This window comes from Adiantum capillus-veneris, chromosome 11 (assembly GCF_014529385.1).
Source record: "Adiantum capillus-veneris isolate H3 chromosome 11, ASM1452938v2, whole genome shotgun sequence".
Lineage (NCBI taxonomy): Eukaryota > Viridiplantae > Streptophyta > Polypodiopsida > Polypodiales > Pteridaceae > Adiantum > Adiantum capillus-veneris.
Genome location: NC_140941.1, coordinates 3,807,978 through 3,952,156, shown reverse-complemented (window position 1 = coordinate 3,952,156; position 144,179 = coordinate 3,807,978). Strand labels below are relative to the sequence as shown.

The window sequence follows — 144,179 nt, the reverse complement described above, 5'->3', positions numbered from 1 at the left end:
TGAGTTTGCTGTTTTGGCATATATAGACACAGCCAGACAAGTGGGGCCCACTATCACATGGCGTATGTAGATAATGATTTCTTCATTTCTAAATTCTAGAATTTCTCCCACCTCCTCCCCTATATAAAGAGGGGTCACCATTACACTAAAGACACACACAACATCACCAAAGAACACACTATGCACTATGTATGCCTAGTGCACACACACACACCCACACCATCACCATCACCGCCATCACCATGCTTGTCTTGAGCATGACCTCTACACCCTTGGCTATGGAAGATGAAGGGCAACTAAATGAAGGATGATGGCCATAATCCTCGTACGCGTCTTCGCCATCAACTCCCACCTATCCGCCATGTGCTCTACCACTCTCTCCCTTCTCATTCCCCTACCCTATGCGCCCCATTTCATCGCCTAATTCTCTAAATAAAGCTTGAGGTTTTGTGAGTATGTTTTCTTGCAATATTTTGTCCATGTGAGGTGCGCGGAATCGCCACCTAGTCTTGTGTTTTGGAGTGAGCTCGTGTAAATGTGAAGGGTGTGCGGATTCGCCATCCTTTTGTGATGCCTAAGTACTAAGCTGCTATACCCCCTCCCTCACTCTCTCTCTCTCACTTGATCTCATTCCCTTTCCTCTTCATCATTATTTCCAAGCATCCATCTCTCTTGGATGAAAACTTTGTTATGGTGGTGTGTTGTTTGCGTCCTAGCCGTTGAAGCTAGGTGGTGCCCCTTGTATTCTTTACCATGACAGGCTCGAGGCGCGCCATTCGGTCCCCGGTGTTTTAGAGGCCGTCGGGGTTCGGGGTTCGCTTTGCTCCCGTCATTTGGTGCCCTCAGTGAGGATCTTTTCATGAAACCCTTCAGTTTACAAGACTGAAACCCCTAAACTATTGTGAATGGATGAATGGCTAGCAGGATTTGCTAATTGGACGACAGAAGAAGAAGAGCTCCAAGCACAACTAGACGAACTCCGCATCTCCATCGAAGATCGAGTGCCAGGCGTAACGGTTATCGATTTGCAGTGGGCGAGTCAACCAACACGCCAAACCTAGTGGATATACATAGGCCAAGTGCCAAGAAGAAGAAGGAGAAGGTCGAAACCATGTCCGCAACCTACAACCAACCCACAACAACAAAATGGAAGGAGCTCTACACAATAGAGAATCAACATTATTCTACTTTGAGAATCGGGTAACTCAAGTCACCGAGGTAATTATCACAGTCAGTTTTCAAGTCGCACTTGATGCTGCAGCACAGATAACGGAATCATTGGCTCACACTCTCACTAGAGAAACTAGGGATCTACTGAGTTTGTTTCAGGAAAGAACACCACCCTCTCCCACAAGTTTGGACAGTGACTAAGCACCTCATCTCCATCGAAGCTCGAGTGCTAGGCGTAACGGAAATCGATTTGAAGTGAGAGAGTTAACCAACACGCCAAACCCAGTGGATATACATAGGCCAAGTGCCAAGAAGAAGAAGGAGAAGGTCGAAACCATGTCCGCAACCTACAACCAACCCACAACAACAAAATGGAAGGAGCTCTACACAATAGAGAATCAACACTATTCTACTTTGAGAATCGGGTAACTCAAGTCACCGAGGTAATTATCACAGTAAGTTTTCAAGTCGCACCTGATGCTGCAGCACAGATAACGGAATCATTGGCTCACACTCTCACTAGAGAAACTAGGGATCTACTGAGTTTGTTTCAGGAAAGAACACCTCCCCCTCCCACAAGCTTGGACAGTGACTAAGCACCTCTAAGCTTCACATGAATCAGTACAACCTACCTCAAGACAGATCACACATACCAACACGTGTACGCTCAATCAAGGTAATACATTTGAAGGCTCACTACCAGCACGTCATTGACACCATGCTGGGTGGGGAGCGATTTTTTGAGGTTCTGGCATCAGATCAACCATTTGTCTTACCTTTGGTACAAGGCAATGTACCGTTTGAAGTTTTAATCTATGTCCTAGTATAAGAGGGTATACACACCTGCTTGTAAAGAAGAAAAAAACTTTTGCAAGTTAAGAAGTGTGTCTTTCTAGCTCTCTCTCAGTAATCATGGCAAGTGTAGCATTTCCAACATTTAAAGGAAAGAAGGGGGAGGATTTGGTAACAGACTTCCTAGATGACTTTGAAGTAGCATGTGTAGTGAGCAACAAAGATACGAATGAATCCCGGGTTAGAATCTTTAAGCATCTCATGAAGCTAGAAGCTAGATCATGGTACAATGCACTTCCACAAGCAACCAAGGATGACTGGGAACCCTTAAAAACCGCTTTTAAGAGGCGCTTTGGGGGAGGTACCACTTCAGAAAAGTTGTGGGACAAGTTGAGTGAGTTGAAGCAGGAGGGTCTTTTAGAATATGCCACCTATGAGTCCAAATTTGTGGATTTGTGGAAACGGTGGGTTGAGTCACTGGCAAGGGGGAAAGCTGCACCCAATTTCCTAAAAAAAGATTGGTTCACGCATGGCTTATGGCCGCTTCTCAAGTAGAAGGTGAAAGGTAGATTCCCGGCTACGTACGAGTTAGCCGTTGATATTGCTCCCCTTAAGGACAAGAAGCTGCGAATGAAGGCTAAAGAAACCGAGTCAATAGAAGCAGGAACATCGCGTCGACCAGCAACTATGACAACCACCATTCCACCACCACCACCGGCTCTTGGGGTAAGAGATGACCAACAAGATATGTTGGCCCATATTACTGACCAACTGCAGAATTTGTCTGTCCACTTAATACAGCAAGGGAGGAGTCAAGAAAGAGATCAAGACCCTGGAAGAGCACGATGACAAAACAGGGAGTATCACTGCTACAACTACGGAGAAGATGGTCACGGTATGTACTACTGTCCCAAACCACAACAAAACTATAATAGAGAAGGTAGGAGGAACCAATTGTCACCCCCTAGAGAAAGAACACCCCCACCCAGAGCACCAGCCCCACCAACACAAATTCTACGTCCGCCACAATCACCACTTACAATCATCCTACACCCACCACCAATTGGTACCCGCACACCAAGTATCATTGGTCTTGCAGAAGAGGTCAAGATGAGTGCAACAGAAGAAGGATCAAGTAAGAAGTTTATTCAAAGAACTGAAGCAGTGGAACAAGAGGTTAAAGAATCAAAAGATGGTACCCAGGTGGGGGAGGTAAGTCAAGAAAATTGTGTTACAAATGTGAGTACATCTTTAACCTTGAATGAAATAGGCACCAAAGAGATCAATCAACAGCATTGGGCAGTAAGGGTAAGAAGGTGTAAAGTGTTGATTAGGCCTCGTCAGAGAAAGAGGAATGCAAAGTTCATGAAAGATACAAGAGAAGAGGAAAACCAGCCTGTTAGCAAGGCTTTGCAGAAGATGGACAACATATCAAGCAAAGGGGAGGGCTTTGAAAACGGAAGCCTGTGCACCAGCATGGACCCAGGAGACTGTAGCAAGCTAAAGGAATCTTGCATCAAGGCAATTTCACTTGAGGACCATAATGAAGAGGTAAGTATGACTGAAGGTTTGGAGTTGGATATTGCTCCAGATGCTTGGCAGCCGAGCAAGACTTTATTGTGTAGTGTTATAGACTTAGAGATGGGTAATGCCTCTAGTCTACTGAAGGGTGTTATAAACTTGGAGATGGGTAATGCCTCCAGTTTATGTGAGGATGTTCATAGTAAGTTTGATGATCAATATGTTGCCAACCTTTTAAGGATGTTCCAAACTCCTCCACAACACAACATTGTGTTTGCATGGGATGCATCAGACCTATGGCTATGGCTAGCCGCTATAACATATAGAGAGAAGATCATCATGGAGATAAGAGCAAAGGAGCCATGGATAGACAAAAGGCTGATAGAATGCAAGAATGAAGACCTCATTCCCAATTTGGTTCAATTTTTTACAAAGAGTGCATCCTCTCTTTGGAGAAAGGTAGGTGGTTTACCCTTGTATTTAAGCCGCAAGGTAGGTGGCTTGCTATTAGCATCAGTAAAGGAAGGTGACATGCTTAAGCACACCCAAAAGAAGCATGATATGCTTGCAGTTTTTTCTAGTCATGGCAGTAAGCAAGATTCTGAAGACAACTTTAGCTCACCACACCAACAAGGCGGCCATACATGGTGGATTCTTGGCACACTCTTTGGAATCTTAATTTTCAGTTCTGTCTTTGCCGGAGCCAAGATGCTCATTTCCCCTCTCGCTACTGATGGTTACAAATTTGGTCCAATTTGGCATGCAAATTTTATTGTCAGGACACTGCAGACAATGATCCTATTTTTCACTTGGGATCCAGGAGGACACTGGCACAAAGTTCTAGAAGCCATGGGTTTCCCATTTAATCAACCGACACTATTCCAAGGAACAGGCTATCACCCGGACCTGTTGCAATTTCATGAATATCCCAGAAATCTCACCAATGGCCAAATGGAATGGCTAGTTCAGAAGGCAACTCGATATCAGATCCTATAGCTAAGCGGAAGAAGAAACAGAGCTAGAGACATGAATGCCTCTAGCCAAAAGGGGAGGGCTAATGATGGGGGCTTTTCACAAGCCAAGCTCCCATACCCCTCTTCTCTCGTCCCCACCCCATGAAAACCCCCTCTTAGGGAGGGAGTGATAAAAGGCATTGGAAAAAGTAAGAAAAAAATAAAGTATGATTATGTAAATATATAAGAAAGGTAAAATAGGCCACCTCATGCCTGCGGGGCAGCCCATCCCCACCTTGCCTCCTTTTTCTTCATTGTTGCCCCGCCGTGTGTCCCTTTTCCTCTCCTCCACTCAAAAAGGTCAACCCCCTCTCTCTTCCCCTTGTCCTTTCTCCTTTCTCTCTCCCCTCAAGCTACCCCACCTCTCACCAATAATGCATTCTAACTCACCAATAATGCACCCTAACTCACATGCAACTGATCCTATCTTCCAAAATATTATACCCCACACCCCTTTCTCTCACCTATCATATCCCATGACCCAAATACCCCCCCCTCTCTATAAAGGGCACCATGTCTCTTGTCTTGTAGCTAAATAACCTCCCCCACACTCACACACACTCAGTTTCACTGAAAAAGGTGCCCACGGACCCATCCCCACCCGGTGGCTACCTGATTTTTCTTCTGTTCACACACATCTGCACACAGAACACACTCCCCTCTCTTCCCTCTTGTAATTACTTTATTCTCCATGTCACCTCTCACTTTTTTTTCATCAACCCATCTCTCTCTCTCTTAGTCTCTCTCTCATGAGACTACTGTTCTGGCATATATACACACAGCCAGACAGGTGGGGCCCACTGTCACATGGCCTATGTAGATAATGATTTCTTCATTTCTAAATTCTAGAATTTCTCCCACCTCCTCCCCTATATAAAGAGGGGTCACCATCACACTAAAGACACACACAACATCACCAAAGAACACACTATGCATTGTGTGTGCCTAGTGCACACACACACACCCACACCATCACCATCACCGCAATCACCATGTTTGTCTTGAGCATGACCTCTACACCCTTGGCTATGGAAGATGAAGGACAACTAAATGAAGGATGATGGCCATAACGCTCGTGCAAGTCTTTGCCATCAACTCCCACCTATCCGCCATGTGCTCTACCACTCTCTCGCTTCTCATTCCCCTACCCTATGCTCTCCATTTCATCGCCTAATTCTCTAAATAAAGCTTGAGGTTTTGTGAGTATGTTTTCTTGCAATGTTTTGCCCATGTGAGGTGCGCGGAATCGCCACCTAGTCTTGTGTTTTGGAGTGAGCTCGTGTATATGTGAAGGGTGTGCGGATTCGCCATCCTTTTGTGATGCCTAAGTACTAAGCCGCTATACCCCCTCCCTCACTCTCTCTCTCTCTCTCTCTCTCTCTCACTTGATCTCATTCCCTTTCCTCTTCATCATTATTTCCAAGCATCCATCTCTCTTGGATGAAAAATTTGTTATGGTGGTGTGTTGTTTGTGTCCTAGCCGCTGAAGCTAGGTGGTGCCCCCTGTTTGCTTTACCATGAGAGGCTCGAGGCGCGCCATTCGGTCCCCGGTGTTTTAGAGGCCGTCGGGGTTCGGGGTTGGCTTTGCTCCCGTGCTTTTCACAAGCCAAGCTCACATACCCCTCTTCTCTCGTCCCCACCCCATGAAAACCCCCTCTTATGGAGGGAGTGATAAAAGGCATTCGAAAAAAGTAAGAAAAAAATAAAGTATGATTATGTAAATATATAAGAAAAGTAAAATAGGCCACGTCATGCCTGCGGGGTAGCCCATCCCCACCTTGCCTCCTTTTTCTTCACTGTTGCCCCGCCGGGTGTCCCTTTTCCTCTCCTCCACTCAAAAGGTCAACCCCCTCTCTCTACCCCTTGTCCTTTCTCCTTTCTATCTCCCTTGAAGCTACCCCACCCCCTCTCCTTACCAATAATGCACCCTAACTCACATGCCACCTGTCCTATCTTCCAAAACAGTATACCCCACCCCCCCTTTTCTCTCTCCTACACTCTCCCATGAGCCAAATATCCCCCTCTCTCTCTAAAATTGGAAATCTCTCTTGTCTTGTAGCCAGATGGCTTCCCCCACACTCACACACACTTAGTTTCATTGAAAAAGGTGCCCACAGACCCATCCCCACCCAGTGGTTACCTGATTTTCTTGTGTTCACACAAATCTGCACACAGATTCACCTCTGAACACACTCCCCTCTCTCCCCTCTTGTAATTACTTTATTCTCCATGTCACCTCTCACTTTTTTTCATCAACCCATCTCTCTCTCTTAGTCTCTCTCTCATGAGACTGCTGTTCTTGCACATATACAAACAGCCAGACAAGTGGGGCCCACAGTCACATGGCCTATGTAGATAATGATTTCTTCATTTCTAAATTCTAGAATTCCTCCCCCCTCCTCCCCTCCTCAAGCATGAGAGAGAGAGAGAGAGAGAGAGAGAGAGAGAGAGAGAGAGTGAGGGAGGGGGTATAGGGGCTTAGTACTTAGGCACCACAAAAGGATGGCGAATCCGCACACCTTTCATACATACACAAGCTCACTCCGAACACAAGACTAGGTGGCGATTCCGCACACCTCACATGGGCAAAACATTGCAAGAAAACATACTCACAAAACCTCAAGCTTTATTTAGAGAATAAGGTGATGAAATGGGGAGCATCGGGTAGGGGAATGAGAAGGGAGAGCGTGGTAGAGCACATGGCAGATAGGTGGGAGTTGATGGCCAAGACTCGCACGAGGGTTACGGCCATCATCCTTCATTTAGTTTTCCTTCATCTTCAACAGCCCAAGGGTGTAGAGGTCATGCTCAAGACGAGCATGGTGATTGCGGTGATGGTGATGGTGTGGGTGTGTGTGTGTGCACTAGGCACACATAGTGCATAGTGTACTCTTTGGTGATGTTGTGTGTGTCTTTAGTGTGATGGTGCCCCCTGTTTGCTTTACCATGTGACTGTGGGCCCCACTTGTCTGGCTTGTGAAGAGGGGTATGGGAGCTTGGCTTGTGAAAAGCGAACCCCGAACCCCGACGGCCTCTAAAACACCGGGGACCGAATGGCGCGCCTCGAGCCTGTCATGGTAAAGCAAAGAGGGGCACCACCTAGCTTCAGCGGAAAGGACGCAAACAACACACCACCATAACAAAGTTTTCATCCAAGAGAGATGGATGCTTGGGAGTATAAATGAAGAGGAAAGGGAATGAGATCAAGTGAGATCAAGAGAGAGAGAGAGAGTGAGTGAGGGAGGGGGTATAGCGGCTTAGTACTTAGGCACCACAAAAGGATGGGGAATCCGCACACCCTTCACACATACACAAGCTCACTCCAAACGCAAGACTAGGTGGCGATTCCGCACACCTCACATGGGCAAAACATTGAAAGAAAACATACTCACAAAACCTCAAGCTTTATTTAGAGAATAAGGTGATGAAATGGGGAGCCTAGGGTAGGGGAATGAGAAGGGCGAGAGTGGTATAGCACATGGCGGATAGGTGGGAGTTGATGGCGATGACTCTCACGAGGGCTATAGCCATCATCCTTCATTTAGTTGCCCTTCATATTCCATAGCCAAGGGTGTAGAGGTCATGCTCAAGAAAAGCATGGTGATTGCGGTGATGGTGATGGTGTGGGTGTGTGTGTGTGCACTAGGCACACACAATGCATAGTGTGTTATTTGGTGATGTTGTGTGTGTCTTTAGTGTGATGGTGAGCCCTCTTTATATAGGGGAGGAGGTGGGAGAAATTCTAGAATTTAGAAATGAAGAAATCATTATCTACATAGGCCATGTGACAGTGGGCCCCACTTGTCTGGCTGTGTGTATATATGCCAGAGCAGCAGTCTCATGAGAGAGAGACTAAGAGAGAGAGAGAGATGGGTTGATGAAAAAAAAAGTGAGAGGTGACATGGAGAATAAAGTAATTACAAGAGGGGAGAGAGGGGAGTGTGTTCTGTGTGCAGATGTGTGTGAACACAAGAAAAATCAGGTAACCACCGGGTGGGGATGGGTCTCTGGGCACCTTTTTCAGTGAAACTGAGTGTGTGTGAGTGTGGGGGAGGCCATCTGGCTACAAGACAAGAGAGATTTCGAATTTTAGAGAGAGAGGGGGATATTTGGATCATGGGAGAGTGTAGGAGAGAGAAAAGGGGGGTGGGGTATACTGTTTTGGAAGATAGGATCAGTTGCATGTGAGTTAGGGTGCATTATTGGTGAGTTAGAATGCATTATTGGTGAGAGGTGGGGTAGCTTGAGGGGAGAGAGAAAGGAGAAATGACAAGGGGAAGAGAGAGGGGGTTGACCTTTTTGAGTGGAGGAGAGGAAAAGGGACACACGGCGGGGCAACAATGAAGAAAAAGGAGGCAAGGTGGGGATGGGTTGCCCCGCAGGCATGAGGTGGCCTATTTTACCTTTCTTATATATTTACATAATCATATTTTATTTTTTTCTTACTTTTTCCAATGCCTTTTGTCACTCCCTCCCTAAGAGGGGGTTTTCATGGGGTGGGGACGAGAGAAGAGGGGTATGGGAGCTTGGCTTGTGAAAAGCCCCCATCATTAGCCCTCCCCTTTTGGCTAGAGGCATTCATGTCTCTAGCTCTGTTTCTTCTTCCGCTTAGCTATAGGATCCGATATCGAGTTGCCTTCTGAACTAGCCATTCCATTTGGCCATTGGTGAGATTTCTGGGATATTCATGAAATTGCAACAGGTCCGGGTGATAGCCTGTTCCTTGGAATAGTGTCGGTTGATTAAATGGGAAGCCAAGAATCCACAATGTATGGACGCCTTGTTGGTGTGGTGAGCTCAAGTTGTCTTCAGAATCCTGCTTACTGCCATGACTAGAAAGTCTATAACACTACACAATAAAGTCTTGCTCGGCTGCCAAGCCTCTGAAGCAATATCCAACTCCAAACCTTCAGTCATACTTACCTCTTCGTTATGGTCCTCAAGTGAAAGTGCCTTGATGCAAGATTCCTTTAGCTTGCTACACTCTCCTGGGTCCATGCTGGTGCACAGGCTTCCGTTTTCAAAACCCTCCCCTTTGCTTGATATGTTGTCCATCTTCTGCAAAGCCTTGCTAACAGGCTGGTTTTCCTCTTCTCTTGTATCTTTCATGACCTTTGCATTCCTCTTACTCTGACGAGGCCTAATCAACACTTTACACCTTCTTACCATTACTGCCCAATGTTGTTGATTGATCTCTTTGGTGCCTATTTCATTCAAGGTTAAAGATGTACTCACATTTGTAACACAATTTTCTTGACTTACCTCCCCCACCTGGGTAGCATCTTTTGATTCTTTCACCTCTTGTTCCACTGCTTCAGTTATTTGAATAAACTTCTTACTTGATCCTTCTTCTGTTGCACTCATCTTGACCTCTTCTGCAAGACCAATGATACTTGGTGTGCGGGTACCAATTGGTGGTGGGCGTAGGATGATTGTAAGTGGTGATTGTGGCGGACGTAGAATTTGTGTTGGTGGGGCTGGTGCTCGGGGTGGGGGTGTTCTTTCTCTAGGGGGTGACAATTGGTTCCTCCTACCTTCTCTATTATAGTTTTGTTGTGGTTTGGGACAGTAGTACATACCGTGACCATCTTCTCCGTAGTTGTAGCAGTGATACTCCCTGTTTTGTCGTGGTGCTCTTCTAGGGTCTTGATCTCTTTCTTGACTCCTCCCTTGCTGTATTAAGTGGACAGACTAACTCTGCAGTTGGTCAGTAATATGGGCCAACATATCTTGTTGGTCACCTCTTACCCGAAGAGCCGGTGGTGGTGGTGGAATGGTAGTTGTCATAGTTATTGGTCGACGCGATGTTCCTGCTTCTATTGACTCGGTTTCTTTGGCTTTCATTCGCAGCTTCTAGTCCTTAAGGCGAGCAATATCAACGGCTAACCCGTACGTAGCCGGGAATCTACCTTTCATCTTCTCCTTGAGAAGCGGCCATAAGCCATGCGTGAACCGATCTTCTTTTAGGAAATCGAGGGCAGCTTCCCCCCTTGCCAGTGACTCAGCCCACCGTTCCCACAAACCTGGGATTCATTCGTATCTTTGTTTCTCACTACACATGCTACTTCAAAGTCATCTAGGAAGTCTGTTACCAAATCCTCCCCCTTCTTTCCTTTAAATGTTGGAAATGTTACACTTTCCATGATTACTGAGAGAGAGCTAGAAAGACACACTGCTTAACTTGCAAAAGTTTTTTTTTTCTTTACAAGGAGGCATGTATACCCTCTTATACTAGAACATAGATTAAAACTTCAAACGGTACATTGCCTTGTATCAAAGGTAAGACAAATGGTTGATCCGATGCCAGAACCTCAAAGAATCGCTCCCCACCCAGCATGGTGTCAATGACGTGCTGGTAGTGAGCCTTCAAATCCAGTATTACCTTGATTGAGCGTACACGTGGTTGTATGTGTGATCTGTCTTGAGGTAGGTTGTACTGATTCATGTGAAGCTTAAAGGTGCTTACTCACTGTCCAAGCTTGTGGGAGGGGGTGGTGTTCTTTCCTGAAACAAACTCAGTAGATCCCTAGTTTCTCTAGTGAGAGTGTGAGCCAATGATTCCGTTATCTGTGTTGCAGCATCAGGTGCGACTTGAAAACCTACTGTGATAATTACCTCGGTGACTTCAGTTACCCGATTCTCAAAGTAGAATAGTGTTGATTCTCTATTGTGTAGAGCTCCTTCCATTTTGTTGTTGTGGGTTGGTTGTAGGTTGCGGACATGGTTTTGACCTTCTCCTTCTTCTTCTTGGCACTTGGCCTATGTATATCCACTGTGTTTGGCGTGTTGGTTGACTCTCCCACTGCAAATCGATTACCGTTACGCCTGGCACTCGAGCTTCGATGGAGATGAGGAGTTCGTCTAGTTGTGCTTGGAGCTCTTCTTCTTCTGTCGTCCAATTAGCAAATCCTGCTAGCCATTCATCCATTCACAATAGTTTAGGGGTTTCAGTCTTGTAAACTGAAGGGTTTCATGAAAAGATCCTCAGTTGAGGCACCAAATGACGGGAGCAAAGCGAACCCCGAACCCCGAAGGCCTCTAAAACACCGGGGACCGAAGGGCGCAGCTGTCATGGTAAAGCAAACAGGGGCACCACCTAGCTACGTACGAGTTAGCCATTGATATTGCTCGCGTTAAGGACAAGAAGCTGGAAATGAAAGCCGAAGAAACTGAGTCAATAGAAGCAGGAACATTGCGTCGACCAACAACTATGACAACCACCATTCCACCACCACCACCGGCTCTTGGGGTAAGAGGTGACCAACAAGATATGTTGGCCCATATTACTCACCAACTGTAGAGTTTGTCTGTCCACTTAATACAGCAAGGGAGGAGTCAAGAAAGAGATCAAGACCCTAGAAGAGCACGACGACAAAACAGGGAGTATCACTGCTACAACTACGGAGAAGATGGTCACGGTATGTACTACTGTCCCAAACCACAACAAAACTATAATAGAGAAGGTAGAAGGAACCAATTGTCACCCCCTAGAGAAAGAACACCCCCACCCAGAGCACCAGCCCCACCAACACAAATTCTACGTCCGCCACAATCACCACTTACAATCATCCTACGCCCACCACCAATTGGTACCCGCACACCAAGTATCATTGGTCTTGCAGAAGAGGTCAAGATGAGTGCAACAGAAGAAGGATCAAGTAAGAAGTTTATTTAAACAACTGAAGCAGTGGAACAAGAGGTTAAAGAATCAAAAGATGCTACCCAGGTGGGGGAGGTAAGTCAAGAAAATTGTGTTACAAATGTGAGTACATCTTTAACCTTGAATGAAATAGGCACCAAAGAGATCAATCAACAGCATTGGGCAGTAAGGGTAAGAAGGTGTAAAGTGTTGATTAGGCCTCGTCAGAGAAAGAGGAATGCAAAGTTCATGAAAGATACAAGAGAAGAGGAAAACCAGCCTGTTAGCAAGGCTTTGCAGAAGATGGACAACATATCAAGCAAAGGGGAGGGCTTTGAAAATGGAAGCCTGTGCACCAGCATGGACCCAGGAGAGTGTAGCAAACTAAAGGAATCTTGCATCAAGGCAGTTTCACTTGAGGACCATAACGAAGAGGTAAGTATGACTGAAGGTTTGGAGTTGGATATTGCTCCAGAGGCTTCGCAGCCGAGCAAGACTTTATTGTGTAGTGTTATAGACTTAGAGATGGGTAATGCCTCTAGTCTACTGAAGGGTGTTATAAACTTGGAGATGGGTAATGCCTCCAGTTTATGTGAGGATGTTCATAGTAAGTTTGATGATCAATATGTTGCCAACCTTGTAAGGATGTTCCAAACTCCTCCACAACACAGCATTGTGCTTGCATGGGATGCATCAGACCTATGGCTATGGCTAGCCGCTATAACATATAGAGAGAAGATCAGCATGGAGAAAAGAGCAAAGGAGCCATGGATAGGCAAAAGGCTGATAGATTGCAAGAATGAAGACCTCATTCCTAATTTGGTACAATTTTTTACAAAGAGTGCATCCTCTCTTTGGAGAAAGGTAGGTGGTTTACCCTTGTATTTAAGCCGCAAGGTAGGTGGCTTGCTATTAGCATCAGTAAAGGAAGCTGACATGCTTAAGCACACCCAAAAGAAGCATGATATGCTTGCAGTTTTTTCTAGTCATGGCAGTAAGCAGGATTCTGAAGACAACTTGAGCTCACCACACCAACAAGGCGGCCATATATGGTGGATTCTTGGCACACTCTTTGGAATCTTAATTTTCAGTTCCGTCTTTGCCGGAGCCAAGATGCTCATTTCCCCTCTCGCTACTGATGGTTACAAATTTGGTGCAATTTGGCATGCAAATTTTATTGTCAGGACACTGCAGACAATGATCCTATTTTTCACTTGGGATCCAGGAGGACACTCGCACAAAGTTCTGGAAGCCATGGGCTTCCCATTTAATCAACCGACACTATTCCAAGGAACAGGCTAGTTTAGAAGGCAACTCGATATCGGATCCTATAGCTAAGCGGAAGAAGAAACAGAGCTAGAGACATGAATGCCTCTAGCCAAAACGGGAGGGCTAATGATGGGGGCTTTTCACAAGCCAAGCTCCCATACCCCTCTTCTCTCGTCCCCACCCCATGAAAACCCCCTCTCAGGGAGGGAGTGATAAAAGGCATTGGAAAAAGTAAGAAAAAAATAAAGTATGATTATGTAAATATATAAGAAAGGTAAAATAGGCCACCTCATGCCTGCGGGGCAGCACATCCCCATCTTGCCTCCTTTTTCTTCATTGTTGCCCCGCCGTGTGTCCCTTTTCCTCTCCTCCACTCAAAAAGGTCAACCCCCTCTCTCTTCCCCTTGTCCTTTCTCCTTTCTCTCTCCCCTCAAGCTACCCCACCTCTCACCAATAATGCATTCTAACACACCAATAATGCACCCTAACTCACATGCAACTTATCCTATCTTCCAAAATAGTATACCCCATACCCCTTTCTCTCTCCTATCATATCCCATGACCCAAATACCCCCCCTCTCTCTAAAGGGCACCATGTCTCTTGTCTTGTAGCTAAATAACCTCCCCCACACTCACACATACTCAGTTTCACTGAAAAAGGTGCCCACAGACCCATCCCCACCCGGTGGTTACCTGTTTTTTCTTGTGTTCAGACACATCTGCACACAGAACACACTCCCCTCTCTCCCCTCTTGTAATTACTTTATTCTCCATGTCACCTCTCACTTTTTTTTTCATCAACCCATCTTTCTCTCTCTCTCTCTTAGTCTCTCTCTCATGAGACTGCTGTTTTGGCATATATACACACAGCCAGACAAGTGGGGCCCACTGTCACATGGCCTATGTAGATAATGATTTCTTCATTTCTAAATTCTAGAAATTCTCCCACCTCCTCCCCTATATAAAGAGGGGTCACCATCACACTAAAGACACACACAACATCACCAAAGAACACACTATGCATTGTGTGTGCCTAGTGCACACACACATACCCACACCATCACCATCACGGCAATCACCATGCTTGTCTTGAGCATGACCTCTACACCCTTGGCTATGGAATATGAAGGGCAACTAAATGAAGGATGATGGCCATAACCCTTGTGCGAGTCTTCGCCATCAACTCCCACCTATCTGCCATGTGCTCTACCACTCTCTCCCTTCTTATTCCCCTACCCTATGCTCCCCATTTCATCGCCTAATCCTCTAAATAAAGCTTGAGGTTTTGTGAGTATGTTTTCTTGCAATGTTTTGCCCATGTGAGGTGTGCGGAATCGTCACCTAGTCTTGTGTTTTGGAGTGAGCTTGTGTATGTGTGAAGGGTGTGCGGATTCGCCATCCTTTTGTGGTGCCTAGGTCCTAAGCCGCTATACCCCCTCCCTCACTCTCTCTCTCTCTCTCTCTCTCTCTCTCTCTCACTTGATCTCATTCCCTTTCCTCTTCATCATTACTCCCAAGTATCCATCTCTCTTGGATGAAAACTTTGTTATGGTGGTGTGTTGTTTGTGTCCTAGCCGCTAAAGCTAGGTGGTGCCCCCTGTTTGCTTTACCATTACAGGCTCGAGGCGCGCCATTCGGTCCCTGGTGTTTTAGAGGCCGTCGGGGGTTCGGGGTTCGCTTTGCTCCCGTCACACCACCATAACAAAGTTTTTATCCACGAGAGATGGATGCTTGGGAGTAATCATGAAGAGGAAAGGGAATGAGATCAAGTGAGTGAGTGAGAGAGAGAGAGAGAGAGAGAGAGAGAGAGAGAGAGTGAGGGAGGGGGTATAGCGGCTTAGTACTTAGGCACCACAAAAGGATGGCGAATCCGCACACCCTTCACACATACACAAGCTCACTCCAAACACAAGATTAGGTGGCGATTCCGCACACCTCACATGGGAAAAACATTGCAAGAAAACATACTCACAAAACCTCAAGATTTATTTAGAGAATAAGGCGATGAAATGGGGAGCATAGGGTAGGGGAATGAGAAGGGAGAGAGTGGTAGAGCACATGGCGGATAGGTGGGAGTTGATGGCGAAGACTCGCATGAGGGTTATGGCCATCATCCTTCATTTAGTTGCCCTTCATCTTCCATAGCCAAGGGTGTAGAGGTCATGCTCAAGACAAGCATGGTGATTGCGGTGATGGTGATGGTGTGGGTGTGTGTGTGTGCACTAGGCACACACAGTGCATAGTGTGTTCTTTGGTGATGTTGTGTATGTCTTTAGTGTGATGGTGACCCCTCTTTATATAGGGGAAGAGGTGGGAGAAATTGTAGAATTTAGAAATAAAGAAATCATTATCTACATAGGCCATGTGACAGTGGGCCCCACTTGTATGGCTGTGTGTATATATGCCAGAACAGCAGTCTCATGAGAGAGAGACTAAGAGAGAGAGAGATGGGTTGATGAAAAAAAAGTGAGAGGTGACATGGAGAATAAAGTAATTACAAGAGGGGAGAGAGGGGAGTGTGTTCTGTGTGCAGATGTGTGTGAACACAAGGAAAATCAGGTAAACACTGGGTGGGGATGGGTCTGTGGGAACCTTTTTCAGTGAAAATGAGTGTGTGTGAGTGTGGGGGAGGCCATCTGGCTACAAGACAAGAGAGATTTCGAATTTTAAAGAGAGAGGGGGGTATTTGGATCATGGGAGAGTGTAGGAGAGAGAAAAAGGGGGGTGGGGTATACTGTTTTGGAAGATAGGAGAGGTGGCATGTGAGTTAGGGTGCATTATTGGTAAGGACAGGGGGTGGGGTAGCTTCAAGGGAGAGAGAAAGGAGAAAGGACAAGGGGAAGAGAGAGGGAGTTGACCTTTTGAGTGGAGGAGAGGAAAAGGGACACCCGGCGGGGCAACAGTGAAGAAATAGGAGGCAGGGTGGGGATGGGCTACCCCGCAGGAATGAGGTGGCCTATTTTACAGTTCTTATATATTTACATAATCATACTTTTTCTTTTTCTTACTTTTTCCAATGCCTTTTATCACTCCCTCCCTAAGAGGGGGTTTTCATGGGGTGGGGACGAGAGAAGAGGGGTATGGGAGCTTGGCTTGTGAAAAGCCTTCATCATTAGCCCTCCCCTTTTGGCTAGAGGCATTCATGCCTCTAGCTCAACTGTTTGATCTTCCGCTTAGCTGTAGGATCCGATATCGAGTTGCCTTCTGAACTAGCCATTCCATTTGGCCATTGGTGAGATTTTTGGGATATTTATGAATCTGTAACAGGTCCGGGTGATAGCTTGTTCCTTGGAATAGTTTCGGTTGATTAAAGGGGAAGCCCATGGCTTCCAGAACTTTGTGCCAGTGTCCTCCTGGATCCCAAGTGAAAAATAGGATCATTGTCTGTAGTGTCCGAACAATAAAATTTGGATGCTAAATTGGACCAAATTTGTAACCACCAGTAGCGAGAGGGGAAATGAGCATCTTGGCTCCTGCAAAGACAGAACTGAAAATTATGATTCCCAAGTGTGTACCAAGAATCCACCATATATGGCTGCCTTGTTGGTGTGGTGAGCTCAAGTTGTCTTCAGAATCGTGCTTACTGCCATGACTAGAAAAAACTGCAAGCATATCATGCTTCTTTTGGGTGTGCTTAAGCATGTCAGCTTCCTTTACTGATGCTAATAGCAAGCCATCTACCTTGCGGCTTAAATACAAGGGTAAACCACTTACCTTTCTCCACAGAGAGGATGCACTCTTTGTAAAAAATTGTACCAAATTGGGAATGAGTTCTTCATTCTTGCATTCTATCAGCCTTTTGTCTATCCATGGCTCCTTTGCTCTTATCTCCATGCTGATCTTCTCTCTATATGTTAGAGCAGCTAGCCATAGCCATAGTTCTGATGCATCCCATGCAAACACAATGCTGTGTTGTGGAGGAGTTTGGAACATCCTTAAAAGATTGGCAACATATTGATCATCAAACTTACTCTGAACACCCTCACATAAACTGGAGGCATTACCCATATCCAAGTTTATAACACCCTTTAGTAGACTAGAGGCATTACCCATCTCCAAGTCTATAACACTACACAATAAAGTCTTGCTCGGCTGCCAAACCTCTGGAGCAATATCCAACTCCAAACCTTCAGTGATACTTACCTCTTCGTTATGGTCCTCAAGTGAAACTGCCTTGATGCAAGATTCCTTTAGCTTGCTACACTGTCCCGGGTCCATGCTAGTGAACAGGCTTCCGTTTTCAAAGCCCTCCCCTTTGCTTGATATGTTGTCCATCTTCTGCAAAGCCTTGCTAACAGGCTGGTTTTCCTCTTCTCTTGTATCTTTCATGAACTTTGCATTCCTCTTACTCTGACGAGGCCTAATCAACACTTTACACCTTCTTACCCTTACTACGCAATGCTGTTGATTGATCTCTTTGGTGCCTAATTCATTCAAGGTTAAAGATGTACTCACATTTGTAACACAATTTTCTTGACTTACCTCCCCCACCTGGGTAGCATCTTTTGATTCTTTAACCTCTTGTTCCACTGCTTCAGTTATTTGAATAAACTTCTTACTTGATCCTTCTTCTGTTGCACTCATCTTGACCTCTTCTGCAAGACCAATGACACTTGGTGTGCGGGTACCAATTGGTGGTAGGCGTAGGATGATTGTAAGTGGTGATTGTGGCGGACGTAGAATTTGTGTTGGTGGGGCTGGTGCTCGGGGTGGGGGTGTTCTTTCTCTAGGGGGTGACAATTGGTTCCTCCTACCTTCTCTATTATAGTTTTGTTGTGGTTTGGGACAGTAGTACATACCGTGACCATCTTCTCCGTAGTTGTAGCAGTGATACTCCCTATTTTGTCATCGTGCTCTTCTAGGGTCTTGATCTCTTTCTTGGCTCCTCCCTTGCTGTATTAAGTGGACAGACAAACTCTGCAGTTGGTCAGTAATATGGGCCAACATATCTTGTTGGTCACCTCTTACCCCAAGAGCCGGTGGTGGTGGTGGTGGTGGAATGGTGGTTGTCGTAGTTAACGGTCGACACGATGTTCCTGCTTCTATTGACTCGGTTTCTTTGGCTTTCATTCGCAGCTTCTTGTCCTTAAGTCGAGCAATATCAACAGCTAACTCGTACGTAGCCGGGAATCTACCTTTCACCTTCTCCTTGAGAAGCGGCCATAAGCCATGCATGAACCAATCTTTTTTTAGGAAATCGGGTGCAGCTTCCCCCCTTGCCAGTGACTCAGCCCACCGTTCCCACAAATCCACAAATTTGGACTCATAGGTGGCATATTCTAAAAGACCCTCCTGCTTCAAGTCTCTCAACTTGCCCCACAACTTTTCTGAAGTGGTACCTCCCCCAAAGCGCCTCTTAAAAGAGGTTTTTAAGGGTTCCCATTCATCCTTGGTTGCTTGTGGAAGTGCATTGTACCATGATCTAGCTTCTAGCTTCATGAGATGCTTAAAGATTCTAACCCGGGATTCATCCGTATCTTTGTTGCTCACTACACATGCTACTTCAAAGTCATCTAGGAAGTCTGTTACCAAATCCTCCCCCTTCTTTCCTTTAAATGTTGGAAATGCTACACTTGCCATGATTACTGAGAGAGAGCTAGAAAGACACACTGCTTAACTTGCAAAAGTTTTTTTCTTCTCTACAAGGAGGCATGTATACCCTCTTATACTAGAACATAGATTAAAACTTCAAACGGTACATTGCCTTGTACCAAAGGTAAGACAAATGGTTGATCTGATGCCAGAACCTCAAAAAATTGCTCCCCACCCAGGATGGTGTCAATGACGTGCTGGTAGTGAGCCTTCAAATGCAGTATTACCTTGATTGAGCGTACACGTGTTGGTATGTGTGATCTGGCTTGAGGTAGGTTGTACTGATTCATGTGAAGCTTAGAGGTGCTTAGTCACTTTCCAAGCTTGTGGGAGGGGGTGGTGTTCTTTCCTGAAACAAACTCAGTAGATCCCTAGTTTCTCTAGTGAGAGTGTGAGCCATTGATTTCGTTATCTGTGCTGCAGCATCAGGTGCGACTTGAAAACTGACTGTGATAATTACCTCGGTGACTTGAGTTACCTGATTCTCAAAGTAGAATAGTGTTGATTCTCTATTGTGTAGAGCTCCTTCCATTTTGTTGTTGTGGGTTGGTTGTAGGTTGCGGACATGGTTTTGACCTTCTCCTTCTTCTTCTTGGCACTTGGCCTATGTATATCCACTGGGTTTGGCGTGTTGGTTGACTCTCCCACTGCAAATCGATTACCGTTACGGCTGGCACTCGAGCTTCGATGGAGATGCGGAGTTCGTCTAGTTGTGCTTGGAGCTCTTCTTCTTCGGTCGTCCAATTAGCAAATCCTGCTAGCCATTCATCCATTCACAATAGTTTAGGGGTTTCAGTCTTGTAAACTGAAGGGTTTCATGAAAAGATCCTCAGTGGGGGCACCAAATGACGGGAGCAAAGCGAACCCCGAACCCGGACGGCTTCTAAAACACCGGGGACCGAATGGCGCGCCTCGAGCTTGTCATGGTAAAGCAAACAGGGGCACCACCTAGCTTTAACGGCTAGGATGCAAACAACACACCACCATAACAAAGTTTTCATCCAAGAGAGATGGATGCTTGGGAGTAATGATGAAGAGGAAAGGGAATGAGATCAAGTGAGAGAGAGAGAGAGAGAGAGTGAGAGAGTGAGGGAGGGGGTATAGCGGCTTAGTACTTAGGCACCACAAAAGGATGGCGAATCCGCACACCCTTCACACATACACAAGCTCACTCCAAACACAAAACTAGGTGACGATTCCGCACACCTCACATGGGAAAAACATTGCAAGAAAACATACTCACAAAACCTCGAGCTTTATTTAGAGAATAAGGTGATGAAATGGGGAGCATAGGGTAGGGGAATGAGAAGGAAGAGAGTGGTAGAGCACATGGCGGATAGGTGGGAGTTGATGGCGAAGACTCGCATGAGGGTTATGGCCATCATCCTTCATTTAGTTGCCCTTCATCTTCCATAGCCAAGGGTGTAGAGGTCATGCTCAAGACAAGCATGGTGATTGCGGTGATGGTGATGGTGTGGGTGTGTGTGTGTGCACTAGGCACACACTTTGCATAGTGTGTTCTTTGGTGATGTTGTGTGTGTCTTTAGTGTGATGGTGACCCCTCTTTATATAGGGGAGGAGGTGGGAGAAATTCTAGAATTTAGAAATGAAGAAATCATTATCTACATAGGCCATGTGACAGTTGGCCCCACTTGTCTGGCTGTGTGTATATATGCCAGAACAGTAGTCTCATGAGAGAGAGACTAAGAGAGAGAGAGATGGGTTGATGAAAAAAAAGTGAGAGGTGACATGGAGAATAAATTAATTACAAGAGGGGAGAGAGGGGAGTGTGTTTTGTGTGCAGATGTGTGTGAACACAAGAAAAATCAGGTAAACACTGGGTGGGGATGGGTCTGTGGGCACCTTTTTCAGTGAAACTAAGTGTGTGTGAGTGTGGGGGAGGCCATCTGGCTACAAGACAAGAGATATTTCGAATTTTATAGAGAGAGGGGGATATTTGGATCATGGGAGAGTGTAGGAGAGAGAAAAGGGGGGTGGGGTATACTGTTTTGGAAGATAGGAGAGGTGGCATGTGAGTTAGGGTGCATTATTGGTAAGGACAGGGGGTGGGGTAGCTTCAAGGGAGAGAGAAAGGAGAAAGGACAAGGGGAAGAGAGAGGGGGTTGACCTTTTGAGTGGAGGAGAGGAAAAGGGACACCCGGCGGGGTAACAGTGAAGAAAAAGGAGGCAAGGTGGGGATGGGCTACCCCGCAGGCATGAGGTGGCCTATTTTACATTTCTTATATATTTACATAATCATACTTTTTTTTTTTTTCTTACTTTTTCCAATGCCTTTTATCACTCCCTCCCTAAGAGGGGGTTTTCATGGGGTGGGGATGAGAGAAGAGGGGTATGGGAGCTTGGCTTGTGAAAAGCCTCCATCAGTAGCACCACTTTCACAAGAGCCACCACCACCACTTGAATGACAAGATATGTGTCGGCTATAGGAGAAATGAGAAAACACAGTCTTCGGTATAGATCAACCAATTGGTGTAACGAGGACACTGGTCTGAGGTGTGATGCCACTAGGCGGTGTGATTTGAACACTTTTTGAGGGCTTGGAGCAGTTGTAGCTGGTTTAGAAGGACCTACTATTCAAAATTGATGTGCCTGCTCACACTGCTCTAGGAAAAACTGTGAGAAAGTTCTCATCTACTCCAATGACATGCTGGCTGGAGTAACTGGGAAACTAAAACTCATAGAGTATAGCTCCTCCTCATCTGCCATGGCTACAAAAACTAATTTAAAAACATATATACAATATGGTAGTTCACCTAGCCACAAATAAACCACAAATCACTAGGAATTAGCTGTTAGAAAGTAATTAAAATCCATTAATCAAAATCAGACATTGTAAGAGAGTTCTTAACAAAAATCATTAGTCAATCTCTCATCTTTTGTGAGAGCTGATGCACGAAATACATCTATCTCTATATGAACTTCCGCATCTTTGTCATCAAACTCCACGGCTCCATCCATCTCTGCATCTATTTCATTATCCGATCACTCATCTTTAGGTTCATGCATCGTCATACGAAGAGCATTGAATTCAAGCTCAAGCTCCTCATCCAGATCATCTGAAAAATCAGTGCATGGAGCTTAGGTGTCTCTTTGTTCTCAACATCCAATCCTTCGCACGCTTGCTTACTGTGTGGAGAAACTTGGACGACAAATAGCTAATGAAAATTACTCAAATCTTCTTTGTCTTTTTCCTTCCACAATGGAACTATAATAAACACAGTCACAAATGGCCAAACGCTACATTAATCCAATTTGGAACGGCCAAACCTAAGCCCCTTTACACGGCATACCCCAACGCTCCAAATATAGCCATCTATTATCAAGCAAACCAAAAACCGCTAACTGTAATCCGCCAACCCTTAGCAGCTAGCCCTAAGCTGATGTAAATGGCCAAACATTCCCCTAATATGATTTAGAGTGGTTTAACCTAAGCGGATTTACACAGCGTACCTTAATCAACCGGACACGTCGCCCCTCTAAACCAAAAACCGCTAACCCTAAGTGGCTAGCCCTAAGCCGATTGAAATGTCAAACACCATGCTGGCAATCCAATTCGAAGTGGCCAAATGTAAAAAGCTTTACACAACCTACCCTAACCCTCCAAATACGGCCATCTATTAGCGGCCAAACCAAAAGTCGCTAACCCTAAGCCCACTAACCCTAAGTGGCTATCCCTAAGTGCATTGAAATGGTTAAACACTGCCCTGATTCGATTCGGAACGGCCTAACCTTAGCGGCTTTATAAAGCCTACCTTAAGTGTCTAAATGTTACCATTAGCAGCCAAACACTACGCCGTAACCCTAAGTGGCTAGCCTAGCCCCAAGTAGACTGAAATGTCCAAACATTACCCCAACCCAAGTTGGAGCAGTCAAATCCACATGAATTTACACAGCCTATCCTATGTGTCCAAAGACGGCCATTCATTAGCAGCCAAAGAAGATGCTGCTAACCTCAAGACTCTAACACTAAGCCGCTAATGCTGAGAGAATTAAAATGGCCGAACACTATGCCAATCCGATTTAGAGTGGCCTAACCTAAGCTGATTTATGTAACCTACCCCAACCATCCAAACACGGCCATCTATTAGCAGTCAAACCCTAAGCCCCTAACCCTAAGTGGCTTTACACGAGCTACCCTAACTGTCCACACACGGCTATATAACCAAAAGTCGATAAACCTAAGCAGTTAGCTCTAAGCGGAGTGAAATGTCCCTAAACGGATTGAAACGGCCAAATGCTAAGTTTAAGCCAAGTGAAGCATGTAGGTAGCCAATCCTAAGTGGCAAGTTCTAAACTAATTAAGATGGCCAGATCCTAACACTTTAACCTAAGCATTTTAGTCTAAACGGATTAAAGTGGTCAAACGTATTGAACGAACTAAGTTCTAATTTAAACATGAACAAAGTAACAATTTTTTGTTTAAGTATAAATTGATTTAAACTAAATCGAGATAACTGATGAATGATTCTTTTTCAAACATATTCTTATTACAATATTTTACTACTATTTATTTTGAATGACAATATTTAATCAAAATTAAAAACGACAAATTTAATATAATGTTTTTAGCTTTTTAATTTTATTTAATATTTTTTTTTGCTTTGTGTATGTGCGCGCTCATGCGTAGTGTGTTAAATTATGTGGTAAAGTTTTTACGTGTTTATGTGCATGTGTGTGTGTGCAACAAAATAAAGGGATAGTGCACTCACAAACGGCCTAAATGAGCACAAAATGCTAGAGAGAATGCTGTATGCACCAAATTTGCAAAAAACACACACACACTATGTCTCTCACACACACACACACACACAAAAACCAAAAAACCTACCACGAATGTAATGGAGCATGGTAAGTCCCACAGTAGTAGAGAATTGAAGCAAGGGAGAAGAGGAGAGCAAGAGACTTTTAAAAAATGGGGTGAAACAAGAGAATAGAACCCACAATTCCGTTTTTGTAGGTGGCATCGATGTAGGTGTCGGTATGCCTGTCGGTGAGCTTTTCAATACAAGCGTTCAAAATTCAAAAAATAAATTAAAAAAGGATCTTCCTCGAGGTGAGAAATACATATACCCATGCCTACCAATGATGTCGATAATTTGGCATCAGTAATGAAACCATCTCTTGTAGTGATTTAATATTATCTATGCAACAACATCATACTTATAACTAAACATTAGGAGAAATATGGACCTTGCATGGGCCTTGTAAGGAATCCTAATTTTTAGGGATTAAAGCTAATGTTGTGTAAAGTTAAGGGGACAAGGGCATTCAAGAAGCTAGTTTTGAGTAGGCTTTTTTAGCCTTTTTCTTAGACACATGTAGGAAGTGGACCTAAGAGGTCACCTTCTCTCTCTAGCTTTTTGAAAGGGAAAGGAGTAAAGAGGTCTGGTCACATCAACAAAAACGTGGGTCACTAAGAGCCAAAATTTAACTTTTTTTCAAAAAAGTTCTTTTACTTCTTTTTGGCTTAAAACTCCCCCCCAACATATATACATATCAGAAAGTCATTTCTTGACCTTTTTTTAAACCTACAAGCACTAAAAGTCCAATTTTTCAAAAAAAATCTCCCTCCCTCCCCAAAAAAAAACCTTTGTTCTGTCTTCCTCCTCCCTCCTTTCTCCCTCTCCTTTCCCTCCCTGCCCCCTTCTCTCCTCCTCGTTCCCTCTCCCCCACTTCCCCCTTCTCTCTTCCCATGTTCCTCCCTCTCCATCCCTGCCCCCTTCTCTCCTCCTGCTCCCTCTCTCTCCCTCTCCCCCACTGCCCCCTTCTCTCCTCCCATGTTCCTCTCTCTCCCTCCCTGCTCTCTCTTTTCATCCTTTGCTTCCTCATGCAACAATTGTCATGGTGCTCACGGACATCACAAATTGTATGCATACATAGCTGCTTGTCCGCAGAGGTCATTTCAGGAACGTAGTACCATCATTGAGACGAATGTTGATGGTTCTTGAATATGTTGGAAAGGGAGAAATAGCCTTGTTACGCTATTGCAATTGGTTGTGTATGGGTGCATGTGCTTCTTTGCATTCATGGATGCACAAATGTCAAGCTCTTCAGCTCAAAATAGTGGCATTACAAGAAAGTATTGCCTCTTCGAAGAGGGAGGTTGAAACTCTCCAACAACAACTGCAAGAAAAGGATGTGTACGTTATGAACCTTGCCAATACCATCACATATTTGAATAAAACACCACTTTAACAATACCTCTTACTTTTGGTTGTGTTCTTCTTATCATAGACTTTGAAGTCTAAGGTGTTTCCTCTACTTGTTTTGTAGTGCTTGGCACAAAGCTTGCTTTTGTGCACAAATAGTGAAAGGTTGCAGGTTAGAGAGGCCAAGTGTCACCACTTTTCCTCTAAAATAGTCTTCTTTGTTACATCTTGCAGGTAGGTGCTTCAAATCCATGCTTATTAGAGGTGGGTAATCTCATCCTAATGTATATCTTAGAATAGTTGGATGGAAATACTTGCAAATTTGAACAACATATACTTAACAAGTGTCTTTATTATACAACTTGCAAATGTTGATTTCATACATGTTTTTGTTACAATGTGACCTCTTACTATGCTAGTTGAGTGGCATTGTTTGCAAGAATGGCTCAAGGAACTGGTACTAACATGAAGTTTTTACGGTGGCACAAAGCTCTCCTCAGCGGAAATGTGGCTCCCACGACACTAAAAATCATTATGCTAACATGGAGAGATCTCTAGTAGGACAATGCAACAACTTTTCATCAGCAACACACCCTTTCCTAACATGAGGGCACTCCTACCAAAGATATTTTTATGTGATAGGTCACCCCATGAGCATACTATGTCGTGGAATGGATGTAAGAACTATGACCGCGCTACTCCTTGGAAGTTGTTCACGAATGTATGTTTATCAAAGTTAATGAGAATAAATTTGGACTTTTTTGTTTGTTGATGTGTAAGAGCACTCTAGGTCTACCATATTTTAGATTGTTTGATAAGTTAAATAAGATTTGTAGTCATTTAAAGTATAAATTTGTTTTTGTTTGGTACGATTGTACTTTGAGAAGACATCATGAAGTACAAGAGATTGACGGAATAAACCTCGATTAGATTCCTACCATGCACTTGTGACAGCATACCTCTCCTTGGACCCTTTGATTTCTATCGTTGTGGGAAGTCCAAGGGTGGTCTATTTTCAAATTTTTAGCAATAACTTTTTTTCAGAGAAAATTTTGGTTATTTTAAAGTTTGTACATAGTGTAGGAGTTCATTCTAATTGTTTTCCTTCGGTTTCAATTTTTGACCGAGGGCACTCCTTGGAAGCCACTTTTGAAGGTGTTAGGGCGAGATTTTGAAAAAAATTTGTATGTAGGAGATACATTCCTCAACACAATAAAAAACATAGGTTCTTTGAGTATTTTTAGATTCCATGGTTTTAATGCTTGTTTGAGCACGTTGTCGTGTAGCTCTGCTGCCATAAAGAGAAAGTTATGGGCCATTAAAGATTCACCGTCTCATCCATGAGTAAACAGGTTTCTCTCTCGACGAGCATAAGTCAAGCGTAAGGAAGAAGGAGAGAGGGTAACCTCCCTCTACCATAATTGAGAATTACAAGGGAATCAAACAGGGAATTTCATCATATATGTACGTCTTGATCAGCTTCAAATGACTCTAATGGCAGGCATAAGCGAGAAATTTACAGTCATGATCTAATTTGAGAGCGTTAAACTCTCCTATCACCATCAGTGTTGTTAACGACAAACATTTGTAATTGAATTTCACTTCAGCTAATCATTAGCAGCTTGGAACATTCTGCTTGTGAATTTTTAAGCATTCAAGGTGTTTTCAGAGTCTTTTGCTTTGTGTCTTGAATCTAGTCTCTCATACCTCCCACAGCCAAAGGCCCGGCGCCTACCTGGCTCACATAGCGAACACATATCCCCCGACATCTTTGGTGAACCTGACGCGAAACGAGCCGGGGTGGAAGGTAAAGATGCAGATGCCAGAACAGTTAAAGCAGTTTATTGAAGATCTCAGTGCCAATGGATTTGATAAAAATCTAGCAGTGACGAGAGCAAAGCGAACCCAGAACCCCGACGGCCTCTAAAACACCGGGGACCGAATGGAGCGCCTCGAGCCTGTCATGGTAAAGCAAACAGGCGGCACTACCTAGCTTCAGCGGCTAGGACGAAAACAACACACCACCATAACAAAGTTTTCATCCAAGAGAGATGGATGCTTGGGAGTAATGATGAAGAGGAAAGGGAATGAGATCAAGTGAGAGAGAGAGAGAGAGAGAGAGAGAGAGAGAGAGAGAGTGAGGGAGGGGGTATAGCGGCTTAGTACTTAGGCACCACAAAAGGATGGCGAATTCACACACCCTTCACACATACACAAGCTCACTCCAAACACAAGACTAGGTGGCAATTCCGCACACCTCACATGGGAAAAACATTGCAAGAAAACATACTCACAAAACCTCAAGCTTTATTTAGAGAATAAAGCGATGAAATGGGGAGCATAGGGTAGGAAAATGAGAAGGGAGAGCGTGGTAGAGCACATGGCGGATAGGTGGGAGTTGATGGCAAAGACTCGCACGAGGGTTATGGCCATCATCCTTCATTTAGTTGCCCTTCATCTTCCATAGCCAAGGGTATAGAGGTCATGCTCAAGACAAGCATGGTGATTGTGGTGATGGTGATGGTGATGGTGTGTGTGTGTGCACTAGGCACACACAGTGCATAGTGTGTTCTTTGGTGATGTTGTGTGTCTTTAGTGTGATGGTGACCCCTCTTTATATAAGGGAGGAGGGGGGAGAAATTCTAGAATTTAGAAATGAAGAAATCATTATCTACATAGGCCATGTGACTGTGGGCCCCACTTGTCTGGCTGTGTGTATATGTGCCAAAACAGCAGTCTCATGAGAGAGAAACTAAGAGAGAGAGATGGGTTGATGAAAAAAAGTGAGAGGTGACATGGAGAATAAAGTAATTACAAGAGGGGAGAGAGGGGAGTGTGTTCAGAGGTGAATCTGTGTGCAGATGTGTGTGAACACAAGAAAAATCAGGTAACCACCGAGTGGGGATGGGTCTGTGGGCACCTTTTTCAGTGAAAGTGTGTGTGTGTGAGTGTGGGGGAGGTTATTTAGCTACAAGACAAGAGACATGACGCCCTTTAGAGAGAGAGGGGGGTATTTGGGTCATGGGATATGATAGGAGAGAGAAAGGGGGGGTGGGGTATACTATTTTGGAAGATAGTATAAGTTGCATGTGAGTTAGGGTGCATTATTGGTGAGTTATAATGCATTATTGGTGAGAGGTGGGGTAGCTTGAGGGGAGAGAGAAAGGAGAAAGGACAAGGGGAAGAGAGAGAGGGGTTGACCTTTTGAGTGGGGGAGAGGAAAAGGGACACCCGGCGGGGCAACAGTGAAGAAAAAGGATGCAAGGTGGGGATGGGCTACCCCGCAGGCATGAGGTGGCCTATTTTACCTTTCTTATATATTTACATAATCATACTTTATTTTTTTCTTACTTTTTCCAATGCCTTTTATCACTCCCTCCCTAAGAGGGGGTTTTCATGGAGTGGGGACGAGAGAAGAGGGGTATGGGAGCTTGGCTTGTGAAAAGCCCCCATCATTAGCTCTCCCCTTTTGGCTAGAGGCATTCATGTCTCTAGCTCATCTATTTGATCATTATCGTCGGAGGTGGAGGCTGATGATGTGTCCTCATCTGGAATGTCAATTGGTGGAGCCTGGTCAAATCGAAGAAAATAAGGTTTAAGTCGCCAACCATTTACCCTGGTTTTATGAAGTTTTCCATTAGCCTCCATAAGCTGGTAGCTTCCATTGGCATACTTTTTCCTGACGATGAAAGGACCTTCCCATCGGAGTAGGAGTTTCTTATCCTTGCGCGTGTCAAAGCGATTGTTGTAGCGGAGCACAAACATTCCTTTCTTCAATTCTTTTTTCCGGAGATGCTCGTTAAAGCTAAGTCGTCTATGCTCTGCTTGTGCTGCATAATAATTTATTGCTTCTTCTATGTCCAGCTGTAGTCTTTCCAAGTTGATGATGTGATCTCTCAAATGCATGTTGGGCTGTTGAAGCTGGCTTGCCATTACTCTGAGACTTTGTAGTTGCACTTCGATGGGCAAGATTGCTTCCTTACCAAATACTAGATGATACGGTGTGAATCCCAAGGATGTACGAAATGAAGTTCTGTAGGCCCATAAATCTGGTAGTAGATACTTATCCCAGTCTCCAGGATGATTGTTTACCTGCATGGTAATAATTTTAGAAACCATTCCATTTACCTTTTCAACTAGGCCATTACATTGAGGGTAATATGGTGAAGAGTGCCTCCTTGTAATGCCCAGTTTCTGCATTAATTCTCCTACCAAGTCTGCTCTGAAACCTGGCCATCTATCAGAGATGATCTCTAAAGGTGTGCCAAACCTATAGCATATGTGCTCGTAGATAAATTTAGCTACCTCTACCGCTGTGATTCTAGTGGTGGCTATAGCCTCTGCCCATCTAGTCATGTAGTCGACCCCCATGATAATGTAGAATTTTCCTGAGTTGGCCCTAGGTAATGGCCCAATGGCATCGATACCCCATTTTTCAAATGGGCCATATGAGAGAATAGGTGTCTGTGGTTCAGGCATAAGTGACCTAGTGCCGGCCTTTTGACACAACTTACACGTTTTGCACCAGTGGTGTACATCACGGTTGAGGCTAGGCCATATGAAGCCTGCCTGCAAGATTTTCCTACTTGTTATGTCTAGGGCAAAGTGACCACCACAAACCCCGTCGTGACAACTAGCAATTACTCCCATGATTTCCTGAGAGAGAGGGACCTTCCTGAGTATTTGGTCCTTACCCTTACAGTACAAACCGTCATTGATGAGTCGATACCTTATGGCCTTCCGCGTCAGCCATTGCTTCTATCTCTTTGTTAAATCTGATGGGCATTCCCGTGTTTCCAAAAAATACATGATGTCATGCAAGGCATCACTTCCTTGAAATAGAGGGAGCTTTAGTTTTATTGCTCCAACCACCACTTCCTGTAGTCTTTCACTTGCTAGGGCATCTGCTTCTTGGTTTTGAGCCCTTGGGATATGGTGTATTTGAACTTCTTCAAACTTACCCAACAAGGTTTTTACACCACTTAAGTGAGTCCTTAAACTAGGATTCTTGCATGTCCATGCTCCATTTACTTGCCTTACCAGAAGTAGAGCATCCCTAAATACATTAAGGTGTTGTACACCTTGTGAGACGCACCATTGTAGACCCTTGGTTAGTGCTGCATACTCAGCTTCATTATTAGAATGTGAATCTAACAATTGGCCCAACGAAAATACCTTTGTCCCTTTGTCATCAAAGACCACTATGCCTGCAGCTGCTTTGTCGGACGCTCGCTTGTAGGCTCCATCAAAGTAGAGAGAGTATGCTCCTTCTACCATCGGTGGTACTGGAGGTAATCGGACTTCTCCTTCCTTAGATTGATTCTCCTTCCCTTCAAGACTTGGTAGGTCATGAGTTCCCCCAAACTTGCCCTTGTCGTGCTTTCTACCTGTACCGTGTAGTCAAACTCTTGCAGACGAACTAGCCATTTAGTAATTCTAGCAGACACATCCATGTGTTGTACAACATAGGGAAATATTTCATCCGTGGTTAGAATCACAAATTGCTTAGGCAGAAAATATGACCTAAACTTTGTAGTTGCAAATCTAAGAGCTAGGACTAAGTGTTCCACATGGGTGAAACCTTTCTCTCCTGTTGTCATCATTCGACTAGAGAAGTAGATTGGCCTCATGAAAGATGTCGTCGTATCCTTTTGGAGTAGCACAGCCCCCAATGAGTCATCACCAACACTTGAGGTGACATAGAATTTTTCATCCCACTTAGGTGGTGAGATAGTTGGCAGAGTGACTAAGACCTCCTTTACCTTGTTGTAGTGATGTTCGCTTTCCTCGTCCCAAGTGAAAGTTGATCTTTGAGTGAGTTGTTGCAGTGGTAGAACAAGTTGTGATAGTAGATGTATGAATCTACTTAAGTACCTCACCTTCTGTAGAAAAGAGACCAGTTGACGTGCGGTCGTTGGTGAAGGTAGGGCTATGAGTGCGGACACCTTACTTGGGTCGGCGTTGATACCTCTTGCTGAAATTTCATGGCCTAGTAGAATGACTTTACTCTCCCCAATGTGACATTTATCCACATTTAATTGCCCACCTAGGCTCTGCAACCTGGCCAAACCTTTAGTTACCTTTTCTAAATGTGAAATACGGGAGCTATATATACAAAAATCATCAATGAACACTCTTATGGATGTTCCAAAGAACGGTTGAAAAAAATATGTGACATATCTTTGGAATGTGGCAGGTGCATTTGTGAGACCAAATGGCATAACCCTGCATGCAAAACAACCCCATGGAGTGATAAACGTGGTTTTTAGCTGATCTTCCAAGGCTATGCGTATTTGAAAGTATCCTGAATAACCATCACAGACGGTATAGCATTCAAAACCTGCTACTTCATTCAGAATTTCATCCAAGAAAGGGAGAGGAAAGTGGTCTCTCTTTGTAGCTGCATTTAGTGGTTTGTAGTCAACACAGACCCTCCACTTACCATTCTTTTTAGGCGTCACCGCTACGGGTGACACCCATTCTGAGTTTTCTATAGGATAGATGAATCCCGCCTCCAGCAGTTTCCTTACCTCGGCCAAGAGTGCCTTTTCTTGTATGACCCCCAGTCGTCGTAGCTTTTGCACAACTGGTTTTACCCCTTCCTTCAGCTTAATATGATGTTCCACCACTATAATGCCTGTGATTCTTTCATAGTTGTCAATGAACAGGTTAGGAAATCCCATCAACATTTGCAAAAAACTATCTTTCTCCTCAAGTGTTAATTCCGTAGACAACATACCCTTCAACCTACTTCCTCCTAGGCCAGGTGATTTTCTCTCCTCTTCATTGGGTTTCCCTTTTGGTGATGGATCACCAGTTTTGCTTACCCTTTGTGGATCCTTCATAATGATACCCATCACATCAATGGAATTGTCACTTTCGTCGGTGGATGTGGTCTTGTCCTCAGAACTGGAAGATTCGCTAGTGGTTTCATCTGCCGATGTTTCCAGATTCATTTGCTTCTGCTTGCCAATCCTCATGTCGTAGTAGATTGTCTGCCCTTTCTTATCGGCCATGCGTAGAAGGCCAGTACCCCAGTCCTGTTTTGCCTTCATGGCCATCAACCATGGCCTTCCCAAAATTAGTGGATAGCCCTCCCCCTTAGTAGGCATTACAAAAACATCCACCTCTACCTCAGTGTTGAAAGCTTTGATTTTCACGGCATTTACCACACCCACACACTTTACTTTTGCGTTGTTTGCCATCTTTGCCTTGCATGGAGAAGGCCTGTCAATCTCGAGCCCAAATCAAAGCATCATAGCTTCGCTCATTACACAGATTTGTGCACCTCCATCAATGTAGGTGTTTCCAACCCTCTTTCCTTATATGTTTACGTCGACAATTGGAAGGATGTCATCCATGTTGCATCCCGAAATTGCTCCGGCTACCTTTGTTTTGGAGCGTCTTGTACATACCATTTTAGACCATTGTCGCCTTACTCTAGGTACAAGATGTAGCAGCTGTGCCCATGTAATCTTCGGTCCTTGCTCTGCCACATCCAATGTTAGATCATAGGGCTTAGAACTTTCCCCTAGCTGGAAGTCGGTGATGCCCAATTTCCGTCGTGGCCTGGATGGCCTCTTGCTAGTTTCTCCTCTCATGCTTCTCTCATCATCTGATTGTGTAGCTTTCTCCCTCCTAGCTCTTTTCACAGTCATGGCTTCAAGTGGTTCTAAAAAGGTTACCTTCTCCTTACCCTTGTCCCTCTCCTTTGCCCTGGGTGGATCCACTACTACGCCTTTTCCTTTCTCTTCTAGCCTTATGATGTTTACAGGGCGATCAGGTGGTGGGGCTGGTGGAAGAGGTGGGATGGATGCTTGTAGTGGTGTCTGGGGTGGACGTAGAATTTTTGTTGGTGGGGGTGGTGCTCAGGGTGGGGGTGTTCTTTCTCTAGGGGGTGACAATTGGTTCCTCTTACCTCCTCTATTATAGTTTTGTCGTGGTTTGGGACAGTAGTACATACTGTGACCGTCTTCTCCACAGTTATAGCAATGATACTCCCTGTTTTGTCGTCGTGCTCTTCCAGGGTCTTGATCTCTTTCTTGACTCCTCCCTTGTTGTATTAAGTGGACAGACAAATTCTGCAGTTGGTCAGTAATATGGGCCAACATATCTTGTTGGTCATCTCTTACCCCAAGAGCCGGTGGTGGTGGTATGGTGGTTGTCGTAGTTGCTGGTCGACGCGATGTTCCTGCTTCTGTTGACTCGGTTTCTTTGGCTTTCATTCGCAGCTTCTTGTCCTTAAGGCGACCAATCTCAACGGCTAACTCGTACGTAGCCGGGAATCTACCTTTCACCTTCTCCTTGAGAAGCGGCCATAAGCCATGGGTGAACCGATCTTTTTTTAGAAAATCCGGTGCGGCTTCCCCCCTTGCGAGTGACTCAACCCACCGTTCCCACAAATCCACAAATTTGGACTCATAGGTGGCATATTCTAAAAGACCCTCCTAATTCAAGTCTCTCAACTTGTCCCACAACTTTTCTGAAGTGGTACCTCCCCCAAAGCGGTTTTTAAGGGTTCCCAGTCATCCTTGGTTGCTTGTGGAAGTGCATTGTACCATGATCTAGCTTCTAGCTTCATGAGATGCTTAAATATTCTAACCCGGGATTCATCCGTATCTTTGTTGCTCACTACACATGCTACTTCAAAGTCATCTAGGAAGTCTGTTACCAAATCCTCCCCCTTCTTTCCTTTAAATGTTGGAAATGCTACACTTGCCATGATTACTGAGAGAGAGCTAGAAAGACACACTGCTTAACTTGCAAAAGTTTTTTCTTCTTTACAAGGAGGCATGTATACCCTCTTATACTAGGACATAGATTAAAACTTCAAACGGTACATTGCCTTGTACCAAAGGTAGGACAAATGGTTGATCTGATGCCAGAACCTCAAAAAATCACTCCCCACCCAGCATGGTGTCAATGACGTGTTGGTAGTGAGCCTTCAAATCCAGTATTACCTTGATTGAGCGTACACGTGTTGGTATGTGTGATCTGTCTTGAGGTAGGTTGTACTGATTCATGTGAAGCTTAGAGGTGCTTAGTCACTGTCCAAGCTTGTGGGAGAGGGTGGTGTTCTTTCCTGAAACAAACTCAGTAGATCCCTAGTTTCTCTAGTGAGAGTGTGAGCCAATGATTCCGTTATCTGTGCTGCAGCATCAGGTGCGACTTGAAAACTGACTGTGATAATTACCTCGGTGACTTGAGTTACCCGATTCTCAAAGTAGAATAGTGTTGATTCTCTATTGTGTAGAGCTCCTTCCATTTTGTTGTTGTGGGTTCGTTGTAGGTTGCGGACATGGTTTCGACCTTCTCCTTCTTCTTCTTGGCACTTGGCCTATGTATATCCACTAGGTTTGGCGTGTTGGTTGACTCTCCCACTGCAAATCGATTACCGTTACGCCTGGCACTCGAGCTTCGATGGAGATGCGGAGTTCGTCTAGTTGTGCTTGGAGCTCTTCTTCTTTTGTCGTCCAATTAGCAAATCCTGCTAGCCATTCATCCATTCACAATAGTTTAGGGGTTTCAGTCTTGTAAACTGAAGGGTTTCATGAAAAGATCCTCAGTGGGGGCACCAAATGCCGAGAGCAAAGCGAACCCCGAACCCCGACGGCCTCTAAAACACCGGAGACCGAATGGAGCGCCTCGAGCCTGTCACGGTAAAGCAAACAGGGGGCACCACCTAGCTTCAGCGGCTAGGACGCAAACAACACACCACCATAACAAAGTTTTCATCCAAGAGAGATGGATGCTTGGGAGTAATGATGAAGAGGAAAGGGAATGAGATCAAGTGAGAGAGAGAGAGAGAGAGAGAGAGAGTGAGGGAGGGGGTATAGCGGCTTAGTACTTAGGCACCACAAAAGGATGGCGAATCCGCACACCCTTCACACATACACAAGCTCACTCCAAACACAAGACTAGGTGGCAATTCCGCACACCTCACATGGGCAAAACATTGCAAGAAAACATACTCACAAAATCTCAAGCCTTATTTAGAGAATAAGGCGATGAAATGGGGAGCATAGGGTAGGGGAATGAGAAGGGAGAGCGTGGTAGATCACATGGCGGATAGGTGGGAGTTGATGGCGAAGACTCGCACGAGGGTTATGGCCATCATCCTTCATTTAGTTGCCCTTCATCTTCCATAGCCAAGGGTGTAGAGGTCATGCTCTAGGTATTTTTAGATGGTGTGGGTGATGGTGATGGTGTGGGTGTGTGTGTGTGTGCACTAGGTACACACAGTGCAAAGTGTGTTCTTTGGTGATGTTGTGTGTGTCTTTAGTGTGATGGTGACCCCTCTTTATACAGGGGAGGAGGGGGGAGAAATTCTAGAATTTAGAAATGAAGAAATCATTATCTACATAGGCCATGTGACTATGGGCCCCACTTGTCTGGCTGTGTGTATATGTGCCAAAACAGCAGTCTCATGAGAGAGAAACTAAGAGAGAGAGATGGGTTGATGAAAAAAAGTGAGAGGTGACATGGAGAATAAAGTAATTACAAGAGGGGAGAGAGGGGAGTGTGTTCAAAGGTGAATCTGTGTGCAGATGTGTGTGAACACAAGAAAAATCAGGTAACCACCGGGTGGGGATGGGTCTGTGGGCACCTTTTTCAGTGAAAGTGAGTGTGTGTGAGTGTGGGGGAGGTTATTTAGCTACAAGAGAAGAGACATGGCACCCTTTAGAGAGAGAGGGGGGTATTTGGGTCATGGGATATGATAGGAGAGAGAAAGGGGGGGTGGGGTATACTATTTTGGAAGATAGCATAAGTTGCATGTGAGTAAAGGTGCATTATTGGTGAGTTATAATGCATTATTGGTGAGAGGTGGGGTAGCTTGAGGGGAGAGAGAAAGGAGAAAGGACAAGGGGAAGAGAGAGAGGGGTTGACCTTTTGAGTGGAGGAGAGGAAAAGGGACACCCGACGGGGCAATAGTGAAGAAAAAGGAGGCAAGGTGGGGATGGGCTACCCCGCAGGCATGAGGTGGCCTATTTTACCTTTCTTATATATTTACATAATCATTTTTTTTTTCTTACTTTTTTCCAATGCCTTTTATCACTCCCTCCCTAAGAGGGGGTTTTCATGGAGTGGGGACCAGAGAAGAGGGGTATGGGAGCTTGGCTTGTGAAAAGCCCCCATCAGCAGTTACAGATTTTCCAAAAATGATGGAATTAGTTCAGGGGTATCTATAGGAAGCAAATGCCATGTAGATAAAAAAGCAGATTGATGAAGTTGTAGAGGTAGCACTTGATGTTGTTCGAGAGCAGTATTATATTTTTCAGAGATATGATCCAAAAGGTTTTATTGCATGTTATGAAGCTTAGATGAAAAGCCGAAATGTTCCAAAAAATCGGATGATTGCAGCTTTTGAAGAGGCTGTAAACTCGGATTTTAAAAAGCAGGTTCAAGAACTGGCAGAAGCATATCCCACACGATGGGAGTATTTTGCAGAGGAATTCATTTACGAAAGCTCAAGGATTCTAGATCGGGAAATAAAGGAGATGACTGCATGAAACAAGGTTGTACGTCTTCAGTAAAGGTGAAGGGGATCAGATGCAGATCCTCAACTATGATGAATTCTGGGAGCATATTTCTGCAAGAAGTAAAGCCAAAGAAAATGTTGAGCTGGAAGTAGTAGATTCAGTTCTAGAGGAGCTTATTTTGAGCAACGAAGAAAAGGTAAACGATGAATTTGATGTTGGAACAGGCTTATATGATTTTTTTTCAAAGATTGCTCGCATGGACGCTACCTCTAATAATGGTTCCAATGAAGACATAGACTGTACAGTAAGTGGTTCAAAAGCTGTTGACCTTGACATGGGTTATTCTGAAGGATTTCATCAAGCAGATACACCTCTACAGGATATTTCTAAAACTATCAGCACTATAGGCGAGCACGACAACATGTTTACTGCAGATGAGTGCATAAATAAAGCTATTATATACACAGTAGCTGATGAGTGAATAAAATTGTGGACCGAGCATAGGGTAAGCCTGAGGATGTCAATGAACCTTTGATTGCTCCTAACAATATGCTTGCAGATGATGCTATCACAGAAGAGGATGCTATAATCAGTGAATTTTTGTCTAGATCTGAAGGAGATGTTTATGGAAGTATATAATAGGCTATGAATCTAGAGGGGGTGATGATGCTAAATCATCCTTGATAATGCCAAAAGGTGCACAGGGTTTTTCATTTGCTTGGACAATGTGCCAGATGTGGCTGGATTTGGATGCTATTCCTATTGATGCTTATGTCAGTGATGTCTTGGCTGCCAGTAAAAGGGAGTCAGATTTCTTTAACGCTTTCTGGTAACGAGCTTAAGTTGCCAATAGTTTACGGGATGTGGGTACTGCACTATGCTTCAGGTGAAGCTCTAGTATATTGCGGAGCCCATCAATGCTATGTGATCTTGATGGTGTTTGATCCAGGCGATTCTAAGGATGTTCGTAAGCAGATTCAATATGGATGGATACTGTTAAGTATGCATAGTAATTGTGTGCTATTTGAACCAAGGGTAGCATATTTGCACCAGAAATGCTTAATGTTGATTGGCAATGTATGCTCATGTGGATACTTTGATGCCCCAATGTGTGGGCAATTCCTTATTACTCCATTTGATCCTGGGGGTTACTAAAGTGAAAGTTGCAGATGTAGAGGATACCAGATGCCTGATGTAGCAGGCTCCATGATGCAAGGTTTTGTTTTCTAGATTATGCTAAGTCGAGCGAGTGTTTGGTTATGCATTCAATAAGATAACATGGCTAGCTTTCAGCTAACTTCTTTGGAAAATTAATGAAGTATCTTCACATCTTTTGAGTTGGTTCTGCTACCAGAACTTAAGGTAAAGGACTTCACGGCCATTCCGTGTGCAGACAGAGTAAAGCATACTTGAGCTTGACAGGGTTCCTTAAAGAGAGCTTAATGGTGAAGCCGTGTGCATCATTAACTGGGGCACTTGAGTCTGGAGGGGTTCACTAAGCAAGTTATCCATGATTGAATGCTTTGGAGATACGATAGATACGGTTCAAAGATTTTTGATGGACAACTACCTAATGATTAAGCTAGAACATTGATGATAGGGTATAAGCCTTATTTCATTTTTCATATGTTTAACAATTATGTGAGTTTGATGATGGCAAAGAGCTTAAGGTACCTATAGTAGATGCAGATTGAAGTGTTGTTGGCACAGACCGGAGGCTGTGCAGGTTCAGAGGGGGTGGATGTCATGCAGCTCCGCTTCCACAAAGAGAAAAAGAGCAGAGAAATGCAAGTTCAGCTTCTTTGAAGCCTACACATTTAGTAAGCAGTGATCAAGGCTTGTTAACAGGCCAAGTTTAATGACTAATGTATGCCAAATGCGGCTTAAAAGGGCCAACATATGCCTTAATGATGCCAACAAAAATGATTATTCTTGAATTGAGCATAGATGGGATTTTATGATCTAGAACTGTAGTGCTTGAAGTGCTCTACCAACCTGTCTTTACAGCTCGTCGATTGTCCCTGGATAGCCATGCATCAAAAGTATGCCTGTACTTGCCATTTTAAGGCCCCAGGGACCCTCAACAAGAGGGGCCACAAGGGTGCACAAAATGTCTATCCAAAAAAATTTGGATCGCCATTTTGTGCGCCCTTGTGGCCCCTCTTGTTGAGGGTCCCTCGGTCCTTAATATGGCAAATATAGGCCTTTTTTATGCATGTCCATGAGAAAGAACTGGCCAGTTTACTTTTTTCATAGAAAACTCCGCCCCCCCCCCCCCCCCCCCCCTCCCCAACGGCAAATACCTCAACCTTGTATCATGCTTATTACCCATTTTTTACTTCCTTGTGTCCATCCCCTGTTCTTGGAAATATCTTGGTCGCTATTTGTCCCTGGATGGCCATGCATCAAAAGTTTGCATGTACTTGCATTCTAAGGCCATAGATACCAAAAACAAATTAGACGCCCTTGTGGCCCCTCTTGTTGAGGGTCCCTAGGGCCTTAAAATGGAAAATATAGGCTTTTTTTATGCATGGCCATGAGATAGTGTTATAATAATCAATATCTAATTCTCCAAAATGATTTTCTCATGGTAAACTGATCATTTAATATAGGGAAGTGCCAGGGGAGAAAAAGATAGAATCTTGGTTAAGCTAGCAGAGCGGGCCACAGTAGGGATCCAAAGGGGGAGGCATTTGCAAAAGAGCAATGTGTAACAATGGGCTTAAAAGACCCTAAGGTTAATCCCATTAAGACTTCCAAAATGCTAAGGTTCCAAAATTCAAAGGTTGTGTCCAAAGGCCAAACGCTTGGTAAATTGGATGCTTAGTGTGTGTCACAAAAAGTCTTTGTCAATCCCTACATAGGAGGGGGTGAGCCCTACAAGTAGGAAATGAGAGAGAAACTCTCTCTCACACACACACAAGCTCCCTTTACAGAAAGGGACTGAGGGACACATGTCAGCTCCCTAGCCCAAATGCCCACAAGGTGTACCCAATTCCTATTGGATGGCCTTGGAGGTGGACCAATGAGAATTAGGCTAGAGTAAATCTAGTTTAATTAATTTCAAAACACTTAATTAATTAAGCTCTCTAGAAGACTATTGGACAGTCTCCCAAGGGGACCAATGAGCATTCAACAGCCCAATGGCTTGCCTGATTCCTATTGACCAAGAGGCAAAGGGGTCCAATGAGAGTTTAGTTGAATTAAATAAATACATAAAGCTCTCACAAAAGGGGAAAGGGGGACACATGTCAGAAGGCTATCATTTATACTGCTTAATTTCCATTGGCTAAAAGCCTGGGGAGGTCCAATAGGGCTGTAGCAAGAGCAAATAGCAAGGGGGGTGGACCAAGAGAGAGAGGAGGCTGATATTTGCAAGGCATTATCACACACACACTCACACAATCTCATGTGTGAAGTAAAGAAGACTCTCTCTCCTTCTCAAGCTTTAATGAAAAGCTTACCACCTACTCCGAGCTTGTGAGAAGGAATCCCTACACCAACAAATCTTGGCTTTGTGATGCAAATCCAACCAAGAGCCACGCTTCAATGAATGCTCATCTCCTCTACCATGCTAACTACTAAGCTAATCTATGCTAATATGAGTGATTATGTGAGGAGATTTACATATTTCTCGTAAGAATACTCCTTCCTCTCAATCTACTCTCATACCCCACTAGCTCTCACCATCTGCGAAGGTGTGTGAGGTCTTGGGTCTGAGATCGTGAGGGAATTGATGTTGTGTTTGATAAGTGTTTTGCGTAGTGCATGAAGTTTCCACCTTCATTGCACTATCTAGTATTGAAGGAACACAAGAAATTGTATTGTAAAATGTCTCTCTTTATGGGCACTACAAGAGGTTGTGTGCTCTTGTGACGCTGGTAGCGACGGAAATACATTGGGTTTTTATAACCCCCGGCGTCGCTAAAACCGTCGCTACGAGCGTCGCTACGAGAGCGTCGCTATATGCGTCGCTATCAGCATCGCTATATGCGTCGCTATCAGCGTCGCTATATAGCGACGCATATAGCGACGCCTATAGCGACGCATATAGCGACGCTCTCACAGAAGACTATAGCGACGCTCATAGCGACGCTAGAGAGCCATAAATAGCGACGCTTATAGCAACGCCCAAGAGAATATTTTTTTGGTTGAATGCCCTGCCACCCATCAACCATATTGTACTTGATTCACTTTTTAAAAAAAGTGCAAAGGTAGATAAGAGACCCAAAATAGTCACCCACAAGACGCATTGTTTGCAAAATTGACAATTGTACACATCATAGGCAAAATGAATTGATTGGCAAATGTAATAATGACAATTGTACAACATCATAGGCATAAAGAATTGATTGGCAAAAGGAACTGCGGTGACAAATGTAATAATATACATGGTTCAAAAAGACGTATAAAATCCGTCTCATGATACATAAGCTATGAGAAACCCTAAACTAATGCTATCTAGCTACGGCTAAGCTGACGTCGTCTAGTCAGACGTCTCATCGCGTCCAAGCGGCGTATCTGTCGGATTCTGCAAAAAAAGACAATAAGACAGTTTTCAGTAAATATAAACATATAACGACATTTATAAAACAATACAAAAAATAAAAAAGAGTAAACCCTAATACTAACCATGCCGCCGCGAGAACTGAGAATGTCCATCAGGGCGTTTAAGCCCTTCCTGCCTGCGTACTCGCGCTCGTACGGTGTGGGATCACGTCCTGTCATCGACCACTGTCAAAACATACAAAGATTTCATTATGTTAGAACTAAAAAACTCATAAACCCTAAACTATCGAACATGCATAAAGAGCAATGTGAAAAGACTTACAAAATCGGCCTCAAATGATGCCCATCCACCGCTCCCCAAGTGGTGCGAGCTCCCTGCCTCTACTCGCGCTTTGGCTGCATCCTTTTGTTGCTTCCACTTGTCGGGATTCTCGCGCGCTGCTTTCTTCGCATTCTTCCAATCTTCTTTGGCCAGCCAATCTGGCCTATTCCACCCATTCTTGATTGCTTTTTGCACTTCGGAACGCTTGTGTTTGCAGTATTCGCGCATTTGAATCTTCATCAGGTCTTCATTGAAGCGCTGATCCCGTGTTGGAACGGGAAACTCATCATGAAGTATGCTGATGACTCTGTTTTTTAAATCACTTGGTACTTCACTCCATTTGTTTAGTATATAGTGTCTAAACAGCTGAGAGCAAAGACCACGCATGCGCGAGATCACCTTCTTGCCGTCATCATCCATGATGATGCCGCCGCTGATGTCGACGGAGTAAGGCAAGCCCTCTGGCCAGTGACGCGTGAACCTGGGTGTCCCGGCAGGGGTCTCTAGGGGCGTGTCGATGGGGGTACGGACGTCATGTGTCTCCACCGGCGTCTGGGCCCCGAAGCGAGGAGTGTCGAGTGGGGTGGCTCCTGGCGGAGTAGGTAGAGGTGTGTAGCTTCTAGGAACAGTCAGCCGTGCAAAACCTGGCGTAGACGGCGATGCTGTGGCTGGTGTGGGGGCGGGCAAAGAAGGGGAGGGTAAAGAGCCTCGTCGAACACGAGGCGGTGTGGAGGCATCGGTGGCGGAATCCCCACAACAACCGCCACCGCCACCACTAGAGCGCCGGTGTCTAGACGAGTGTGACGCTCGTCTCGTCAACGCCGAAGCTTCGGAGCGCGCCGAATGCTCCGAAAGAGAGGGAGATGCGGATGGTGTAGGAACGCGCGATGATGCGCCAGAGCGATGACGCTCCACGTACCACTGTCTCTGCTGCGGTGACAAAGAAGAAAGAAACTCCTCATCATCCATACCTGCATTAAACACACGAATATTTAAACTTAATATTGAATGAATAGAGTAGACAATGACGCAAAGACCATTAAATACAACGACGTAATGACGCATATAAATACAATGACGCAATGAATCGAGTGATAGAAGGGGCAAGTCGAAAACTCAGAATTTTCAATCAAAAGATGTGAGCGCGAGTAGAAAAGAGCGTTATACACCATGGAAGGTACTTAGAGAGCCAGAGCTTTTACAACACGGAGCAAAATTGTTCAAATACAATATTTGTGGCTTTAAGAGATCTCTCTCTCATCCTCGCATAACTCAGCATAACTTCCTATATCTATATAGAGCTCTCCGTTTAAACACATATCCTCTGTTTCATTTTGCACTTCACTTCATCTTAACATCTTTTCACAGTAGATCTTTTCACTGTTCGTCTAACTCTAAACCCTAAACCGTAAGTAATTCTTGCGTGGACTCGATCTAACGTAAATAAGCGTAAATCTAAATAAACGTAAATCTAACTAAAAATAAAGCTAAATCTAATTTAACGTAAGTCTAATGACTAGAGGTTGTCTAGATGGGCATCGCAGTCTATGGAGACCTAAATCTAATCTAATATAACGTAAATCTAAATCTAGCTTAAATAAATGTAAATCTAGTTAAAAATAAACCTAAATCTAATTTAATGTAAGTCTACATATAACCTAATCTTTAACGTCTTTTAAGATAGTTTCCTACGACGTTATAACTCTCTTCTTCTTGTGTGTGTGCGCGTGTGTGGATGTGTGTGCCAATAAAAAGAGATAAATGGTATAACCTTTCTATCACCCATGCCAAGTATGATAGATTGATTATGCCATTTCCCTCTTGAATAATAGGTCTTCAGTTCAACTCCTCGTCGGCTAGATCTTTAGGTCTTTTAATTTTAATTAGTTTCCTACGACGTTAAATTAGTTTCTCTCTCTTTCTCTTTCAATGTGTGTGCGTTTTTTTGGATCGTATGCATGTTTTCTCTCTCTTTTCCTTTCTCAATGTGTGCGTTTTTTGTTTATGCATGTTCTCTCTCTTTTCCTCTCTCAATGCGTGCGTTTTTTGTTTATGCATGCTCTCTCTCTCTTTTTCTCTCTCAATGTGTGTGTGCATTCTTTGTTTATGTATGTGTGTGTGCGTTTTTGTTTTTGTTTGTACTCTCTCTCTCTCTCTCTCTCTCTCTCTTTCACAAAACACTGTGTGTGTGTGTATGTGTGTGTGTGAGAGAGAGAGAGAGGGAGAGAGAAAGAGGGGAAGGGAACATGAGAATGAGGAGAGCGAAAGAGCATACCTGGCTCTCCTTCCTCTCCTCGTGTGTGTGTGTGTGTGTGTGTGTGTGTGTGTGTGTGTGTGTGGAGAAGAAAAAGAGAGAGAGAGAGAGAGAGAGAGAGTGAGGGAGAGCATTACCTGTTCCTTGCTCGAGGGCGCCGAAAAACTCAGATCTGAGATCTGAGTTTTTGGGCGCGCTCGGTTATTTTTTTTACCCCAGCCGGCGTCGCTTTGAGCGTCGCTATGAGCGTCGCAAATTTATTTGTAAATTTGCGACGCTCATAGCGACGCTCATAGCGACGCCGGGAAAATTTTTTTTGAGCGTCGCTGTGTGAGCGTCGCTAATATGAAGAGCCTCTTGTAGTGGGGAGAAACCTTAATACAAAGCCTTTTGGAGGGGGGACCAGGTCCATGAAAATCCGGTACTCAACTATTGTCAATTTCTTATTTTCTTCAATGCATGTTTATCTCCTCTACATGCTAGTTACTAAGCTAAGCTATGCTAATATGACTGAATATGTGAGGAGATGTACATCTTTCTCGTAAGAATACTCCTTCTTCCTTTCAATCTACTCTCATGCCCCGCTAGATCTCACCATCTGCGAAGGTGTGTGAGGTCTTGGGTCTGAGACCGTGAGGGAATTGATGTTGTTTTTGATAAGTGTTTTGCGTAGTGCATGAAGTTTCCATCTTCATTGCACTATGTAGTATTGAAGGAACATAAGAAATTGTATTGTAAAATGTCTCTCTTGATGGGAGAAACCATAATACAAAGCCTTTTGGAGGGGGGACCGGCTCCATGCAAATCCGGTACTCAACTATTGTCAATTTCTTAATTTCTCTCTCTTTTGAAGTATTGTTCATGCTATCTAACTAGGTGTCATGCTATCTAACTAGGTGTTATGCTTTTTGTTGCTCTATCCACAAGCACTCTTGTTATGCTCATTAGGAAGCTATTCTAATAAAATGCTCACTATGTTCATGCTATGTTCCGCTACACACAAGTTACTAGACCATTAAATGTTACATTGGTATCAGAGCACAAGGTTTCTCTTTTCTTGCTCAATAAGTACTATTAATTGCATGTGAGTAAGTAGAATAGGGATTTTTCAACCTTGCAGTGCGTCTGCCTTTGTGCAGTTAACGGGGCATCACTGTCGAGAGCTATGGTCTTAATAGTGGAGTCCTACGGGGCTTGCCTGCGGCTTAACCACTATTGAGCTATTAGAAGCTTGACAGGAGTTGGTGATGTTTTGGTGTTGAAAAACCCTCTCTTCTATTCCTTACAATTAATGGTATTCGAGCCACGGGCACAGTAGCTTGAGTGCTTTTTCTAAAGGGGTAAAGAGGAGTAGCAACTAAGTCTTGAAGTGCCAAAGTACACCTAAAAGTTGTTAGAATGGCTGACAATAGTAAAGAGAGTGAAATTAATGTTGATAACTTTTATTTTGCTAAGGATCAAGATACTAATGATGCCCCGATGCTTGTTAACTATCTTTTTCTAGGCTTCAGCAAGCCATGGGCAATCCATCCCTCCAAAGTGAAGTGCAACGGCAGCTTCGTGCTCATGGGATTCTCCAAGCTCCCCACCATGAAAAGAGAACACTGAAGCGGTCCAGGGCGGGCAACAAGAGAGGCGACCTCTAAACACCCCTCAAGGCTCCCGTGCTGCTCAATTGGGGCCGGGGCAACCACAAGCACAACAAAACAACAAACCCACAGCCAAACCCAAACAAGATAGGGGCACCACCTAGTTATGGTATGCAAACTAGGACGCAAGAGAGATTTTGGTACAACCAAGAAGATGCACCACACAACACACACAAGAAACCTCACACCAAGACACACACAAAATGGACCAGAGAGAACTAGAGCAAAGGGAAGAGAGAGAGAAAAGGATCTTGCGTAATACCTTATTTGTGACTTGCAAATGGACATGGTTTGTTATGATGCTATCGTAGAGCTTGTACAAAAACTCACTCAATGCTTAGTGATTGCTAATCATTGCCAAAACACACACACACTGTCTTAGGGTGTGGGAGACCTCTCACCACAATACCCTCTTACAATGGACACAAAATTGGCAATGAAAAACACACTAAAACACTTTCTAAAATCAAGATCAACCGATAGAACCTCAAAATACACAAGTCACCTTGAATTCACCAAACCGTATTGCACAAATGGAAGGACGAAGATTTGAACGTCGAATCACGCCTTTGATGCACCAAACCTCAATCTATTGATGATGAAGGACCATATACAATAGTGGTTTTGAGATTTGAGGAACTCAAGATCTCTCACTTGCAATGTGTAGCTTGAAGGATTCTCTCACACCAAGAGTGAAGCTCACAAGTGGTTGCTACACCTAAGTCTCTCCTCACGCATAGAGAGTTGGGGTGTTATGTGAGATGTTGGAGGTTGTTTTACAAGAAGGAGAGGGGCCTATTTATAGGTTGGAGAACCCTCATTAAGATTATTATAAATCCTAATTTACAAGCTAACAAATCAGGAATATGATTTTTTTGAATATCAAAACATTGCTGGCCTTCTTTGTCTGCTTGAGTCATGGATGTGGGCTCAAAAGAGAGCATTATTGATGGTAGATAAGGTGAAAGTAAGTAAGGAAAGAGAGAGAGAGAGAGAGAGAGAGAGAGAGAGAGAGAGAGAGTTACTATACACATGTCTTGAGGTGAGGTGTCTTTTATGGTTAGGTCAATGGCTATTTTGTGTTAGTATGTTAGTGGTTAGTGTTAGTAATCACTAGAAAGTTAATGATATATTTACAATGGATAGAATGGGGTGGATGGTTGAGGTAAGATGGTTGAATGAAGTGAGAAAATCCTTGTGATGGTGAAGCTTGAAGAAGTTTTGGACTTACTTGTGTAGGTTCTCAAAATGACTATCGATCTTCTTCTTCGTCTTCCCTTCTTTACGCCACCGCGGCCAAGGTTGATTATAGTGATGAAAATGGTAATTCCGTTGATGAGATCTTTTGATTAGTAGAGGTTAAGCATGGTACACATGCTGAATTTATGTATATATATAAGGGGTAAGATGGAATTGTACTTTGGAGATAATAGAGAGAGGCATAGAGATGGTGTATGTACATGGAGAGCTTATATGAGAGCTATGGGAGTAAGAGGGGAGGTTAATGGTGAACAAGGTGAGGGAAACCATTGAAGGTGCAGGTTTGAGTGATGGATTGAGTGGAATGTGTGTGTGTGTGTGTGTGTGTGTGTGTGTGTGTGTGTAGAAGTGTGGAAAGAGGTGAGAGAAGACTATGGGCTACTTGTGAGAAAAGTGGGCAGAATGGGGTCCACTCAAAAAATCATCGCTCACCGGTGGTTACTCCAAAAATCATGAAAAGTTTTGAGGTGATTATTCAGAGCGTGGGATACATTTTCTCTTTTTACCACCGCTCCAAATTCGGAGTGGAGATGGGTGCCAAAAATCTGACCAAAAAGCCTGTTTTTATGCCTACAAAAGTCTTTTAGTGGCCCCCTCCTTTGTTGAATTTGTACAATGCATCCAAGAGTGAGCCCCTCCTTTGTCATATCATAATACAAAGCATCCAAGTTGCCCTTGAACCATGCATGCAGGAGGATTATTGGTGAATAAAGAAATATATACATGGTGACACTAGTGTATGGACTATTCATGGACTTTAGCTCAATGAGCACATGGTGTTAGAATAATGAGTAAAAATAATAATAAAAATATGGAGGAATTATGGATATGGAAAGATATTGGAATCATATGATATGGTCCCTCTTTGTATTATTTTGGGTGAAAGAGGAAAAGGTATGCAAGTAAATAATATAATAAACGTGACCAATGAGTAGAAATCAATTTTTTTGTTTTCACGAGGGTGAGGGTGAAAATGTGGGGGTGATTCGTATAAAAGAAAAATATGAGGTTAGAGTATGTACACGTTGGCAAAATATACTTATGGTGTAAGAGGATGAAGAAGGCATACACGGGTTTAATAAAACACACACCTAAGTATAAATATTTAAATAAAATACCAAAATAATTATAAAAATCCCTATATTTAGGCCATATATATAATGCAATATTTACACACAAATGGGCCATAATATATTTTATTTTATTTATTTTTTTGACTCAACTAGCCCAGTGACTAGCTAGCTGAGGATTTTAAGAAGATATGGGGAAAGCCCCCTAACTCACACACGCCTATTTACAGTGAAATGGTAGGGATAGCCATAGCGTTTGGGTGAATTTGGTAGGGTGGAGTAACTTACTATGGCAATTATGGAGAGCCGAAAAACGGCTATCATTAGCCCTCCCCCAGGATGATGGTATATTCATGTACCATCATAGAGCATCTTTTCCAAAGACAGTGCTTCAGAGTCCTTTATGAGATCTTCATTGTTTGGGCCCTCAAAATTTTGGCTGGAGTTACACTCATGCTTCATGTAACAATACTTACATGAGAGAGCGGCCTCTTGACAGATCTTTGGTAGATACTTTGGTAGAAGGCGACTCAAATAGGGCTTCAAGCGATACCCGTTTACCTTCCTGGAGTGCTCTTTACCATTCAAGTCCATAAGCTGATAGTAACTTGAATTGAAAGCCTTCTTGACTATGTATGGCCCTTGCCATCTAGTTTCAAACTTGGCATCAAAACGATTGTCAAGTCGATTGTCATACCTTAGCACAAGCTCTCCTTCCTTGATGCCTTTGTCCTTCAGTTTCTTGTCGAGCTTTTCTTTCGCTTGTGTGGCTTTCCTCTTGTAGCACTCATATGCTGCTTCTCTTTTCCACTCAAGCTCCACTAACATAAGAAGTCGATCCATCCATACCTCTTGATCATCTTGTGCTGATTTGCCATGAAGTCGCATTGTTGGAATGTTGAGCTCGATAGGCTGCAAAGCCTCTTGACCATAGACCAAGTGAAATGGTGTGAACTCCGTGGCTTCCCTATATGTGGTTCGATATGCCCACAAGGCACCATCCAAGAAGTCATCCCATAATTTTGTCTTGTTTTGCACCATCTTTCTAATGATTCCTGCAATGACACCATTAGACTGTGAGTAGTATGGTGTGCTATGACGATGTAGAATGTGAAGCTCTTCACAAACTTCTGTGAGCAAGCCCTTCCTAAACCCTGGACCATTATCAGAAACAATCTCCAAAGGTGTGCCAAATCTGCAACAAATGTGAGTGTACACAAACTTGCTAATTGTCCTCTCATTCACTCTTGCCACACTTTGAGGTTCCACCCACCTAGTCATATAGTCTACAACCACTAGAATGTAGAGTTTACCATTTTTTGTCCTAGGCAGAGGACCCATAGCATCAATGCCCCACTTTTCAAAGGGTCCATTTGCAAGCACTATTTGCCTCGGGCCATGCACCAACCTTCTATTTCCATTTATCTGACAATTGTGACAGCTTTCACACCAATGTTGAACATCCACATGCAAGCTTGGCCAAACATACCCCGCAAGCAAAATCTTCTTCACAGTTAATTCTTGGGCAAAATGACCACCACATGTTTCTTCATGCAAACCTTTTAGAATGGCTGGAATTTCCTCAATAGTTGGTACTCTTCTGCACACTTGATCCTTTCCTCTTTGGTAGAGGGATCCTTCTAGGAAGAGATACGCGTTTGCCTTCTTCATGAGTCTCCTCTTCTGAGCCTTCGTGAAGTCTTGTGGAAACTCACCCTCCAAAATGTAGCCAATAATGGGAGTCAATGACTCCAATCCCTGGTATCTCGGTTGCTTGACAGCTGCTACCACCATGATGAAGTGCACTTCTTTCTTGACACATGTAACTGCTTGTTGTGCAAGTAAATCGGCATCTTCATTTTGTTTCCTAGGAATATGATATAGTTGCACTTCTTCAAACTGATTAAACATCCTACGAATGGCATGAAATTTTGTCCTTAAGCTTTCATTCTTGCATGCCCAAATGCCTAAAATCTCCCTTTACCATGAGACATTGTATACCTTGACCAATGCACATCTTCAAACCATGAAGTAGTGTGTCGTATTCTGCTTCATTGTTGCTAGTTGAACCTGGTAGATTGACCTTCTCTTTCATGACCACCTCTCCACTTGGCTTGAGCAACACTAGCCCTCCCCCTGCTTTTCCTGTGACTCGTCGAAAAGCTCCATCAAAGAACAAGGTAAAAGAATTAGGAATAATTTTAGGTGGTGGCAATGGTAGGGTCTTTACTTCAAGCACCTTAATCTCCTTCTCATGTACCCTATAAGTAAGGATCCCTGCCAATTGTGCACGCACACTATCTTCTACTTTGAAAGAGTATTGAAACTCTCGCAACTCCATAATCCACTTTGAGATCCTAGTACTAAGATTCATTTGAGATGACACCCAATGGAACAAATTTTCTGTAGTGAGAATTACAAAAGGTTTTGGAAGTAGGTAGGATATAAACTTTCTCACCGCAAACATGAGAGAAAGCATCATGAGTTCTGCTTCTGTGTAGTCTCTCTCCAAAGCATTCATGACCCTACTAGCAAAGTAGATGGGTCGCATCCTTGTACTGTGGGGATCTTGTTGTAGCAACATAGCACCAATTGTTTCCCTTCCAACACTAGAGCTAACAAAGAATGTGTACTCCCAACAAGGAGGCATGAGTGTTGGTAGCTCTGACAAAATGACTTTAATGTTACAAAAATACTCTTCAAGCTCATCACACCATGCAAATTCTACTTGTTGTGTCAACTTTTGCAAAGGATGAAGCAACTCCGAGGCTAAGTGAATGAAGTGTGACATATACTTCACCTTTTGAATGAAAGAGATGACCTCCTTAAGACTCTTCGGTGATGGGAGCTCAATAAGAGCCTTTGCCTTTGAAGGATCCACCTAAATGCCTTTATAGGAAACCTTGTGACCGAGCAAGATCACTTCATCCTCACCTATGTGACACTTTTCGGGGTTGAGTTGACCTCCCATGTCGTAGAGCTTCTTTAAACCTTCTTCTACCCTTTGTAGATGCAATTATTTTGAGCTATAAATGCAGAAATCATCAATGAACACCCTAATTGAATTTCCAAAGAATGCTTGAAACACCATGTTCATGAAACGTTGGAATGTTGCAGGAGCATTTGTCAAACCAAAGGGCATGACTCTAAAAGCATAACAACCCCAAGGAGTGATAAAGGTTGTTTTCAATTGATCTTCCAATGCGATACCTATTTGAAAGTAACCTGAGTAGCCATCACACACAGTGTACTTCTCATGACCAGCTACCTCATTTAGTATCTCATCCTGAAATGGGAGGGGAAAGTGATCTCTTTTTGTTGCCTCATTGACAGGACGGTAATCCACACACGCCCTCCACTTGCCGTTTTGATTAGGAGTGACAACAACGGGAGAGACCCACTCTGAATTCTCCACTGGATAAATGAAACCTACTGCTAGAATCTTTCTTACCTCCTTGAGTAGAGCCTGCTCCTTGATGACTCCTAGTCTTCGTAGCTTTTGAGCCTTAGGTGTGGCCTCTGGCTTCAACTCAATCTTGTGCTGAACAACATCCACTCCACGCACATCGGTGTAGTCCTTAGCAAAAAGCCTAGGAAATTTCCTTAGCATACATTTGAACTCCTCTCTTTCATCCTTTGTAAGTGTTGTAGACAACATACCTTCTAACATTTCTTCATCTTGCACATTTTGATTCTCTTGAGTACCTACCTCTTCCAAACCTCGAGAAGAGGTCTCCTGGTTGTTTTCCTTAAACCTTACCCCCATGACTTTGATGGAAGACTCCTCTTCAGTAATGCTGCCGCTACTTTCTTCTTCTGAAGTGTTTTCAGTCCAATCTTCTCCCATATCACTTTGAGATGATTCTTCATGGACCTCCTCTTGGCGTTGCTCCTTCATGTCAAAGAAAACCTTCTTATGATTGTCATTCCTGCAAATTAGCTTTCCACTCTCCCAATCCTGCAAAGCTCGCATTTTCATTATCCATGGTCTCCCTAGGATAAATGGGTAACCATTTCCTTTGGTAGACATAACATAAAAATCCACCGCCTTCTTAATGCCAAAGGCCTCCACAAAGACATTTTTACAAATGCCTACGCACCTAGCTTTGTTATTGTTTGCCATCTTCACTTTGATTTCAGGTGTCTCATGGATGTGCATGCCTAGTCTTTGCATGAGTCCCTCTGTCATGATGCAAATTTGTGCACCCCCATCCACTAGGCCTTTCCTAACCAATCTTCCTTTGATGTAACAATCTAGCACAGGTGTAATATCCTCATTCATTTCAGCATGTGCAATTTTTACAACAGGAACACTCTCTTTTATCTTTCTCCTAGTGCTAACTGCCTTCGTTAAATCCCTCCTAACTTGTGGGCATAATGCAAGAAACTGAGGCCATGAGATATCAGGACCCTTACCTCTCATGTCTTCCAACAAGTTGTATGGAGCCATACCATGTCCAAGAGGAAAGTCTTGGAGGTTAATACGACGCCGCGTCCTCTTGGTTTCCTTGGTCTCCTTTGCCTTCTTTTCTCGTCCATGGTCACTTTGTGATGTAACCCCTTCTTTCTCCTTACCTTTCCCTCGGCCACGCTTAATGCCATTTGCTTCCATGTCAACCTCATTTGAGTTTGTCACCTCTACCACATGCACATTTGGATCTGGCAAAGGTGGAACTCCTTCTACTCCTTGTGGAGGTGGTCTTGCTCCATTTGGCCTTTGTAGAAGCCGTGGTTGCTAGCTAGTTCCTTCACCTGCATTCATCACTGGGTAATTCAAGTTAGGTCTCCCTGGCTCCCCACGGTGCCAAGGACAATTATACATCCCATGTCCAGACTCTCCGCAATTCCAACATTGTAAGACTCTCCTAGGTCGTGGATCTCGCTCTTCAAACTTCTTTGCTTGTCCCTTTGGACCTACAGCTTGTGCAAGGTGAATTGACAGTCTGCTTAAAGATTCATTTAACTTATCAATCACTTCCACCGTTACCTCAGGAAGCTCCCTAGATGTTGATGCTTGTGACTTACCTTTGGGTCTCAGACCTTCTATTGGAACCTCTCCCCTTAAGCACTTGAGTTTCCTATATTTCTCAGCAGCCCTAGTTTCAACTGCATCAAAGGTAGCAGGTGCACCGGCCTCAAATTTTACCTTAAGGTCAGGAAAGAGTCCGGCTATGAACCTCTCCTTCTTTAGGAACTCTGCACCATCACCAGGGTTAGCAACATTTCTCACCCATACAGTCCAAAGATGTAGAAACTCTTGCTTGTACAAGTAGTAGTCATCTAAGTCTTTTTGCTTATGAGAAACAATGTCTTGCCATAGCTTTTGAGTATTTTGGGGATCAAAGAAGTATTTCTTGAAACGATTCAACACTTCCGTGTAATTCCCCTTAACTTCCTCAGGCAAAGAGTCAAACCAAGTGCTAGCATCTTTCCTAAGGACTACCTCAAACATTTCTACACGTTCTTGATCAGTTACTATCCTCTTGATACGGCAAGACATTTTGAAATTTGATAAAAATAATTCTGCATCCTCCCCAGTTTCTCCAAAGAACAAGGGGTAACCACTCATTTGCCTAGTTGTATCCATGTTGCTGGTTTTACTCAAAAATTCTTTTTCTTTTTTTATTTTTTGTGTTGCAAAATCAAATTTCAAAGTAGAATGAAAATATAAACGTCAAAGCTTAGATCATAGCGAATCAATGGCAAAATGAACGGATTGACTGAGGCATTGATAGCCGCTACTTGCCTAAGTTCAAACATACGACGGAAAACACGTTGAAATTGTAACTTTGTGCCAACTATTACATGCACGTCTTGTCTAGCCAAAGGAATGAATGTACGATACAAGTCCTCTTGATTCATTACCCTAGCTAAAGCAAGATAAACACATGTACATCAAAAGAGACATTATAGTCTACAAGTGGGAGTATAAAAGGATTTGGAGATTGTAGAATATCTCTTAATGCTTCGGCACCAAAGAGGAATACAATACATTGTTGAAAAAAGATTTTTCTATCAATGCAAACATTTATCCTAATCCCTTGCACCCAATGAAACTGATGAAATTGAATTGCATGAGCAGGATTAGGAGGTGGTAGATTGTTCATGTAAACACAACTAGTTTTTGAAGACTTACCTTGTGAATGCTAACACAACCGCTAGTCCTCCGTGGGGGAACCAAAATTGAGGCGGTCCGGGGTGGGCAACAAGAGAGGCGACCTCTAAACACCCCTCAAGGCTCCCGTGCTGCTCAATTGGGGCCGGGGCAACCACAAGCACAACAAAACAACAAACCCACAGCCAAACCCAAACAAGATAGGGGCACCACCTAGTTATGGTATGCGAACTAGGACGCAAGAGAGATTTTGGTACAACCAAGAAGATGCACCACACAACACACATAAGCAACCTCACACCAAGACACACACAAAATGGACCAGAGAGAACTAGAGCAATGGGAAGAGAGAGAGAAAACGATCTTGCGTAATACCTTATTTGTGACTTGCAAATGGAGATGGTTTGTTATGATGCTATCATAGAGCTTGTACAAAAACTCACTCAATGCTTAGTGATTGCTAATCATTGCCAAAACACACACACACTGTCTTAGGGTGTGGGAGACCTCTCACCACAATACCCTCTTACAATGGACACAAAATTGGCAATGAAAAACACACTAAAACACTTTCTAAAATCAAGATCAACCGATAGAAACTCAAAATACACAAGTCACCTTGAATTCACCAGACCGTATTGCACAAATGGAAGGACGAAGATTTAAACGTCGAATCACGCCTTTGATGCACCAAACCTCAATCTATTGATGATGAAGAAGCATATACAATAGTGGTTTTGAGATTTGAGGAACTCAAGCTCTCTCACTTGCAATGTGTAGCTTGAAGGATTCTCTCACACCAAGAGTGAAGCTCACAAGTGGTTGATACACCTAAGTCTCTCCTCACGCATAGAGAGTTGGGGTGCTATGTGCGATGTTGGAGGTTGTTTTACAAGAAGGAGAGGGGCCTATTTATAGGTTGGAGACCCCTCATTAAGATTATTAGAAATCCTAATTTACAAGCTAAGAAATCAGGATTATGATTTTTTTGAATATCAAAACATTGCGGACCTTCTTTGTCTGCTTGAGTCATGGATGTGGGCTCAAAAGAGAGCATTATTGATGGTAGATAAGGTGAAAGTAAGTAAGGCATTATTTATGGTAGATAAGGTGAAAGTAAGTAAGGAAAGAGAGAGAGAGAGAGAGAGAGAGAGAGAGAGAGAGAGAGAGAGAGAGAGAGTTACTATACACATGTCTTAAGGCGGGGTGTCTTTTATGGTTAGGTCAATGGCTATTTTGTGTTAGTATGTTAGTGGTTAGTGTTAGTAATCACTAGAAAGTTAATGATATATTTACAATGGGTAGAATGGGGTGGATGGTTGAAGTAAGATGGTTGAATGAAGTGAGCAAATCCTTGTGATGGTGAAGCTTGAAGAAGTTTTGGACTTACTTGTGTAGGTTCTCAAAATGACTATCGATCTTCTTCTTCGTCTTCCCTTCTTTACGCCACCGCCGCCAAGGTTGATTATCGTGATGAAAATGGTAATTCCGTTGATGAGATCTCTTGATTACCAGAGGTTAAGCATGGTACACATGCTGAATTTATGTATATATATAAGGGGTAAGATGGAATTGTACTTTGGAGATAATAGAGAGAGGCATAGAGATGGTGTATGTACATGGAGAGCTTATATGAGAGCTATGGGAGTAAGAGGGGAGGTTAATGGTGAAAAAGGTGAGGGAAACCATTGAAGGTGCAGGTTTGAGTGATGGATTGAGTGGAATGTGTGTGTGTGTGTGTGTGTGTGTGTGTGTAGAAGTGTGGAAAGAGGTGAGAGAAGACTATGGGCTACTTGTGAGAAAAGTGGGCAGACTGGGGTCCACTCAAAAAATCATCGCTCACCGGTGGTTACTCCAAAAATCATGAAAAAGTTTGAGGTGATTATTCAGAGCGTGGGCTACATTTTCTCTTTTGACCACCGCTCCAAATTCGGAGTGGAGATGGGTGCCAAAAATCTCACCAAAAAACCTGTTTTTATGCCTGCAAAAGTCTTTTAGTGGCCCCCTCCTTTGTTGAATTTGTACAATGCATCCAAGAGTGAGCCCCTCCTTTGTCATATCATAATACAAAGCATGCAAGTTCTCTTTGACCCATTCATGGAGGATGATTATTTGTGAATAAAGAAATATATACATGGTGGGACTAGTGTATGGACTATTCATGGACTTTAGCTCAATGAGCACATGGTGTTAGAATAATAATAAAAATATGGAGGAATTATGGATATGGAAAGATATTGGAATCATATGATATGGTCCCTCTTTGTATTATTTTGGGTGAAAGAGGAAAAGGTATGCAAGTAAATAATATAATAAACGTGACCAATGAGTAGAAATCAATTTTTTTGTTTTCACGAGGGTGAGGGTGAAAATGTGGGGGTGATTCGTATAAAATAAAAATATGAGGTTAGAGTATGTACACATTGGAAAAATATACTTATGGTGTAAGAGGATGAAGAAGGCATACACAGGTTTAATAAAACACACACCTAAGTATAAATATTTAAATAAAATACCAAAATAATTATAAAAATCCCTATATTTAGGACATATATATAATGCAATATTTACACACAAATGGGCCATAATATATTTTATTTTATTTATTTTTTTGACTCAACTAGCCCAGTGACTAGCTAGTTGAGGATTTTCAGAAGATATGGGAAAAGCCCCCTAACTCACACACGCTTATTTACAGTGAAATGGTAGGGATAGCCATAGCGTTTGGGTGAATTTGGTAGTGTGGGGTAACTTACTATGGCAATTATGGAGAGCCAAAAAACGGCTATCAACACCTAGGAAGCCTTCTTGTTAGACTTCCAAAAGAGTTCCCTCTCCGATTCGGGAAGAAGAAGAGGATCCCTATGAAGGGCTCAAAAATTTTCTCCTTGATGATGCATTTCCTTCTCAAAGGGGAATTCAAGAGCCTCCACTAAAGGAACGAGAAAGAAGTGAGTCTCGCACCACCTCGGCGGAGATGGCTCCACGAAGACGGCGGGCTAAGCGCTCTTCATCACCTTCAAAACGGAGAAGACCATTGCATACTTCTCCACACCATACTTCAAAGAGAGATGACAAAAATCAAGAGAAGAAAAAGGCCAAAAAGTGGACACCCTCTTCTCCATCTTCTTCATCCTCTTCCTCTTATGAAAGTGATGGTGAAGACAAAGAAGATGAAGGAAAGAAAAAGGCAAGAAAGAGGTCACCCTCTTCTCCATCTTCTGAAGAAAGTGATGGTGCAACCTTTGAACCATCAAAAAGAAGAGGCCATAGGAATCCTATGCCGTATGGAAGAGGTCGCCCAAGATCAAGAAATTCAAAGAGGGAGGGAAGAGCATCTCTTTCCTTACCTATGATGGCACTTTTGGTGCTACGGACAAAGTTTTGGTCCTTATCCAACAATTTGATGCAGCGTTCGGAGATGAGGGATCCACGGAGTCCTCTAAGATACATCATGTAGCTATGCACTTTCAAAAGTCCGCCAGACAATAGTGGACTAGCCTACAGGCCAACGGTCAAGCTCCATGAACATGGAAAGCTTTTAGAGCTTCCATTATGAAGCAATTTTTGGCCACCGATGCCAAAGACAAAGTACTCAGTGAATGGAGAAGCTTGAAGCTCTCTCCCTATGAATCCATCCACAAATATGTAGACAAGTTTTGGGACCTACAACTCAAAGGCACTGTCTTCAAAAAGTTGGATTTTGGAGAGCAAAAGCAACAATTTTTTGTGGGCTTAACATAAGAAATTGCGGAGTATGTCAACCCCCAAAGGCCACGCACCATATCGGCAGTAATACATCACATTATGGTGGCCTCTCGAATCAATTTCCAGACAGGGTCTAAGAGGAATTCTAAGCCCCCTGAAAAAAAGGGTTCCAATGAGCCGAAGGGGAAGGACAATGTCCAAAAGTTTCATAAGGGCAATTCCAACAAAGCTAAGGAGAAGGGAGTACAAAGGCAAAAATAAACTCTCTCCTGAAGAGCTTAAGCATTATCGCAAGGATAACCGGTGTTTCAAGTGAGACGAACAAGGGCATGTGTACCGCGCTTGTCCCCAAAAAAACAACTGCCATGATCCTCCTAAGCTACCTTGGTCGAAATCCAAGAGGAGGAAACTCACCACAAACGATCTCCTCTATGCCATGCTTGGGGAAAGGTAAGAGAACATGATGCTTTTATTCTCTTTGACCCCGGCTCTACTCATAATTTTATATCTATAGAGTTAGCCACCAAGCTAGGCATACAAACCTACAAGATGGAAGATGTCCTACCCCGCAGACGGCGCCTTCAAGGGGCAATAAGCTTCAGTCACTCCCTTAATTGGGAAATTGAGGCTCCATGTCCAAAGCTATGCGGACAAAGAGGACTTGTTTATCTCTCCTCTCAAGCATGAGGATGTAATCCTAGGGGCACCATGGTTTGATCGCATGGCTGCCAATGTTAAATTCCCTGAAAGGAGAATCTCTTTTAAGTTCAAGGGAAAAGATATGTATATAGATGCTAAGGAAATGGGTAACACTATACCCATTGTACATACATAATCTTTCAACAAGTCAATAAAGAGCTCTATTTCCATGTACATGATTTTTGTTAAAGATTCTCAAAATGAACCTAATGTTTTAACAAAAGAAAATATACACAACCAAAAGGAATTAGAGTTATCCAATTTTCTCAAGCGGTTTCAAGATGTCTTTATCTACTCTAATTCATTAGACGAACACAAGCGACACCTAGCTCCAGGTAATATTTCAAGTTCTAAGAGAGAATAAACTTTATGTTAATCGAAATAAAAGTGAATTTTTCTTACAAGAGATTCAGTATTTAGGTCACATTATCTCTCAAAATGGCATCCAAATGGATCCATCAAAGTTAGAGGTAATAAAAGGATGGCCTAAATCAAGGAATCTTCATGAGTTAAGAAGCTTTATAGGTATGTGCGCATACTATAGATGCTTCATAAAAAAGTTCTCACTAATAGCAGGACCATTACATGAATTAACAAAGAAAACTGTTAGGTACACATGGTCTGCCAAGGAGAACAATGCTTTCAAAAAGCTTATCTCTCAACCTGTGCTTACACTATCGAATCTCTCAAAGCCATTTGAGGTCCAATGTGATTCTTGTGGTGATTGCCTTGGAGCTGTTTTGCTTCAAAAAGGGTATGCCATAGGCTATGAAAGTCGAAGGCTAGACCCTGTTGAGCAAGCTCTAGGCATATATGAAAAGGAACTCCTTGCAGTTCTACATGCCTTAGATTCATGGAAGCACTATTTATTGAGAACTCCTTTCATTCTGCAAACGGATCACCAAAGTCTTAAGTAATTCATGACGCAGACCAAGCTCTCCGAAAAACAACTGATGTGGGCAAACTTTCTTTCGCAATTTCATTTTCATATTGCTCACATTGCTGGCAAGCATAATCAAGTAGCCGATGCACTCTCATGATGGCTGAGAGTGAATGCGGTTTCCATAGCAACTCACAATGATCTATCTTCTGTGATAGATGACTATGCTATTGATCCCGATTTTATAGATGTGATTTCAGCCCTTGCACTAGGGAAGAAAGAGGAACCATTTACTTTACAAGATGGTTATCTTCTCTATGGAAATAGACTATGCGTTACTAGCTCACTACATGAGAAAGTAATGTATGAATCTCATGCTCCTCTTTATGCAGGGAATAGAGGGATTCAATCTACACTAAAGGGGATTGAAACATATTTCTATTGGCCTACCATGAAAGCAAACGTACAAGAGTATGTTTCTAAATGTGTGGTATGCCAAAAGACAAAGTTTGATAGAGGGAAGCAACTTGGATTGCTTCAACCTTTGCCGATCCCTAATTCACCATGGGAGAGCATATCCATGGATTTTATCTTTGGATTGCCTAAGTCTATCCATGGGAATATGGGAATATGGACGATAGTAGAGAGGTTTAGTAAACAAGCTCATTCTATACGTGTCAAAAAGACTATCATAGCCCATCAAATGGCAACCCTCTTCATTTCACAAATCTTCAAGTACCATGGCTTGCCAATGTCCATAGTGCCGGATAGAGATCCTAGAATGACCAGTAATTTTTGGAAGGGTCTCTTTGAGAATTTAGGAACAAGTCTAAACTTCTCTTTGTCCTATCACCCACAAACGGATGGCCAAAGTGAAATGGCTAACCTAACAATTCTCGATCTACTATGTAGCGGAAGTAGAGCAAAGATCCCAATGGGAGAAGTACTTACCCTTAGTGGAGTATGCCTACAATAACATTGTACATACTTCCACTGGAAAAGCACCTTTTGAGGTAATTGAGGGATGATAAAAAAGTCCCTTGCTACTTAAGGTACACGGGAAGATCTTCGATACAAATGCGTATAGCCGAGACCTACAAGAATCTTTGAAAAAGATTAAGGATGCAATCTCTATCTCACAGCAAAGGCAAAAGGCTGTTGCTGACAAGCATAGAAGATACCAAGTCTTTAAAGAAAATGATTGGGTCTTACTCAAATTTCCCAAGGCTTGATTAAGGCACACCACGGGCAAGAATCCTACGGGACACCAAAATTACTATGCTAAGTTAGCAAAAAGGTACTATGGTTCCTTCCAGATTCTTAGGCCAATCAATGAGATGGCCTATCAACTCAAGTTGCCCAACCATTGGCTCATACACAATGCTTTCCATGTGAGCCTACTAAAGCCTTACAAAGGAGAGCCACCTCAAGAACCAACTATTGAAGACCCACCGGAGATCGAGGACCAAGAAGAGGTGTTGCAGCCCGAGTCCATTCTCCGACATGAAGACAAGGTACTAAGAGGCAGTAAGACTATCCGACGATATCTTATTAAGTTTAAGAATTATCTTTTTGAAGATGCTAGATGGATGCAAGGCATACAATTGAAGGATAACCTAAACCTTGTCAATGCTTACAATGCTTCCCTCGAGTAAGAAAAGGCACAAATGTTAAAAATGAACAAAATTTTTGTCTTATAAGACTCTCTTTTTCTTTATTGTGCACAAAAATGAAGGAGTATGCATGCTTAGATCAAGTTTGCAAAGACGACGTCTCTCGAACACCAAGTAGAGCTTGTCACTCTAGTATGGAAAATGATAGGACTAATGTGCAGACATGCTTGCGGCAGCCTCAGGATCTCAAGCGCCAAATGGACTAGTCATCCATTGTGGAATGATGTCATAGGGTAACATAGGGATCCTCTACCCGTTAGGAAAAAGGACTAATAAATATGCTTTATCTTCTCTACCCTATAGTCGAGGATGACTATGATTTCAAGAGAGAGGTAATGTCATAATAATCAATATCTAATTCTCCTAAATAATTTTCTCATCTTAAACTGATCATTTAATATGGGGAAGTGCCAGGGGAGAAAAAGCTAGAATATTGGTTAAGCTAGCAAACCGGGCCACAGTAGGGATCCAAAGGAGAGAAAATAGGGATCCAAAGGGGGAGGCATCACCCTAAGGTTAATCCAATTAAGACTTCCAAAATGCTAAGGTTCCAAAATTCAAAGGTTGTGTCCAAAGGCCAAACGCTTGGTAAATTGGATGCTTAGTGTGTGTCACAAAAAGTCTTTGTCAATCCCTACATAGGAGGGGGTGAGCCCTGCAAGTAGGAAATGAGAGAGAAACTCTCTCTCACACACACACAAGCTCCCTTTACAGAAAGGGACTGAGGGACACATGTCAGCTCCCTAGCCCAGATGCCCACAAGGTGTACCCAATTCCTATTGGATGGCCTTGGAGGTGGACCAATGAGAATTAGGCTAGAGTAAATCTAGTTTAATTAATTTCAAAACACTTAATTAATTAAGCTCTCTAGAAGACTATTGGACAGTCTCCCAAGGGGACCAATGAGCATTCAGCAGCCCAATGGCTTGCCTGATTCCTATTGGCCAAGAGGCAAAGGGGTCCAATGAGAGTTTAGTTGAATTAAATAAATACATGAAGCTCTCACAAAAGGGAAAAGCGGGACACATGTCAGAAGGCTATCATTTATACTGCTTAATTTCCATTGGCTAAAAGCCTGGGGAGGTCCAATAGGACTGTAGCAAGAGCAAATAGCAAGGGGGGTCGACCAAGAGAGAGAGGAGGTTGATATTTGCAAGGCATTATCACACACACACACTCACACAATCTCATGTGTGAAGTAAAGAAGACTCTCTCTCCTTCTCAAGCTTTAATGAAAAGCTTACCACCTACTCCGAGCTTGTGAGAAGGAATCCCTACACCAACAACTCTTGGCTTTGTGATGCAAATCCAACCAAGAGCCAAGCTTCAATGAATGCTCATCTCCTCTATCATGCTAACTACTAAGCTAATATATGCTAATATGAGTGATTATGTGAGGAGATGTACATATTTCTCGTAAGAATACTCCTTCCTCTCAATCTACTCTCATACCCCACTAGCTCTCACCATCTGCGAAGGTGTATGAGGTCTTGGGTCTGAGATCGTGAGGGAATTGATGTTGTGTTTGATAAGTGTTTTGCGTAGTGCATGAAGTTTCCATCTTCATTGCACTATCTAGTATTGAAGGAACACAAGAAATTGTATTGTAAAATGTCTCTCTTTATAGGAGAAACCTTAATACAAAGCCTTTTGGAGGGGGGACCGGGTCCATGATAATCCGGTCCTCAGCTGTTGTCAATTGCTTAATTTCTCTCTCTTTTGAAGTATTGTTCATGCTATCTAACTAGGTGTTATGCTTTTTGTTTCTCTTTCTAGCCAAGCACTCTTGTTATTCTCATTAGGAAGCTATTCTAATAAAATGCTCACTATGTTCATGCTATGTTCCGCTACACACAAGTTACTAGACCATTAAATGTTATAGATAGAACTGGGCAGTTTAATGTGTTCCCCCCCCCCCCCCCCCCCCCCCCCCCCGCCTCCCCAATGGCAAATACGTAAACCTTGTATCATGCTTATTAACCATTTTTTACTTCTTTGTGTCAAAGGATTAGTGAACTCCCGAGGTCAAAGGCCTCACAAATTTTACTTCCTTTTTTACATATACTTTAGTGAACGCCCGAGGTTAAAGGCCTCACAAGGTCTGTGCACTAAACATTTAGCACTAGAAATCAACCAAACAAGGAGCCAATTTTTACTTCCTTGTGTTCACCTCGTGTTCTTGGGAATGTTTTGGTTAAGCCATTTCTTTGGTATTTGAAACTGCATGTGACCCCTACTGTTATAGTATCCAACGAAAGGTTTCTTGATCAGTAGTTTACATAGGTCGAGTGATATATATCTTCTATGTTAACAATGCATGTATCTATAATTTATGTTTACACTTTCTCTATCCAAATGAGCTACATAGTAAAAATCAAATCCGCAATTTAACAATTAAGTTCACAAGGTGATAGCTATTGGTATCATCTTTAGCAATACAAAAGTAATAGCTACCAATAGCGAATGAATAGGGATATTTAAGAAGATTTGGTACCAAAAACTTGTCAACACTACTCAAAAAGGCTTTACAATATATGTATGATGAAACACGAATCAATAATAAGTCACCCCTATACATCAACACCTCCATCTCAAGTTGTCATTTTTCTAAGCCAAGCTTGGCATAGGCATAGTATGGAAACAATAACATGGTGAAAGCAAGAATTTCGCTTTCTCAACTTGTGAAATGTTGCTAATGATATATATTCAACATCCCCAAATGAGGACATCTTGACAAAGGTTATGATCCACTTTACTAAGAATAACCATTAATCATTAAACTGAAATCAAAATATTGCATGAATTTCTTCATGGTCAAATGATTAAGACTTGAGACTTGATACATCTTACGGGAAAATTAAAATATCCATAAAGATCAACGATATTTCTCAATGCGACACCATTTAACAAAAAGACATATTTATATTGCATTTATAGAGGAATCCAGCCTCATAAAAATAGTAACAAATGGAGACAATGTTGTTGTTGTTAGGCTTCTCTTACAAGTATTTGTCTTCCTCATCTAGAGATTCACATACACTTGAGTATTTGTGTGTCTATGAAACTAGGGAAGTACTATATGGATGGCTTTTCTAAGAGCTCCTAGAGACCACCTATTGGTTCAAGATTCTACAAAAATCCTACTATTCTTATCAAAATCTTTTAGCATGGTAGTGAAAGGTTTCTCTCACGGAACAAAAATAGGGTGATTTCCATCTCTACACATGGTTGCTTGCTCATGTCCTCTCAAAACAAGTTGACTCTGTAAGTAAACAACAAATTATGTGAGCACAAAGTTATAAAGTACAAAATGATATCATTCTAATAATCTAATGACAGCTATACAAAGAATAAATTATAAGAAAAGTCTTTGATGACTCTCCATAGATAGCACAACTTCCTTGCATTGTGAGACTCAATCACATACTACACAACTATAGATGGCATACCAAAGCCATCAACAAAATAGCACCACCCAATGTTATGAGGTGTGAAGCCTAAACATTGAAAGCCATAAAGAGGCTAATTCTCTCCATCATGATAAACTTAAAGATGGAGATGATGTTAAGCTCTGAATGTAGGCTACAAGGGTAGTTTTCTTACCATTCTATCTTTATGTTGGAGATGGACCCTTGCAATGCCCACGCACTATTCACACCTCCTGTTGTTGTGGTATGCAAGTCATGTGAGAACATGTTTTTTCCACCTTCAAGAGTAGAGGTTTCCATGTAGTGCGAGTAAATGAAAGTAGAAGGAGTAGAATCTTGTTTCATGCTGTAATGGAGGTGAGAGAAGAGAGAGGAGCTAGCTTGGTGTGAAACGATGTGGTGGGCAAGGGGAAGAGATGGGGGAGAAGCTTGCTTGGTGCTACAACGGAGATGGATAAAGCTAGGAGAGAGATAATGCTGCACTATAGAGGGTGCATGTGGTTATTGCAGCCATGGAGAGCTTGGGAAAGGGTTTGTAGAGAGAGAAAATCACTTTTTAGCTATAGAATCAGTATGGAAAGACTTTGGAGGGTGGAAAATGATGTTTTGAATTTTTTTGGGAAGAAAATAATTTTTTGGAATTTTTAGTGCACGTTTTTTACTTTTGGAGGTCAAAACTACTTTTTTGACCATAAAATAGGTTAAGGGACCTTTTAAGAAGGGAAAACTTGAAATTTGATTTTTTTTTGAAAATTTGAAATTCTTAGTGTAGTTTTCAATCCGGGCCAAAAAGTGGGGAAAAAGGGGTCAAAGTGCTCCCTCCCCCCCCCCCCCCCCCCCCCCCCCCCCACCTCCCTTTCCCCTAGGCACCTCCCGTACCTTCTTACTAGGTAATAGGCCATTAAGAGGTGTAAAGCTATTTTGTCCCTCTACTTTTTGAGGGTATAGAGTGTGTCCACCAACCTCTTCCTATTGGTTGGCCTCTAATTAACCTTAATCCCAAAGGGTCCCTAGAGGGTTCATATTTTTTCTAATGATAGCTTCTAAAAAGATGTCATGATATGTTTACATTTTTGCTATTGTTGATAGTTTTCAAAGGGATTGGAAAGAACACATAATTGTGGAAGCGAGTTTTCTCGTGACTGTAAATTTTGTGTAACATTGTCTTTATCACTTTCTATGGTGATGCATGAGTGTGGAGGTTCATATGCTACAATATAATCTATTCTTAGTGGAAATTCTGAGTAGAGCTTTGAAAACATCCATATTATGTTATCAAAATGATGAGAAATTTTAAAATTTTTTCTTGATTTAATGTCTAAATTGAAAATCGTGGTGCTACAGCAACCATATATTCTAGTAAAAAACCCATTGGATTTTGTGGAAAAATAGGTTGATGTTTAGAAAACTTTCTAAAATCCTTAAAATAGACTTCATCTACACATATACTTTAGGTAAATTGTGAGGATTTTAGTATCTTGTTATATTTTCTCATGAAGAGCTATCTTTGAGTTTCAAGATCACGTCACGATTCTAAAAAATGACAACTTTCTTTTGAAACCCCAAAAAGCTCAATTTTGTGTCATGTTGCTTGGATGTGCCTTTAGTTATTTAAATTATGTTACATCTACTACAGCAACTATATATACAATGATCATGATAATATACCAAATGCAAAAAAGGTGCTATAACGCCCTCTCTCACCTTCAAATTCGACATCTCCTTGCACTCTTTCCTACACCCATGGTTCTCAAAGTGTGCAATGGAGGAGAAGTGACAATGGCATGTGTGTGTGTGTGAGAGAGAGAGAGAGAGAGAGAGAGAGAGAGAGAGAGATGATGAAATTCCTTATTTCTCTAATGATGGTGAATTATTAGCTGGTAATTCACGAATATGAGAGAAGAGTTCGGCCAACTTTTAATCCTCCCTATTTCGGGGAGAGGGGTGGCACTCTTTGAAAGACAATTGGATGATATTTTCCTCTCTTTCTCAGTATTTCTTCTATTCCATTGTTCTAAAGTGAGATTCTAGGAGGGTTACCATTGACACAATGAAAAATTCTTCGACTAACCCGTGTAATAACTCCAAGGAAAAAGAGATGTGAAGAAGTCAAGGGAAGGGAGGAGGATGGTATCTATTGGAAGGGCTAATACAATAAAATTCCTCTTAGGTCTCTTGAAAAAAAGAAGGTATTGGCATTTTTTTAAAAAAATGTTGCCATGGTAAAACATGTCTTAGAGGAGAAGGGAGAAACGGCTCTTATTCATCTCTTTATGTCTTTTTTTAATTCATTAAAACTCTCTCTATTTAAAGGCCTTGTGGGACTTTCATTACAATTTTATTTTTTTACATGTGTGCCTGCATACATTCAGTCCCGAGTGCCCGAGACGTGTAGAGGACCTATATTCACTACTTAAATGAATGTCAATAGAAGGGTTTTGAGAGTGACTAACAAGAAGTTTTGTGAGATACCATAAGTGCATGGGAATATATTATGAGAGCAAAAAGACTATCATAAGTGCATGGGAATATATTATCTACCATAAGTGCATGGGAATATATTATGAGAGAAAAAAGTTTACAAAATGTTGCCCAATGGGGTGGGTCCACTTAGGAGAGTTCAATGAGCTATGGCTTCATATACCTGATTGTATACGGAGCCCTTTTATGTACCAGTTTTGTATGTGGAGATGCTATTTCTGTTTTCAAGCTATTCATCTCAGAAAATTTAAATCCTTCCAAAACATCTTGAGTGCAAAAGTGAAGGGTGAGTTTAGGAAATGAAAAGACCATGGAGGTGAAAAGTCAAAAGACTTTTTGTGTCCATATAAATATAAATAGAGATGGTCAAATGCATCTTATACATTTGTGTCTTTCTTTTTTTACCAAATAAGCGATTTGAATTTATAAGAGAGAGGCAAAATTACATATGATCACCCATGGACGGGGTAAAGAGTTAGATACATAAAGGGAGAGGCCTGTAGGCCTAGCAAATTTTACTGTATCTTTACAAAAAGGGACTCCCATAATCCCTGGGATACATAACGGCTATCTTGAAGGTTAGCACTTGTCTTCAAAGACAATCAATTTCCTCTTGAAGCCTGTTGGCAAATTTCAGGGCCTCTTCATATTTACTAGCCAACTCTAGCGCTTCATCCTTCATCTCCTGCACCCAATTGTATATCACATCCAGAGAGCCATTGTTATCCAGCAAACCATACAGGTCTTTATCCCTTCTTGCATAATGCTCAAGAGAGTCTTTAAGGATTGAGACTCTATGCATGTAGATCCTCATTTGTTTGAGCTTGAGGTTGGCATCCTGCACAGAGCATCCAACAAATAATGTTTTCAAACTAGGAGCTTGAAAGTTAGGAACAAAAAAGAAAGAATTTTTTAGCTTCCAAATAATCCACAAAATTTCTACGCTAAATCTATTCCAAAAGTCTGAGAGAAGGCCAGGTGAGTCCCCTAAGAGCAGCTGCTTCCACCCTACTTGGTGGTCTAGGATGATGACTACTAAGGGGGAGAGGATGGGTATGTTGGTCTGGAAGTTGAGGAATATGTGGGGGATGTCCTCTACTTCTCACCTGCACCTGATGCATCTACCATCACTCTGGTTGGCTTTTCTATTTATGACCCCTGTCCAAAGAGGTTTATGAAGGATGAGCCACAGTAGAACAGACTACTTGGGCTGAACACTTCTGTTCCAGATAGATTGGAACTTGAAGTTACACTACTTCCTGTCAAGCTCCACATTCCATCTTTTGTTAAGGGTAACATGTCGGGGAGGGACCTGCTCAGCTGTGAAGTCACGGAGGTTCTGAAGAGCTATCCCCCATTCCATCGTATGCATTTGGCAGATGGAGTGACATCGGCTTCAAATATCCATTGATATCCTTGTGGGAACTGTTATATCCTAGATTCCAGTAATCGAACCTCCCAAGGTTGAAGGTGGCTTGTCATGATAATCTGCTCTGAGGTGAGCTAGGAGCTATTGGTTTTTCTCCAAAAGTCCTCCCAAACTTTGAATCCTTTGTGATGGATTCTCTTGGCTGTTCTGGCATGTTGCTTAGTGATTTGGGGAATCGAGTCCCTGGACCACCAGATGGATTTTTCTCTTCTGATTCCTTGGTCTTGTATGTGTTCATGACTAAACCCCAGCATGGGCCTCCCTCTCTTCCAAGCTTGCCATACTGATTTGAGAAGGGTAGATCCTATGGGGGTTATCTCTTGAGTTCCAAAGAATACTGTGATCCAGGGGAGATAGTTCCAACGTCTATGCCCTTTGATATGAAAGCTCGCCAGGTATCTGAACAGAAGGCATGTCCATTCAGCTTCTGGCTATTCTAGAGCTCTGATGACATTCTTGATGGCTAGTTTGTCAGCCCAAGCACTGACATTTCTAACTCCAAGGACTCCCAAGTTCTTTGGCAAAATACACATGTCCCATTTGACTTTTGCAGCCCCCATTTGAAAGGGGTCCCCTACCCACAAAAAGTTTCTGTATATTTTGATGATTTCCTTTAGGTGGGAATCTGGGGGCATCCAACAGTTGAGGAAGTATAGGAGGTAGTCAGGCATATAGTTGTTGATTACCATAAGTCTTCCAGCAATGTTTCTTTGAAACCCTAGCCATCTATTCAGTTTCCCTCTGAATTTTTCAAGCACCCAATCCCATCTTTGTTTCATTGTGATCCCAAACCCAAATGGATGCCTAGTAGCCTAAACACTTGCCCCTCTGGAATGACTTTACATCCCTGTTCAGCCATCCAATTAGGGATGGGAGAGATGAAGGCCCTAACTCCTGTTTTGCAGTGGTTCAACTTGGAGCCAGATGTGGAGCAAAAGATAGTGATTGCTCTCCAAAAATTTTGGAGTGACATGTTTTCATTTTTAACCAACCCATTAGTTTCATCTCCGAATTGTGACAGGCATTGTTGTTTTTCAGAGTTCGGGAGAGTGATCCCCGCTATCAGCTTGTCATTCATTCAGCCTTTGACTAGGTAGTTAAGACCATCTCCTACAAACTGCAAAGAGTAGGGGCACCCTTGTGTAATAGATCTGTTGAGAGTAAATGCTTCAGATAGTATTCCATTGATGGCCACCTTGGTGCGAGCATTTCCAAATAGAGTCTTGACAAAACTCACAAGGTTGAATCCAAACCCCACGTGGCTCAAGCTGTCAAGGATGAATGACCACTCTAGCCTATCATAGGCCTTATCATAATACACTTTGACAAATACAAAGTCTTGGTTGGTTTCTTTAGCATGCTCTATTCCTTCCCACAGGGAGATGACTACCTCCAAAATTCTCCTTCCTTTTATAAACCCTTTTTGCTCTTCACTAATCCACTTGGACAGGTGAGTGGTTAACCCGTTAGCAATGGCTTTGGCAAAGATTTTATACCCTATTGTAAGCACGGTCAAAGGTCTCCAGTTGCTCAGCTCCTCCTTTGGTCCTCTTTTATGGAGGAGCTTGATCACTCCAATATTGATAAGGTTAGGCAGGGCTTTGTATCGCATTGATTCCTCCCACACTCTAAGCAAGAATGGGGTGAGCAATTCTTTGAGGCACTAAAAGAAGTCTCCAAGGAGACCATCTAGCCCAGGGGTTTTTGGGTTTTAACCCTTCAATGGCCTTATTGAGATCAATTATGCTCAATGGGGAGTCAATTAGAGCAAGATGTTCCTGTGGGATCACCTTTCTTCTAAATTTCCAGATGGTCTCTCCGCTCTTAATTATCTTTGCTGTCAGTATTTAGTTCGGGTTGAAAAGTTTTTTGAAGTGTTGTTTGACCAGCTCAACATTATGGGAGTCATTTGTGGCCTTCCCCTGGTCAGAATTGAGAAGACGGATAGCGTCTCTGGAGTTCTTCATCCTCAGACTTCTGAACATCTCTTTGGAGGGTCTGTGAGCCTTCCCTGCCCACCATTCCTTGAAGAACAGTTTGGTATGCTGAATCGCCCTGTCCTCCTCTGCTCTTATTTGGCTTCTGAGGGTAGAGATTTGACTCTGAATGTGCACATTTAGGGGTTGGGAGCTCTCTAGTTGCCCCAGTTCTTCATACATTTTTCTTTCTTTTTCTTCCTAGCTTGGGTGACTTCTTTTCTGGTGGTAATTAGGAACTGCTAGGAGTCCTTAACTGCCTTGCTCCAGCTCTTGGCTGGGGTGGAATTACTTAAGAATGCTCTGGACCAGATTTTTGATGTCCTTGCCTGGACATTAGGGAGAGTGAAGAGATGAGGATCGGTGTGAAACCAGCTATTCTTGATTTTAAATGCTTTGTCATCACAAGTGACCAACAGGGGGTAGTGATTTGACGCGCAGGAGGTGTATTTGGGTTTTTCCTTGAACCTGTTAAAGAGGTTGGCTTACTGCTAGAGTGAAGTAGCATCTGTCCAACCTAGCTTTTCTTGCACGAATTCCCTTGCTGTAGTTCTGCCAGGTGAAGCATCCCTCTGTTCCTGCATCCCAGAGCTCGTGCTTGCCTTTGCATGCTTCCCATTTGTCTTTCTCTTTGCCTTGGAGAGTCTGCCCCCTTCTGAGAAACCTATCCTCCAACATCTCTACCATGTTAAAGTCCTCAAGTAGGATAATTGGTCCTTGAATGCTAGAGATTTCCTCCCATATGTGGGCCCTGTTAGAGGCAGTCCCTCCAGCATAAATAGATATTTTTTCACAATTGAAAGTGGGGGGAGGGAAATTGAACACTAGAATTGATGACTTCTGTGGGAGGAGACACCATCTGCTATCTGCTTCTTGATTCCTATGGATGTACCCCCAGTCCCTCTTGAGTGAGAAGAGGTGAACCATCTCCACTCGGGGTGGACTTCCTTCAATCTTCTGAGGAGATCTTCTCCTTCAACTTTGATCTCTTGCAGTGCACAGATATCTATAGCTTGATCCTTGAGCCAGTTGTTGATCTTTTTTTGTTTTGGTGGGGTTAGTGATCCCCTTTATGTTCCAAGAGGCAATTTTCATCTATTGGTTTTTTTTTCCCCTTTACTCAGTAGGACCCTGGTGGGAGTCCTGTCGACTGCTTCATGAGCTCGTTTTTTTGCCTTCTGGATTTCCATTGGCACTGGGGGGATGTTGGCATTTTCCTCTTGCAAGGGTTCTTGTGATGCCTGGTTGAGGTCAAGAACTTTATTCTTGACTTCAATTTGCATATGGCATTCTTCCTCTCTTGTAGCCTCTAGAGTGGCTCCTATGTCCTCAGTCTCGGCTGCTAACACGGATAAGGGGACATCATATTCTATCCAATCTGAGATTTCAGCCAGTAGAGAAAATTTGTTCTCATTCCTCTGCTTGGGTCTATTGGTTTCTCTTCTAGTGTCTCTCCCATTCTTGTGGGAGGGGGCAGTGGTGGGTGCTGGGGAATCTTCTACTTTCTGATTGGGATTTCTTGGGGGTTCCTCATTGTTCGAGGAGGGAGGAGGGTTACTGGGGATTGTAGGTGGGGGAACTTTAGAAGGGCAATTTCTTACAAAGTGGCTGGCTCCCCTGCAATTGAAGTAGGCATTCGGCAAGTATTTGTAGACTACAAGCTGTTCCATGCAATCACCCTCGTTAGTGGCTATAACCACTGAATCCGGAAGCGGCTTTGAGAGGTCTATCTCTATGAGCATCTGAGGGTGCCATGAGGGGTTGAAGTCCCTCTGGGATTTTCCTCCTAACACTTTTCCTAAGTGCCCTCCTATCTGCCTGAGATGGTGGTGGAAATGAAATAGGAGGTTGGGTAGTTCCACCCAAACCGGGTAGTTCTCCAAGGCCGATTTGTCACGGTTGAAGTTTCAAGACCATGTGAAAAGGCACAGTGGTGACGCTCTGAGAACCCACTGTCCAGAGCTTAGGATCTTGAAAGCCATTTCTGGTGTTTTGAACATGAAAAGATAGTGGTTCTTGGGCAAGGCTTGGATGCTCTCTACCTCGCACCCTCTGTTGCCCCTGTGATTCCTGACCCAAGCCCTCAACACTTCAACTGGTGGACACGGGCCCACCACTAGGCCTCTGAGTGCCCTGTCCTCAAGATCCTTTTCTATTTTCCTAACTTGGGAGGCAGGTAGAATGACCAACCGCATACCTCGAGGATTAACTCTCATGTTGACAGCATCCACTCCCGGGCTGTGTCGATGGAGAACACTTTGGGGTACCATCGGGGGAGGACGAAGGGTCCTCATGAGGAGGGCCTGGATGCGGACTTGCTGGCATTGCGGGAGGGTCCCTTGAAAGGCATCTCCGCTTTTCCATGCTTCTTGTAACTGCTCCGCAAACCCTTGAGGTAGGTTCTAAAAAAGCTGTTCGGTAAAGAGGCTAGACGGACATGCTTGAAAAGAAGGGCCTAGGTTTTGGCTGAGCAGTGGTCTGTGAGACAGGGGGTTGGAGGCCCACCATGCATTTTCATCAGTGGTCGACGTGGGGGGGAGAAGAAGGGTTACATCCCCCTAAATTAGGGGAGGTGATAGGAGGGCATGACATGACTGTTAGGTCGGCATCCTGCGCATTAGGTTAGAGGCGCTCTTCCTTTCCAGCGCATGGTATTCACACTATTTGTGTCTTTCTTCTTAATTTTCTTTTCTCTTGCGTCTTCAAGCCATTTAGGAAAGCCTTTTATTTTGTTATGGGGGCCTCGGGGAGGTATTACTCCATGTGTGAAGAAGCAGTATTCCAATGCATAGCCAGCACAATATGGAGATCAGTGATGGCCAATGGACGGTTGGTTAGATGCGTATATTACTGAGTGTTCAATGGCGTGATCCATCTTAATCACGGGGTTCGTCATTGTTTCAAGGAAAAATTACCAAAATACCCCTCTAATTCGTGGAAATTCCCAAAATACACTTCAAATTTCAAAAATTCCAAAATACCTCTGGTTGTGAGAGTAAATTTATCCAAAAATTAAAAAAATTGTAGCTTTTCATAAGAAGACTGATTGTCTATGAATACAAGATACTAAAACTAGAATTTGAGTTGGTTATGTAGGCTTTGCAGATGAATTGCTTTATTATTTCTAGACATAATTGTCTTTTTTTGGGAGGTAATTTGTGACAAATTACATGCTAAGCACTAGAAAACGGATATACATTGTCAGAAAAGAATAAAGATTAGGAAATAGTGAACAATCCAGCTAAAATAGATACAAGGGTATTTTGGGAATTTTTGAAATTTTAGGGGTATTTTGGGAATTTCCACAAATTGGAGGGGTATTTTGGTAATTTTCCCTTGTTTCAATGGTATGTCCACTAGCCTAGGGTAAGTTTTGATGTAAGTTTTGATATGTATGAGCAAGTGCACTCTGTCCCGACATGATTGGCTTTTAAGCAACTTTTCAGAACTATAATATTCAGGGTCCTAAACAGCGACAGCTTGGAGCAATATGAGTCATGACTGACTACAAGCCTGGACCTCCACGTACCACCCTGACGTACCACCACCACAGTCTGGATGCACGCGCCAGCTTCCTACTCCTCCACCTTCACCCAGCATTGAGCAGCCAGCTTCTTGCATCACTCTCTGTAATCACCTACTTAGATGGCGCAAGCAGTAAGCCATGACGAGGTTCCGCACTACCGGCGCTTCGCGCTACCAGCCTCTATGCTTTTTCTTTTTCTGCTGATGCTAGTGTCCCTGCGGCTCATGATTCCTAGCGCTTGGCTGCTTCGTTCTGATCACGGGAGCTCCACTCAGCAAGGCGCTACCGCTAATTTGAACAAGAGTATTAATTTTCCCCTAAACATCCCATCGTGTCCGAAGGCGTACCACCATTTTTGTTCTTTTGTGAGTGGTGTCCCATCGATTTCACTGTTGCCTGCAATGCCGCCGTGCCCATGCAGCATGCGTGATCGACGCTCCAGCTCGCAGCTCGAGTCCGCGTTCATTCGCCCGCATGTGAACTCGTGGACTGTTTCTTGTGTGTGTGTGTGTGTGTGTGTGTGTGTGTGAGAGAGAGAGAGAGAGAGAGAGAGAGAGAGAGAGAGAGAGAGAGAGCTGCTTGCAGGTGGAGTCGATCAAGTCGGCAGCTACTTCTCAGATGTTGGCACGTTGGAGAAACAGGTAGTATGTTAGTTACCTAGCACTGCACGCGCGCAGCCCGCCCACCAATTGATTATTGCTTTGATACAGAACCCAAGTTTACTGTGCGCTGATAACATCTCTAATGAGAATGATATTGCAGGGAATGCGGATGCTGCTTGCAGAAAATCCGGCGAAGGTACGCAACAGCTTGGAGGGAAGAGTAAAAGGGAGGTCAAGAGAAGGGATGCAGAAGGATCAGCCGGGGTCGCGGCCGCCGGTGTGCCACAACGAATGTCCGCGCTGCCAGGGAGGCGCCTGCGTGGCCCGGCCTTCCTTTTCACGCGGGGTCTCCTCAGGCTCTTCTGTTCAGCGTGCAGTTTGGACCTGCGCCTGCCTGCACGCCTGATCTACTGCCTAACGCTTGCCTAGTACAGGTCCCGTATCTCATCTTTCGCTATTCCTGCTTTTTCGGTCTAACTGTGAAAGAGAGAGAGAGAGAGAGGGGGGCGGGGGGGGGGGGGGGGGGAGGGAGGGAGAGAGGGGTCAGGGATTTCATGTGAAAGAGGGTAGTACTGTTCTTTGCACACACTCGCCCGCCTCTTTGCTCGAACACGGGCAATGGTTAAGAATAGGGAATAGACAAAACTCGAGACAGTGGAGCTTGCTTTAAGAATAATGTGTCACTATAGTTGATGTATGTGTGTTACTACCCCTCCCGCATGAATGTCCCGCATGAGCTGGGGCCTTATGAAATGACGCAAGGGGAGGCGTGATTGTGAAGATAGGTCGTGGCTATAATAAACGAGTGAATGCAAGGGAGCCATCACAATGTCACATCTATCACTTCATCACTTCTCTAATCGTTTCATCACAAGATAGGGCACCTGAGCCCTATCTTGGTTTCCTTAGATATTGCCATACATGTCCCCTAAGTATGTATGTAAGGTAAAGGTGGAAATCCCAATATAGGGGCCTCGACCAGCCCTTGAGAAAAACGAAAACTCATGCAAAGCTTTTTACAGAAACTAAATGTCTAGGCTACTAATTATCTCTCTCTCTCTCTCTCTCTCTCTCTCTCTCTCTCTCTCTTTGATTGAAGATTGCAAAGTCATGATCCCTCAGGTCTGCTATCTGCTAGATATACGCAAAAAACTTATCTCTATATCCAAGCTCTGTATCAAGGCTTGAAGATGGATCTCTCTCTCCTTGGATGCCGTATTCAATATCGCCATCTTAGTGAAAACATTCTCTCTCTCTTTTATTCTCTCCATGCCCTTGGCCGTTGAAATAGTTCTGCATATGCTTTTGCTCCAATTCCAATACTCTTGTGCAATAAAAGCCTTTCAAGTGGCACTATAGGTTTTGTCGTATTTTCAAGCATGCTCTCCATCATGTGAGAATATGCAAATTAGCTCTAAAACTACTTTCCTATTGACTTCTTTTTCACTCCGCATTCCCTACCTCTTGTTCACTCAAATTTGTGGGATTGAGTTAGATATCGGACTGCATGTAGATGTGGTAGTACCCCTCCACCTAGTCACCCGGTTCACAACATTGATTAAACACATAAATGTTTAATCATAGAAAAAGGTTAACCATTTGAAGACAATGCATAGGTTTTCACCTCATGACGTGTCGTCTGCGTGCTAATCTGCATCCATGCACATGGTGATTGAAGCTTTGATATGCTTAAACATTAAATTGTTTAAATCAAACACCCATATACCTGACCATGCATGTGACCTACTAGGTTGGTCATCACCAATCTCACATTCATGGAGAGTCCAGTATTTACCTAGCATACCCAAATTTATGTGGTCCTTTTCCATGTTGAATATCTTGCTAGTCATATGCATTTTCTTATATTTATCTATTTTTATTAGAAAATTTGTCCAACCTCTATTATTTTCAACACACAAAACATGGGTTGAAAATCAGACTAGGTGGCTTGTCCAACCAAGGTAGTCACTATAGTTTCAATGCCTTCTATGATCTCTATAATTGAAGGGGTATCCTACACAAATTTAGCATCCCCCAACCACCCACATCAAAATGGAATTGCCTAAAGAAAAATAGCACTCTTGCCAATTTCTTCTATGCTATTCTTGCCCAAACTCAACTATCTCCAGACTATAGCATAGACTTAGTATATGTGTCTTGTTATCTCCAAAATCATAATTACAAATCTACCCTTTAAGTATAGTTTCAATGCCTTTTATGACCTCTATAATGGAAGGGGTATCCTGCACAACTTTAGCATTACCCAATCATCTACATCAAAATGGCATTATCGAAAAAAATAGCATTCTTGTCAATGTCTCTTATGCTATTCTTGTCCAAATTCAACTATCTCCAGACTATTGGATAGAGCTAGTATATGTGGCTTGTTATCTCCAAAATCATAATTACAAATCTACCCTTTAAGGTGATAAACCCTACGCTTTTTGGCTTGGCCCACCGCCAACTCTCACCCATGTCTGTATATTTGTCTTCCCCACCTCTACCCTTGACACCAATACTTGGTCCCATGAATTGGCTACTCCAAGCACTCGCACCATCTTTGTTGGCTATGGATAACATTGCTATTGAATAATATAAATTATTTAATCCTCTCAGGCACACCTTTCACGATCATTAAGTTGGTTTCTAGGAGAATATCCTTGTCATCTCTTCACTATGGACTCCATTTAAGGTTATCTTACCATTGGAGCAACCACCCTCTTCAACCCTTCACCCTCCCTCTCATTTGGTCTCATGATTGGTCCCTCCTATGCATCACATGAAAGGTATGCTCTCTACCACCTCCTCCTCTTATGTCCCTTTATACATGGCTTCCTCAAACGTGCCTGCCACCTTCGAACTCTACGCAAGGCTCATTTGACATGACGGACCTCTCCTTTAATTGTTTCATTTGCACCTCTACTTTCTACTTTCTCACCCACCATGTTTTCTTCTTTAGCTCTAGCAACACCTAAATGAGAGACACTTGTAAACGTACCCACACATTTTAACATGGCTAAGGTTAAATTACCCTCCTTATATGAAGTTTCATCTCATCAATTATTCTCCTCAACCTCTTCATATATGTAATTTGATTCCATCCTAACTTTCTACATGTTGCTTCTTTTGACCTCCTCTTCAAATTAGAACATTCTTCTATAGAGGTGCGATACATTGCCGCATCTCTTGTCCCTTGCAAGATCTTACGGCTCTGCCAGCTGTTCCATATCAAGCTCCATACAACGCGGTTCCATATTTCAATGGATTGAGGACCTATTTCATTCTATTGGGACAACCAATTGGAAAATGCTCTTCCTTATGCCTCTCAAGTCCAAATAAAATAGTTCGCATATCTGCATCACCTATCATGCTTTGAAGGAATTAATAAAAAAATGGTTTCATCTTATTTTTCTACATTTCTATAGTATGTAATTAAGTTCACCACCATGCTAAGTCAACTGATTGAGCCAAACTGGCATCAAGTGTGATACTTGGTTTTTCATCCCAAAGTCAAGGTTTAGGATAGATCTTCTCACAAAATTTACCTTATATTTCTCATCTCATTACTTGTCATGTCCTCCTACTTAAGGGGGTATAAAATAGTTAGGAGCATACACATGAACCAATATCACCTAGCTCATTGAAGAAATAATCTCTCTTATATTGCAACCTCTTTTACATTATCTCTCATAATTGCCTCTCCTTATCCACACACACACACACACACACACACACACTCACACACATGTTTTTTAATCATCTTATTTGGTAAGATCAAGATTCATTGGTCACCTTTGTTTGGGATTTTTTCCACTGTGCACATTACTACTTCACTATCTCTTCTCTTGGAGTAGAATTTTCATTTTCATTTTCTTTGACCTATGATAGGAAGTATGATACCCTAGCCAGTAGGATATACACAAGTGCCCTTAACAATGCCCCAAGCTAACATTTGTAATGTGCACATAATTTGTCCATTGATGGAGTTGATCAACAGTCTAGTCATTGGTTCACTTGGAAGTTTATTGTTTTCATATTTTTGGGGACCAACTCATGTCATCTCTTGTGAAAAGATGCCCTTCAATTCACCTTCCCTCTTTAAGTGAGTGTATGTTTGTACATAATGTGCATTTGTAAATATGATCGCATGGATTGGACAGAGTTGATGTCATCTCTAAATTAGATGTGGATGCCATCGATGCTATGTTTGAGTGTGTATGTCATTGATGATGTTATGCCTCCATATTTTTCCACCTCTCACACTACAAGGGGCTCTTCATAGTTATGATATATGTACCAACGTAGGCGAGTTGAGGTTTTTAATGTGTGGGGTGTCAAAATGAGCATCTTAAGCTATGTCTCAACAAAAATGTCAATATGAACCCATATCGACTAAGATAAAGATGTTCATAATGATGCCCATTGATTGTGATAAAGATGTTTCATAACCATATTTATCAACGCACATATCGATTTTTGCAATTAAAAACTTTAGGGGTGACAACACTAGAAGTACTCTCCAACCCAATTAGACCTTGTAGACAATACTAATGCATAGAGAAATTGAAGAACCATGACATGCCATTTAGAAAGTTAAGATGACACAAAACTTGAAGAGAATTTGTGTCTCATTGCTATAAAATTGTTATATACATTGAATATGTTGAATTGCAAGAATGGGCCAATGCCTAAGTGACATAATATATATATATATATATATATATATATATACAAATTTTGAAGTACAATAGCCATGTTATTCCTAATAGACACATATACATGTACTAAAAAAGAAATATATCAATGTGCATGTGTGCACTACTCTAATGAAGAGATATTGTCATGTTATAATAGCGTTAAGTTGCACTTTGTTAATACAAAATAAATTAAAAAAAGTTTACATAACAAAACTGAATAGAGACACACAAAATAAAATAAATGTAGATAGTGTTCAAATTTCTTGTAGCTTATGACATTGGGATAAGATCTCAAAATGTCCACAAGTGCATTGAGACGTTTTTTGCACCATCGTTTAAAAGAAAATTCTCAAAAATTCAACCATAAAAGCAATGCTCAAGTGATGCAAATTGCGCTATTTCCCAAGTGATAACTCTCCAACTAAACTCGCACTTAAGTGCCCTCTTTCCCTTAGCTCCACTTGTCTGGGTTTTTGTGCCATTCTTTTTGGTATTTTTTTGTCTTGTTTATCAAGCCAAGATTTCTTGTCTTTTTCCTACTATAATGATTCATATAGTTCTAAGAACTTGTGCTTGCATCTGTTTTGTGGAGAAGCAATTCTCCACACTTTCCATGTAAAAGGCATCATAAAGAAGGTTGATGACCTTCTTCTTGTTGGTCAAATGGTAATTATTCTAATTTTTTCATGATATGGTGAAGAAAGACCTACAAGTAGAATTTTCACATGGTATTAACAACCTTTCTACCCTATTCATTGATGTGTCATTGGTATCATGATATATGGTGGAAAGAACTCTGCACACAGATTGCGACAGTATGGAGGAGTCACACCATGGGTCTTGCGACAGGCATGAAGCTAGGGTGATAGAGACTCCAAGCAAGGAGCCTCGAGTGGTGTATTCTATGGTGTTAATCAAGGAGTGGCCAACTATTGAGTAAAAGCCCAAGCAGATGGCCACTCTGTAGCAGATGTGGGAGTGGGAAGAAAAGGGGGAGGTATCGATGCTTAGCGGCTACAAGGTGGAGTGGAAGCATCTGTGGCATCGCCTGCATAGTATCCACCTCCTCCAACATTAGAAATTTTACCCACAAGGACTCACTTGAGCATTTGGTGGAGGCAAATGATGCAAAGCACTACAATCGCTTTTAAGATGTAGAGGTGAAGGGGATAGGTAATGTGGTTGACCAAAACCATGGTGGTAGGGTGAGAGAGATGGACGTTGTGATTGGGTAGTTCCATGAGATGGTAAAGGGTAAGGTCCGTGTAAACGAGTTAGAACCCTGAGTCAACTAAGGTGAATCTTCTCATACCACCTACTTTGGTAAGAAGTGCTCCATGTCCCCCTTGCCATGACTGCCCATGTGTGAATGTATGTTAGAATTGAAAAATGTGAAAAAAGAGAAAGAAACAAAAGGCGGGTGCAAGAATGATGGCCAGTTTGTGTAATAAACAAGTAAACTTAACGATAAAAACCATTTTGCTTCAAAAAATTTAAAAACCATCACAATCGGTAGTTTTCTCAACATTTCACTTATCAAACTTAAACTTATACAAAAGAAAAATATATTCTTTAATTGCAATAAAACATATCTAGCTAGTTGCAATAGCAGAGAAAATACTGAAATATAGTGTATTGACACACTACAACACGCCTTACGAAAATAGCTTGTTTTAAAAATAAAAGGCCCAAGAATAAGCATTGGAATCACTGTCGGCATCATATCATCGATATATGTACCGATATAGCTACCACCGAAAAAATCGATGGAGCTTACATCGTTATACGTGTCTCAATATGCGTCGGTCTAGAATTTTTCCATACTGATGCATATTCCGAGGCTTATAACAACGCTTAAACCGATACCTGTACTGGCGAAAAAGCTTGTAAGTTTTCTTTTAATTTGAAGCTAAAGAGAGAGTGTATACAGATTAGCAAAATTGTAAGAAGAACAAAACCACAAAATCAAAAGCTTAAACATGACAACTTCCCAAAAGCATAACCATAACGTTGACTCTCAAACCATAGATACAACGGCATGAAGATTTTATAGCCATAATTAAAACATGACTTGAAAACCATAAAACCATAAACATAAGGCACTTGCCATACCATAACCATAACCATGACCTGCTTGTCATACCATAACCATAACAACCATACCATCATTGCAAAACCATGACCATAACCTGATTTCCAAACCATAACCATAACTTGATTGTCAAACCCTAATCATAACATGATTGACGGCCTCTCCCTCCTCATGTCGAAGTGTGTCGTAGTCTCTACTTCCAAGATGTGACGCTCCAGCAAACTCCAAATGTGCTCTAGCTGAATCTCTTTGCTCCAACAAACTCTAAACGTGCTCTAGCTCCATCTCTCTTGTGTCTTTCATGCAATCCACTCTCACTTCTCTGCGTCCAACCATATATGTCGGATTTGTATTGCCATCCTTGTACCTATCTCTCGCCTCTGAACGACGGTGTGACATTGTGGCAATTGCCACACTCAAAATCTAGTCATTTGAGACTGGATCGTACCCCTCTGCCGGTCTGTACTCTCTTTGAATGACCTCGACGATGTAACTCTTTCTTTGAATATCCCAAATCTCCATCACACAGTGGCAAAAATGAACTCTATAGAGCTGTTCTTCTTTGTTCCATGGCCTTTTTAACTCTATCTGCCACAACAGCCGCATCCTAGCTCTTGTACACCTAGCTAGGATAATGCTCGTGTGATCCTCGAGGTGTACGTGGTGTGCCAATCGATGAACTATCTACTAAAGAGAGTGATGGATGCTCTCTCGGTGGTGTGGACGCATCGGTAGAACGATGCCTACCTCGTCTCAAAGATGAACCACCCATCGGTGTAGGGGGTACACTCGACCGAGGTGTGGGGCCGATCGATGTAGGGATAACACTAGTCCTAGGTGTAGGGGCGGCGTAGTAGGTCTAGAGGAACCAACAGCCCAAAGGTTTTGTGCATAACTACCCTTCTCTAGTGTGAACTGTGAAAAAAAGGAGCCCATGTATTCGGGTGACATGCCCGCCGAAGTGACAAGAAAACAAAAATTAGAAGAGTATGTATCGTTGTTTATCGGTCATGGCTATAGATGCACAAATAACACAGATACAATTCATTAGTTTACAAAAGAAACGCTTAAGCAATGCAAATAACAAAGAAACAAAGTTGTAGAATCTATCCAGTATTGTGGACTAATTAAAAGAGTTTAATAAAAGAGTTTCTAGCAAAAATCAGTAGTCAATCTCTCATCTTCTATGAGAGCGGATGCACCAAAGATGTCTATCTCAATCTGTACTTCTGCATTTTTGTCATCAAACTCCACTTCTTTATCGCTCTCCGCATCAATTTCAAAATTTGAAAGCTATGTACTTTTCTGGGACGATCAGTGACAACAACAAATAGCCCTTCTTGATAGCTAGCCATGGTGGAAGATTATAATTCACCAAGCAAATACGCCACATGCTCCACGACAAACTCCATAATCCAAATGGGTTTGCTCCATCCATTGCCAGACCAAAGAGGATACATCAAGGCTCATCCTTGTAGGCCAACTTTCCTCTATGAGCTTCCATGCACGAGAGTTAGTAGGTACTCGCATCACATCAACTATCAATCTAATAGTTGAGTGCCATGTCATCAAAGAGGCTATAGACTTGTATCTGAACATGCTCTTTATTCTTGGAATGATAGAAAAGTATCGAAGGACACTTGTAGGGATAAATTTTCATCGTGTGTCCTCTCTATACCTAGTTCGATCCACAATTTGGGACACTGTTCCAAATTTTCATACTCATTGCAAAAGAGTATACAATCATTAGGGAATGCATGTATTTTGTGGTAATCCAAGCCCAAGTTAGTAAGAAGCGTTTTAGCAGCTAGACGGGTAGGGGGCTTGTGATTGCCTTTCGAGAAGATTTTCTTGAGAAACCTGTTGTTACATCAACAAATGAGCACAACGATCATATTATTGAACTTTAATTTGCACTTTGGCATGCTTAGGATACAATGTATTTACTTGATAAGCTCTGCGATGTAGACCACCCGTAGACACCCTGCAAATTAAGCATTGCCAAAGCGGTACGGAGAGCTGATATTTTTGCACCATTGTGAAGCGGCATACCACTATAAGAGGTTGTGTGCACTTGTGACGCTATTAGCAACGGAAATACATTGGGTTTTTATACTCCTCGGTGTCGATAAGACCGTCGCTAACAACGTCGATACAGGAACGTCGTTATGGGCGTCGCTATATAGTGATGCATATAGAGACAACCATAGTGACGCTTACAGGCTACCTATAGCGATGTTCATAGCGACGCTGCAGAGCCTTATATAGTGACGGTTATAGCGACGCTTGAGAGTTAAAAAAATTGGATGCTCTGCCACCCATCAACCATATTGAATATTTCAATAATAGAGTAAACCTAAATGAATCCAAGATAAGCCCAGATTCACCTTTGAAAGAAAGTGCAAGCTTAGATATAGACCCAGAGTAGTCACCCACAAGACAATATAACCATTAACTCTATCATCCATAGTATTGTTTGCGAAATAAAGATACAAAACTGACAAAAGTAAATTGGTGAAAGTAAATCAATGACAATTGTACACATCATAGGAAAAATCACTTGATTGTTAAACTTTGCAAATGTATAGTTACAACACCGTTGTCAGTATTGAGAAAATATACATGGTTTTCCAATAGTTACAAAAAGATGTATACAGGTCATCTCATGATACATATGCTATGACAAAAGGACACTAATGCTATCTAGCTACGGCTATAGACTGACGTCGTCTAATCAGATGTCTCATCGCGTCCAAGCAGCCTATCTGTCGGATTCTGCAAAAAAAACATTAAGACAACTTTTTGTAAGTATAAACATATAATCTACAAAGCGATACAACAAATAGAAAAGAGTAAACACTAATACTAACCATGCCGCCGCGATAAATCAAAATGTCCATCAGGTCGTTTAAGCCCTTCCTGCTGCCTGCGTACTCGCGCTCGTACGGTGTGGGGTCACATCCTATCATAGACCACTCTCAAAACATACAAAGAATCCAATATGTTAGAATTAAAAAACCCCTAAACCCTAAACTATCAAACCTAAAGAGCAATGCTAAAACACTTACAAAATCGGCCTCAAATGATGTCCACCTACCGCTCCCCAAGTGGTGCGAGCTCCTTGCCTCTACTCATGCTTTGGCTGCCTCCTTTTGTGGCTTCCACTTGTCAGGATTCTCGCGCGCTGCTTTTTGCGCATTCTTCCAATCTTCTTTAACCAGCCAATCTGGTCTATTCCACCCATGCTTTATTGCCTTTTTGCACTTCAGAATGCTTGTTCTTGCACTATTCGCGCATTCGAACCTTCTCAGGTCTTCATTGAAGCAGTCATCCCGTGTTGAAATGGGAAACTCGTCATGCAGCATGCTAAAGAGTCTGTCTTCTAAATCACTTGGTACTTCGCTCCAGGTGTTTAGTATGTAGTGTCTAAACACCTGAGAGCAAAGACCACGCATGCGCGAGATCACCTTCTTGCCTTCATCATCCAAGATGATGCCGTCGCTGGAGTCGACGGAGTAAGGCAAGTCCTCTTGCCGGTGACGCGTGAACCTGGGTGTCCTGCCAGGGGTCTCTAGCGGCGTGCCGATGGGGGTACGGACGTTAGATGTCTCCACTGGAGTCTGGGCCCCGAAGCAAGGAGTGTCTATTGGGGTGACTCTCGAAGGAGTATGTAGTGGTGTGCAGCTGCTAGGAATGGCCGCCAGCCGTGCAAAACCTCTTGTAGATGGTGATGCCGTGGTTGGTGGGGAGGGGCGGGCAAAGAAGGGGAGGGTAAAGAGCCTCGTTGAACATGAGGTGGCGTCAAGGCATCGGTGGCGGCATCCCCACAAAAACCACCGCATCCACCACTAGAGCATCAGTGCCTAAACGAGTGTGAAGATCGTCTCGTTGACACCGAAGATTCGGAGCGTGCTGAATTCTCTGAAACAGAGGGATATATTAAAGGAGTAAGAACACGTGATGGTGCTCCAGAGCGATGACGATCCTCATACCACTGCCTCTGCTAGGGTGACAAAGAAGAAAGAAACTCATCATCATCCATACCTGCATTAAACACTCGAACATTTAATCTTAATATTGAATGAATGGAGAAGAAAACATGGACAAGTAGAGAGAGAGAGAGAGAGAGAGAGAGAGAGGACTCATAAAGGGGGAGGGATTCCTGTGTAGAGAGATTCCGTTGAAGTTCTTGTGAATATGTAAAAGCACTACGCTCCAAGTGCAATGGAGACTGAAGCTGCAATTGCGAAGGTGATCTGTCTCTGCTCATAGATGTTGCTTGCCCCACCACTAGATCTAGTTGATCGGGTGAAAGAGACGCTAAGAAGCAGTAGTAGTGCTTCTTAGCGTCTCTTTCACCCGATCAACTAGATCTAGCGGTGGGACAATCAGCATCTATGAGCAGAGACATATCACTTCCTTCGCGATTGCAGCTTCAGTCTCCATCGCACTCAGAGCGCAGTGCTCGTTGTCCCTGCTTGTGAGAACATACCTAGAGCATACGTACTTGGAGTGGACGCAAAGACTATTAAATACAATGACAAAATGACACATATAGATAGGAATGGAAAAAAAGCCACGTGAATATAATATATATTATAAAATGAAGCAAAATTGTTCAAACACAATTATCATGGCTTTAAGAGGTCTCTCTCTCATCCTCGCATAGCTCAACATAACTTCCTATATCTATATAGAGATCTCCGTTTAGACAGATGTCCTTCGTTTCATTTTGTAGATCCTCTGCATGCACCCCATAGAGAGTAGCAGCTTGATGCTCATCTGGCACCACCTTAACGGCTTCTAACTGAGCATCTTCTCCCATCTCCCCCATTGATGCCACTGTGATTGGCACGTGGTAGCCCTCATACGTCCGTGCACTACGAGGGCTATCTCTATGACGTACCACTAGTTTGATGCGACTTTGTAGGATGAATTATCACCTACTAGAGCCACATAACTTACATGAGAGCTTCCAAGCACATAACTTCTAAAGTTGGATGTTAACTAATTACATACTTACTTGTTTACAATGCTCGGGTAGTGCGAAAGTGTCTTTTAGGTCGGTCCATCTTTTAGCTGAATCCACTTCAAGGAAAACAGACTCTCCTCTACGCACAATAGCGTTGCGACCCTCCATGATTACCTTGAACCATTGCACGTCAAACAAGTCGAAAAAGAATCCTCTATAATCGATCCTCAAAATCTCTTGTAGCATGCCAAAGTAAGTGAGTTCCGCCACCACAAGATCTGCATCAGAGGACCCTCATCGACTAGACTATTCAAATTTTGCCATGATTCCACAATCTTGAGTAAAATGATTTTTGTCGATCCGTTCCACCCGAAAATGTCAACCTTTACACCATGCTACTGTGTGTGACGTAAACTACAACCAACAAAGATTATGAGTGGCTGTTCAAACATCTAGAAAGTCACTAGTCGTACATTGCAAACTTACCTTGGTTGCTGAGAGTATTCCCACTCCTCCTCAGTCACTTCTTTAACGCACTGTTGTGCGCTTTTCAATTGGTTGTGCAACCCTCTTAAGCTCATGAATGTTGGTAGGCTCTCCAGACAATGCATCGGTGGTCTTCTTCCCTATCTCCACTCGATTCGTGCCCTTTGTCGCTCTTGCTTTGAATCCTCATAATGTGCAATCTACTTTTGCATCACTAGATTGTGAAGCATGCAAAATCGGTTGATTTTAGCCTCTAGATCTTCCATCATCTTCTTTTCAGCACCGAGATTGCACATGACAATCCCAGATACGCGCTTATCATATATGGTTTTCCATAGCGTGTCCCGAGCTTTATCAAATTTGTCTAGCCACTCTCCAATCTAAATTGATCATCCCCCGAGCTGTGAGAGGCTACATCTTGTGGCCTCACATATGCTGGTTGACCAAAGCGCCTGCGAATACGTCTATTGGGTTGTAAGATTCCTGCCTGTTGGCCAACGTCAGAGTCCGACGAGTTATAATTGGCAAAAATTCGATCTATAATAGATGGATCGAACTCGCCAAATTCGTGAACGTGCTACAGAGAAATGCGTCTTGTCCATCACACAACATGCTTGCATTGATTACAAGGACATAAAATCCTTGTTGAGAGATAGGTGTTTTGGTTGGACGACCCCACATCCTCATCACTACTCATAATGAGGGTAAAAACTTTATAACTTGGACAAAAATTTAATCTTCTATTGGCATCCTCCATCTTTTATCTCTCTCTCTCTCTCTCTCTCTCTCTCTCTCTCTCTCTCTCTCTCTCTCTCTTTGTTCACAATGTAAACTACCTCACATTCTCTAGTCATGTCCAATCCCCGCACACCTCGGTCTAGAGGTGCATGGAGATCAGAACCACCGGGTTATAATCTTGTCTTTATTGGTCAATGCCTATATTTGTGGGTACGAGAAATCTACACACCCATGTCTACATGATAGTGTATGTAGTGGACAAAACCCCTTTGCCTCTTCTCTAGCTATAGCATTTCACAGCATCTTAACATCTTTTCACAATAGATCTTTTTTCGAGGGATTACTTAGCACATTACATGTTCGCCTCCAATCTGAGTATCATGCCATTGAAAGATTTCCAGCTTAAGGTCGTATCCGTAGAGAGGAAGAGAGGGATCACCGTTCGTCTAACTCTATTTTTTTTACTGTAATCCCGAAAGGTAGACTCTAATATAAAAACTCAATCCAAAATCTAACCTAATTGAACATGTGGTGATTTGCGGCTAATTGAATATGGTCAGTGTGGGAGTTAATAGGTGTCAGATTCTAATAGGAATATACATACTGTTGTGTAACTAGTGTTTGCTCTTTAGGCAAAGTGCGCCTTCATTGACATGCACTAAAATCTAACCTAAGCTAGTCCATCGAACATAAATCTAGAGCTTATCTAATCTTAAACTCAAAATAAACCTAAATCTAATCTAACCTAAACTTAAATTTAATCTAACGTAAATCTAAATTTAATCTAGTTAATTTTAAATCTTGTCTTAATCTTAAATTTAAATCTAATTTAATATTAAACTCAACATAAACCTAAATCTAATCCAATCTTAAATCCTAAACCTAAATGTAATCTAACTTAAATCTAACATAGCGAGCTAATCTTTAATACTTTCCTAATTTTAAATATAACCTAATCTTAATCTAACGTAAATCTAAATCTAACCTAATCTTAAACTCAACATAAACATAAATATAAATGTAATCTAACCTAAAATACTTTAACTCTTAACCTAATCTCTCTCTCGTTGTTTTCTCCCCTTACCTCTCTCTTTCGTCTTCTCCCTCTCTCTCGTTCTCTTTGGTTTTTTATTCTCTCTCTCTTTCTCTTTGTTTTCTCCTCTCTCTCTCTCTCTCTTCCTCTCTCAATGTGTGTGTATGCATTCTTTGTTTATGCATGTTTGTGTGTGCGTTTTTTGTTTATGCATGCTCTCTCTCGCTCTTTATTTCTCTCAAAGACACAATGTGTGTGTGTGTGTGAGAGAGAGAGAGAGAGAGAGAGAGAGAGAGAGAGAGAGAGAGAGAGAGGGAGAGAGAGAGAAAGAGGGGAAGGAACATGAGAGAGAGGAGAGGGAAGGAGCATACCTGGCTCTCCTTCCTCTCCTCGTGTGTGTGTGTGTGTGGAGGGGGGGGGAGGGGAGGGGGGGGGGGGGGGGGGGGGGGGGGGGGGGGGGGGGGGGGGGAAGGAAGAAAGAGAGAGAGAGAGGGAGAGCGCGGGTTACCTCTTAGCTTGAGCGCCGAAAACTCATATCTGAGATCTGAGTTTTCGTGCACTCTCGGTTTATGTTTTACCCCTGTCGGTGTCGCTATAAGCGTCGCTTTGGGAGTCGCTATGAGCGTTGCTATGTAACAAATAAAATAGCGACACTCATAACGACACCCATAGCGACGCTGATAGCGACGCCGTGGATTTTCACTTTTGAGCATCACTAATGTGAAGTACCTCTTGTAGTGTACGTGCAAGAGTTTGCATCACCTCACCCTCTTTATCATTGCTATCATGCTGTTGATATGGACAAGATGAGTGAGTTTGGTTCGCAATGTTGCTGTGAGCGGGATGGAAACACACACAACGCCTCTATGATCACCCAACACATACTCTTGGGATAATACACATACACACTATGGGGCACCACTCGGCTTACACAACCCACCTGGCCAAGACAGGGAACACACCAATGGAGTAAGAGGAGAGAGACTATCCATTTTCGCACTCAACAGAGACACACACACACACACACACACACACACCTAAAAAACTCAGATAAAAAAAGGAAGATTTTTAATGTTTAGATACAATTGAGCTTGGGCCAATACATATGCGCAATCACTTCTTCCAAAAAACTCTTAACATAATTTGCCGATCCCCTAGCCTGCTAGATCATTCATGATCTGCAGCAGCAAAAAGAGATATGAGACTCTCCGTGTCAAAGGTCTTCTCATCCCTCACAGACATTACTTGTTCTTCAAACAACTCATCTTGCTCCACCATCATCAATCTAGCATGCTACAATTTAAGAAGCAATCCATTTACCCTTGACTTATGTAGTATCCCATCCAAGTTAGCCAACTGATATGTACCATTTGAAAGACACTCCTCTACCTTGAAAGGCCCTTCCCACTTAATTTGAGACTTCTTTTGGAATGTCTTGTCCAGCTTACTGTTATAGTGCAAAACCAAGTCATGTTTCTTGATAATCTTACTTTTGACCTTTTCATTTATCTTTGATAAAGCCTTATCTTGCATCTGCCCATAATGTTCCAATGCACTCATCCTATCCAATCAAACCTCTTGTAATTGTAAGAGCCTCTCGTTGAATGCATCATTGGACTGCCCAAGCAACTTCTCTAACATCTTGACCGCAGGCAACTCTACTTCCACAAGCAATAGTGCTTCCTCTCCATATACCAAATGAAATGGAGTAAACCTGTATCTGTCTTCACCGCAGTACGGTAAGCCCATAATGCACTAGGCAATTCCAAATCCCAATTCTTTCCTTGGTGCTTTGTCACTTTCGAAAGAATTTGTACCAACTCACCATTGAATCTTTCATTTAAGACATTACACTATGGGTAACAAGGAGTGGTATGCTAGTGTCTAATCTTCATCTTCGCACATAAAAAGTCTAATAGTATAGCTCTAAATCCTGGTCCCTTGTCCAAAAGTAGCTCTAGTGGCACCCCAAACTTGCAACATATTTCATCGTACACAAATTTTGCCACATCCTTTGCAGTGATTTGTTTTACTGCTATAGCCTCTTCCCATCTAGAGAGATAGTCCACTGTAGTCAAAATATAGCATTTTCCCCTGCTTGTCATAGGTAACGGGCCTATTGCATCAATCCCCCATTTTTCAAACACATCAAACACCATGATGGATTTTCGTAGCTCTGGCTTCAACACTCTCTTCCCAAATGCTTAACACCTAATGCAAGACCTACACCAAAGGTGAACATCCTTTTGCAAACTAGGCCATACATACCGCTCTTGCAAGATCTTATCGAAGGTGATCTTCAGAGAAAAATGTCCACCACATGCTCCTTCATGATTCTCTTCCAACACTCTATAAAGCTCCTCCCGCCAAGGTACACGTCTCAACACGAGATAAGCCCATTTCATGTATAAGACATCACCAATCAATTTGTACATGGATGCTCTACGCACAAAACCATACTTCTTAGACTTGTGAATGCCCTTCAAAATGATTCATGTTAGCAAAAACTCCTTTTCTTGAGCCAAACTTTCCCGACCATGATAAAGAGGTAAATTGGTCCTCAACACAAATAGATCTCCAATCATGCTTGAGCTACTTCATGGGCCTCTCCATTTAGAGCACGTTCAATGTGTCTGATGCTCCATGATTTGAACTTTTTTAACAAGCCTAAAATGCTGAAACACATTTCCTTCAATGAGGTGTTCTTGCTCTTCCACACACCCAGCACTTGCTTCACAACTAACAAGGCGTCACCTTTTATGCTCAACCTTCTAATCCCATGCTTCAAACAAATGTGTAATCCGGCTTCCAAAGTAGCATATTTCGCCTCATTGCTACTGAGCATCCAATTTGAACCCTCTCTTGCATACTAGCTTCCCCTCTGGATCATAAAGTGCTATACCCCCTGAAGTCGAATCATGGCTCTTTCTGAAGAGCCATCAAAGAACAACACATGTGCATTGATGACCTGTGGCACTTCTTCAACTACCCTTCTCACCACCTCTTCCTTAACAAGGAGGGGATTCTCCTTGTGAGTCAGCAAATCAGCTAGGGTAGCTCTTGTACTGTCTTCCACTAAAAAATAGAACTCAAACTCTTGCAGATCAATTACCCATTTCTTGACCACATTTGACATGCTAGTGCCATTAATTAACTGTGGCAAAAAGGCGTAACTCATCAAGAAAACAAAAGGTCGTGGTAGCAAGTAATGACAAAATATTTTACAAGAAAATATTACATTGGCCATCACTAGCTCTACTTCCGAGAATTTTCTCTCCGCTACCAATTTCACTCGGCTTGCACAATACGCTAATGCCTGCCCTTCCCCTTTTGCAATGGCATGATCCCCTACTAATGGATTTACATAAAATTCTTGCTCCCAACTAGGACCTACATGGTTGACAACCCCCCTAACACCTCTTTCACCTCTTGCAACACTTCTTCACACTTGTCATCCCATTGAAATGGATCATGCTTTGCCACTTGTTGTAATGGATAAAGGAGCTGCGAAGAAAATGCAATAAACCGCACCATATACTTCACTTTGTGTATAAAGGTTGCCAATTGCTTTGTACTTGTAGGTGATGGAAGAAGAATAATAGACTTAACCTTGTCTGGATCAGCCTCACTGCCATTTCCTGACACCCTATCACCCAATAACTTCACCCTTAGCTGTGCTAGATGACATTTCTTTGGATTTAGTTGTCCTCCACATCATCATATCGAGCCAATACCATTTCCAGCTTCTCATGGTGTTCAGCCCTACTGCTTAGACACAGATGTCGTCCATAAAAGCTTTAACACAACTACCAATGAATGGTTCCAATACCCAATTTTCTCTCCCTTGATAGAAAGATGGTCCATTTGACAACCCAAATGGCAATACCATGTAGCAATAAAAACCCCATGGCGTATTGAAAGTTATCTTTATTCTGTGTTTAAGAGAAATCCTCAATTGAAAATAGCCTAAGAAACCATCACACACACTGTACCTCTCATAACTTGCCACTGAATCCAAGATCTGATCCGTGAATGGAACAGGATACGGGTTCTTCTTAGTGGCTACATTTAAGGGTTTAAAATCTACAAAAATCCTCCACTTTCCATCCTTGTTTGGGCTGACTACTACTAGACTCACCCACTCTGTGGTCTCCACTGCGACTATAAACCCTGCCTTCAATAACTTGTCCACCTCTTTCCACAAGGCTTGCATTTTCTCTTGACCCATCTTTCTTAGCCTTTGTCACACTGTCTTAGCACCTTCTCTCAGCTCTATATGCATCTCTTCTCCTTTGGACCCTCTAATCTCTTCATATGAAGTAATGAACAAATCAGGAAAACTAGCCAGCATGTGCAAATATTTCTCCTTCTCATTAGCTGAGAGGTCTCCACTGATCATTTGTGTCATCAATTCCTACTTCTTTCAAAATTCAACCCTGGTTTGCACTATCCCTTCAATCACTTCATAAGGCCCTTCACTTTCATCTTCAATCTCATTTGCAAATGCAACTAAACCAGATTCGTGGATTTCTTTGTCCATCAAAAGAAATGCAACATCAACATCCTCATCACTACTGGTAGTACTTTCACTTTCCTCACCACTAGACTCGTTCTCATATTCATAAAGCTCCTCCAATACTTTCCTTGTGTCCATATTATATAGATTCTTAGAACCTGTCTTTCCATAGATGCTAATCGTACCACATCGCCAATCTTGAACAGCTCCCACTGCACGTAACCATGGTCAACCCAATATAATAGGGTATGCTCCCAACCCCGCTAGAATTGAATGAAAATCAACCACCACATTTGCATCAGACGCCTCTACTTCTAAGCTCTGTACAACACCCAAACATTTTACTTTCTGATGGTTTGTCAATATGATCCGAAAGTCTGACACCCCAGTCACTGTAAGACCCATCTTCTCAACGTATGAGTGTTTTATGACACATATTTGAGCTCCAACATCAACATAATCTTGTCCCAATTTTTTTCTTTTGTGCCACACATCCACTATTGGGAAAATGTCAGGTAGCTCATCCATTGCCAATACCTTCACTAAACATCTCTCTGGTTCTTTCTCCATTGGGTTAACCATCCTCTTCCACTGTTGCTTTAGCTTAGGAACCATCTCTATAAGCTTCCCAGAAGTATATCTGTTTTCCTGCTTGTCAAATTTTCCTTCAAGTCATAGCTTAATTGCCCATCCCCTAGTGGAAAATCTGAAACATGAAACTTGCAATGAGCCCTTCTTTTCCTCTTGGCCTTGACATCCTCGTCTTCATGGCTCTTTCCCTTCTTGCTAGAACTTCGGGCACTTCTTCCTTCCTTATCCTGTGTGGTCCTCTTCCCAATAGACATCACTAATGTATCCTCCAGCTTTGCTGCCTTCTCCAAGGTGACCATACTTATCACTTTTGTCTTTCCCTTTCCCCCTTGGGTTAATCCACTGGTTCCTTCTTCTCCCTTAATTTTGATGCCATAATCATTTGACCTAGTTAGCACCTATCTTGGCAATGGATACATGTCTCCCCCCATCCTTGGTGGCTTATCACATCGCGGGTTGATGTGGACCAACTCTCTACAATTATAACACGTGGACGTCTGCCTCGAAAATCTACCATTGCTTTGTCCAATACCATTCCTGGGTCTTTCTTCACCTCCTGGCTGATTTGCAAACCTCCCCTTACCTCGATTATTTCCCACATTACCTAGCATGTTTAGGCTGAGATTCTTCATTAAATCTACCACTTGTCTCATGTCTTGCATTAGCCCATCATCTTGCACTGCTGTAGTGACCACTGCTGGCATAACCTGAGGAGTAATAGAAACCACTGGTTCATGATGAACCCCTGGCATGCAACCTTGCAAGGAATCCATAGGTTGAAAATCAGACCTCCTGGGCAAAGTATCTACTCCTAGCTGACTCATTCTTCTCACCTTCCACTTTTTATTCCTTGCTACCTCTAGTGCATCTTCATATGTCCTCAGCTTCTTTAGCTCCACTCTCCAACGTATATTCTCCCAAAGACCAACCAAGAACCTGTCCTTCTTCATCATGTCAGGTGGGGGTACGTGTGGTGCTAAGGCCTTGCACATCCTCTCGCATGCCATTGAAAACTTATATATGTATGCATCTATTGGCTCACCTTCCCTTTGCACTAAACCCTGTACTTCTTGCCACACTTTGTCAGGATCTTCTATCTTCACGAACTCCACTTCCAATCCATGCCTTTTATTGTACCAACTTAACCTCACAGGTGGATCCACCGCACACAACTCCTCTTCAAATGCTTTGGACCAAACTCGTGCATCACTCTTCAAACAAATTTGGAGAAGATGTAACATATGTGCAGGATCAAGAATCTGATTACTAATGCAGGCCACCTCCATCCTTTCCAAAAAGTCTTCTACATCTTCATCACTTCTTCCATGAAATTCCGGATAAGAGAAAGCCATGGCTACCCAAGTTTCAATGCTTTGAGAATCCCTTCTAACACACGTGCAAGAACACAAACTTTTTACTAACTCAATCCCCAGAAACTTCAATGGAGATCATCTTTAGATAACGACAAACACATGCACCTCGAATGAGTTTTTTAGTGTCCACACTTCACTTTATCCCTTGGGCACCTTTGGCCTTTTTAATTGACCTCAAACTGACACCAAATAGGCCAAAAACTGGCCACGTAGTGCATTCTTGTCACCCTTCTACGTCCATCCGCATACTTGGCACTCAACTTTTTCCAATAATGCATCCCGCAACCACATGAAGTGGCCCCCAAATATAGTTCTTATGATGATCTTTCTGCATAATCATCACAAGAAAACACCCACGTTGTGTCCTCGCTTACCCACGTGCAAATATTGACCCCATTTGACCTCCTTATGCCACTCGATGCCATCTGACGCACCTGCTTACCTCATGTCATCATCCCGCGGATAGCTTCTTCAAGAATTTTTACGCACTACCAACTCCTCATTATTATAGAAAAGACTTATTGGTATTGGTGATAATGAAAATCGATGTACTATGTACATGTTGTGCTACCTGTACACATGTGGGCCCCACGTAACCACCTGGCTCTACAAAATGGGCAATTCTTTATTTGATGTAGCATGCATGGGTATGTACATATGCGCAATCACTTCTTCCGAAAAACCCCTAACATTGCCTTGAATGTTGTCGCCTTCTATATTTTCAATGATGGGATCTATGTCAAAGAATGCGTCTTACATCTGCTCTATCTCTACTTCTTGAAATGTGGAATCAGGTACTGGTTGGGTGAACTCAGTCGTCGATGGCTGCTCATTTGAAAAACGTCTTCTTTGGGATGAAGTTGGAGCAATATCTACTTGTAGAGAATGATCTACTGCCTCCGGACCATGAGATTGATAACGTAGGTCTTGTAGTTTCTCTATGGGAAAGAGACCATTATTGCGTATGCGTTGGTCAAACAATTTTTGTTTTTGAAAGATCTGATGCTTGCAATGCGCACAAGGACACACCATCCTATCATCCATACTTTATCTACCAATGATGCAACAAATAAATAAATCACACTTGTCATAAGTACACGCCACTAACTACATGACAACCTCACATTCTCTAGCCATGCTCGATCCCCGCACACCTCGGTCTAGAGGTGCACAGAGATCAAGACCACATGATAATAATCTCGTCTTTATTGGTCAATGACGATATAATAGGGTTTTTGAAGTCTGTGTGCGCTATTGAAGTTCGATTCCGTTATTTTACTTCATTTGTCGAAGTTCGTTTGCGTTTTTGAAGTACACAAGTCATTTCTAAAGACTTTTGCATTTCTGAAGTGTTTGCGGTTTTTCTACTATTTGTCACTAACTCTAACAACGTCACAATCTCTAGCCATGTCCGATCTCTAGACACCTCAATCTAGAGGTGTACGGAGATCAGGATCACAATAATCTCGTCTTTATTAGTCAATGACTATATATTAGGGCTTTTCAAGTGTGTGTGCTCTGTTAAAGTCTGATTGCAATATTGTACTTCTTTTTTTGAAGTTCGTTTGCGTTTTTCAATTACACGAGTCATTTCTAAAGACTTTTGTATTTTTGAAGTTTGTTTGCATTTTTTCTACTAGTTGCCGCTAGCTCTAACATTCTCACATTGTCCAGCCATGCCCGATCTCCACACACCTCAATCTAGAGGTGCACGGAGATTAGACCACCCAGTAATAATCTCATCTTTATTGGTGAATGACTATATAATACGGTTTTTGAAGTCTGTGTGCACTATTGAAATCCGATTGTGTCATTTCTAAAGACTTTGAAGTTTTTGAAGTCTGTTTGTATTTTTCTACTATTTGCCGCCAGTTCTAATAGCCTCACATTCTCTAGTCATGCCCGATCCCCGCACACCTCGGTCTAGAGGTGCATGGAGATCAAGAACATAGGGTAATAATCCCGTCTTTATTGGTCAATGACTACATATTAGTGTTTTTGAAGTTTGTGTGCGCTATTGAAGTTTGATTGCGTCATTTATGAAGACTTTGATCCCCATTAGGGCCAAAACCGACTCAAAAAAGGATCTTTGTTAATATAAGGATTAAGGAATAGTCCAATAGTTATTTGACACGTATACAAAAGTATGGCACTCTTGTCTCCTCTATTTTGGGTTTTGGTCGTCCTATTTTGACGGAGAACCGCTAAATGTCTTGATCATAAGGCTGAAACTGCTATATTTGGGTGCTTTCGGCGAGAGAGCTCATTAAATTTGCGGCCCAAAGTAATGAAGTCTCATCTTTTATTCTATTTTATATTTCACAAAAGTGTTGTCAAAAGATACAAAATCTATGTCAGAAGGCTCTCAAAACAAGGGCATTAATGACAAATCACCTACTTTTTTCAAACGTATACCTTTTTCACTCTCTCTCTATTTTGTGAGAGGTTTAAGTCTTTCTGTCTCTATGTTTTCTTTCTTCTTCTCTAATCTCTGAGTTTCCATGGCGTCTTTTGCACGTCGCCCTTCACATAACATAACTTCTTGTGACTTTCATAACGTTAGAGAGGATGGTCTTTGGAAGCCCATATCTTTTCGTGTGAATGACTGGGTGACAATGCTTCCTTCATGCAAAGGTGTACACAAAGTGAAGAGAATTAGATGTGATAAAGTAAAAAACCATTGGAAAGGTCGTGTTCTTGCTTTCAAAGTGACCAACAATGGCTGGCTAGCTAAGGTTCAACATGTGTACATGGCCAAGGATATGGTGTTAGACTGGGAAGAACATCCCACACTGCATTCTTACTGTAAGTACAAAAAAAACTTCTATTTGATACAATGAATTTTTCATTCTCTTATTGTTTTTCTCTTTTTTGATTCCATTCCAGATATATTTCCTTCAAGAGCTATGGAATTGCAGCCTGTGAAGAGTATAAGTGGGACGTTCAAAGCAATGCATAAAGGGATTGCAGATGCTATGTATGCTGACAAGCCACGTTCCTTTTACAAAACAATGGATTTGTTTGTCTATTTTGCAGAATACAAAGTTCCATCACGAGAAGGTGCATATGGAGAACTACATCAGTTACCCGTTCCCACCATAAGTTCACTTGATTGGGAAGCTCCTGATGCATGTACTATATCAAGCTTCAAATCCAAGATCAAAGAAGACATCCTTAAATCTATGTCTCCAGGTAGGATATCAAGAAGGATTTAAGTTCAATGGTTCTTGCCTATACATGTCTTTGTGGCATGTTGAAAAACAATGGACTTGCAAAGGACAAAGACGATGTGGCTTAATAGAAGACTTTTTATGACTGAACTAGATAATGTACTTGGAGACGGATGGAGCACCAAAGAAACTTTCCATATTGGTGATAATATTAGTTGTAGAGTAAGCCCAAATTCTATGTCTATCTCACATCAACTATGTCGCCAATCATTAGTTCTGGGCTACGACTATAGGAGATGGAGAAGCAAATTAGGTAGTTGGGTTCCTCTAGACTCTGAGGAAAATTGTCCAGAGTTTGAACTAAAGGTCATAGTCCATCCACACACTGAGTATCGAAGCCTGATAGTAACAACAAATTGGAGACTACATGATGTTAGAGAATCTCTTGAGTTTCTTGATGAAACATCTCCTGAGTATAGTTTCAAAGTGGATGAAATTGTGGTGAGCACAAGGATGGAGAATTCAACCTCTTGCATCACATGCCTTCCCCCAAAAAGATTTGTATTTGAGCCACTTGCAAGGACTTGAAAAAACAAGTTCAATATTGTAATCATTGCATTTTGCAAATATATTTATCTTTTATCTTATTGTGATCATTATTTATGTTGCTTTCAACTTACATGACACCATGATACACATTTAAGAATCGATAGTTGGTATTAAGTATTTGGAGTACAAAATTATGAATCACCAAAGGGTATATATATGTTCATATGGACAAAATGAACAAAAGCGTAAATAGATTTTGTGGAGTAATCAATCATGAAACTCCACTTTTCTTTTTGCCTGAGAGGATTCTGCATCCTCAGAGACCCTTTTTCTTTTGTGTTCAGAAGGGGGTGAAAGTTCAGGAGTGGGTGGTGGTGGTGACTTGGGCTCCTCAGGGATTGGCACGGGGGACTTGGCAGGGGTTGGTGCTTTGGGCTCCTGAGGAGTGGCTGGCTTGGGTTACTTGGCAACCTTCTTTGGCAACATGAATGGTAGCTTGAAAGGTGAGCTAGGTGCCTCTCCCTTACTGTTCTTAACTGTACGACGCTTTTGAACCTTGAATTTCAATGGTGAGTGGAATGGATGGCCCTTTGTATCTGCTCTTTTTTTTGCAGGGCTCTTCTTCTTGGTGGGACTCTTCCCCTTGATAGTCTTCTTGGTGGAACTCTTCCCCTTGGCAGGGTTCCTCTTCTTGGTGGGACTCTTCCCCTTGGCATGGCACTTATTTGTAGGACTCTTCTTCTTGTGATCCTTTTTCTTTGTATGGATTTTCTTCGCAGGACTTTTCTTATTCTGATCCATTTTCTTTGCATCCAAACCCTTGGTGGCTCTACCTTTCTTTGGTGGCAAAGGAGATTCTGGATCATTTGGGTTTATTGATCTTTTCAAAACCATAGAAACATCATTCTCTCTCACCCACGTGACCCAAGACTCTGGATAGTCATGCAACTGAAACAAATAGAAAAAGGAATTAAAGGACATGAGTACATATACACATAGTTAAGAAATCAAAATAAATCAATGGCACATGAGACACACACTTACAGTGAGTGTAGTCATCCTGCACCTTGACTCAAGATATCTCCATGAATTGGCAAGCACCCTCCATCCACAAGATGTTGAGTCTGTTTTTGTAAAGGAACTTTTTGATTGTAGTACTTGAAACCTTCTATATTGTAATCCATATTTGTGGTACTCAGGTGACCAACAATAAGTTTGGCAGCACTACAAGAAGACCAATCAAAAAGCTACTAATAGAAAACAATGGGCCATCAAGCATAGATCATACTTCATACTTATAGTTTACTTCTCCCATGGATACTTGACAATGAATTCATAAATATAATATCTTTCTCCAAAAGATTGAAGATAATAAGACTCCAATGTCCTCTACAAAAACTAACAATTATCTAGAAATATTGTAGTACTTGAAACCTTCTATATTGTAATCCATATTTGTGGTACTCAGGTGACCAACAATAAGTTTGGCAACACTACAAGAAGACCAATCAAAAAGCTACTAATAGAAAACAATGGGCCATCAAGCATAGATCATACTTCATACTTATAGTTTACTTCTCCCATGGATACTTGACAATGAATTCATAAATATAATATCTTTCTCCAAAAGATTGAAGATAATAAGACTCCAATGTCCTCTACAAAAAATAACAATTATCTAGAAATACCACAAAATGTTAAAAATAACATGTAAGGAGTTAAGATTTACCCTTCAACATAGGGGTATATTATGTAATTGCAGGTCAGCATGTTAAAATCTTCAAAAAAATTTGAAAGGCTTCCTTGCTTGTTAAAATGGCACTGTGTCACTAGAGGGTCAAGTATGGAAATTTGCATAGCTAGAGCCTCTGGAAGATCCCTCATAAGACACTTGAAAAAGAAAACACACCCCCCAATGAGGCCCTTGTGCCTGCCTTGCACATGCACTAATAACGAGCAAAGGGGCAACACATACCTGAGACAGATAAAGAGCACAGTGTCACCAAGCTCAATGTTGGGGTTTACGAGCATAATTGTGTCTTTAGAGAATATGTCCAAGTACACCTCATCATCTCCAAACAAGGAGACATCCACCACCATTTGGCCTATAACTTTTCCATAAAGCAGAGAGTTGGATGCTCTTAAAATCTCTGCTTCCTCTTTAAGGATAGCATCCTCTGATATCATGTCTTGCTCCCTCTCAACCTCCTTTCCTGCTTTGATATTCTGGGCCTTTCTTGTCTCATACTCATGTGTAACATCCTCAATGACACCCCCTAAATCTTTTTGCTGCCTAGAAGGAGGGATATTTAAAATTTGGAAGGCTTTAAGATCCACACTAGGAATAAGCTCAAGAGCATTATCAAACTTGTACCTCAACCTTGACACAAGCAAAAAATCTTTGCTCATAAGTGTGACCCTGTGAGCAAATGCAGCTGCAATGTAGCTATCATTCACAAAGTATATGAGAAAATCCTCGGTAGCTTCCTGAAGGCACATCAAAGCTTGAGATTGCCACCTTACTGAGACAAAAGTTTTGATATTCATCATGCTCACAAGTCTATCTGATATCTCTTTGACAACTCTCATGAAAGGTAGCTTTGGAATCAGTATACAAGTAGACTTTTGTGCTTTTCTTATTTCTCTTAAAGATTTGACTTGATGATTCAACCTTTTTCTAGCAGTGGACCTCTGACAAGGTTGTGGAGGTGGTGGTTTCTCTGGATCTTCTTTCTCTAAATCATCTTTTTTTGGATCTTTTGGGGCTTGGTAGACTTTTCTTGCAGTCTGTTTCATCCTCGCCATTTGGGTCAAAAAGTACAAAGCACAGCACGACGCGATAGCTGGGTCACCCACAGTTTAGAAGCTGTCCGTATCGCGTCATATGTGAAGCTAATGATCTTGGCTAGGAATCATGGAGGGACACTTGCACAATGCTATAGCCGGGTCACCCACATTCTAGAACATGTCCGTATTGCATCGTATGTGAAGCTGTTGACCTTGGCAATGAATCAAGGAAGGACACGTGCACAACGTGATAGCTGGGTCACCCCAATTCTAGAACATGTCCGTATCGCGTCGTATGTGAAGCTGTTGATCTTGGCAATGAATAAACGACGGACACCTACACGACGTGATAGCCAGGTCACCCACATTCTAGAACATGACTGTATCCGGTCATATGTGAACCTATTGACCAAGTGGCAAGGAACCCACTGTCGGGGTTATGTGTTCGAAACATGAGCTGCGCTGGGCCTCCGGCTGTGGGAGGTGCGAGAGACTAGATTCAAAACACAAAATAGAACACTCGAAAAACACCTTAAATGCTTAAAATTTGACAACCGGAATGTTTTAAGCTGCTAATGATTAGCCAAAGTGAAATACGATTACAAATGTTTGCTGATAACTGCACTGATGGTGTTAGGAGAATTTATTGCTCTCAAATTAGATCACGACTATAAATTTCTCACTTATGCCTACCATTAGAGCCATTTGAAGCTAATCAGGACTTACATATCTGGTGAAATTCCCTGCTTGATGCTCTTGTAATTCCCAATTATGGTAGAGCAATGTTTTCCTCTCTCCTGGTTACCTTACCACTCCCTTCTCTCGCTACTTAACCCCAAACTCCCTTAATGATTGCCGAGTTCCGACATCTCCTCTTGCCGAATTTCCCTCGCCTTATCTTTCCCTTGCCGAGATCTACCTATGTGCTCTTTCCAAACACCCTTCTCATTATTGAGCTAAGTCCAGGTCGAGGACGAGAGAGACTTCAATCTTGCTTCTTCTCCCGCTTTGCCTTGCCTTGCTTGGATTGGAGATTGAGAGAGAGAGAGAGCTTGCCTTGCTTACCCTCATCTCCTCACCTTGCTTCCTCCTCTTCACTCGTTAGCTCTTCCTCCTTGTTCTTATCGTTATGGCTTGCCCTCGTTGATAGCTCCTCTTTTCCTTGTTTCTCATGCAAGAGCCCACCCCTATTAATAGCTCTCTTTTTTATAAGCAATGGTGCCGGCGTCACTGCACGGGAACGTACATGATGACATGGCACTCGGCAATTTCGACAGCTCGGATGACCACCCCGCTGGTGCCAGAAGGGAGCGCCATGGCCTGCTCTTCGCTTTCCTTCACTGCGGGCAACCTCAGACGATGCTCGACCCGGTCCCCACGATCCGATTCCTCCCCTACGCAGCTCGTCCTCACGGCCTATCCCTCTACTCACGTTTTGTTTTTGCTTTGGTTCACACTTCCCCTTCTTTAATTGGGTGGCCATCTCTTTTTAGGCAATGGCCGGGCGGCCTTTTTAAAGGGAATCACATTTGGCAAACAAATTGGCACTGCCTTGTTGGGTATAATCCGCAGTCAATGCATTCCGAGAGGTCACATTCAAACATGAAGCTCTTCAAGCACTTTTTATACTTTATGAGAAGTACACCAAGCTTGGTGTACATGTAAATTGTCGTAGTGATGCTGGTAGCAGTATACCCTGCTTAGCAATGCACTGCAGGAGTTAACATTTTGGACAAATTCTCCTTGAGCACTTACTCTTTTGCATCCCAAAACCCTGGCTGCAGCTCATTGACCGAGCGGACCGGAGTGGTATGGAACCGGTCCCCAGTGAATCTTTATCGACCAATATCTTGGTGACCGAAATTTCGATCACTGATTTGAAAAGACCAACACGCTCCACAAATTGAGCACTTCAGGCCCGTGCATTCATTTCATTTCTATCACCTCAGCTGCAGTTGCCCAATCCGGTATGGATCTGCAATCGACTTGAATTTTAAACTGCCATAACTTCTTCACCATAGCTCCAATCGATGAGCCGTAAAAACAGGCCGGTGGAGCACTTCAAGCATTACAGTTCTAGATCATAAACTCCCATCTGTGCTCACTTCAAGCATAATCATGGAGGCATTTGTTGGCCCTTTTAAGCCGCATCTGGCATACATTAATCATTAAACTTGGCCTGTTATCAAGCCCTGATCACTACTCACTAAATGTGTAGGCTTCAAAGAAGCTTATCTTGCATTTCTTTGCTCTTTTTCTCTTCAAGGAAGCGGAGCTGCACGACATCCACCCCCTCTGAAATTGCACAGCCTTCGGTCTATGCCAACTGCACTTCAATCTGCATCTGCTATAGGTACCTTAAGCTCCTTACCATCATTAGACTCACGTATTTGGTAACAATTTGAAAAATGAAATAAGTCTTATACCCTATCATCAATGTTCTAGCTTAAGCATTAGGTAGTTGTCCATCAAAATTCTCTGAACTGTATCTGCCGTATCTTCAAAGCATTCAATCATGGATAACTTGTTTAGTGAACCCCACCAGACTCAAGTGCTCCAGTTAATGATGCACACGACTTGACCATTAAGCTCTCTTTAAGGAACCTTGTCACGCTCAAGTATGCCTTACTCTGTCTGCACACGGAATGGCCGTCAAGTCCTTTACCTCAAGTTCTAGTAGCAGAACCAACTCAAATAATGTGAAGATACTTCATCAATTATTCAAAGAAGTCATATAGAAGCCAGTCATGTAATCTTATTGACTCACTTAACATAATCTAGAAAACAAAACCTTGCATCATTCAGCCTACTACATCAGGCATCTGGTATCCTCTGCATTCGCAACTTGCACTTTAGTAGCCCCCTAGGATCAAATGGGATGATAAGAAATTGCCCACACACTGAAGCACCATAATATCCAAATGCGCATACATTTCCTGTATCAATCAACATCAAGAATTTCTGGTGCAAATATGCTACCCTTGGTTCAAACAACACGCAATTACTATGCATACTTAACAGTACCCAACAATATTGAATATACTTATGAATATTCTTGGAATCTCTTGGATCAAACACCATTGAGATCACATAGCATTGATGGGCTCTGTAATATACTAGAGTTTCACCTGAAGCATAGTGAAGCACCCTCATCCGTAATTGTTGGCAACTTAAGCTCGTTACCAAAAAGCATTAAAGAAATCTAACTCCCTTTTACTGGCATAGGCTTGTCCCTTTTACTGGCAGCCAAGACATCACTGACATAAGCATCAATAGGAATAGCATCCAAATCCAGCTACATCTGGCACATTGTCCAAGCAAATGAAAAACCCTGTGCATTTTATGCAGTATCAAGTATGATTTAGCATCATTTACCCCTCTAGCTTCATAGCCATCACGAAAAACTTTGGGAGTCTCTCGACCTGTATCATCAGATGAATTTTCACCTGCTGGGACTTCAACTTGATCATGAAAAACGGATTTATCATGTAGATCTTCATCCATAACATCCTCGGGAAAATCACCCTTGGAAGTCTCAACATTAATCAAAACTGTAGGAGTTATCTCCTCATGCATCCCATGTACAAGCATAGATGTAAAATCCCTGTCGATAAACTATTCACATTCAGCATAATCTAAGCAATCTTCATACTCATCTATATCATCCTTTGCTTCCTCATCTGCATCCATGTTACTTAGGAATACATCATAGCACTTTAAAGGATCATCTGGCACCCGCTCTGAACAGGTACACGCATCAGAACGCTCTTCTATACTGTCATAATCATCTCCTTTAGATTTAGACAAGAAATCATCGATTATGGCATCTTCTCGTCCTCAAGATCATCCTGTGCTGGGTCCACAATCTTGGTCACTTCATCAGCTACTGCGTATATAATAGCTTTATTTATGCACTCATCTGCAGCAAACATGTTGTCTTGCTCGCCTATAGTGCGGATAGTTTTAGAAATATCATGTAGAGGCGCATCTGCTTGATGAACTCCTTCAGAATAACCCATGTCAAGGTCAACAACTTGTGAACCACTTGTTGTACAGTCTATGTCTTCATTGGAACCATTATTAGAGGTAGCGTCCATGCGAGCAATCTTTGAAAAAATTTCATATAAGCCCGATTCTGCATCACATTCATCGTTTACCTTCTCTTCATTGCTCAAAATAAGCTCCTCTCGAACTGAATCTGCTACTTCCAACTCAACATTTTCTTTGGCTTTACTTCTTGTAGAAATATGCTCCCAGAATTCATCATTGTTGAGGATCTGCATCTGATCCCCTTCACCTTTATTGAGGACAACCTTACTTCGTTCAGTAATCTCCTTTTTTTACTCGATCTAAAATCCTTGAGCTTTCGTAAATAAATTCCTCTGCAAATTACTCCCACCGTGTGGGATATTCTTTTGCCAGTTCTTGAACTTGCTTTTTAAAATTTGAGTTTACAACCTCCTCAAAAGCTGCAATCATCCGATCTTCTGGAACATTTCTGTTGTTCATCTCAGCTTCGTAACATGCAATAAAACCTTCTGGATCATATCCCTGAAAAATATTATACCGCTCCCGAACAACATCAAGTACTAGCTCTACAGCATCATCAATCTGCTTTTTTATCTGCATGGCTTTTGGTTCCTGTAGATACCCCTGAACCAATTACATCATTTTTGGAAAATCTATAGCTGCCAGAATTTTATCAAATCCATTCAAACTGAAATCATCAATAAATTGCTTCAATTGCTCTGGTATCTCCAAATTTACCTCCCACCCCAGCTCTTTTCGCGTCGGGTTCACCAAAGATGTCAGGGGTTATGTGTGCGAAACGTGAGCCGGGCCTCTGGCTGTGGGAGGTGTGAGAGACTCGATGAAAAACACAAAGCAGAAGACTCGGAAAACACCTTAAATGCTTAGAATTTGACAATCGGAATGTTTTATGCTGCTAATGATTAGCCGAAGTGAAATTGGATTACAAATGTTTGCCGTTAACGACACTGATGGTGTTAGGAGAGTTTAATGCTCTCTAATTAGATCATGATTGTAAATTTCTCACTTATGCCTGCCATTAGAGCCATTTGAAGCGGATCAGGACGTACATATCTGGTGAAATTCCCTGCTTGATGCTCTTGTAATTCCCAATTATGGTAAAGCGATGTTTTCCTCTCTCTTGGTTACCTTATCGCTCCCTTATCTTGCTACTTAACCCCAGACTCCCTGAATGATTGCCCAGTTTCGACATCTGCTCTTGCCGAATTTCCCTTGCCTTATCTTTCCCTTGCCGAGATTTGCTTATCTGCTCTTTCCAAACACCCTTCTTATTATTGAGCTAAGTCGAGGTCATAGACGAGAGAGACTTCGTTCTTGCTTCTTCTCCCGCTTTGCCTTGCCTCGCTTGGATTGGAGATCGGAGAGAGAGAGAGAGAGAGAGAGAGAGAGAGAGAGAGAGAGAGAGAGAGAGAGAGAGAGAGAGAGAGAGAGAGAGAGAGAGAGAGAGAGAGAGAGAGAGAGAGAGAGAGAGAGAGAGAGAGCGAGAGAGAGAGAGAGCGAGAGAGAGAGAGAGAGAGAGAGAGCTTGCCTTGCTTACCCTCACCTTCTCGCCTTGCTTCCTCCTCTTCACTCGTGAACTCTTCCTCCTTGTTCTTATCGTTATGGCTTGCCCTCGTTGATAGCTCCTCTATTCCTCTTTTCTCATGCAAGAGCCCACCCCTTTTAATAGCTCTCTTTTTTATAAGCAATGGCGCCGGCGTCACTTCACGGGAATGTACATGATGATGTGGCACTTGACAATTTCGGCAGCTCGGATGATAACCCTGTTGGTGCCGGAAGGGAGCGCCATGGCCTGCTCTTCGCTTTCCTTCACTGCGGGCAACCTCAGACGATGCTCGAACCGGTCACCACGATCCGATTCCTCCCCTACGCAGCTCGTCCTCACGGCCTATCCCTCTACTCACGTTTTTTTTTTGCTTTGGTTCACACTTCCCCTTCTTTAATTGGGTGGCCACCTCGTTTTAGGCAATGGCCGGGCGGCCTTTTAAAGGGCATCACATTTGGAAAATAAATTGGCACTTCCTTGTTGGGTATATCCCGCAATCCATGCATTCCTAGAGGTCACATTCGAACAAGAAGCTCTTCAAGAACTTTTTATACTTTATGAGAAGTACACCAAGCTTGGCATACATGTAAATTGTCGTAGTGACGTTGGTGGCAGTATACCCTGCTTAACAATGCACTATAGGAGTTAACATTTTCGATAGGTTCTCCTTGAGTACTTACTCTTTTGCATCCCAAAACCCTAGCTGCAGCTCATTGACCGAGCGGACCGGAGTGGTGAATCTTTATCGGCCAATATCTTGGCGATCAGAACTCCGATCACCGATCTGAAAAGACCAACGCGCTCCAGAAATTGAGCACTTCCGGCCCATGTATTCATTTCATTTTTGTCACCTCAACTTCAATTGCCCAATCTGGTACGGATCTGCACTCGACTTGAATTTTAAACTGCCATAACTTCTTCACCGTAGCTCCAATCGACGAGCTGTAAAACCAGGCCGGTGGAGCACTTCAAGCATTAAAGTTCTAGATCATAAACTCCCATCTGTGCTCACTTCAAGAGTAATCATTTTTGGCATCATTGAGGCATTTATTGGCCCTTTTAAGCCGCATCTGGCATACATTAATCATTAAACTTGGTATGTTATTAAGCCCTGATCACTGCTCACTAAATGTGTAGGCTTCAAAGAAGCTTATCTTGCATTTCTTTGCTCTTTTTCACTTCATGGAAGCGGAGCTGCACGACATCGCACGACGGGATAGCTTGGCCACCCACCGTCTAGAACTTTTCCGTATCACGTCGTACGGGTTAGGAATAAGAAGCAATCTGGAAGTGCAAAGAATTGGGCGAGGAGGGGTAGCGCCGATGGACGGAAAGATGCTTGAAGAAAGAGGTAAGTCTTGCAGAAAGGAGATGTGTGGGTCGTTTAGAAGGTACAACACGACATGAATGTTTGGTTTGAGGGAAGGTAAAAAATGAGCACATGAGAGAGCTTTATATACAGCCGACAGAACGTACGACGACCATTGGAAGCATGCCACGTGGCACGTGTGCATGGTTGACATGTGTCTATAACGGTTATTTTTGGCACCTTATATAAAGCTTGATTGCGACTTTTATTGGTGTTGTACTTTTACTTGTCCCACACAACGCAAGAAATTGCCTTTGTTTTACTTCTCTCTCCACTCTACACATCGCTTTGGTCTCTCAAGGTCCCTTCATCTTGAAGGACGCTACGGTACCCGTTTGCAAACTCTGGGTGGGGCCTCTATCACGTGGTTCGGGCTTCTACTGGGATCCACTAGGTAGCTCCCGCACGACGTGACCGGAGCACTTTGCACATCGTGGAACCCTCCCCTATCGCTTCGTTTGGGCTGCTCTCTCCATCAGTTTGGCGTGTGCTTGTCGACCTTCACCCTGTGCCTAACCGGAGCACTTTGCACATCGTGGGACCCTCCCCTAACGCTTCATTTGGGCTGCTCTCTCCATCACTTTGGCGCGTGCTTGTCGCCCTTCACCCTGTGCCTAGCTAGATTCACCGATTTGATTTTTTCTCAACCATACCATGAGCGAAGGTCGAGAGGAGATTTTGGAGGAGAGTCCAAGTGAGAAGCTATTGGTTGTTGTGATGGATGGTGGTGACATGGAAGTGTACACCAAAGCATATGAAATATTCAACCTTTTGTTTGATCTTACAGTTTTGCTAGATTTGAAGGACTTTTTGTCAGAAGAATTCAAAGACTTTGAAGAGGCAGTTGAAGGCAAGTGTTTGGTTTTATATGGCAAGACTTATTTCCATCTAACCAAATTTACTACCAACTCAATTGAGAAAGGCAAAGTAACAAGGAGGTTTGGAAGATTTTCTAAGAATACTTCCTTTGTTTGTCCACCTACGATTTCTTGTCAATTACATTCAAAGCCTTGCAACCTTGTTCCAAAAGAAGTTGCCTTTCTTTTCTGTTTGTTCCTTGACGTTGACATGCAAGGCAAAGCTGATGAAGTGAAAGATACAGATGAAGAGGTAACAAATAAAAATGTTTCCACAGTTTTGCAGCTTGAGAAAAGTGAAATTCTAAAAGAGGAGGAAGTTGATGTTGCAACTGAGGAGCAGGAGAGTGCAAATTTTGATGTGGCTCAATTTAGAGCTAGTACTGTCATTGATGAGCCAACAGATGAGGTAGAGGTGTCTGAAGCTTCCCTTACTATTCCAAACCTTCCCTACTTCTATATCAATGGAAAAGAGTATATCCCTCTTTATCATATCCAATGTCTGCTTAATAAGAGGGAGGACTACTGTATTGCAACCATTTCTGAAGCTTCTGAGGTAGCCAAAGATTTTGTTGACACAGAAGAAGAGTCAAAAGAGGAGTTTTTGGCACTTGATCTTCAGACATCCAATAAAGATTTTCTTCCTGCTCCTGATGCACTTGATCTATGCATGAGAAGAGTGGAAGAGGAGAAACCTTTCCTCAAAGATGAGGATTTTGAGAAGAGACTTGTTGAACTCAGGAGTGTACCCTAAAAACCGTGACAAGTACACTCCCCTTCAATCAATGCAAACAAGATCATGCTACTCGAGAGAGCAACAACACTTAGAATATTTGGATATGCTACATGATTCAATGCCTCAAGAGCAGGATACTTTCTTTGCTACTCTAGCTATGCAGCAGCAACTGAGGAGACAAATGTCACCCTTCTTGGGGGCTATAAAAGAAGAATGTTTTTTGAGATATAGGGGTGACATGCCTAGAGATATGAAAAAAATCAAAAACTGATGTAAATTTGACAATTTTTTGCACCAAAATATCTTTTTTGAATTTGGATCTCTTTAGAAAGATTCGGTACAAAGTTTCAAACTGAAGCATTAATCTCCATCTTTGATTGAGCAGCATGGTTGTTTAATCTCATCCGTTGTAATTTCGTCTTATAAAACCAATTGAATAATTCCTTTAGTGCATTGCTCCTTCTTTGTCCCCCTCCCTTTCTCGTACATTTGAAAAAAGAAGTCCTCAATTGATAGTGAGATTTTTCCATTCCCTGAGTATTCCATGTTCCAAGGGGTCCATGCAGGTACAGAATATGCTAAAAATAAAAAAAAAGTTAGTTGAACTCAATAGGATGCAATGTAAAATACTATCCAGATTTTAGAAAGTAATTGAATACTCACCAAGTAATATGTGATGTTTTTTGCTCCCCAAGCATCTGTAATAGCAGTTATTAGTAGCTTTATTGTCTTTTTAAAGTCATCTGCCATCTACACAGAGTTTTTCACCTGCATTTTGGTCCTGTATAACAGAAGGGATATCGGTTTGCAAAAAGAGCCATTTCAATGTATCGTGATTTTCTATTGGTGTTTGAGTTGCTCCGATCCACCAAAGCTCCATTTCTGATTGAGTTTTGTGGTATGGGGAATCAAGCTTACCCTTGCTATAGTCCAATGCTCTATTCATAAGGGATATGGATACTCTTTTCATTTTTTGACATTTCTGAATTTGAGCTTCATCCAATTTCATAACAAATATAAGTTTTCCTTCACAATCTACTTCTTGCATATTATAATATCTCACCATAGCAGATTGAACATTTTTTATACTCATCCAAAAGTTATTAAAAACATTATACTCAAAAGAAGATTTTTTTTTCAGTTTTTCATATGGCATCGTTCCTTCTATATGATAGTACTCTCCAAAATGTTCGGGTATTTCTTCGTTTAATAGAGTCCTAACTTTCCCAACATTGTGAGGCATAGGCAACCCAAAAGCTTTAATCTTGTAATACTTTAAAATCTGAAACCAAGTTTTAGAGATGCCCCCCTGTAACCTCTTCTACTCACCCCCACTGCATCACAAACTTCTTGCATTTGAGAAGGTTAGACCAGTAAACCCATATCTTTCTGTAAATTTTGAAATACAAATTTCTTCTGAGTTTGATTTTCAAGAAGTTTCAAAAGTTTCAGAATATCACTTTTGTTCATTACCTCATTCAAAAATCTCACCCTTACTTGAACATTGGACATATCAAGTCCTAAAAGACTATTCACATGTTCTCTAGTAATCTTTAATCTTTTCTTTCTTTGTCCAGAACCTTCTGTTAAGTTTACTACATCTCTCATTCATTTTACTCGTGCTCTTAATCCTATTGGAGTTTCTTTTAAAGTCTGAAGCTGGTGATTTTCTTGTTTTAGAGATGCTATTTGGTTTTCAAGTTCTAAAATCCTTGTTGCATTTGAAGACAAAACAGTTTTGAGATATTGAATGTAATGTGTATGATCAATGTGTAAATGAGATAACCTAGAACTATATCCTAGTAAGCCATCAACCCAATCACCAACAAATCTCATCAAATCATGAGGTGTGTGAAAAGATGGATACCTTCCAGTGTTAGGATCCGGTGGATACAAGCTCCCATCTGTCCATATATCAATGTGTTTCTTTTCCACGTTGCAAGTTGTTGTGCTTCATTTGCAGTTGTAACTGCTCGTTGATAGACACTGCGCGTAGTAGCATATTCTTGGCTTATCTTAATGTTCAAGTGAAACTTGCGGTTATCACTAATGGAAGATGTATTAGTCATTGTAAGTAATGAAGGAGAAGAAAGTATAATGGAAATAATGTAGCGGGCGGCAGAACAAGGTGCATCAGAGAAGCAGAGATAAAGCTCGCGAAAGGTGAGAGAAAAAAGAGAGATTGAGTGATTCAAAAGTGGAAACAAATGTTTGCCGCCAAGTGAAGTAAATGAAAACAAATTCTAGGTGAGCCACAAAGGAATGTGAAGAAAACGATATCTTTTTGAATATTTAGAGATATGTACCTAGAGACGCTTTAGATTGTGTAGATATGCTTTAAATGAACAAGACAGACAAATTTGGACCCGTTTTGACCATAAACGGCTTTGCTAATTAGTAATTTAACCAATTCCTTACACAACCCTTTTTGAGTCATTTTTGGCCCTAATGGCACACCTCAGTCTAGAGTTGCACAAAGATCAAGACCACAGGCTAATAATCTCGTCTTTATTGGTCAATGACTATATATTAGGGTTTTGAAGTGTATATGCGCTATTGAAGTCTTATTGCGTTATTTTACTTTGTTTGTCGAAGTCTGTTTAAGTTTTTGAAGTACACAAGTCACTTCTTAACATTGTTGCATTTCTTTAGTCCATTTGTGTTTTTCCTACCATTTGCTGCTAGCTCTACCTGCATCACATTCTCTAGCCATGCCTGATCTCTACACACCTCGGTCTAGAGGTGCACGAAGATCAGGACCACCAGTTAATAATTTTGTCTTTATTGGTCAATGCCTATATATTTGGGTTTGAAATAGGTGTGTTTTTTATTTTTTATTTTATTTTTGTAGTCTATGTGTGCTATTGAAGTCTATTACGTTAGTTTAATTTGTTGTCGAAGCTCTTTTGCCGCCAACACTGAGCCGCTAACACTAAGCGGCTAGCGCTAAGCGTGTAGCCTTCAACGGCCTATATACGGAGTAGTCCCTCCTGAGAGGTAAGAGACTAAATATCTTAGCGGTTACCTATAAGAGACAACCCCTAATAAACCGTTTAGATATCGGTTAAACCTACATGACTAGCCCTCAGTTTCTTAACAAAACTAGATGAGCCCCGTGTAAGACTAAGCGAACTCGGGTAAACAATTCAATATGTAAGCAAAAACACACTCTAATTAAGTAGCTAACATTCATCGATCTAGCTGTGGACCTATTCGTAAGCGATGAAACCACTTATTACCTAAACGGATAGTGTTAAAGGACTAAACCTAATTAAGAGAATAGCCTATGATAAGTCACAATTACAAAAATAACAATATACTTTTTAAATTTCTAAGTTTATTTACACAAAAAAAACAAAACTATTTATAAAACAACATAAATTAAAATAATTCTTTATTTTAATGATAAATTGTAGTTATCTTTCTTAGCTAATGATGGTTTCTAATTGAAAATATGTGTGTGCATCGTATATAGTGTGTAAATATTGTTTAGTGTGCATTTTTATTTGAATGTGTATGTGTGTATGCAACAAAAAAGAATGTTAGAGAACTCACCTACGGCCTATTTGAGCAAGAAACAGTTGGAAAAATGTCCTCAAACCTGCAAAAAAAAAAAAACACACACACACACACACACACACACACACACACACACAAAAGTACACAAATCTACAAGGAAACTTGAAAAGAAGCTCACCTTGTTGATGGGCCGGAGTAGTCTACGAGTGAAAATTTCACCTCCGACAAGTTGTGAGGCAGTATATTTGAAGCAAGTGAGGAGGAGGAGAGCGAGAGAGGAAGAGAAGAAAGAAGGAAAATGTGCAGGAAATACCCATGGTTCTATTTTTGCAGAGTTCACCAGTACAGGTGCCGATATGTGTGCTGGTACATGCGCTAGTATACACCCCGATATTTTCATCATTCTGCATGCTGGTATGAGCGCGGTATACGCATCAAAAAATTGAAACTTAAATTATTTTAAAACTTGATCTCCATCCAAATTTACCTACACATATACCGACGCCCTCCATTGATGCTGGTAATCTGACGTCAAAATTTAAGTGGAACTTTAAGAATCCTCCCTCTTATCTTGGCATAACTCAACATAAATTCCTATATCATGAAGAGATCTCCTCGCAAAGAGACATCCTCACAATCATAGAAGAGGTCCTCTGCCTTTTCCACTATGTTTTCTAGCTAATTCATTGCTACCTTTGTATTTTTGCTATGTTTTCTTTGCGTTTTCCTCTTTCTTAATTACTTCCTTTGTACATTTCTCTCAGTTTTCTTCTTCGATTACCTCTACATTTTTATCTTCATTTTTTAATTTACTTTTTTGTCGCTTGGGATATTGTAGCCCTCATATAATTGTACACTTTGTGGGGCTACCTCAATGACATACCACCACCTTGGTTATGAAGTCTTGGGAAAGAAAATCAATTGATAAAGGGAGAAAGTATCATGAGATAATGAATGTAAAGATTTTGTAAGTATTTGCACAAATATTAAGTATTTGACACAATGTGATATAGTCAGGGTCATCAAAAAAATGAACCATGTATTACTTGTACTAAAAAATGAGTGTTAATATAAATGAACCGTGTATGACTTGTACTAGGAAAAAATAGAAAAATAAGTGTCAATAGAAAAACAACGACATACATTGGAGATTGAAGATTTACGTTAGAACTACAACCATGAAAATACTCATATTCCATTTAAGTTTTTGAAGTACACAAGTCGCTTCTTAAGAGTGTTGCGTTTCTTTATTCCATTTGTGATTTTTCTACCATTTGCTGCTAGCTCTACCTGCATCACATTCTCTAGCCATGCCTAATCTCTGCACACCTCGGTCTAGAGGTCAATGGAGATCAGGACCACCAGGTAATAATTTTGTCTTTATTGGTCAATGCCTATATATTTTGGTTTCACATAGGTCTGTTTTTTATTTTTTATTTTATTTTTGTAGTCTGTGTGTGCTATTGAAATCCAATTACGTTAGTTTACTTTGTTTGTCGAAGTTCTTTTGCCGCCAACACTGAGCTGCTAACACTAAGCGGCTAGCGCTAAGCGTGTAGCCTTCAACGGCCTACATACGGAGTTGTCCCTCCTGAGAGGTAAGAGACTAAATATCTTAGCGGTTATCTATAAGCGACAAGCCCTAATAAACCGTTTAGATACCGGTTAAACCTACACGACTAGCCTTAAGTTTCTAAGTGATTAAATAACAAAACTAGACGAGTCGCGTGTAAGACTAAGCGAACTAGGCTAAACAATTCAATACGTAAGCAGCAACACACTCTAATTAAGTGGCTAACATTCATCGATCTAGCTGCGGACCAGTTCCTAAGCGATGAAACCACTTATTACCTAAACGGTGTCGTGCCGCTCCGCTTCCATGATGGAAAAAAGAGTAAAGAGAAGCAGAAAAAGTCTATTAGAAGCTCACACATTTATTGAGTAGTGACCAGGGCTTGAAAACAAGCAAGAAGATCCAAAAAGTGCATGCTTTATGTGGTTATGAAGGCTTAAACGTAGAGATTTTATGCTTGAAGAAAAGGTTTTACATGTGAAAGGCCTCTTAGGACATATAAGGCAACTTGGGTAGAGGAAGGCATGTGGTCAGTGCTAAAAAAGAAAGTGTGTGAGAGACTTCACATCTCTGCATGAGGGAGGCCGAAAAAGTCCTATTCTGGAAAAATTTTATAAAACAGGTTTCTGGATGCAGAAGGAAAAGGGTGTTTTGAGCATTTTTGCATCTCACGCACAAAGGCTAATTCTGCACCAATGGAGAGATATTCAAGTTTTTGTGCTCTGCTGTATTAGCGGAGAGGAAGCCATAAGCTTTGGACACTCTAATCCTAAGCCAAGTTTCCATAGCCCACTCTCATCCAATCTAATCAAAGACACCATAAGCCACTCTAATCCAAGCTTCCAAGACACTCTAATCATGGAAGGAGTTTTAAATAATCTAAGCAGCGGTACTGTTAATTAAGCTTCACGATCTTGTTCAAGCTGTTAATTTCAAGCTTTGTTTACATTCATTGTGTCTGCTGCAACTGTCTTCCTCACACCTCTCACAGCTAGAGGCCCCGCGCCTTCTTGGCTCACCTTTCGAACACAAATCCCCCGACATTTTTGGTGAACCCGACGCGAAATGAACCGGGGTGAGCATTGTGGTGGAAGAAGATGTCGACACCGCAAGAGGCTGCCATGCAGCAAATGATGCAGCAGTTTGTTGCTTATATGCAACAACAGGAGGCTGCCCAAAAGCAATAGAATTTGCAAGAAAGGATCCGTAAAGCTCGGCACATGGTTACCGAGAAATTGCATCGATTTGAAGGCCGGGATATTAGCAAATTTTGCAATATCTACGAGCAGGCAATGGAAGAGAATGGTATTGATGATCAGAATGCAGTCGAAGGGTTTCATTTGATTGCGGAGCCGGAATGTAGGAGTCGAATTAAAGAAATTCAGGCGATTCAAGGGCCGAATTGGCAAGATTTCAAGAAGGCGCTTCAGGAGGAATACTTCCTTGAGGATTCACAAAGAGTAACAAGGCAAAGCTTTATGAAGTGGGTGCAGAAGAAGAACAAAAATCTATCTGCATGAGAATTATTACGGGAATTTGAGAAAAAGTTTGAGCATCTGTCCTCGACGGAGCAACGTTCGATGAGGGATCAGTAGGCTGAGCTATTCATTCAGGCTGTCGACCCTCGACTTCAGAAGAGTCTAGTGCAGTTGTTGGAGGATTCAATAGGAGAATTGGGCTTAACATCCTATTGGAAGTTAGTCACTGAAGCAGTCAACGTGATCGTGAAATGACACTTGAGAGTGGACAAGCTGATCATGGCTGACATCATGGATGTTGCGGAAAAGGAACCTAAAGAGAAAACAACTTTGGCAATACCCAGAGTGGAGGAGCCAGTTCTTGACGAATTGGTGAAAGGTATTCAAGAATTAAATTTGAATTTTAAAGATGGTAAATTTGACGGACTAGCTGCAAAGGGGTCTACTTTTGAGCCTAGACAGCAGCCACCACGCCGATGCATGTGGTGTGACAGTGAATACCACAAGTACGTTAAAGAATGCGATGATTTTGACGAAGCTTATAAAAGGAACATGGTGTTCTGGAAGGACAAGAAGATACACGTTAGCGCAACAGGTGAGATGCTCCACCCGAATTTCGGTAGGGGCGGCATGAAGAAGATAGTTGAAGAGATCCAACATAATGTTGCTCTTGTGGAAGCAGCTACATATGGGCTGCAAGTCTACGAGAATGGTGATGATGATGGTGCCGGTACCAAGGGTCAATTATGGCCTTATGCTTTGAAGACAATAGAAATAGGACATGTAACTTATGGGAAGCTGCGACAAGTAGGGAATTCAATTCGAGAAACCACAGGGTGGACTGATCCAGTGGATTCCCTTTCGGTGTATGCATTCATTGCGAATTCTCAAGCTAATGAGGCTATGGTGGAGGAAAAGCGGAAAAGAGATGAAGAAGATCCTGGGACATCGAAAAGGACAACGAGGTTCAAGATCAAGCAAAAAGAAGTTCCTGCTCCTAAGCCCGCTCCTGAAGTGGTGATGGAGGAGGCACCCAAGGACAAGAAGCAAGGTAAACCCAGGGGACCCTCATATAAGCTTAAGTCTGACATTGAATTAGCTACAGATTTAAAGAAAGTTTTTGAAGAGCGCATTCTAAATAGCAAAGTGGAGCTCACATTGGGTGATATTTTGGGCATTGCCAAACGTGAGTTTCATGAGGAGATAATTGACATCATCAAAAGAAAGCGGCAGATACCAACTGAACAGGAGCAGGAGTCAGTGAAGAGCCTGGCGGTACGCCACATTGAAGCAATTTTGGACGACTATGAAGAGTATTTGGCGAATCTTGAAGAAGAAGAAGAGTCGAGGTTTGTGGTGGTGTCAAATCCAACTGTACCTGAGGTAAGGCATGTTCATTTCAATGAAGATGAAGATAATGAAAGTATACCAAGGAGTCACTTTTCAAGGACTTATTGGGCAAGAGCAACAACCGAAACTATTGTGAAGCTTGGCGACATCGAAGAACCGGTCTTAGCACTCATAGATCATGGATCCAAGATCAATTTGATGGCTAAAATCTTGCACAAAAAGGAGAAATGGCCTATTGATGTGGACCATGGTTGGCGGATTCGAGCTGCCAATATGCTTCCAGGCGACCTCTATGGTGCTTGTGCCAATGTTAAGGTAACTGTAGGGGATGTCTGTGATGAGAAAAATTTCTTTATACAGGAGCATTCCTCTTACCCTTTAATTCTGAGGCAACCATACATTACGGCTGTGTGAAAGCAAACCAAAGTGTTGGATGATGGCTCAGCCTATACCAGGGTTCGGAGCCGTGATGGTAAGAAAGCAGTACAATTCTTGACTATATGTGTTGATCATTCCAGGAATAAGGACAATCTACGTGATCATCCAATGCCGAAGATACACAAGGAGTTTAGAGAACACATGTTTGCACATGATTTTCTCAGAGTGCCATTATAAAGAGGGACTATGGTGGTACAAGTGAGGAGAAGTTCTCACAAAGAGAAGCTTTCTCTTCGGGGTTTTTGGGGTTAACATCTGAAGGTTCAGTCTCTTTCAAAAAATTTAATGATTTGCCAAAGTGGGAAAAAGAGTATGTTTCAGGTATTCAAAGTCAGTTGCAGGATTGTGATGTGCTTGAATCCGATGATGTGATTTCAGGAGTCTTTGAAGAGGTATCTTATGTAGATACTATGTCAGAGCTTGAAGAGATCAAGAAAAACAAGTTACAAAGCGGAACTAAAGTGGTCAAGGTTCATTCAATGGACATGTATGATGAGTTAAGTATATATGAAGCCCTTATGCATATTGAAGATGATTCAGGTGAAATTGTTGAAGCGCAGGTAGAGACAAAATACAAGACTGTTGCAAAGAAAGTGAGGCCAGTGGCTACACTGCTGCAAGAAGGAAGTGATGGGATGATCAAGGAGGCTTCTCGACAGCCTATACTCAGAGATCCAAAGAACATAGGACATAAGTTACCAAGGAGACACTGCAACAACTGAAGGTTGGAGAAGACGGTTTTCTCAATGAAGAGGAGATCAAATGTTTTCAAGGTATGCTCGAAAAACATGGTAAAGCTTTCTCTTTTGAGCGAAGTGAGATTGGGTGTGTGGATCCGAGTGTTGTTTCACCAATGGTTATTTTCACTGTTCCACATATGCCATGGAGCTTGCGTCCTATTCTAGTTCCTAAAGCTCATTTGCCAAAGCTTATCAATTTTCTTAATGAAAAGATTCAAATGGGAATTTTGGAGCCATCATGTGCTGTGTATTCTAATCGATGGTTTACTGTTCCGAAGAAAAATGGTACATTAAGGTTCATTCAGGATATGCAACCAGTTAACAAGGTAACAATCCGCAATGTGGGTACTGGCCCAATTGTGGATGAATTTGCTGAGGCCTTTGCAGGTAGATCTATTTACTCCATGGGTGATCTTTATTCAGGGTATGATCAATTCCAGTTAGCTTTGGAGAGCAGGGATCTTACTACAATGCGTACTCCTCTTGGTTTGGTAAGGATGTGCACTCTGCCACAGGGTGCTACTAATTCAGTAGCTCATATGATGAACGGCATGAATAAGGTATTAAGGGACTTTATCCCACATGTTACTATGCCTTTCATTGATGATCTACCAATTAAGGGCTGTGAAGAAAGCTCAAAAGATGAAGCAAAAGACCAGAGGGGGTGCCGACAGCTTGTTGCTCAACATATTGCTGACTGTGATGCTATATTAACGAGGCTTGAAGAAGTTAACTTAACACTTTCATGTCAAAAATCAACTTTTGGTGCTAAGGAGGTCTTAATTGTGGGACATATGTGCACTTCTGAAGGAAGAAGGGCAAGTCAAGCAAAAGTCGAAGCAATCCAAAAGATGAAGGAAACATGTTCTTCAGTTACTGAGGTTCGTTGATTCTTAGGGGCATGTGTATTCTATCGTATTTGGCTGCCACACTTTGCTCATGTTGCAGAGGTGTTGTATCAAATGCTATGAAAAGGTAAGAGGTTTGTTTGGGAAGAAGTTCACACACAAGATATTAAGAAATTAAAGAAGATGCTTCTTGAGGCTCCGACCTTGAGGAAAGTTGATTATAAATGCGACAGGTCAGTTATTTTAACAGTTGACACTAGCCCGACAGGTATTGGATGGGCTATAGGTCAAGATGATGCTGAAGGACAGAGGTATGCAATGAGATTTGGAGCCAAGGTTCTCAATGCTCGTCAATGAGGATATCCACAGGTTAAGATGGAACTTTGGGGCGTTGCTACTGCTCTAAGGACCGATAAAGAATACTTTATTGGAGCTTCTGTTGTGGTAGAGACAGATTGCTTGCCATTGATAGGGATGATCGCAAACTGCTCTACTCCGGACATTGCCATGCTACGATGGATAGCCTATATTAAGTCACTTAACCCTGAATTTTGTCATATTGCAGGTAGAGATAACCCTATTGACGTTGCAGATATGTTATCAAGAGCCAGGTTTGAAGATGAAGAAGAGATGTTGATCACGAGTGATGATGTTGGTTTGAAGTTCTACACGTCCTCTTATCTACATGCCAATTGTGGAAGTATTGCTCATGTTTTTGAAGTCTTTTCTGAAGAGTTTTATGATGGAGAGTGGCTTATGATTGGCGACTACCTAAGTACTCTCACTAAACAAGAAGGATGGAGTGATCAAGAATTCAAGAAGATCAGGAAAAAGGCCTATGGCTATTTCCTAAAAGATGGACATTTATGGAAACAGCCGAAGCGCCCAGGAGGGGTACCACAACGAATTATTTGCGACAAAGCAACTCAACAGCAGGTAATTAAAGACTTTCATGAAAGTCTATGGGCTGGACACAGAGGAGTCTGGGCAACCTTTGTCAAGATTAAAGACCGATATTGGTGGAGAGGTATGTACAAAGATGTGGTTCAATTTGTGGAATCATGCTAAATATGTCAACAGTACTCTAATGTGCGACATAGAGATCAATTGCAGCCCACCTATCCGCCGCTGGCTATGCACTACAAGTGGGTGGTGTACTTTATCACAATGCCAGTAGGAGTGTGGTAGATGAGATATATTGTTCTTGCTAGGGAAGATCTTACTAATCAGGTTGAAGGCAGAGCTTTGCACACCAAAGCTACCAGTTCAGTATGCAAGTTCTTACTTGAAGATGTTATCTCCAGGTATGGATGTGTTGGCAAGATTACTGCAGATAGAGGAGAGCTGGATGCAAATGAAGCTCGAGAGTTTTTTGCTCGTATGGGTATTAAACTCGCTCTCACTACAGCATATAATCCAGAAGGTAACGGGAAAAGTGAAAGAGGACATCCGCCTATTGTTAAAGCTTTAGCAAAGGCATGTGAAGGACATATTGGTGATTGGCCTAAACTCTTGTCATTTGCTTTATGGGCTGATCGCACTACACACAGTTCTGTTACAAGATTTATGCCGTTCGAATTGATGCATGGACAAAAACCTATTATGCCTATAGAGGAAGCAGTTATGACTTGGACCATAATGCCATGGGAAGAAGGTATGTCTACTGAAGACTTTCTTGCTCTACGTATTTGCCAGCTTGAGAGGCGTCAAGAGGACATTGAACAAGCTAAAGAGAAGCGAGATTGAAGAATAAGGCAACATTTGATGGTAAGCATAGATTACGACCACATGCTATCAAAGACGGTGACTGGGTACTTGTCTATGACAGTAGCTTGGAGAACCAATATACTGTTATGCGGAAAATGGTTAAACGGTGGTTTGGACCATATGTGGTTCTACATGTTTTTGATAATGCAACATATCAATTATGTGAACTTGATGGCACTATGCTCAATGTGCCTATTGCAGGGAAACAGATCAAGCTATTCAAAAAGCGAGAAGGCGAGATTGTTCTTGAAGATTCCAATTTAGATCCACCTTCAAAGAATCATGTTATATATACATCAGATGATATGTCTGATAATGATTTTAATGAAGCTGATTAAGTGCAATTGGCACAGACCGGAGGCTGTGCAGATTCAGAGGGGGTGAATGTCGTGCTGCTCCGCTTCCATGATGGAAAAAAGAGTAAAGAGAAGAAGAAAAAGTCTATTTGAAGCTCTCACATTTATTGAGCAGTGACCAGGGCTCGAAAACAAGCAAGAAGATCCAAAAAGTGTATGCTTTATGTGCTTATGAAGGCTTAAACCTAGAGATTTTATGCTTGAAGAAAAGGTTTTACATGTGAAAGGGCTCTTAGGACATATAAGGCAACTTGGGTAGAGGAAGGCATGTGGTCAGTGCTAAAAAAGAAAGTGTGTGAGAGACTTCACATCTCTGCATGAGGGAGGCCGAAAAAGTCCTATTCTGGAAAATTTTTGTAAAACAGGTTTCTGGACAAAATAGGTCGTACGTACAGAAGGAAAAGGGCGTTTTGAGCATTTTTGCATCTCACGCACAAAGGCTAATTCTGCACCAATGGAGAGATATTCAAGTTTTCGTGATCTGCTATATTACCGGAGAAGAAGCCATAAGCTTTGAGCACTCTAATCCTAAGCCAAGTTTCCATATCCCACTCTCATCCAATCTTCCATAGCCAATCTAATCAAAGACACCATAAGCCACTCTAATCCAAGCTTACAAGCCACTCTAATCATGGAAGGAGTTTTAAATAATGTAGGCAGTGGTACTGTTAATCAAGCTTCAGGATCTTGTTTAAGCTGTTAATTTCAAGCTTTGTTTACATTCATTGTGTCTGCTGGAACTGTCTTCCTCACACCTGTCACAGCCAGAGGCCCCGCGCCTTCTCGGCTCACCTTTCGAACACAAATCCTCCGACAACGGTTAGTGTTAAAGGACTAAACGTGATTAAGAGAATAGCCTACGATAAGTCACAATTACAAAAATAACAATATACTTTTTAAATTTCTAAGTTTATTTACACAAAAAAACAAAACTAATTATAAAACAACATAAATTAAAATAAACCTTTCTTTTAATGATAAATTGTAGTTATCTTTCTTAGCTAATGATGGTTTCTAATTGATATTACTTGTAAAATAACATTTTTGTATTTTTTATTGAAAATATGTGTGTGCATCGTATATAGCGTGTATATATTGTTTCGTGTGCATTTTTATTTGAATGTGTATGTGTGTATGCAACAAAAAAGAATGTTAGAGCACTCACCTACGGCCTATTGAGCAAGAAACAGTTTGGAAAAATGTTCTCAAACCTGCAAAAATAAACACACACACACACACACAAAAGTACACAATTCTACAAGGAAACTTGAAAAGAAGCTCACCTTGTTGATGGGCCGGAGTAGCCTACGAATGAAAATTTCACCTCTGACAAGTTGTGAGGCAGTATATTTGCAGCAAGTGAGGAGGAGGAGAGCAAGAGAGGAAGAGAAGAAAGAAGGAAAATGCGCAGGAAATACCCGTGGTTCTATTTTTGCACAGTTCACTAGTACAAGTGCTGATATGTGCGTTGGTACATGCGCTAGTATACGTGCCGGTATTTTCATCAATGTACTTGCTGGTATGAGTGCGATATACGCGTCAGAAAATTGAAAGCTAAACTAATTTAAAACTTGATCTCCATCCAAATTTACCTACACATATACAGACACCCTCCATTGACGTTGGTAATCTGACGTAAGGATTTAAGTGGAACTTTAAGAATCCTCCCTCTTCTCTTGGCATAACTCAACATAAATGCCTATATCATGAAGAGATCTCCTCGCAAAGAGACATCCTCACAATCATAGAAGAGATCCTCTACCTTTTCCACTATGTTTTCTAGCTCATTCATTGCTACCTTTGTATTTTTTGCTATGTTTTCTTTGCGTTTTCCTCTTTCTTAATTACTTCCTTTGTACATTTCTCTCTTCTTCTGCGATTACCTCTACATTTTTATCTTCATATATATATATTTTTTGTAGTTTGGGATATTGTAGCCCTCATATAATTGTACACTTTATGGGGCTACCTCGATGACATACCACCACCTTGGTTATTAAGTCTTGGGAAAGACAATCAATTGATAAAGGGAGAAAGTCTGCATGAGATAATGAATGCAAAACTTTTGTGAGTATTTGACACAATGTGATATAGTCAAAGTCGTCAAAAAAATGAACCATATATTACTTGTACTCAAAGAAAACACAAAAATGAGTGTTAATATAAATGAATCGTCTCTAACTTGTACTAGGAAAAAACACAAAAATAAGTGTCAATAGAAAAACCACGACATACATTGGAGATTGAAGATTTACCTTGGAACTACAACCATGAAAATACTCATATTCCGTTTAAGTTTTTGAAATACACAAGTCCCTTCTTAACAATGTTACGTTTCTTTAGTCCATTTGTGTTTTTTCTACCATTTGCTGCTAGCTCTACCTGCATCACATTCTCTAGCCATGCCTGATCTTTGCACACCTCGGTCTAGAGGTGCACGGAGATCAGGACCACCAGGTAATAATTTTGTCTTTATTGGTCAATGCCTATATATTTGGGTTTGACATAGGTCTGTTTTTTATTTTTTATTTTATTTTTGTAGTCTGTGTGTGCTATTGAAATCCAATTACGTTAGTTTACTTTGTTTGTCGAAGTTCTTTTGCCGCCAACACTGAGCCGCTAACACTAAGCGGCTAGCGCTAAGCGTGTTGCCTTCAACGGCCTACATACGGAGTAGTCCCTCCTGAGAGGTAAGAGACTAAATATCTTAGCGGTTACCTATAAGCAACAAGCCCTAATAAACCGTTTTGATACCGGTTAAACCTACACGCCTAGCCCTAAGTTTCTAAGTTACTAAATAACAAAACTAGACGAGCCGCGGTGTAAGACTAAGCGAACTTGGGTAAACAGTTCAATACGTAAGCAGCAACACACTCTAATTAAGTAGCTAACATTCATCGATCTAGCTGCGGACCAGTTCCTAAGCGATGAAACCACCCTAAACGGTTAGTGTTACAGGACTAAACCTAATTAAGAGAATAGCCTACGATAAGTCACAATTACAAAAATAAAAATATACTTTTTAAATTTCTAAGTTTATTTCCACAAAAAAACAAAACTAATTATAAACCAACATATATTTAAAATCAATCTTTCTTTTAATGATAAATTGTAGTTATCTTTCTTAGCTAATGATGGTTTCTAATTGATATTACTTATAAAATAACATTTTTGTATTTTTTAAATTGAAAATATGTGTGTGCATCCTATATAGTGTGTATATATTGTTTCGTGTGCATTTTTATTTGAATGTGTATGTGTGTATGCAACAAAAAAGAATGTTAGAGCAGTCACCTACGGCCTATGTGAGCAACAAACAGTTGGAAAAACGTCCTCAAAGCCGCAAACACACACACACACACACACACACAAAAGTGCACAAATCTACAAGGAAAATTGAAAAGAAGCTCACCTTGTTGATGGGCCGGAGTAGCCTACGAGTGAAAATTTCACCTCCGACAAGTTGTGAGGTAGTATATTTGCAGCAAGTGAGGAGGAGGAGAGCAAGAGAGTAAAAAGAAGGAAAATGCGCAGGAAATACCCGTGGTTCTTTTTTTGTAGAGTTCACCAGTATAGGTGCCGATATGTGCGTTGGTACATGCGCTAGTATACGTGCCGGTATTTTCATCAATGTACATGCTGGTATGAGCGTGGTATATGCGTTGGAGAATTGATAATAAAATTATTTTAAAACTTGATCTCCATCCAAATTTACCTACACATATACTGACGCCCTCCATTGACGTTGGTAATCTGACATCAAATTTTAAGTGGAACTTCAAGAATCCTCCCTCTTATCTTGGCATAACTCAACATAAATGCCTATATCATGAAGAGATCTCCTCGCAAAGAGACATCCTCACAATCATAGAAGAGGTCCTCTGCCTTTTCCACTATGTTTTTTAGCTCATTCATTGCTACCTTTGTATTTTTTGCTATGTTTTCTTTGCGTTTTCCTCTTTCTTAATTACATCCTTTGTACATTTCTTTTAGTTTTCTTCTCCGATTACCTCTACATTTTTATCTTCATTTTTTAATTTATTTTTTTCTAGTTTGGGATATTGTAGCCCTCACATAATTGTACACTTTGGGGGCCTACATCAATGAAATACCACCACCTTGGTTATGAAGTCCTTGGAAAGAAAATCAATCGATAAAGGGAGAAAGTCTGCATGAGATAATGAATGTAAAGATTTTGTAAGTATTTGCACAAATACTAAGTATTTGACACAATGTGATATAGTCAGGGTCGTCAAAAAAATGAACCATGTATTACTTGTACTCAAAGAAAACACAAAAATGAGTGTTAATATAAATGAATCGTCTCTGACTGACTTGTACTAGGAAAAAACACAAGAAAAAGTGTCAATAGAAAAACCACGACATACATTGGAGATTGAAGATTTACCTTAGAACTACAACCATGAAAATACTCATATTCCGTTTAAGTTTTGGAAGTACACAAGTCGCTTCTTAAAACTGTTGCATTTCTTTAGTCCATTTGTATTTTTTCTACCATTTGCTGCTAGCTCTACCTGCATCACATTCTCTAGCCATGCCTGATCTCTGCACACCTCGGTCTAGAGGTGCACGGAGATCAGGACCACTTGGTAATAATTTTGTCTTTATTGGTCAATGCCTATATATTTGGGTTTGACATAGGTCTGTTTTTTATTTTTTATTTTATTTTTGTAGTCTGTGTGTGCTATTGAAATCCAATTACGTTAGTTTACTTTGTTTGTCGAAGTTCTTTTGCCGCCAACACTGAGCCGCTAACACTAAGCGGCTAGCGCTAAGCGTGTTGCCTTCAACGGCCTACATACGGAGTAGTCCCTCCTGAGAGGTAAGAGACTAAATATCTTAGCGGTTACCTATAAGCAACAAGCCCTAATAAACCGTTTTGATACCGGTTAAACCTACACGCCTAGCCCTAAGTTTCTAAGTTACTAAATAACAAAACTAGACGAGCCGTGGTGTAAGACTAAGCGAAATTGGGTAAACAGTTCAATACGTAAGCAGCAACACACTCTAATTAAGTAGCTAACATTCATCGATCTAGCTGCGGACCAGTTCCTAAGCGATGAAACCACTTATTACCTAAACGGTTAGTGTTACAGGACTAAACCTAATTAAGAGAATAGCCTACGATAAGTCACAATTACAAAAATAACAATATACTTTTTAAATTTATAAGTTTATTTACACAAAAAAACAAAACTAATTATAAAACAACATAAATTAAAAGAAATCTTTCTTTTGATGATAAATTGTAGTTTTCTTGCTTAGCTAATGATGTTTCTTATTGATATTACTGATAAAATAACATTTTTGTATTTTTTAAATTGAAAATATATGTGTGCATCGTATATAGCGTGTATATATTGTTTCGTGTGCAATTTTATTTGAATGTGTATGTGTGTATGCAACAAAAAAGAATGTTAGAGCACTCACCCGCGGCCTATTTGAGCAAGAAATAGTTTGGAAAAATGTCCTCAAACCTTCAAAAACACACACACACACACAAACACAAAAGTACACAAATCTACAAGGAAACTTGAAAAGAAGCTCACCTTGCTGATGGGCCGAAGTAGCCTACGAGTGAAAATTTCACCTCCGACAAGTTGTGAGGCAGTATATCTGCAGCAAGTGAGAAGGAGGAGAGCAAGAGACGAAGAGAAGAAAGAAGGAAAATGCGCAGGAAATACCCGTGGTTCTATTTTTGCAGAGTTCACCAGTACAGGTGCCGATATGTGCACTGGTACATGCGCTAGTATACGCGCCGCTATTTTCATCAATGTACGTGCTGGTATGAGTGCCGGTATACGTGTCGGAAAATTGAAAATGAAATTATTTTAAAACTTGGTCTCCATCCAAATTTACCTACACATATACCGACGCCCTCCATAGACGTTGGTAATCTGATGTCAAAATTTAAGTGGAACGTTAAGAATCCTCCCTCTTATCTTGGCATAACTCAACATAAATGCCTATATCATGAAGAGATCTCCTCGCAAAGAGACATCCTCACAATCATAGAAGAGGTCCTCTATCTTTTCCACTATGTTTTCTAGCTCATTCATTGCTACCTTTTTATTTTTTGCTATGTTTTCTTTGCGTTTTCCTCTTTCTTAGTTACCTCCTTTGTACATTTCTCTCAGTTTTCTTTTGGGATTACCTCTACATTTTTATCTTCATTTTTTAATGTAAAGATTTTGTAAGTATTTGCACAAATATTAAGTATTTGACACAATGTGATATATTCAGGGTCGTCAGAAAAATGAACCATGTATTACTTGTACTCAAAGAAAACACAAAAATGAACCGTGTATGACCTGTACGAGGAAAAAACACAAAAATAAGTGTCAATAGAAAAACCACGACATACATTGGAGATTGAAGATTTACCTTGGAACTACAACCATGAAAATACTCATATTCCCCTTCCATCCTTGATTCACCTAGTGATGGGACCTTTCCATGGTGCATCCTCCAATCATTTGAGACTCGTAAATAATGGAAATATCTCAAGATCTTTGAGATAGCACATTGATGGTTGTTCTCCTCTTATATAGACATGTCTTGTAGTTTCTCTCTCTTACTTTGCATCATCGCATCAGGTGAGCCTCTTTTGCATCGTTGGGTTGTGAAGCATGTCGAATTGGTTGATCTTTGTCTCCAAGTCCATACTCTTTTTCTTTTCCACATCTAGACTCACTATCACAATCCCTATTAGACGTTCATCGTCAAGTGTCTACCAAAGCATATCATTCACATGGTCAACCCTAGAGTTCCACTCTCCGGCAATGTATAGTTGTGAATTTGAAACCAACTAACTAATTTTAAATGTACACTAGTGAATTCATATTCTTCTATGTTTTACCACTATCGTTCACACCTAAAAATCAATTGTAATTGCCAATAGATCATTCTATAGTTTTTGAATTGAATGAACCATATTTGTGGACATGTTCAATGAACAACCAATTTGCATTGATTACAAGGACATGTAAATCCTAGCCGAGAGATAGGCATCTCAATCACACAACCCCATACTATCGTCACTACTCATAATGCTTGTGGACACAAGCCTTGGCATTAAGTTAATCTCAAACTTTGATGTAAAATGCAAATTATAACCTAAACTAAGAATCCCAGGCCTAAAAAATAAGTCTAAGTTGTAACCTAAACCATAAACCTAGACCTATAATCTAAACCTAAACAATAAACCTTGATCTATAACCTAAATCAAAACCAAAAAAACAAAAATCTTAAATCATACACTTAAACAAAAATAACAATAAAAAACCCTAAATCTAAAGGTAAACCTCACTTTAAAAAAAAATGCTAACTAAAACCATAAACAAAATAGCCTCAGTTAGCCAAATGGATAATTGAGCCCTCACATGACCATAGCCTAACGCTAGTCTTGAACAAAATAGCCATTTTTTGGCCTTTAGAGACTTTTGTAAATAATTATCTAGGCCTAGGTAAGTTCTCCAAATAGAAAAAGCTCTTAGGTAATTACACCCAACACTCAATATTAGCTGATAGAAAATACAAAAAGCTAAATGAAGGTCTAAAGGTGTCTTTTCATGGCTATTTTCAACAACTACTTTGTGGGACGAGCAATATCTTTTTAGTCTCTTTTAAAAGTAATCAGATCATTGTTCAGTAGGTACTTGGAAAATTCGTCGATAATTAAAAACATTTCCTTACCTATATTCAAATGTTATCTACATTGCTTAGTCCTCCAAGCCACGTAGTGAAGTGCAATTGACGTATTATAGTTTTCCAATATGTAAGAAGGTTCCTAAGGTTTTGATGTCATATACAGAAGTTTGTCTCATTGATTAGAATTCTAAGTTGAGCCGTTTTTAAGGTTTCAACCAATTATGTGGTTCTTACAAGCCTAGTATTAAATTCAAAACCTAACCTTCAACATAACTTGTAAACTATAACCCTAAACCTAAATCGAACTTAAAATAAAAAATTCAAAAACCACAATAGCTTATGCAACTCAAACCATAAACTCAAAAATGCAAATAAAAAACCTAAGCTTAGATTGTAAACCTAATATAGATCTATAACTTAAACTTACAACCTAAATTGTAAACTTATAACTAAATCTACAATCTAAATCTAAACCAAAATCATAACCCTAATTAATAAAAAGCACAAACTTACAACTTAAACCTGAACCGTAAGCTTAGAAAAAAACCTACAGTTTAAACATAACCCTAAACCTACAACCAGAATCGTAAAATTATAATTAAACTAACCTAAACCTAAACTTCAGCCTATAATTCAATGTTAAGTCTATAATACTAATTTAAACCTAAACTTACAATTTAAAACTAAAATAACAACCGTTACCCTAAACATAGGCCTAAATCATAAACTTAAAACTAAACCAAAATTCTAAAGCTAAACACAAACCTATAACTTGAATTTAAATTGCAAATCTAAACCTAAGCATAAACCATAAACCTAAAACCTACAATCCAAGCATAAAAAATAATCACAAACTTAGAACCTAAACGCAGACCTATAATTTCTAAACCTAAATCGTAACCTTAGACCTAAACATATAGCTTAAAACAAAAATAAAATGTGCAGCTTCATTGTGACCTTAAACATATATATATATTTATACAACCCAAATCATAACCCCAAGCTTAAACTGTAAACTTAGAAATAAACCTACAACTAAAAAATAAGCTTAAACCAAAAATCTAGATCCAAAGCTTAATGCTAAATGATAAACCTAACCTTAAAAAATGAAAACCTACAACTTAATCCATAAAGTACTTAACTCTAAACCATTAACCTCGATCTAAAGCTACGACCTAAACCAAAATTGAAAAATGCAAGCTTTAAATCAAAAATCTAGTTTAAACATTAATTGAAAAAGCAAATCATAAATATAAACCTAATCTCAAACTAGAAGCCTGAACCAAAAAATTCAAAATATAAACTTAAAGCTACATCTTTATCTAAACGTAAATACATAAATCTAAACATAAACCTCATACATATATGAAAACCCAAAGCTTAAAGTAAAAGCGTATATGCATATGTATGAGGCCTACAACATAATTAAGCATGTAGTTTGTGTAGCTTAAATTGTATACTCAAATTTGAAACTAGAGTCTAGTCCTGGACCGCCTATGTATATGCTAATTTAAATATAAAACGTAGATAAGAAATGTAAAATTAAAAATCTAAAAAGTAAAATTTAACTTGAAACCTAAATTCTAAACATAAAACTTATTGTAATCCTAAAACCTATAGATAATCCTAAATTAAGTATTGAATCATATATTTATACTTAAATCTTAAATTTAAATAATAAAAAATGGAAAAAGTGTTGATGTAATAATAAAGAACGCATAACAATTACGAGCATCAAGAATCTTTTTAGAACCATTTAAGTCTAAATTAGTTTTAGTTAATTGACCCTAAATTAAGAAAAAAATTATATTATTTATTTTGGATTTGTTTGTATATGTGGTTGTGCAAATATGCTTATATACGTCAAATCTACACAATGTATGTATAGATATGTAGTGGGTATGTATGCACATTTAGCATTTAATGTGTGTGTGTGTGTGTGTGTGTGTGTGTGTGTGTGTGTGTGTGTGTGTGTGTGTGTGAGAGAGAGAGAGAGAGAGAGAGAGAGAGAGAGAGAGAGAGAGAGAGAGAGAGAGATACTTTAGCCTAATGGGTTTAGGTACAAAAGCTCAAGGGTGCCCCTCAAAGGTATGACATGCTGATGCTATCACACTAGTACCAAGGCTCAATGGTTCTGAGAAGCTGACATAGTATTTTAAGAGTGACAAGAAGGAATTTTGAGATTTGACATGTTGTAATTTGTGGAAGGAAATTTATTAGGATTGGTTGTTCACAAAAAAAAAAAAAACTTATTCATGTTTGATTAAGTGAATGTTGGCTTTATTACTGGAAATTTGTACACTTCTACTCTTGTTATCATTTGCATGATAGTTTGGCAAAGTGTTAATGCATCATATTTTTCCCTTGTTAAGTCGAAGAAAAAGATTGATGTTGCTTTTGTTCCTGTGCTTTTCATGCTTAGCTAGCCTCCATGCTAAGATTTAGAAACACCAAAGTCAGTGATAACAGGTAGTAATTGCATGAGAAAATCCTTGTAATTTATTCAACTTTTTTGTTAGAAATCAAAGGAAATGGTCTATGTGTGAGAGCTAGTAGGGTATGAGAGTAGATTGAGAGGAAGAAGGAGTATCTTACGAGAAAGATGTACATCTCCTCACATAATCACTCATATTAGCATAGCTTAGCTTAGTAATTATCTTGGTAGAGAAGATGAGCATGCATTGAAGCTTGGCTCTTGGTTGGATTTGCATCCACATGCCAAGAGAGTGTTGATGTAGGCTTCTATCTCACAAGCTTGGAGTAGGTGATGAGCTCTCCATTAAAGCTTGGGAGGAGATAGAGTATTCTTTCTTCACACATGGTCAAGTGTGAGTGTGTGTGTGTGTGTCAATACCAAGAAAAAATCAGCCCCCCCTCTCTCTTGGGCGATCCCTTCCTACTAAATTGGTCTGGCTTTTGCCTCATTGGACCTCCCCAAGTCAAGCCAATGGGTGTTAAGCAGCATAAGTGATAGCCTTCTGACATGTGTCCCCCTTTCCCCTTTTGTGAGAGCTTTAGGTAATTAAATAATTAAACTAAACTCTCATTGGACCCCTTTGCCTCCTGGCCAATAGGAATCAGGCAAGCCATTGGGCTCCTGAATGCTCATTGGACCCCTTGGGAGACTGCCCAATAGTCTTCTAGGGGAATTAATTCTCATTGGTTTCTTTTATTAAATGTTTTTAAATTAATTAAACTAGATTTACTCTAGCTTAATTCTCATTGGTCCACTTCAAGGGTCTTCCAATAGGAATTGGGCACCCCTTGTGGGCATCTGGCCTAGGGAGCTGACATGTGTCCCTAATTCCCTTTGTGTAAAGGGATCCTGTGTGTGTGTGTGTGTGTGTGTGTGGCTTTCTCTCTCATCTCGTGATTAGCTTGGAGAATCCCGTGAGCACGGAGCTACCGTTGCACTTCACTTTGGAGAGATGGATTGCCCATGGCTTGTTGAAGCCTAGAAACAAGATAGTTAACAAGCATTGAAGCATCATTAGTAGCTTGCTCATGAGCAAAATCAAAGTTATCAACATTAATTTCACTCTCTTTACTATTGTCAGCCATTCTAACAACTTTTAGGTGTAAACGTTTTAGGTGTACTTTGGCACTTCAAGCCCTAGTTGCTACTCCTCTTTACCCCTTTAGAAAAAGCACTCAAGCTACTGTACCCGCGGCTCGAATACCATTAATTGCAAGGAATAGAAGAGAGGGTCTTTCGACACCAAAACAGCACCGGCTCCTGTCAAGCTTCTAATAGCTCAATAGTGGTTAAGCCGTAGGCAAGCCCCGTAGGACTCCACTATTAAGACCATGGCTCTCGACGGTGATGCCCCGTTAACTGGACGAAGGCCGGCGCACTGCAAGGCTGAAAAATCCCTATTCTACTTACTCACAGGCAATTAATAATACCAACCATTTGTAGCTAGCTTGAGGACCTCCCTTCTTGAGCAAGAAAAGAGAAACCTTGAGCTCTGATACCAATGTAACATTTAATGGCCTAATAACTTATGTGTAGCGGAAATTAGCATGAACATAGTGGGCATTTCATTAGAATAGATTCCTAATGAGAATTACAAGAGTGCTTGGGTGGAGAGAGCAAAAAAAAGCATAACACCTAGTTAGATAGCATCAACAATACTTTCAAAAGAGAGAGAAATTAAGCTATTGACAACGGTTGAGGACCGGATTTGCATGGAGCCGGTCCCCCCTCCAAAAGGCTTTGTATTATGGTTTCTCCCATCAAGAGAGACATTGTACAATACAATTCTTTGTGTTCCTTCAAGACTAGCTGGTGCAATGAAGATGGAAGCTTCATGCACTAAGCAAAACACTTAATCAAACACAACTTGAATTATCCCCATTCTCAGACCCAAGACCTCACACACCTTCGAAGATGGTGAGAGCTAGCAGGGTATGAGAGTAGATTGAGATGAAGAAGGAGTATCTTACAAGAAAGATGTACATCTCCTCACATAATCACTCATATTAGCATAGCTTAGCTTAGTAATTAGCTTGGTAGAAAAGATGAGCATGCATTGAATCTTGGCTCTTGGTTGGATTTGCATCCACATGCCAAGAGAGTGTTGATGTAGGCTTCTATCTCACAAGCTTGGAGTAGGTGATGAGCTCTCCATTAAAGCTTGGGAGGAGATAGAGTATTCTTTCTTCACACATGGTCAAGTGTGAGTGTGTGTGTGTGTCAATACCAAGCAAAAATCAGCCCCCCCTCTCTCTTGGGCGAGCCCTTCCTGCTAAATTGGTCTGGCTTTTGCCTCATTGGACCTCCCCAAGTCAAGCCAATGGGTGTTAAGCAGCATAAGTGATAGCCTTCTGACATGTGTCCCCCTTTCCCCTTTTGTGAGAGCTTTAGGTAATTAAATAATTAAACTAAACTCTCATTGGACCCCTTTGCCTCCCGGCCAATAGGAATCAGGCAAGCCATTGGGCTCCTGAATGCTCATTGGACCCCTTGGGAGACTGCCCAATAGTCTTCTAGGGAAATTAATTCTCATTGGTTTCTTTTATTAAATGTTTTTAAATTAATTAAACTAGATTTACTCTAGCTTAATTCTCATTGGTCCACTTCAAGGGTCTTCCAATAGGAATTGGGCACCCCTTGTGGGCATCTGGCCTAGGGAGCTGACATGTGTCCCTAATTCCCTTTGTGTAAAGGGATCCTGTGTGTGTGTGTGTGTGTGTGTGTGTGGCTTTCTCTCTCATCCCGTGATTAGCTTGGAGAATCCCGTGAGCACGGAGCTGCCGTTGCACTTCACTTTGGAGAGATGGATTGCCCATGGCTTGTTGAAGCCTAGAAACAAGATAGTTAACAAGCATTGAAGCATCATTAGTAGCTTGCTCATGAGCAAAATCAAAGTTATCAACATTAATTTCACTCTCTTTACTATTGTCAGCCATTCTAACAACTTTTAGGTGTAAACGTTTTAGGTGTACTTTGGCACTTCAAGCCCTAGTTGCTACTCCTCTTTACCCCTTTAGAAAAAGCACTCAAGCTACTGTACCCGCGGCTCGAATACCATTAATTGCAAGGAATAGAAGAGAGGGTCTTTCGACACCAAAACAGCACCGGCTCCTGTCAAGCTTCTAATAGCTCAATAGTGGTTAAGCCGTAGGCAAGCCCCGTAGGACTCCACTATTAAGACCATGGCTCTCGACGGTGATGCCCCGTTAACTGGACGAAGGCCGGCGCACTGCAAGGCTGAAAAATCCCTATTCTACTTACTCACAGGCAATTAATAATACCAACCATTTGTAGCTAGCTTGAGGACCTCCCTTCTTGAGCAAGAAAAGAGAAACCTTGAGCTCTGATACCAATGTAACATTTAATGGCCTAATAACTTATGTGTAGCGGAAATTAGCATGAACATAGTGGGCATTTCATTAGAATAGATTCCTAATGAGAATTACAAGAGAGCTTGGGTGGAGAGAGCAAAAAAAAGCATAACACCTAGTTAGATAGCATCAACAATACTTTCAAAAGAGAGAGAAATTAAGCTATTGACAACGGTTGAGGACCGGATTTGCATGGAGCCGGTCCCCCCTCCAAAAGGCTTTGTATTATGGTTTCTCCCATCAAGAGAGACATTGTACAATACAATTCTTTGTGTTCCTTCAAGACTAGCTGGTGCAATGAAGATGGAAGCTTCATGCACTAAGCAAAACACTTAATCAAACACAACTTGAATTATCCCCATTCTCAGACCCAAGACCTCACACACCTTCGAAGATGGTGAGAGCTAGCAGGGTATGAGAGTAGATTGAGAGGAAGAAGGAGGATCTTACAAGAAAGATGTACATCTCCTCACATAATCACTCATATTAGCATAGCTTAGCTTAGTAATTAGCTTGGTAGAAAAGATGAGCATGCATTGAATCTTGGCTCTTGGTTGGATTTGCATCCACATGCCAAGAGAGTGTTGATGTAGGCTTCTATCTCACAAGCTTGGAGTAGGTGATGAGCTCTCCATTAAAGCTTGGGAGGAGATAGAGTATTCTTTCTTCACACATGGTCAAGTGTGAGTGTGTGTGTGTGTCAATACCAAGCAAAAATCAGCCCCCCCTCTCTCTTGGGCGAGCCCTTCCTGCTAAATTGGTCTGGCTTTTGCCTCATTGGACCTCCCCAAGTCAAGCCAATGGGTGTTAAGCAGCATAAGTGATAGCCTTCTGACATGTGTCCCCCTTTCCCCTTTTGTGAGAGCTTTAGGTAATTAAATAATTAAACTAAACTCTCATTGGACCCCTTTGCCTCCCGGCCAATAGGAATCAGGCAAGCCATTGGGCTCCTGAATGCTCATTGGACCCCTTGGGAGACTGCCCAATAGTCTTCTAGGGAAATTAATTCTCATTGGTTTCTTTTATTAAATGTTTTTAAATTAATTAAACTAGATTTACTCTAGCTTAATTCTCATTGGTCCACTTCAAGGGTCTTCCAATAGGAATTGGGCACCCCTTGTGGGCATCTGGCCTAGGGAGCTGACATGTGTCCCTAATTCCCTTTGTGTAAAGGGATCCTGTGTGTGTGTGTGTGTGTGTGTGTGTGGCTTTCTCTCTCATCCCGTGATTAGCTTGGAGAATCCCGTGAGCACGGAGCTGCCGTTGCACTTCACTTTGGAGAGATGGATTGCCCATGGCTTGTTGAAGCCTAGAAACAAGATAGTTAACAAGCATTGAAGCATCATTAGTAGCTTGCTCATGAGCAAAATCAAAGTTATCAACATTAATTTCACTCTCTTTACTATTGTCAGCCATTCTAACAACTTTTAGGTGTAAACGTTTTAGGTGTACTTTGGCACTTCAAGCCCTAGTTGCTACTCCTCTTTACCCCTTTAGAAAAAGCACTCAAGCTACTGTACCCGCGGCTCGAATACCATTAATTGCAAGGAATAGAAGAGAGGGTCTTTCGACACCAAAACAGCACCGGCTCCTGTCAAGCTTCTAATAGCTCAATAGTGGTTAAGCCGTAGGCAAGCCCCGTAGGACTCCACTATTAAGACCATGGCTCTCGACGGTGATGCCCCGTTAGCTGGACGAAGGCCGGCACACTGCAAGGCTGAAAAATCCCTATTCTACTTACTCACAGGCAATTAATAATACCAACCATTTGTAGCTAGCTTGAGGACCTCCCTTCTTGAGCAAGAAAAGAGAAACCTTGAGCTCTGATACCAATGTAACATTTAATGGCCTAATAACTTATGTGTAGCGGAAATTAGCATGAACATAGTGGGCATTTCATTAGAATAGATTCCTAATGAGAATTACAAGAGAGCTTGGGTGGAGAGAGCAACAAAAAGCATAACACCTAGTTAGATAGCATCAACAATACTTTCAAAAGAGAGAGAAATTAAGCTATTGACAACAGTTGAGGACCGGATTTGCATGGAGCCGGTCCCCCCTCCAAAAGGCTTTGTATTATGGTTTCTCCCATCAAGAGAGACATTGTACAATACAATTCTTTGTGTTCCTTCAAGACTAACTGGTGCAATGAAGATGGAAGCTTCATGCACTAAGCAAAACACTTAATCAAACACAACTTGAATTATCCCCATTCTCAGACCCAAGACCTCACACACCTTCGAAGATGGTGAGAGCTAGCAGGGTATGAGAGTAGATTGAGAGGAAGAAGGAGGATCTTACAAGAAAGATGTACATCTCCTCACATAATCACTCATATTAGCATAGCTTAGCTTAGTAATTAGCTTGGTAGAAAAGATGAGCATGCATTGAATCTTGGCTCTTGGTTGGATTTGCATCCACATGCCAAGAGAGTGTTGATGTAGGCTTCTATCTCACAAGCTTGGAGTAGGTGATGAGCTCTCCATTAAAGCTTGGGAGGAGATAGAGTATTCTTTCTTCACACATGGTCAAGTGTGAGTGTGTGTGTGTGTCAATACCAAGCAAAAATCAGCCCCCCCTCTCTCTTGGGCGAGCCCTTCTTGCTAAATTGGTCTGGCTTTTGCCTCATTGGACCTTCCCAAGTCAAGCCAATGGGTGTTAAGCAGCATAAGTGATAGCCTTCTGACATGTGTCCCCCTTTCCCCTTTTGTGAGAGCTTTAGGTAATTAAATAATTAAACTAAACTCTCATTGGACCCCTTTGCCTCCTGGCCAATAGGAATCAAGCAAGCCATTGGGCTCCTGAATGCTCATTGGACCCCTTGGGAGACTGCCCAATAGTCTTCTAGGAGACTTAATTCTCATTGGTTTCTTTTATTAAATGTTTTTAAATTAATTAAACTAGATTTACTCTAGCTTCATTCTCATTGGTCCACTTCAAGGGTCTTCCAATAGGAATTGGGCACCCCTTGTGGGCATCTGTCCTAGGGAGCTGACATGTGTCCCTAATTCCCTTTGTGTAAAGGGAGCCTGTGTGTGTTTGTGTGGCTTTCTCTCTCATCCCTTACTAAATGGGCTCGCCCCCTCCTTTGTAGGCTTTGAAGAAGACTTTTGTACACACACTAAGCATCCAATTTTCCCTAGGGTTGACCTTTTGGACACAACCTTTGAATTTTGGAACCTTAGCATTTTGGAAGTCTTAATGGGCTGAACCTTAGGGTCTTTTTAGCCCATTGTTGTACATGGCTCTTTTGCAGATGGCCCCCCCTTTGGATCCCTACTGTGGCCGGTCTGCTAGCTTAACCAATATTCTAGCTTTTTCTCCCCTGGCCTTCCCCACATTAAATGATCAGTTTAATATGAGAAAATCATTTAGGAGAATTAGATATTGATTGTTATGACAGAGAGAGAGAGAGAGAGAGAGAGAGAGAGAGAGAGAGAGAGAGAGAGAGAGAGAGAGAGAGAGAGAGAGAGAGAGAGAGAGAGAGAGAGAGAGAGAGAGAGATTATTATCTTCCTCGGAGGTCAATATGACCTATGGGACCAACAATATTGTGGTGATGAGAGATGCAATGGAGAGCCCACACTATGGGTGGGAGAGGAAAGTGTGTAGGTCTAAGTCATGGCTAGAAATGTCAGGGAAGAAATTTCGGTTGTGACCAAAAGCTGAGCACTCTAGTAGTGTGTTGTACTGAGACTCTCCAACTTGCAGTGAGCATAATGTACGCAATCAATTTGACTCTTCTTTATTGCCCCAATGCCCTATCTCACATCGAAGGGAATGGGAGCTAAGCTGAATCCCTCTTATAGCCGTATCATTGACAAGGGATATCCTCAAGCATGTAAGGGTGAGTACAAGTTGCTCTTTCACTTAAGAACATGGTTTTGTAGTTGGGGGCAATATGTATCTAGCCAATACATGTTTCTTCTTGCACACATAATATAATTGATGTATTTTATGGACAATAGGATCTAACCAATTCTTATTTCGTCTTGCACAAAGAATACTCTAGCCTACAATTTTATAAGCCCTAGTTGGATGCCTTTGTAGATTTCTTTAAATAGGCATAAGTAGCTAGAATCCCCTACTATTCTCTTCAAAAAACATGAGAAGAGCATAAAACAACACCCTAATTGCAAGATATGATCCATATAGATGGGATTTGAGAGAGAGAGAGAGAGAGAGAGAGAGAGAGAGAGAGAGAGAGAGAGAGAGAGAGAGAGAGAGAGAGAGAGAGAGAGAGAGAGATATCTACAGGGGGCAATAATGGAACATCCTCCTCCAATGCTCATAGAAACCTAGATAAAGGAATACGTGTTGTTGACACATAAGGGTTCACCCCATGTAGGAAAACCATTAAATGTAAAGGATTCTTATTGAGATACTCATTACAGAATTTCTATGAAGTGCTTATGGAGGACATGCCTTCACCTAAACGATTGGTAGTTATTGACAATATAGTTGAGAAATATCACTTTAGAACAAAGACAAAATACAACCAGAAGAAGGTCATACTCATGGTGTCTAGTTAGAGGTTCATATGCATGATAGTGACAGTGATGATGGGGATTACCAAGTAGTCCATAACACCCCTCATTGAATATTGAAACTTTCAATGTTAGGGGATTGAATGACCCCACCCCTCTGTATTGTTTTGATAAATGGATGGTATCTTCAGTATTGGATGTTTGTGCTGGTCCCGGCGAGCCATAGTGCAGATGCTGATAGTGCACACACACACACAGACAAAAAACAACGATATGTTGATTAGTTAAAAAACCTTTACAATATATAAAGTTCAAACATTACCCATGCAAACTGAATGTGTTGTCTGCAGGGCTTAGGGATTGTTCCCACAAAACTTAGATATACTGATTTGGGCTTGAACCCAACAACCCCCTCAAGCCCAAACCACTGACTATGGACTTAATACAAACCATGGGAGAGTTCAATCACCTAAAACTATGAGTAGAAGTCCCCCCCTTGACAACAACATAGGTGTGTGTGTGCACTTCCCTCAAACAACTATCAGCGTGAGACAAACCAGAACTCAAAACCAAACATAAAATGGTGGTCCTACCATTTATGTGTGGTATTGTCTATAACCCGTACATTTTATTGACAAATGAATGACATAAAATGAAACATAAAACAAACTAAAAGTTACAAGACATCACTATCTACGAGAAGCATTGGTGTGTCACCATCATCGTCACTTTCAATCATGTTGCTTTGTCATTTATTCTTCTAAAAATATTTATTTGAAGGATGATTGGTCTTTCCACAATGGATGCAAGGAGTTTTGCTATAACAATCCTTGGTTGATGATTGCTGCAACCACATATTGCACAAGGTCTAGTGCTGATAGTAGAGCTCCTTGAAGTTGCATTCATGGTTGAATTTGCAATCAAAGTGCAACCACGAGCTACATGTGTAGTAGGTACGATAGAATCAGCACGTGGTACTTGATTCTCTTCTTCCTGCAATGAATTAACAATACCATCCAAAGAAGGAAGCGGATCCTTCTCTCTTAAAATAGTGAAAATCTGACAAAATTCTTTAGGTAGAATATTAAGAAAAACAGTTATAAGATCCTCATCTGGGACATCGGCTTCAACATAAATCAGTTGACTGCATATTATTTTCAATCTATTAGCTAAATCTATAATATTCTCATCACGCATAGAAAGGAAATACTGCTCCATTTTAAGACTCATTTTGGAGTATTTAGCTTTAGGACCAAACACTTTCTCTAGTTCCATCCAAGCAGCATTTCCAGATTGCACATCATCTAGATAATGAATAAAATAATCTTCAAGAGATTTCAAAATAATACCTAATGCTTGCTTGTCCTTGCGTTGTTGTTCAACAGATAGTGCTCTTGTGACAGTAGCAGATGTGCCAACTTCCTCTGCTGATAGAGGCATGACTACTCTCCAGGGATTCTTGTGCATTAGATAGCCCTTCACTTTGATTTTCTAAGTGGAAATCTAGAACCGTTGAATTTGTCCACCTTGATGCCATATTGTAGTCTATTTTGGTGTTTCAAGATGCTACAAGTTCGTTCGATTATTTGCGATACTTGTGTACTAGCTTCGTTATACCACCAATAGGTTTAAGAGCTTTTGAGAGGTTGATGCTTTGCAAGATTGCTGCAAAACTAGAATTCATAGGGTTTGTCATTTTTTTTAACGCGTTGGATTGTAGCTTTTAAACTTTGAGCAAAAGCTTTCCAATATGCTGCCAATCTGAAAGTTTTTGGAACTCTTCAAGATTAATTGCCAGTTTGTTGTTGCCAATCACGGAGGGTGTGAATGGCCTCTTGAAGGGGTTAAACAAGTGGGAAATATTTAAATAGGTATTCTGTGGTTCGGGCTTGACTATGGACTTGATACAAACCATGGGAGAGTTCAATCACCTGAAACTATGAGTAGAAGTCCCCCCCTTGACAACAACATAGGTGTGTGTGTGCACTTCCCTCAAACAACTATCAGCGTGAGAAACCAGAACTCAGAACCAAACATAAAATGGTGGTCTTACCATTTATGTGTGGTAGTGTCTATAACCCGTACATTTTATTGACAAATGAATGACATAAAAGGAAACATAAAACAAACTAAAAGTTGCAAGACATCACTATCTACGAGAAGCATTGGTGTGTCACCATCATCATCACTTTCAATCATGTTGATTTGTCATTTATTCTTATAAAAATATTTATTCGAAGGATGATTGGTCTTTCCACAATGGATGCAAGGAGTTTTGCTATAACAATCCTTGGTTGATGATTGCTGCAACCACATATTGCATAAGGTCTAGTGCTGATAGTAGAGCTCCTTGAAGTTGCAGTCATGGTTGAATTTGCAATCAAAGTGCAACCACGAGCTACATGTGCAGTAGGTACGATAGAATTAGCATGTGGTACTTGATTCTCTTCTTCTTGCAATGAATTAACAATACCATCCAAAGAAGGAAGTGGATCCTTCTCTCTTAAAATAGTGAAAATCTGACAAAATTCTTTAGGTAGAATATTAAGAAAAATAGTTATAACATCCTCATCTGGGACATCGGATTCAACATAAATCAGTTGACTGCATATTATTTTCAATCTATTAGCTAAAGTTATAATATTCTCATCACGCATAGAAAGGAAATACTGCTCCATTTTAAGACTCGTTTTGGAGTATTTAGCTTTAGGACCAAACACTTTCTCTAGTTCCATCCAAGTAGCATTTCCACATTGCACATCATCTAGATAATGAATAAAATCATCTTCAAGATATTTCAAAATAATACCTAATGCTTGCTTGTCCTTGCATTGTTGCTCAACAGATAGTGCTCTTGTGACAGTAGCAGATGTGCCAGCTTCCTCTGCTGATAGAGGCATGACTACTCTCCAGGGATTCTTGTGCATTAGATAGCCCTTCACTTTGATTTTCTAAGTGGAAATCTAGAACCGTTGAATTTGTCCACCTTTGATGCCATATTGTAGTCTATTTTGGTGTTTCAAGATGCTACAAGTTCGTTCGATTATTTGCGATACTTGATGACTAGCTTCGTTATACCACCAATAGGTTTAAGAGCCTTTGAGAGGTTGATGCTTTGCAAGATTGCTGCAAAACTAGAATTCACAAGGTTTGTCATTTATTAATAATTCTGTTTGGATTGTAGCTTTTAAACTTTGAGCAAAAGCTTGCGAATATGCTGCCAATCTAAAAGTTTCTGGAACTCTTCAAGATTAATTGCCAGTTTGTTGTTTCCAATCACGGAGGGTGTGAATGGCCTCTTGAAGGGGTTAAACAAGTGGCCAGTATTTAAATAGGTAGTGTGCAAAAGAAAAACAAGCTCTATAATTTTCAAATTTATTTTTAAAATTTTGTAGCATTTTTGATGCAAATAATTCCTTGTCTTTCGTCTACACCCACTTCATACTCGGTATGGTTACCCTCCACAAATCCTCAAGAAAATACTCCTCTTGCAAAAGCTTTTTGAAATCCTACCAGTTTGCACCCTAGAATTCATTGTTCAGGTGGAATTACTGTGGTGTTGCTTGCTCATGCTACATAGAAGTCAAAAATTGTTGCATGACCCCACCCATATCATTTTGTGTTAGGTTCACCAAAGATGTCAAGGGGATTATGAGTTTGGGAGGTGAGTGAGAAAGAAATAGTGCCTCTTTTTGTGGAGAGAGAGAGAGAGAGAGAGAGAGAGAGAGAGAGAGAGAGAGAGAGAGAGAGAGAGAGAGAGAGAGAGAGAGAGAGAGAGTTCTATTATCATCCTTGGAGGTCAAATATGACCTATGGACCAAATGAACATGTCATGTGGTGTGAGTGGAGGTCATAAGTGACTCTGAATGTTAAAAAATGGCTGAAATGAGCGTTGCAATAGAGAGTCTACATCGTGGTTGGGGGAGGAAGGTATGTAGGGAGAGCTCATGGCTAAATATATGGGAAAAGAGGACCTAATGTGGTCAAAATTTGAGCACTCAAGTCAAGTAGTGTGTGGTACCCAGTCTCTTGCACTTGACGAGGGCATAAGGTGCAAAGTCAATGAGATTCCTTGCCAGTGCCCCAACATCTTGTCTTACAGCATAGAGAATGGGAGCTAAGATGAATGGAGGCAATGGTGCGGATCGCACTCAACGAGATGGGCTCAAGGATGTAGGGATGGGCTTGGTTACCTCGTTTAGAGAAGAAGAGAGATTTGTAGTTTGGGGCAATGTGTGTGGTGTAATGGATAAAGTGAGAACCTCCATATTTCTCCCAAGCCGTGATACATTGGTGTTGTAAGAAGACCTCATTAAC

The 144,179-nt window shown here is 41.7% G+C and overlaps 1 protein-coding gene across 2 annotated transcripts; it reads left to right on the top strand.

Moving 5' to 3' along the window:
* The first annotated feature begins 73,625 nt into the window (after nt 1-73,625).
* LOC147446826 (uncharacterized) lies at nt 73,626-131,815 on the top strand. 2 transcript variants are annotated; one of them, XM_086524190.1, is made up of 4 exons: nt 73,626-73,928; nt 74,211-74,266; nt 74,388-74,661; nt 97,612-98,039. In XM_086524190.1, exons 1-3 carry the CDS (start codon nt 73,745-73,747, stop codon nt 74,631-74,633), a joined length of 486 nt encoding a protein of 161 aa, XP_086380316.1. In that variant the 5' UTR covers nt 73,626-73,744; the 3' UTR covers nt 74,634-74,661; nt 97,612-98,039. The 2 variants fall into 2 exon arrangements, with proteins under 2 accessions (XP_086380316.1, XP_086380315.1); XM_086524189.1 differs by lacking the exon at nt 97,612-98,039 and adding an exon at nt 131,589-131,815 and having other exon boundaries at nt 73,638-73,928.
* Nucleotides 131,816-144,179: the final 12,364 nt, after the last annotated feature.

Excerpts from the sequence above, each read along its gene's own strand:
- LOC147446826 (XM_086524189.1), top strand. The coding sequence starts at position 73,745 with ATGGCGCAAGCAGTAAGCCATGACGAGGTTCCGCACTACCGGCGCTTC. Across the intron at positions 73,929-74,210 it reads TACCGCTAATTTGAACAAGA|GTGGAGTCGATCAAGTCGGC; the intron begins GTATTAATTTTC and ends AGCTGCTTGCAG. Across the intron at positions 74,267-74,387 it reads TTGGCACGTTGGAGAAACAG|GGAATGCGGATGCTGCTTGC; the intron begins GTAGTATGTTAG and ends ATGATATTGCAG.